General features: G+C 36.2%; 3 protein-coding genes across 5 annotated transcripts in view; 2 read left to right on the top strand and 1 right to left on the bottom strand.

Annotated features, from left to right (window-relative positions):
* The first annotated feature begins 31,291 nt into the window (after positions 1-31,291).
* Positions 31,292-110,348, top strand: LOC306847626 (uncharacterized protein). 2 transcript variants are annotated; one of them, XM_079381673.1, is made up of 70 exons: positions 31,292-31,551; positions 36,458-36,551; positions 43,716-43,784; positions 46,197-46,314; positions 51,238-51,361; positions 52,142-52,423; positions 52,931-53,011; positions 55,255-55,329; positions 66,271-66,303; positions 73,476-73,532; positions 73,925-73,960; positions 74,797-74,841; positions 74,971-75,009; positions 75,107-75,169; positions 75,842-75,886; positions 76,020-76,115; positions 77,621-77,659; positions 77,797-77,841; positions 78,125-78,160; positions 78,516-78,641; positions 79,433-79,468; positions 80,514-80,549; positions 80,670-80,780; positions 81,160-81,204; positions 81,820-81,855; positions 81,961-82,005; positions 82,600-82,650; positions 82,731-82,862; positions 83,002-83,037; positions 83,111-83,218; positions 83,451-83,573; positions 84,234-84,287; positions 84,389-84,430; positions 84,550-84,585; positions 85,287-85,340; positions 85,437-85,505; positions 86,527-86,580; positions 87,092-87,118; positions 88,573-88,629; positions 88,787-88,828; positions 89,032-89,103; positions 90,027-90,080; positions 91,735-91,776; positions 93,270-93,386; positions 93,564-93,605; positions 94,626-94,703; positions 96,842-96,886; positions 97,789-97,833; positions 99,528-99,581; positions 99,665-99,718; positions 99,834-99,887; positions 100,086-100,130; positions 100,503-100,556; positions 100,891-100,926; positions 101,124-101,186; positions 101,460-101,531; positions 101,738-101,791; positions 101,942-101,986; positions 102,199-102,243; positions 102,655-102,708; positions 103,250-103,303; positions 104,189-104,239; positions 104,328-104,417; positions 104,528-104,563; positions 105,017-105,061; positions 107,104-107,301; positions 107,577-107,640; positions 107,953-108,129; positions 108,222-108,299; positions 108,397-110,348. In XM_079381673.1, exons 2-70 carry the CDS (start codon positions 36,476-36,478, stop codon positions 108,591-108,593), a joined length of 4,794 nt encoding a protein of 1,597 aa, XP_079237799.1. In that variant the 5' UTR covers positions 31,292-31,551; positions 36,458-36,475; the 3' UTR covers positions 108,594-110,348. The 2 variants fall into 2 exon arrangements, with proteins under 2 accessions (XP_079237799.1, XP_079237800.1); XM_079381674.1 differs by lacking the exon at positions 90,027-90,080.
* Positions 110,349-111,165: 817 nt separating this feature from the next.
* LOC306846788 (uncharacterized protein) lies at positions 111,166-129,385 on the bottom strand. The gene is made up of 32 exons (XM_079380400.1): positions 129,079-129,385; positions 127,585-127,659; positions 126,637-126,672; positions 126,476-126,538; positions 125,776-125,829; positions 125,457-125,492; positions 125,206-125,229; positions 124,803-124,856; positions 124,531-124,584; positions 124,156-124,206; positions 122,821-122,877; positions 122,521-122,574; positions 121,296-121,349; positions 121,084-121,137; positions 120,257-120,310; positions 120,111-120,164; positions 119,962-120,015; positions 119,819-119,872; positions 119,500-119,553; positions 118,984-119,028; positions 118,806-118,859; positions 118,670-118,723; positions 118,531-118,584; positions 117,939-118,010; positions 117,502-117,537; positions 117,326-117,370; positions 117,202-117,234; positions 115,626-115,772; positions 114,665-114,719; positions 112,802-112,990; positions 112,628-112,705; positions 111,166-112,545 (listed from the first exon to the last, which is right to left on the bottom strand). Exons 1-32 carry the CDS (start codon positions 129,148-129,150, stop codon positions 112,340-112,342), a joined length of 2,076 nt encoding a protein of 691 aa, XP_079236526.1. The 5' UTR covers positions 129,151-129,385; the 3' UTR covers positions 111,166-112,339.
* A 1,376-nt stretch (positions 129,386-130,761) lies between these two features.
* The window catches only part of LOC306847434 (stromal membrane-associated protein 2-like), a 19,521-nt gene continuing 6,368 nt past the window's right edge, over positions 130,762-143,914 (top strand). Inside the window, exons 1-2 of one of the 2 annotated variants that reach the window (XM_079381387.1) lie at positions 130,762-131,257; positions 143,750-143,883. In XM_079381387.1, the coding sequence (XP_079237513.1) occupies positions 131,155-131,257; positions 143,750-143,883 (237 nt within the window). In that variant the 5' untranslated portion in view covers positions 130,762-131,154. The remainder of the gene's footprint in view (positions 131,258-143,749; positions 143,884-143,914) is intronic. The other variant, XM_079381386.1, reaches the window with a different exon arrangement.

The raw sequence follows: 143,914 nt of genomic DNA, 5'->3' as shown, positions 1-143,914 counted from the left end.
ATTACGAGAATAAAGTCAAAATATTTCTAGAATAAGGTCAAATTTATGAGAATAATATCAAAATTACAAGAGTAAAGTCAAAATGTTTTGAGAATAAAGTCAAAATATTTTGAAAATAAAGTCCAAATTACACAAATTAAATCATAGCAATTAAAATTTAGACTTTATTTTCAGAATATTGACTTTATTTGCAAAATATTTAGACTTTATTCTTGTCATTTACTTTATTCTCAAAATATTATGACTTTAATCTCATAATATTAGATTTTTTAATTTTAAATTTATTATTTATTTTATTTTATTTTATTTTATTTTACGTGGCACTAAAACTGCAATATTTTTTTTTAAAAAGTAGCTGCGGAACAACAATTTGGTCACAACATGACCTTCAGTGCATATTTATAAACAAAAAGAAGAAAAAAGAAGAAAAAAAACAATGTTTGTTGAGAGGGAATATAGTGAAGTGAAGTGACATACGGCCAGATATGGTGACCCATACTTGGAATTCGTGCTCTGCATTTAACCCATCCAACGTGCACACACACAGCAGTGAACACACACACACAGCAGTGAACACACACCCGGAGCAGTGGGCAGCCATTTATGCTGCGGCGCCCGGGGAGCAGTTGGGGGTTCGGTGCCTTGCTCAAGGGCACCTCAGTCGTGGTATTGAGGGTGGAGAGAGCGCTGGACATTCACTCCCCCCACCTACAATCCCTGCCGGCCCAAGACTCGACCCGACTCTCTAACCATTAGGCCACAACTTCCCCACTATCCATATATCCATATATCATGAAGTGTTCCTCTTTTCTTGCCTTTTTTTTTCTAATTCATATTTTATGCATAAATCCTGAAACATAATTTAGTGAGTTTTATACTATTTGCCAATGTGGTAAGAAAAATAATCTTAATTCAAGATAATGTTCTCAGAAAAAGGTTTTATTTTGCCTCAGGTAAATTTATCTAGATAGATGTTTTGATATGCTTATTGGAAAACCAAAAACTTTACTTTTTGCTTTGTAAACTTTTCCTTGGCCTCATATATTTTTACACTATCGTTTGAACACTGCTCATTCTATATTAGTTCATTTTTCTTTCTGTTTGTTGTGTCTTCATTATTCTGCTGCACTTTTACTCTATCATTTATCATCTGCCATCTCTTATTCCATGGGGCCAGACTTCTCCCCACACGCCAGCATTAATACTTATGAATTATTTCACTTTTAGAGATTAGAGCCTTTCATATCTACAGAGGAATGACAAAAAGGCAACTGCACTGTTTTTGTTACATTTGTTACACCCGATCCTGAGCATCGAAATCCAAACAAAGAATCGTCTTTAACGGAATGGGATAGTCTACCTGAAAATGAAATCTCATTTACTTACCCTCTTGTCTTTTGAATTGACAGCCCATCAGACATTCTGTTAAAGTTTAAAAATGAGGATGAAAATATTACAGGTTTGAGTGAATGATGGTAAAATTTTGAAGACACCTTAATGGCAATCGCTGAACCATCATGGTTCTGTTTGCATTTAATGCCTGTAATTCCCTCACTTTATTCTTCTCTTTTCACTATTTTTTTTTTTTTTAAATATACCTATAAGCATTAATTACAGTATTTTCATTGTGCTTCTCTATGAAAATGTGCCTCCTGTATTGAATAAGTAATTTAACACTGATGAAATGTGGTGATTCTATTGAGGATAGTGTGTCGATCGTGTACAGTTCTGCAGCATAGCATTATAGGCTCCTTTACCAGGGGAGCAAGGCGACATATCCAAATCTCTTAAGCTGCAGCTCTGTGACTGTGTGAGAGCAGATAATGTCAGTGATAGTGTGGGCTCTGCCAGTTGCCATGGAAAAAAGAACTGGATCCCTACAGTAACATAAAATGTAGTAATTCAGCATTTCCACAAATAAACAATTGAATACATGGAAACGTCAGAACATCTTCAGAAATATATGCATACATGCTTACAGTTGCAGAATTGAACATGAAGGTGCATTGTTATGCAAACATGTAGGCAAAACCATAGAAGCTCTTTCATAATTTGTACATTATATTTTATATCTTATTATATTTTCTATATATAGCAAGTAAATTTTCAATCTTACTTTAAATTATGTATATTAATCATATGTAATGTTTTGACCAGACAGTATCCATATGGAATCATATTTTTTACTTAATTGGCCATTTTTGTTGTTATTTTAAGAATAAAACCTCACTAAATTCGTTTGATTTATGTTTAAATCATGAAAAAGAATAAGACTTATTACCCTATAAAAGTTTGCTTGTCATAAACAAACAGCAATTACCAAATTTTAGGGAAGTTTATTCTTATAACTACAACCCGAATTCTGGAGATGTTAGGACTTTTTTACAAATAACAGATAACAAATAACAATGTTGAAACTGAGAAATTGTACACTTTCATCCACTAAATGAGCTCATTTCAAATTTGGTGCCTGCTACAGGTCTCAAAAAAGTTGGCATGGAAAAAGAAATTTTGAAAGATTCAGCTGGGAGAACATCTAGCAACTAATTAAGTTAATTGGCATCATGTCTGTAACATGGTTAGCTATAAAAGGGATGTCTTAGAGAGGCAGAGTCTCTCAGAAGTAAAGATGGGCAGATGCTCTCCAATCTGTGAAAGAGTGCATAAAAAGATTGTGGAATACTTTAAAAACAGCATTCCTCAAGGTCAAATTGCAAAAGCTTTGCAAATATCATCATCTACAGAGCATAACATCATCAAAAGATTCAGAGAAACTGGAGAGCAAATCTCCTCATCTATAGTGCATAACATCATCAAAAGATTCAGAGAAACAGGAGAAATATCTGTGCGTCAGGGACAAGGCCAAAGTATTCGGGCCCTCAGATGACACTGCATCACTCATCGGCATGATTCTTTCATTGACATTACTAAATGGGCCCAGGAATACTTCCAGAAACCACTGTCGGTAAACATAATCTGCCGTGCCATCTGCAGATGCCAACTAAAGCTCTATCATGCAAAAATGAAGCTATATGTGAACATGGTCCAGAAGCGCTGTCGTGTCCTGTGGGCCAAGGCTCATTTAAAATGGACGTTTCAAAGTGGAAAAGTGTTCTATGGTCAGACGAGTCCAAATTTGACATTCTTGTTGGAAATCACGGACATCATATCATTAAACGAAAAATATGTCAAAGATGACCACAAATGCTTCAGTAGCTGGTAACCTATATCAGGCAAGAATGGAACCAAATTCCAACACCAAAACTGATCTAGATGCCCAGACATCTTCAAACTGTTTTGAAAAGAAGAGGAGATGCTACACCATGGTTAACATGCCCCACTTTTTTGAGACCTGTAGCAGGCATCAAATTTGAAATAAGCTCATTCTGTGCATAAAATTGTAAAGTTTATCAGTTTAAACATGTATGTTATCTATGTTCTATTGTGAATAAAATATTGGCTCATGTGATTTGAAAGTCTTTTAGTTTTCATTTTATTCAAATTTAAAAAGCGTCCCAACATTTCCGGAAATCGGGTTGTACAAGAAAATAAATAATAATAATTCAAGGATATTAAAATATTTTTACTTGAAGCATATGACTTTTTTGCAGTATATTCTCATCAACATGAGTCACACTGTGAATTTCTGAGAAATGCAGATTCCAATACCATTTATTCACATGAACCATACCCTAGGCCGTATTTTTAAGCAATTCACTGATGTACTGCTTAATTCATAAAATCTCTTTCACACCAATCAAATGAACAGACTTGATTTTGCACCAAAGGCTCTGCCATTAAAGCCCCCTTATAATTATATTGCATATAATTTCCATTCAAAACATTTACACAGTCAATTGGTTTGAAGTCAGGTTCCTTTCAGGAGGTAATATACCACTCTTGTAATTGTTTTCATGCTTCTATAATGTATAGATGTAGAAGGTCTCCTGTCTCGCTATCAAAAGACATGAAAACCTCCTCCGTCTCTCTAATCCACTCTCTTTCTTCTCTTTGGAGATTTGTCATTGGAAAAAAGTGGCGCCCAATTCCAGACACATAAAAGAGTAGCCTTTAAGGGTCCTTCAGTTTGCACAGGGATGCACAGGCACTGCCCTTCATCTTGTCTTCCTTTACTTTAATTAGCCAGGAGAAAATTGGGCTTTTCTTCTCTTCTATCCTGATTGCCTCTTTTGTTCTAATATGGCTCAGATATGGGGAGCGAATTGCTTTTGCGGACAGGGGGAACTGGAGCAAAGCAGACCACAGCGGTGCAAGACTCTAATGATAATGAACATGGCCTCTCTAATGCAGCTTCACGGTTTCATCTGTAGGCCAAGTACCATCAAGTGCCATTCCCCTGACTGAGACTAGAGTGCTTCTTTTCATCCTAAAAGTCATGGAGATAGAGAAAATGCCCTTTTAATTATGAAACGAGACGCCGTTATGCTTTATCATATATGATTGTCTGGACATGCTTGATGAGATCTGCGTATTATTATGAGTTCTGTGGATATAAGTATCTACAAGCAGATGATCAACTTGTGCTACATTTTATTGGGATGCTCATTTCTTGGTTGCACTGAACCAATGGGAAATTACAATGCGCCTGATTTACACCATTTGCTTTAGCAGACCAAAATTGTACTAGTTTAATGGTGCATAAATAGCTCTTATTCTGTTTGTATTTTTTAAATGATGAATTATTTTATTTAGTTTTAATTTTCATTCCCTAACACCACCACATATTGACAAGACATGCCACAATAATCAAAATATTTCCATCAGTTCAAATTCATATTCAAACTTGTGTAAAATTTATAACAATGCAGAGAACTGTGTTTTAAATTATAAAACACTAAAGCTATTTTTGCATTAAATTGTAGAATCACCCTGCCATCTCAAGGGCATCCACTAAGATGGTCTGCTAGATTTGTCAAAATCATCTTTATGGCTCTGAATATTTTAAATATGTTCAAGTGTTTGGTTTGAGGCTATTTGAATCAACCTAATTTGCATTTGTACTATCCTTAAAATAATTCACAGAGCGGGTTAGAGCATTTTTTTCTTTTTGCTGTTACTACTTTTCTGCACGTTGGTTTATTATGATGCTCTTTACAAATTCAGATGTACAGTATACATACACAATTCAAACTGTGGTTGATTGTTTTACATGTCAACTGTAAAAAAACAATTATGTTTTTTTTTTTTTTTTTTATATATCAATCTTTCAATCAGATTGCTTTTTAGGACTGATTGTCCATAATGACATTTTACAATTGAAGTTGGATCAGATTGTGTTGACAGTGTAGTCAGTCTCAAGTGTATGTGTTGCTATAGTGCTATAATGTAAGCACAATGTCAAGAGAATTCTCATACAAAACCTGACAGAAGCTTGTCAGTGCGGAAAGAGAAATGGAAAACTGGAACATTTTCCGCTGCTCATATCTATCATCATATCTCTCCATGGAGTTTCACAAGACTCGCAAGCCAACATAAGGCATTTTACTCATCCATGATACATATATATATATATATATATATATATATACACATACACATGAATTAATAAAATGCCTTATGTTGTCTCAAATTGTCTCACACAGATGGATAGATGAGGAAATACTGATATAACTTAATTTGAATAATTAATCAACATAGTTGAATTGTTTAACTGAAATCAATTAACTGCCCTTCAGAATAATTTGAGTCAAATACACCAAAACACACACACACACACACACACACACACACACACAATTTTAAATTCTTACTCTTGCTTTTTTTTATGATTATGACCAACATAATCATGTTAAACATAATTACAGCCTGTGGATCACTTAGACTGTCTACTACATCCAAATAATGACATTAATGGTGAAAAAGATTGTAATTTATGTCTGAATGTTTCATACATATTTCCTCTATTGTCTGCAGATGTATTTTGCTGTTTTGCATGTGAGGGACAGTATAGGATAATGGCCGGTGTCTGCTCCTAATGTGTCAATCATATAAACTGGGGATGGGCATTTTTGCCATTTTTTCCTTTCGAGTATACTGGAAAGCTTAGCAAAATTACTAATTGAATAACTGAGGGGGTTGGGCTATGATCGTCATGGCAAAAGTATAATTTTTATCTGTACTATCAGACCACACAATCATCGTTTTCATGATAAATTGTTCCTGTCACGTTTGAGTTCTTAAATATTCATACAAATCCCTAATATAAACATTGACATGGACCAACTGTTATATCCAGTCTTGTAATCAACACAGACTGAGACTCAAGGATATAAATTTCATATGAGCGTGTCTTTGAATGTGTGAGTATGTTCATGTTTTTTGAGCATGGTCACTGGGCCGGGGCGAAGAATCACTCACAGTCATACAGAGAGTGAGAGTAGAAACTCTCTACAGAGAGGCTGGGAGTGACCTTTCTCTTTTCTTATTCACTACCGTTCCACTTCAGCAGTCACAAGGATGCAGCACACATACACACACTCCATACAAACAGACAGGGGTATCATGTCATTCGGGTGGTCCATTTCTGATCCTTTTCAGCTTTAAGTGAAAAGTGCTTGATCTATTTCGAGGGCTGAATCATCTACTTCAGTGATACCGGTGTGTAAGCTGCTGTGAAAGAGAGTTATTATCACAATTATGGAAGCTGAATTGCTGTCTTTAATCCCGCTGTGTGAATAACTTTTTGCTTCTCGCTAAAACAAGTGCCTGATTAAAAACTGATTAAAGCTCAGGAGATGTTAAGCAGGTACTGGGCTGTATCTTGTGTTTTAATCTCTTGGCATCAATCATAAAACTACAGTATACTGTGTAGGGCCCAAGAGCTCCAGAAAGTTCGGTGGAATTTGAATGCTGTTGGAATTTTCATTGGAATTGCTAGACCCTATTTAGGAGGCACACTATTTCTCTAACAATCAGAAAAAAAAGGAAAAAAAAAGCAAGCAAATAAATATTACAATGTTATTGATAAACGTCTACTTAGAGAGGTAATGTGTAAAAAGTCCAGGTGAACAAGATTTTCAACCTCTGAGCTAAATATATGTTATGATCATTAAGTCATGACAACATATGTTTTTAAATTACTTTAACTCACCAAAATAGTTGAAATAGTTCAGCAGTTTTCAACTTTTTAAAAGGAGTTATACAAAATTAAACTCATGGGTCAGTAATGTAATGTCAATGTAATTTATGTTGAAATGACATATACAGTTGATTGTACTTAAAAATGTAAGGCATTTAATTTAATTTTATTCAAAATATTTAACATTTTAAGGCTTAAGGCCCAGCGCAAAATTTTAAGGTGGCCAGTGTAAAGACACATTTAGAGGGCTTTCACTGGACCTGATCATTATTAATAAATAAATATAATAAATATCTATAAAAAATGGACACACACAAATTAAAGTTATGAGAAATTACAGATTGATTAATTTAATCCTCTGAAACATGCATGTTGGTAATCACTACTATGAACCACATAGTTCAACCAGACTTAATGGTTGCATAACATGTGGCACTATGACTTATTGTGCATCTTTAAGTGATAATATATATATATTTTTTTTCATAGCATTTTGAAAGCAGTAATGCTTTCTAGGAACACTGGATCTAATAATTACCTTTAGTAAAATACTGTTTGGTGTTAACAAATCTGTCTGTCTCTCTGTGTGGGTCATCAGTCAGTCCTCTTCACCAGGAATGCCAGTGTGCTTGCAGTTTTCATCACTCATGGTTAGCAGTTGACCAAATTAAATCAGCCTCTCCGTCAAATCTGTGTCTTACTCGGGTGACATCCATCTCCCGGAGCTAATGGGTGGTGATGGACAATTTCCAGGATAGTCATAGTTTTAACGTCCCTTCCTACTTCATTCGTTTTCTTCATGGCTGACTATTGATATTACTTCGCCAGTGCAACAACAGAATCGCAAGTAGCTCACTCTCATCCCTCTGATAAATTTTCTAGATTTGTTTTGCTGAGATCTATTGCATTCTTTACCTCTAGTGACACTGGCTGGATTTTCCTATTGAAGTAAGTGATGCTCTCTTGCATCGATGTGCCACAGCTACTTGCAGCCACGACCGCCGTACAACATTAAGGAGCATTGGAGCGTGTCCTTCACCAGCTGTACTCGTGGTGTGAGATTGGCTGCTACCTTAAAACAAACTTTTATTACCATCTACTTTCTTCTGAGCGGAACACAACAGGCACATTGTGTCCGTGGCTTAATCCACATTTGGAACAATCGGTCCGATTTGGAATGGCCAGAGAATAACCCTTGATAGCTGTGGTGGATGGCGTTGTGTCCCGACTGCCAACTCTTTCTCTATCTGTCACTCTTCTATTTCTCTGGAAGCTTGGATCCCACTCTGTTTTCCTCCTCCAGACGGGATATAAGCCACTCTGCAGACATCTCGGCAGAGCGAGGAATTAAATCGCACGACGAAAGACAGTCAAAAATAAACTGAAACAAAATGAGGCTTATTTATATCCCACACCCTGTGCTCATTATCCCACCAGTCCCTTTCTATCTTTCTCTTACCCAATTACCCCATTCCCTCCTCGCCCATAAGTAGCCAGTTGACGGCGAGTGACAGAAGTTTGTTGTACTCTGTATCGGTGCTGGTGTTGTGCACTGAAGGGCGGTGAAGCTCGCGGTGACGGTGTCATTCTTGGACACCTATTCACAGCAACTAATTTATCACAGTGCTGATGGTTTACATATGCCTGGGATAATTGCCCCCTACATAAACAACGCTTGCTGCCGGGTGACTTATTACTATGTCATCGCTTTAAGCTCACCAGTCACAGAGGTGAGAGGGGATTAGTGGGTGACCTGGATTTTAGGTCTTATCTTTATTTGGAATTGTATCTCTTCGTATTTGTTCAACGGGTTATTATCTCTTCATTGTGGAAATTGAGTTGTAAACTTTTAACAGTCTGCATGGGTAATGTACATCCCACATACTGTAAGACCCTCAACACTGAGTGCTTCAACAGCTGCAAAAGCCTGGTATAGAGTGTCAAGCAGTCAAACAGTGTATTCCAGTGCTGGAGGGCTCTATGACTTAATACTGTGGCTGAGAGCCAGCGATCCAATAATGTTGATGGGGAAAAGAGAGAGAGACCTGGAAACAGAGAGAAATGTGAGTATGACAGCTCATGAAGATGAGACATTATGAGGAAGAACGGGAGAAAATAAAGAAAAGGACCAAGAAAAAGTGTCTTGCTCAGGGACACATTGGTGTCTCACAGTGGATTCGAACCCGGGTCTCTCACACCAGAGGCATGTGTCTTATCCACTGCGCCATCAACACCCCATTTAAGTAGCAAATTAGAATCACTAAAATTAATGCATACATTTTTAGACAAAGGTCTTCTTAACAATTTTCGGTTTTGTTTAAGATAATTAAAGCAACAGTTTTTAAATAACGAAAGAATACGCAAAAATATGGTAGGCTAGAGTATTTGGGGCAAAAAGCACCCCTGCTGTTAGGGCTAAAAGGCACAGTAATTAACATGATAATTAATAGATGGCTGACTTTTCCATCTATTGACATGACATGGTTAGATTCAGATGGTAAATATAACATATTATGTTGGGTGTCCATATTAGAGAACGAAACCTTCATATTTAAAAACATGATATTAATCATATCATATAATAAAACACCATGCTGGTGAGTCTTTTACCTTGTGTATGGGGTAAAAGGCCCCCCTTGCCACCTCATACATTTATAAGATTTTTAAACAAAATAAACAACTTGAATGATTTATTTTCACGCAAAATCTGTTGCTCCATTAATGTTCAATACAAACGTATATATTTTTTCTGCAATCCCTACCCTACTTCTTTTTACTTTTCTAATCCAGTTTAAAAGAACCAAGTGTTAACAGACCACTTTTGTTTGTGTGCATGACTAAATTGAACACAAACAAAATCTACTGTATGTGGAGAACTTTTACCTTCATGAAACTTGACTGCGCAGATTCCTATAGAAATGACTGAACATTTGTAACAGTAAATGTGGCCACAACTTAATACCAGTAGCCTACAGGTGCCCATAAAACCTCTTGAGTGAGCCATTGAATCATTCTTTCAACCGATTACTTCAAAAATACTAATTTATTCACACACCCTCTATACCAGGGCTGTCCAAACTCAGTCCTGGAAGGCCAGTGTCCTGCAGAGTTTAGCTTCAACCCTAATTAAACACACCTGAAGCAGCTAATCAAGCTCTTACTAGGCATACTAGAAGCTTCCATGCAGGTGTGTTGAGGCAAGTTGGAGCTAAACTCTGCAGGACACCGGCCCTCCAGGACCGAGTTTGGACAGCCCTGCTCTATAGCATGTTGCTCTGAGACTTTTTTCTCCGAGGCATTTTTCCTTACCATTTTTGTTGGCATTGAATCAGGTAATAGGTCAATATTATGTCTAAAGTTCCTCAATGTTAATCTAATGATTATTGAACTGTTGTATAAAATTGTGCTGTTTGTCTGAATATATATGTTTGAATATATATATATATTTTTTCTTAAATATTTGATTGCCCTGATTAAATATTCTAAAATGCTGTGTAATGAGATTTAATAGGTGTTTAAATTTGGCATAAACAAATGTTTTTATTTTCACAGCATTTAAATATTAAAAAGGGATTGAAGATGATGTGAGATATTCCTCTTTTACAGTACATACCATTTTAAAACCTGTAGCCAATTCCTCACAGCCTAGATTTCATTAGTATAAAATTCAATATGTCTGCCTTGACTAAGATCTATGTATGTTCTTTAAGGTGTTTGATGTTCAAATGAAACCTACGCCACTGCCTTGCAGAAGCATTTACGCTGAATTACAGTTTCAAGAGAGTTATTATAAAGGAGTGCATATCAAAACATCTTTCGATGTTTTTCGCTTAGGAAAAGCTTCAATTACTAAGAGGAGCCAGAGGTCTGAAGATCAGAGCCACTGCTTGGTGTGAGTGGGTGTAAGGACGAATTTGATGGCAGAGGAAAACATATCAAGATTTATGATGGTTTCAGACACCAGGCTTCCTGTTAAATCACGTGCGTTCTCAAATTTCCCATCACAAATCTCAGCGTAGGATAATGAGATCTCTTTTTCTCTGTTTCTTTCCCTGTGCAAACCACACTTCTTGTTTTTATTAAGAATTATAAAACCAACATATTATATATATAGGTAGGTTTGATAATAGGTTTGGGTTTGATATATGTATATACTGTATATATATATAATATATACACACTCACCGGCCACTTTATCAGGTACACCTGTTCAATTGCTTGGTAACACAAATTGCTTATCAGCCAATCACATGGCAGCAACGCAATGCATTTAGGCATCTTGAAGACGACTTTCTGAAGTTCAAACCGAGCATCAGAATAGCGAAGAAAGGGGATTTAAGTGACTTTGAACGTGGAATGGTTGTTGGTGCCAGACGGGCTGGTCTTAGTATTTCAACAACTGCTGATCTACTGGGATCACACATCTCTAGGGTTTACAGAGAATGGTCCGAGGTCAGAGGAGAATGGGCAGACTGGTTAGAGATGATAGAAAGGCAACAGATCAAATAACTCAAATAACCACTCGTTACAACCAAGGTATGCAGAATACCATCTCTGAACGCACAACACGTGGAACCCTGAAGCAGATGGGCTACAGCAGCAGAAGGCCACACTTGGTGCCGCTCCTGTCAGCTAAGATTAGAAAAATGTTGCCTGGTCTGATGAGTCTCGATTTCTGCTGCAACATTCAGATGGTAGGGTCAGAATTTGGCATAAAGAACATGAAAGCATGGATCCATCCTTCCTTGTCTCAAAAGTTCAGGCTGGTGGTGTAATGGTGTGGGGGATATTTTCTTGGCACACTTTGGGTCCCTTAGTACCAATTGAGCATCGTTTAAATGCCCTAAGTATTGTTTCTGACCATGTCCATCCCTTTATGACTACAGTGTACCCATTTTCTGATGGCTACTTCCAGCAGGATAATGTCACAATGCTCAAATCATCTCAGACTGGTTTCTTGAACATGACAATGAGTTTACTTTACTCAAATGGCCTCCGCAGTCACCAGATCTCAATCCAATAGAGCACCTTTGGGATGTGGTGGAACGGGAGAGTCGCATCATGGATGTGAAGCCGACAAATCTGTAGCAACTGTGTGATGCTATCATGTCAATATGGACCAAAATATCTGAGGAATGTTTCCAACACCTTGTTGAATCTATGCCACGAAGAATTAAGGCAGTTCTGAAGGCAAAAGGGGGTCCAACCCAGTACTAGCAAGATGTACCTAATAAAGTGGCCAGTGAATGTGCGTGTGTGTGTGTATATATATATATATATATATATATATATATATATATATATATATATATATATATATATATACATACACACACACGCACACTCACTGGCCACTTTATTAGGTACATCTTATATATATATTAGGGCTGGGACTTTAACGCGTTAATTTAGATTAATTAATTACACAAAAATAACGCGTTTTTTTAACGCATTTTAATCGCACTTATTTTTGCACCGCGGAACGTTTCTCACTGGATGAGTTTCGGCGGACCGATTATACTGGAGCACCTACTAGAGTTCAGACAAAAGACGCAAAGAACGGACTTGCGTTCTCGTGGAGACCGGTCTTGCCTATGAGGCGCCGGGCTTGACAAAAGTCAAGCGAACACGGGGAGAGTGCGCGAGAGAGAGAGCTTCCTTGGAAGAACGAACTCGGAAGGACACGAGAACACAGAACGCACACTTATGAGAACTGAGATGTAACTTACTGCGTTCCTGCTTAACTGACCGCATAGTCTCAGCATAAGAAACGGCCAATGAACAATCAATATTACAAAATGTCATAACTTATTAAAACATTTCATACTATTATAGATATTACTTTCATATAATTGTATTGTGTTTTATTTTACAGCGTTATATGTTTTACTGTTAAGATTAATTTTAATACGCCAATAAAAATGCAGACTTTCTCCGGGTCTTATAACTTTATTAAAATTAACCAAAACAAAACGATAAATGTTTACTTTTTTATTTTTATTTAACAGGGACAATGCAGTATAACATTGCTACAATTTCATGCAGCCGATGCTCTACATATAGGCTTCTAGCCGGAGGCTAATTTGCAGCCCCAGTCCCTGGTTGGGCTAAAAAAAAAAAAAACACAAATGAAATAAAATAAACAACTAAAACTATGTACCACCATCAATGTTCACATATCTGCTTTTATTTGAACCACTTTTTCAGTTTTGTTTGAAAAATATTCAACTGTTTCCATTTTCAATTCAGCTGACAGGCTGTTCCATAACAACGTACCTTGAACTGAAAATGTAGATTGTGCAAATTTAGTTTTTCTCTGTGGTATTATACAGTTCTGTGTAGTTGCACCTCTTGTAGCGATCCCCTTACTACTCTGTTTTGATATTAATTTGCATATAACTTTTGGCGCAAGATTATTTAAACATTTAAAAAACATTTTAATAAAAGATGAATTTATAAAATTTTCAAAACTAAGCAAACTATATTTTTGTAAAATGCTACAGTGATGCCATCTGGTTGGTTTCTTATCCAAAACTTTTAGTGTTTGTTTATATAGGGATCTGACAGGTTTAATAGTCAGTTGAGAAACCTGACTCCAGACAGTCACACAGTAAGATAAATGTGATAAAATCATTGCATGCATGTATAACTTGGCTGCTTTCAAGGATATATATGTTCTAATCATGTAAAAACAATTCAGATTTGTTTTGATTGTTCTACATAGCTTCTTAACATGCATATCAAATTTCAACTTGAAGAGCCGTTAAGTATTTGTGAGAGCGACTTTAAAGCTTACAGGCTTCCGTACACCGGACGCCCACAGCGTTTTCTGGGATTTCTAACGGCTCGATTCTCTCAAGTCTGCACTCGATGCATCCTCAGTTTCAAGAACATATCCGGGCACTTTCATGCATCCTCTATACTTGCATTCTTGAGAATTGGAACTGAACTTCGGCGGTTAATGATGACGTAGAACGAGAACACAAGGACGCAAGATCGCTGAAGAACGCATATTGAGAAACAGCCAAAAACAAATCACAGTGAACATGGACAAAGAAGCTGATGAGACCGCTTTGGTTGGCCCTGTGGATGGGAAATTTAAAAATCCATATAAAAAAACTTACTTCTCACTGTTCTCAGGTCAAATATTTATATGCGATTAAAATGCAATTAATTTCGATTAATTAATTACAAAGCCTCTAATTAATTAGATTAATTTTTTTAATCGAGTCCCGGCCCTAATATATATATATATATATACATACATTTATTTATTTTATTTTTTTTCTCATGTCATTCAATTTTAGCACCTGGGCCTGGTAACAGACGAAATAAAGTATTTTAATTTTTTTTTTTTTCAGAAATATGTCCTCCTCCTCCTTTCTGTCTCATTCCTCTGACAGCAAGGTGAGTTAAAGAGATCTTGTTTGCTTACTTTGACTTTTTTTTTTACTCTCTCTCCCTTATGTCTCATAACCTGCTAATGTTTTTAATCAATGGAGTTCAGTAAAGGCCTCATGGGAGCAGGGCACGCTGGGTAAGGAGGTTAATGCACTGGCAGTTTGAGATACACTTGTGACATTTCCATCCAGCATCTGTTTTCATCTGGCCTGATTTAGAGGTGGCTGACTGTGTAGTGTAGCTGGCCAAAGAGAACTGCTCCAGTCGTTCATTGGGTAAACTCACATGTTCCACCATGTAAACGTTGCCTCCATGTGGTGTATGTGAGAAATGCGACCTGAGAAAACACTGATTACAGATCTCTCTTTGTTGGATGGTTTGCTATTGAACATCACAATCATGCAGTCTGAGCACATAAAGCACTATGTGCGCCACTAAAAAGATGAGAGGAAAGGAAGACAGAAAAACAATTATATGATGAAAATTATGCACCAAAGTGGACCATCTGAAAACAGAAAGACAAAGAGAATGGGGTATAGAGAAGGGAAAACGATCAAAGCAGGGGGAATGCGTAAAAGGTCAAAGATGCATGCAGGGAACGAAAGCAAGCTTGACCGAGAGAATAACTAACTAAATTAGGAGAGTTTCACTGAAAATTAACAGCATGGACAGTTCAGCTGCCACTTCAATTTCACGAGTTCACACTTATATATTTAGCACGAGTTACGTAATGCGTATTTGGCGACTATGGTAATACGTAGTTGGCGTGCTGTCCTGGGGAAGGGCTCTGAGATCGGGAATGGCCTGAACCCAGAGTATCCCCCCATAGTATGGTGAGAACTTAGTGATATTGGTGGAGAAGGGGTGGTGAGGGATGCTGATAGACCGTCAAATGAGTAGAGGTATGTCAGCTGTATTTATATCCGTGAGTTGATTGACTTGATTACGTGCCACTTGTGTTTAATTAGGCTAAGTATCTGACGTGCTCCTCCCGAACTTTGTTAATAAAACATCATTTAATCTGATATGAATTCAATGAGCAATGGTGATCTTTTCAACCGCAGTGTAATTACTGGAGGAACAACAGGCGTTTTTGAAAAGACTGCAGTCTAAATGGCCTTATTTTCTTCTTCCGCTGCTGATCTTGTCGGAGAATGTCAATTATCATCTTAAACACTGGCTGATAAGGAAGAAGTGTGGAGGAAGGGAAAAAATGGCAACAGAAAGAAAGAGACAGCCAAAAAGCATATGCTATAGGAGAAAGTAGTCAGTCAGGTGAATGCTAATGCAGCGGGTCACCTCCCGCAGTTTAGCATTATTCTACAAAAGACAAGTCTGCTAATGGTGGGGCATTTTAACACCATTTGCAATAGATAGATCATTATTCACTACAGAACTGAAAAGAGAGGCCATCCAAAGTCCAGACATACTACAGCAGCTCAGCCTTTTATGTTGGGATTTTAGTGAGACATGAACCAGAAGCTAAGGAGATTTCTGGTATTGTATCAGAATATGTAATGAAACTTGAAGAGACCTTAGAGGATTGGACTGTTGTTAACTTTGGAAGTTAAAGATGACGTGTATAATCCTTATAACAGTGGCAGAACCAAACAGAATATAATGACTCCCCCTCTTGGCCATTGGTCAGACAAACAGGTAGCCCTACCCTAAACGCTCCAGTTTGGTTGAGATATTGTCATTGTTTGTGACTGGTCAGGACTTTTCGGGAAGACGTATTGCTTACTTAAAGGGCAGACTTGAATGGTTGTAGCACTTTTTGTTTTACACTCTGTAAATAAATACATTTTACACTATTTAACTCCAACTTTAATTTAATTTTCCCACATTTATTTGCTACAAAGTGAATTTGTTTTTAAATCTACAACTTCCATAATGTCTAAATTAACATAAATCAATTAAATGTGTGTGCATGTTAGTTACTCAATTGTGTCAAATATCTTCTTTACAATTTAATGAAACTTTTGAGTTAAATGAGCATCTGCTTAATTTCTGATATCAGATCTGTATTTAGCATCCACTAAAATATTCTAATTCAAATTGTATCTTAGAAGTGAAAGGTTGATTTTACTTCAAAATAGTTTTTGACTTGTAAATCCTTTAAAGGGATAGTTCACACAAAAAATGAAAATTATGTCATTAACTACTCAACCTCATGTAGTTCCAAACTATTTTAATGATGTTGTGACTCGTTACTACCTTTCTGGGCCTTAAATGTGTCAGTTGCATTGCTGTCTATGCAGGGTTAGAAAGCTCTCAGATTTCATCACAAATATCTTTATCTTTAGTGTCCTAAAGATAAACGAAAGTCTTACAGGTTTGGAACGACATGAGAGTGAGTAATTTATGACATCATTTTTATTTTTTGGTGAACTATCCCTTTAAATTGGTGCTGATGTATGACGTAATTGAATTATTGTAGCTAATTTCTAAGTGGTTAAACTGATATGTTACAAAGAGCTCTGTTCTCTCCCAATTCATTGGATGTCCTGCTGGGATAAGATGAAACGTATTTTAGCATGGAAAAAATTCACACTTCAGCTTTAAAGCTATGCATATTCTGTCTAAATTATGCAGCGCAATGAATAAATTGGTTTTCACTTTATAGAAGTGCACTAACAAGGCAGAGGGTAACTTAGATGATAACTGACTAAGGTTAACTTAACAGCTGAATCAGCTATATCTAAGTAGAGCTTTTAAAAATGATGTATTTCTTGGAGTTGTCCTCTTTTTCGATCCTTCCTCACCCATAAGAGAAAGATAAAAAATTAGGTGATAAATATTTCTATCCTACGACAGGAAGCATCACCTTGATCTTTCCCTGAAGAACACTGAGCTGTGTAAACATCATGAAAAATTGAAAGGAGGCATCTCAGTTGCCTCACTAATCCAGAGAGGCGGATCTAGGCTGCAAACAGCTGCACTGAGATTCAAGGCAGCAGTTTCAGAAGTCCCCATACCTCTGATCCTTCATTGTGCATGCATGTTACAGTGCTACCGTAGCCAAGACACTGTATGCAGAAGATGTGACTTCAACCTGCTTTGAATCTTCATGAAACTCAGATAATTGGCTCATTTTAAAAGCAGTGTTAGCTACATGGGTGAAGTTAGAATCATAAATTAATTGCATAGCGCACACAGCGCAAAATGTACACATACCCAATGGTTCCTTGAGAATGAACAGTGAGAAAGGAGTTAGGAATAGCCAAATTTGGTCTTTATGCAACAGTTTAAGAAACAACACATTTCAAACCTATTAAAAAGCTAAAAGCTGTTAAAATGATTTTTATTAATTGGCCACTTAGCCATTGGAGCCATTAAGCAATCACAGGAACAAAATTGACTACGACTAAAGAATATATAAATTTAAAATTCCCTGCTGACAAACAGTAGCAATAAAGCCTTTGCTCTCTATGAATAAAAAAATAAAAACAATTGTCACATTGGCTATTTATGAGGGTTAACATTGTTCATCACGTCTGACGATTCCATAAAAAGTTTTAAACTAGAAAGACTGTTGTCTAATTTTATTTAAGTGCAAGTGTGTGTGTTTTTATTTGACTTCTCTTGAGGGCTCATTAAGGCGAAACACAATTCTAAAAAAGGTTTGTTTTGTTTTTTCATATTGAGTCTAGTACCTAATGACAAAGACTGTTTATAAATGTATTTTGTAGCTTTGTAATTAAAGCTTTGGATTGGTAACCCTAAGGTTCTTGGTTTAAATGTTGAATATTGTAATCCAAGAACTGGAGGGATGCATAAGACACACTAATTTCCGAAACGTGATAAACGCAAAATAAAATTCAAGTTGTTTTTGCTTAGATTTTATATAAAAATAAGTCTCTTTCACATCATGTAAATTATATAAAAAAAATAATAAAATCAAACAATGAATGTAATTTTGGAGCTCTTAAATGTGGTGAGACAAATCGCAATGTCATATAATTTCTTCCAGTCAGTCTATTTATTTATTTGTGTATTAATTTCTGTATTTTTAACCATAGAAAGACATCATCTGCATGGTAAACAGTCTGAAATCTTTTTGTTTGAGCAGCCTTAATGGTGCGTGAGTTTGAGACCCGACTAGACGCTAGTTGAGCAATATCAGTTGTTTACAGTTACAAACTTTTTTCAAACAGTCATTATTTTTCTTTTGTCACAAGTATCACAACTGGCAAAGAAACACTTTCACTTTTAACACTGAAATCCACACGACTCAGATAGTCTCCAGTGTCTATGGACAACCACATCTGCATGCAAGCTCTTGGGAATCATCTTGTCGCCCTGTGGATCTCTCATTTCTAGCAATGTCTCCCAGCGCATTTGGCTGAGGGTTAAAGCATATGTTTGTTTACACACTCATGCTTGCCATATCCTCCCTCCCCTCGTCTAAACCCACACACTTGCTTTCTCTATGCTTCTTTAGCTTGTTTGGAATATATGCTGAGATCAGAGGACATAAAGTCTTCAGAGGCCCTCTGAGCGCTTGCAATCCTATTCCTGTACCCACACCCCCTTCGATACAAGAGAGAGAGGGATAAAGAAAGAGAGAGGATGTTAAGGCACGATCACAAAAATAGAGCAATGTGTTACAGAGATAATAAGGTCCACCCCCTGAGCACATACAACGGCACAAAGTCAAATGTGATCAAGCCTCCACAGAGCAGCAGGGCTACAAATGAGAGCAGCTGCAGAAACACCAATGACTACTACATGTGTCCGGTCAAGGATGGGATACATGGGTGTTTGTGTATGAAAATGCATTTGAAGTTGCCTTATATAATATTTTCCCTGTATTTTTGGTGAGTGGATATTGTGAAGCTAAAGAAACTCCTTATTCAGGGAAGACAGTTTCTAAACCTCCTACAATGTGCAAATCTCAGCCAGTGCCCTTGACAGCAGACCACCCACTCTCCCCAATAAAGCTAGTACTCGCGTTCATCTCGAAAGCCATACAGGGGACGACTGCTTAACTATCCACTCAATAGGATCAATGGCTAGGAGACAATCAATAATACCTTGATCCTGTGTGCAGCCGGATTCTATCTAGAGATAAAGTGCATAAATCTGCTTTTGCTGGAACTGATGGTGCGCCATAAAAATGAACAGAACAACAGCCTCATAAATCAGGGGTTGGCTCACAGACGGATGGAGCGTATTTTCATGAGTATCTGAGGCGGGCAGCGTGGTGTGAAGCAGCTTGGCGGCAGACAGTGTCTTGTGTTTAAATTCTTCTTGTGATAAGAATGATCAGCTGAGTCAAACTAACAGCATCTGGAACACATATGCTCTCTCTTCCTGTTTTTGATTCTTTCTCTTAATGCGTGCTGTTCCAAGAAGGTCTGTAATAACTATTACCATTATCATTCATGTCTCAAAACTACTATAGTATTATCAATATTAATATGGAAGCCTGTTTCTTCCTCATAGTATATATATATATATATATATATTTATTTTTTTATCTATACGAATCTTCACAATTACAAATTTCTCTTAACTGCAACTTTATATCTCACAATGTGATTTAATATCTAATAATGATTATGACTGTATATCAAAGTTGCAACTTCATATCTCACAATGTGACTTAATATCTCATAATTACGACTATTTATATCAGTTGCAATTTTATGTTTCATAATTGCAACGTTGTCATAACTGTGACTTTATATCTCACATTGTGACTTCTCATAATCATGACTATATATTGCTAATGCAAATCTATAAAAAAAAATCACAATTGTGAATATACCTTGTTATTACTTACTTATCTCACAAATGCAGCATTATTTATTATAATTGCAATTTTGACTTACTGTCTCATAATTATGACTATATAGCTCACAATTGCAATGTTATATCTCATGTCATAATATATCAAATAAAAACTATTTTCACATTAGTGACTATATCTTATTATTGTCACTTTATTGATGGCAATTGCCAGTGTTATGTCTCACAATGTAACAATATCTCATAATTATGACTTCATATCTCACAATTGCAATTTTGTCATAAAGTGACTTTATATCACAATTATGACAGCAACTTTGTATCTCGTAATCACAACTATGTCTCACAATTTGACTTAATATCTAATAGTTATGACTATATATCACAGTTGCAACTTTATATCTCATAATTGCAACTTTATGTCATAACTGTGACTTTATATCTCACATTGTGACTTAATATCTCATAATTATGACTTCATATCTCACAATTCCAACTGTCACAACGTGATTTTATATCATAATTTTGACTTCATACTGCCCTCACAACAGAAACTTTATATCTCATAATCATGACTATTTCTCCCAGCTGATTGTCTCACAATGTGACTTAATATCTTATAATTATTACACAGTTATGACATATATGACGTCTCATAAATGAAAGTTTATCTTACAATTCACATTATATTGCACAATTGTGACTATATCTTGCAATTACAACTATTTATATCACAAATGTGGCTTTATTTCTAATAATTGCCACTCACAATTTCAACGTAATATCTCATAATTATGTCAGTTTTTCTTTTTAGTCATTTATTCTTTTATTTTTACTGAATGCCATATATCTCATACATTCCCTGCATAATCTTAATAAAAATAAATAAATAAAAAAAAATAATGCTAATAAAAAATAAATAAAATATTCTCAAAATACAAGGCTGCTTTTAAATGGCAAAAAAAAAAAGGCTGTTTGGCAGCAGATTAGTGTGATTATGTATATTTACCAGCAGGGGCTGTTTTTCTTTCTTCAGGGTGGGACAGCCTAGTCTTAGGAAATGCAACAATAGCGTATGCTTATGTCAGAGTGATTATATTGAGCTTTGATCAATAGCTGACAGGTGTGTGCGGTGTGTTTGCTTTGGAACTAGGGCATCATTGCATTTTATACAGGTCCCAGTGTCCCAGATCCACCTGCAATCAAACTTCCTTCAGATGTACTATTGTTTAAATGACTTGAGAAAATGACTAGCATTAATCTAGTCTGCAACATCTCATTTAATGTTAAGTACATTGTCCCTAACACTGCAGCAATCATTTAGGAGTCGGCTAATGCACACAGTAAAACAAAAGAGATTGGGTGTCAGTGGCGTGAGGGGTGATGCAAGCGCAATGGATTTTAAGAATTCAGAGAAAGACACGCTCACTTTGAATGCGTCGTGTTTTATCAAAGTCCATTCATGTACTCCCGCTCATAATTTAGCATTAAATCAATCCGTGAGTTATAGCCTTCACCTTTTCATTTGCATAATTTCCCAGCACACTGATCTTTCCACATCTGCTGCTTGGCGCAGTCCCACTGCAGACACTAATGCGGAGAGGATGTGAGCATTCATGTTGGCCCATCAGCCCTCATCGCCCAAGGCTCCTCTTTCTTTCTCTCATTGACTGTCTCCTGCTCTCGCTGTCTCTCTGTCGCTTTCCCTCCGGCTGCAAAGATTTACTTCCTTTATACACAAGTATGATTTCTAGGTTCTAATGCTTTTTGTTTTTTGTCAAACCGTCCCTATTTGAGACAGATAAAAATATTTAGTCTATAAACTTCTAATCTAATCATTGTGATTGTGTATTTGTTTTTAAAGTTCACCCAAAAAGGAAATTTTGTTATTTGTGTCATTCAAAAGTTCTTTTAGAAAAAGCTTGTTTTGTATATTTACATTTATTAATTTAGTAGACACTTATCTAAATACAATCAGCAATTCATCTTGGCAGCTATAACACGAGAAGTGCTGGCAATACAAAGTTTCAAACATTTTTCACAATAGTAGGATGCAAGAAAGAACAGGGAAGGACGTGAGAAATAGTGAAAGCATTGAAAAATTGCTATTGTGGTGGAAATTTCATACAATGAATGGTGAATGGAGCTTTCAAGCTTCAAAAAAGCACTATAAAAGTGTCATAAAATGGTCAATATGACCCATGTTCTGTATTTAAAGTCTTTTGGTGTCAATAGCTTCATGTCGGTGGGGAGTATGGGGTGCGTCATTTACTGCTATGGATTATTGAGTTGAACTTGACAGCCATCAGAATCATTAATTTTGTGAACTGGATCAATGATTCACTAAAAAGTTAAATTTTTCTTTGAATAACCATTTGAATTTCTGCTTGTTTGTCACACAAAGCTATTAAAAACACAGATGAGTCATATGGAACGCGTTTTTACACCTATGGTATGTTTGAGTGCTTTTTGAAGCTTAATAAAAGCCTCAGTTATTTCCGTTTCCCATTCGTTCTAATTGCTTGGGAAAAGTGACCATCTCATTTGTAACTTTCTGAAACTACATAAGGACATTTAATTACATTATTTTAATTTTAGGGTGAACTATTCCTTTGTCAAGCATGAGCTTGCCTCGGTCCATTCTTTGGCACATATACCATAAAAACAAGGAGCCTTGAGCGCTTCAGTGCTTTCACTTTACTTGATTTATTGGTAAACTGAGCTAAAGCGCTTCAGGTCAACCACTGTTATTCCAGAGAGACCCCGAACTCAGAGCTAAAACAGAACACAAGAAGCTCTGCCTGACAAAATGATAAAAGCAAAGAGTACATTTCTGCCGTCTGTTTAGATTTAAATATTTATCAAAAATTACATCCCTCAGGGCCCAAGGCTCACCGGTCAGGGAAAAGTCACCTTTCATCAGGTTTTCCATTCTGAGTGTTTATCAAAACCATCCTCTCACAAGGCTCACCACCGCCAGGCCCAGGCCACTGTAATGGGATAAGAGCAGAACGAACAGGGCACAGGACATAGGGGAGGGTTATTTATGCTGGACTCACAGAGGTATACTCTTATTGATTTGGCTTGACACTAACTGCATGTTTTATAGACCAGTGGACAGGGATGGATGACTCTAGTGAGAAGAAAATGCTGTCTTTTTGATTTCATATATATGTATTTTTTGCATTGTTCAGTTGTACTGTTTTTCTTTTGATCAAATTTGTGTTGTCAGCATGTCTCTGTGTGTATGCAGGTATTTGTTTATAAGCTATGTGTTTGTACTGTATATATTGCATTCAAATGACTTCAGCCCTACAAACTCGATTACATGGGCAACCAAAAGCATCAGTATGTATTTCAGGTGCATCAAAGCAATTCTTTCAAGTGCAGTTTTGCTTTTTAAGATGATTTAGTGCTCAAGCTGCCTCAAGCTAATTAAAGAGCCACATCAGTAGTCCACTTCAGCCAAGTTTTAATGTTTAGCTTGGTAGTTGGTGTTTGTTAAGAGACACCTCACATGCAGCTCATATGGAAGATATATAACACTGTCCAGCACAGAGTTTTTAATTCAGTGTGAACCAAAGCGTATGTATCATCTAATCAGATCTGACCTTAAGAAAAGTTGGGCAAGATTTTTAGAAGTGTGGGAGGCAGGTGCATTTTCTTTGTTGAGACTTAATATTTCAGTGCCAGATGTCTCCTAGCTAATAACATCAAATAAAATTGACTCATTACCAGTCCAGACTAGAGCTACTAGTGCTGGAAGCAGATACTTTTTTGTGTTATTTGTTTATTTTCTACAAAGGTTTTAACTAATAAATGGTTTCTGAAAATGCTATGCCACTGTAAAATTTAGTAAAGAAAGTAAAAAATGCAGTTAGTCATGCATGTCAGCATGCGGTAAACAGTATCAAGACCCTGATACTTTAGCAGCGACTGAACTACCTATAAGTCCTGCATCAACTGAGTCTTCCACATATCCTTAGCTTATAGAAACAAATTAATTTAAAACATAAGCACTGAACATCACAATAATAAATCTGCACCTTATCTCTGTGCAAAGATTGTGAATACAGGCTGTTCTCTGTAGTCCTTCAAAGAAATGTACTGCACCTGACATAGCATGCACTGATTTTGGTTCGATCTGCCAAAGTCGGTTTTACAAAATGCTAAAAAAAAATGCTAGTACATTTTTGGACTGATTCCATCAACCACCTGTGCACAAAATCTTCATCTGAGTGATATATTTTGGCTTAAAAACTGTGGAATTCGCTAAATGATTACAACTTTCTGGCACTATTCATTTCGTACCCACAATAATCATGTAATCTAATTATCAAATGTTTGTTTGTTCGTTTCTTTATTTATTCATTCATTCAAGAATCCATTTAGCTGAAAAATGGGAGAGGGAGCATGATGACAGCAATGGAACTACCACATTCAAGGTTCAGAAAAGTAGTAAGGACATTGTTAAAATAATCCATGTGACATCAGTGGTTCAACCTTAATTTTATAAAGCTATGAGAATACTTTTTGTGTGCTAGGAAAAGACTGAAGACTGACAGGGAAGATTATTGAATGAAGTCATTATTTTGCTTTCTTTGCACACAAAAAGTATTCTCGTGCAGTAGCTTCATAAAATTAAGGTTGAACAAGAGATGTCGCATGGACTATTTTATCGATGTCCTTAATAACTATTTGGAACTTGAATGTGGTATAGTTCCGTTGCTGTCTATGCAGGGTCAGAAAGCTCTCGGATTTCATCAAAAAATCTTCCGAAGATGAACGAAGGTCTTGCTGGTTTGGAACGACATGAGGGTGAGCAATTAATTACATAATTTTAATTTTTGGGTGAACTATCCCTTTAAGGAATGAAATGAAACAATTCAATCCTTATTATTGAGTCAGTGAGTTACTCAACCTCTTTTTTTTTCAAAAACACCAACCCTATTTACATCACATTATTTTTTTTATTTTTTTGTATTAATAGTCCAAAAAGAAAAAGGTCACTGTAAAACTTTAAATACCCAGGTGATGCTTTTAATTAACTGAAGAAACGTGTGTAATGTTGGACATTTTATGCACTCTGAATCAGAAAGGCTGTGATTACTTGTGCCAAAATCAGCCATATTGATATTCAGAACATGGCACTAGTGTCTACTTAGGCAATATAAGAATATAGGATATTGCTGGAAAAGTGGCACATTTGAGACTCAATTCCTCTATGCTGTTTTCAATTCTAGTTTCTAACTCTTTGTTTATCTCTGTACTTCTGGCACTCAGAGTGGTTATATTGTCTCTAAATTCTGTCATTATCGTCTTTGTGCTCAGGAAAAGAGATCCCACAATAATGGCATTCTGAAAGTGTGAAAGATCGGCATACCTAGTGAGCTACAGTACAAAAAGCCTTTTAAAAAGTCATTGAAAGTTTGCATTAAGTTGTTTGTGGAGCTAAATCATGTTAGTAAAATGGCTGTGGGGTTTAAGTCAAAATGAAAGTTGGAAGAGAAGTGAAAAACAGACTGTGAAGAATGAAGACTGTTTTACATATTGACTGGAAAATGCATTTAGCATAAAGAGTCCGGATTCATGTTAGGATCAGCTTTGCGGTGCATGTTTGGAAGGATGTCTGGAAAAACTTGAAATTGTGAGTGTGCAAGGAATTTCTAAAGAGGCTGTCTATCCCATCCATCTACTCCTGGTTTCTGCAGGGTCTGTTGTTTGATCGGCATGGAATAGAATAGAATAGAATAGAATAGAATAGAATAGAATAGAATAGAATAGAATATGTATTATGTACATATGTATAATGTATTGCCATGATAACTGACCCGTGGAAAGTATTTAAGTTTCCAGTATTAAATTTTCCAGTATTAACCCCAATAAGATTATCCAATACATTCTGATTCAAATAATTTAGTTCAAATTTAATCCACAGCTTAATACTTTAAAATGGCATGTATCAATGATTCAGTTGTGGACACTGTTTGAGTTTCCAGCCTTATGTAATAGAGACACATTTGTAAGCATCCCAAACTCCATTGGCTGTTGTGGTCATGACTATTCTCCTGGCTCAGCAAGTTCCATAATCATCTCCCCGTCCTTTTTTTCCATTTCTCACTGCCTAAATGGGACTGAAAATGGAAGTCTCTGAATGTGTCAGCTGTGTGTGTTTTTTTTTCTTTTTTTTCCTTTGGACATGGCAGAAGTGTCAGCCATATTGTCTAACACTGTGAAGAAACACTTTAACATGCACCACAAATCTGTCCACTTATCTTGCGGATTTCTTTATCTTTAGCACCCCACCTATATATTAATTAGGATAGAGATTAAAGAAGGGAGTCTTGTTTTGTGTCAGTCTTTGTCAAATTAGGTTGCTGTTCTGAAAGCAGACTTGATTATCCACCCCTTGGCCTGTGGTGTTAGTGGTTCCTGGTTCAGCAGATTTTAGAGGCTGGTGCAGAGCCCATTTTTCTGGGCCAGAACTTCCTTTTTTTGTGCTGGAAATGTGTGTAACAGTAGGGACTACACTGTCTTCATTATAAAAAAAAATGTTTTTGGATTTTTATACGGCTGTGAAAAACGACTTATTGACAGTCGGTGCTTATGAACGAGATTCCACTGATGAATGCTTTATTACTCATTTGCTTTCCCAGTCACACACAAAATGACCTGACACTCATATAGATTACTTTAAAAAGTATGTTGAAGTCACCAATATCTTGTTTGCAACTTCATAATCAGCTTAATTGATTGGTTAAGGCAAAATATATAATATATTTGTATATTTGTAGGTTTAAAGCATTTTTTTTTCTTTTTGAAAAATGTATATTTATTATATACTGTATTTTGCTGTATCATGATAAAATGAGATTGAAATTGATTATTGCAATCCTATTATACAGCAATGTTTTTTTGCAGTGTATCTGTAAATACGGTATACTTTCATTTTTAAATATCTCAAGGGAGGCTGCAGAAGTAAATAGTTGTCGCTTCTCTCCACGAGGCTCTCATATGTGTCTAAGGGTCTGTGTTCAAGCTCATAGATTAGATGATTCATATATGTCACTCCCTGCTGAACCTTGAAATCAAATCCAATTGTGTGGTTGGATAGGTGTGCCCAGTCCTTGAGCATTGACTTCTCTTTGTGATGCTATTTGAGAATCCACCAAGAGCATTTGGTGGAGATTTTTCTCTCTCTCGTATGTATATATTTCATGATGCCCTTGCCAATCTATGGCTCCCCCATCCCTCACACTCTTAAGAGTGCAAAACTGTATGGAAAGAAATCTAATGACCAAAAAAGAAATAAAAATAACAAAGAGATAGCCAGGCTATATTCCTTTAAATTGACTTTGCTCAAGAGTGAAGAACACAAGCTTGAGTTGGGGAAAGGAATTTGAGGCATTGAGAAGAGACAGATGGCGCAGCAGAAGAAAAAAAAAAACACTTTAATACTTCTCCATTACAGAAGAAATTGTAAGTCTAAGCTTTTAGCAGAGGTGTATGGCTGCAAGACTCAAGCTTGTCACCTTTGATGTTCAAGTCGATGACTGGTCAGCGTCAAGAAGCCCCCCATCACAATGTCCTTATAGTGTACACTTTTGAGATGTGCTCCGACTAGAGTGTGAATTTGAATTGGAATAGCAGTTTACTAAATTACTCTTCTTCCACCCTGGTTCTACAAATTTGTTAAATGAAAATTAATATTCTGTAGATTAAATGCAACCTTCTATAGGCGACATTTCAAACTGTTCTTTCTGTTTGCCTGACTGGCTGTAACGCCTATAAATCTTTCCAACTTAAAGATTTGATTTAGATAGGACGTTCATTCACACTTTGTCTTAAAGAACCTTCCTTTTCCAGGTAAACAGTATTGTAGGTATATGACTTTAGTTCATAGTAATTCTGCTTCCTTAAATTTTCTACCTCAATTCAAATTCAGGAATTCACAACCCACAATGAATGCAGACTATCTTCAGTCTGACAGTGTCAGACTTGGAAGTGGAAAAGAACAATCTTCATAGCTTTTCCTCTTCACTGAAGGTTGATTAGCCGCACTTAGACCAAATGACTCAATTCTGTCACAAAAGTTTTCAGAAACTTTGAGAAATGTTAGAAATAACATCATGCATATCAAGCTGGAATACTGGCATCAAACCTCTCATAGAATAATTTGTGCCTGACCTTTTATTTTTCTATATCCAATTACATTTCTCATTCCAATAAAACTTCATGGATTCATTTGAATGATCAACAAAATCTGACTAGATTTCTGACTAGATTTACAGACATAGGCAGAGTTTCACATTTGTGAAGAATGGGTAGGCTCATTTCAATTTAAGAGAAGAAATAAAATATTAAAAATAATACACTACCATTCAAAAGCATTAAAAACAATGCAAGCATCCAGTGTTTTAAGACAGTTATCTGATATTAGTTTAGTCATAACAATTCTACCCACAAATATGTTCTACAAATATTTGAAGACAAGTCAGGATGTTTTTGAAGCTTTCTCGTGGATATAGAGACCTCTGTCAGGGAAGCTATTCCCGTATCCTTCTCTACTGCTTTACAGAACATGGCTGGAAGCCGATGCCAAAGCCAGACAGGGAATCATAAAAACTTTGATATGTAGAACCCAGACTGAATATGAATGCTATTCCTCTCTGTCATATTATTTAATGGTCTAACTGCAGATGAAACATGTATTGGCTGTGCTCCAGCACCACTGCTGCTTGTTTGCATCCCCCTCGGTGTGTTTTTTACAACATTGTTTACATCATCTCATCTATATTTTACAAGATGACATCAAGATTGTCCATCATCGTTCCAAACAGCACAGCAAAATCACAGAGGGGAATGTTGGACTTCATATGGTGAGGATAACTCAAAAACACAATGCTGCAGCATTATTATTTAATATCTGGCACTTCTCACTCACTGGGACTGAACTATTATACATTATGGACATCTCCAGTCCAACGCTCTGTTACAGATTTTGGACTGCATACCTTCTGTTTGCTATGGTCTGGAAGACTTGAGGCACATGAGGATAGTCAAGCACCTTTTTTCCAGATGTTCCTGTCACTGCTGCAGCCACTAACATCCCGTTTTTCAAGATGCCTTGAACTTTGGGTGCACTAAGGGATTGCTAGGATACAGATGAGCGGGTTAAGTCAAAGGTTATGCCCTTCATGCAAAAAAGCTGGAGAAGATGACAAAAGCCTCATGAGAAAGTAGTTTAGCAGCCCTCTGTTGTTCAATATTTTACCTGTTCAATGAAATTTATCGGGTTGTTAAAACTGACATTGTCAAGCCATGACTAATCAAGAGTTCCTTTGTTGGGCAAGTCAGGAGTATTACTAATAATGAGATCCAGGTCTCAACATTATATCGTGATGCAGCACAACCTGTGTAAAACAATCAAGAATTTCCCAATCATTTTTAATTTGGCTATTAAAGTTGCTATCAAGATCTAGAAAAGATAATTAAGATAAAATTAAGAATGAAAGATTATTTGTGATAGCCTTAATCCTTTGGTAAAGGGATGACAAAGAGTTTAAATACACTTTACAAATATTTTTTAATGATTTTAATCTAAAAATAAAACTGGATTCTGTTCATAAATCTGCAAAATGTTTATATTTTAATAAGTGTATTTTTTAGTACTGCCCTTTAATTTATTTGTGTGTGTGTGTGTGTGTGTGTGTGTAAAGTTTGTTCTTTGTATAATGTTTATATTTGTTCTTTAGATTGTGTTGATTCCTTGAGTATCGTGACTAGTTTTCTGTGACAGCTGCACGAATATGTGGTTTAGTTTTTGTTTTCATTTATTGTGATCCTCCAGGTACTGTAAGTTGTTTTCTTTTTTTGTTTTCTCAGTATGTTTTGCATATTCAAGCTCTTCACCACTACAGTTGAGGGAACTGTCACAAAAGGCTGCAAATATTACATTTATTAAGGAAGAATATATTTATGAAAATTAATTTATTAAGTCTTGGGGGATGTATGTGCAACTTCTTCAATGCAGTACTAAAAATATAATAATAATAAAAAAGCTAAACATCTTACATATTATGCTAGGGGTATGTACATTTATGAGAAGAATATAGCTAATCTAATGGGTAAAACTTTATATAAGGATCAGAACACATTTTATATGTGCTCATTAAATTTTACCAGAACTGTGGCACTAGAATAACTTCCACCTCTTTTCTATTTTTGGCTTCTATCAGGTGAAGAAACTTTTTCCATGGGCAGGCGGATAACAGCTGAAGTAGCCTACAACACAGGTCAAGTAGGCTACAGCACATGCTGCTCACAATTTATTTTCAATTTTTCGACTAACTTTTTCAACTAACTTTCATACTGTAGCTTGCTTCAGTTTGTTAATTTATAAACTGTTTATTTAATTTTATATCCATGGAACCTTTCCATTCCCCCTAATGTTCTTTATAGCGGAAAAAGATTATTTAGATTATTCAACTTTTTGAATCTGAAGACTTCACAGTTCCCATGGATTGGTGGGAATGCAAACTGTCCAGTGGTTGGATGCAGCTTGTCTTCCCTACTGCTTCTTCAATATTGTGTGTTCAGACATCATACTCTTGACATAGCCCACTAGTTTTTTATATAGCCTACAATATGTATTCATATTTTGGACACTGCACTGTTCTTGGAGGAAGCTATTATTAGTGAATATTTGTAAGGGGAAACTGGATTAAGTGATTAAAAACATATAGTTGCAGGAAACGCGGATAATTCAATCCACATGGTTTACCAAAGTTGAAACAACAGAACTGGACCAAACGACCCACTGCTGTTTAACCATATGGTTAGCATCAAAACTGTGGCAGTGTGTAATATTTTTTTGCCTTTGGTATTCAGTCACATATGACCCCACAGCGTTGTCTGCATTGGCATGACCTCAGATAAGTTCCTCAGTTGTGGAATCATAGTTGAAAAGGAGGAATCAAACAAAGCAGGACTTGTGGGAGGCGGCAGCGGAAAGAAAAGCCTGCGGCGCGTTTCCACACTCCGTCGGAGCAGCTGATGATGTCATCAAGTGGATCCTGGAGATTCTCCCATCGAGGAACGACAGAGAAGGGAAAGTTTATTAAAACAACTGAGGCGAGGGGAGGGGAGAAATGAGTTAGAGAAGGAGAACTCCCAGGCAAAACTTTATCCACGCTAGAGAGGACCATTGGAAGCTCTTTCAGCAAACTGGATTATACTAAAAAGAGTTTTCTGTGGATTAATGTGGCCATAATTCATTGGATTAACGATAACAGAAGGTACAATTATGTGTTGTTAGTTCTGACATATCGGGAATCTTTACGGCGATCCTTGCAAACTCCCCGGAGAAATAGATTAGGTTTTCATTAATTATTATTTAGGCTACTGAAGCGGGACGTTTGTAGCCTATTCTATACAAATAATGTATTAGTCAATATACTATATGCATATAAGCAACCATGTAATGCTTTGTGGGGATGCAAATAAGAGGAATGTTTTTTCTATATTAGATATAGGCAGCCAATTTAATGTAGCTCTTTAATGTAATCTTCCTTCAAATGTGCCGTCGTTTTTCGGTGCAATGGTCTATACCCCAGCGGTAGAACGTTATAACGCGCACCCTCCGGGGATTCAGATCGCTGCGATTTTTAATTTACTGCGTTTATTTATTTATTTATTTATTTATATTTTTAATAATATGATTGTATTAACAAAAACAAACAAGAGAAGAGAAATGTTCAATTTGGTAACGAACAACTATATTTTATTATTTAAACAAAGAGTAACTGGTTAAATGTTGAAAAACGGAATGAAAAACGGAACAATAAAACAGCATAAATGAGGAAAAATGGTATTTCACTTAGTTATAAATAGTTAAAAAAAACTGTTGGATACGTTGCATTTGCGTTTAGTAGTATCAATGCAGTATTGTTTAAAGTAATAGCTTATAAAATAAAAATGATCTGAGACAGAATGTGCGCTGCTCTTTCCACGCGCACATCTGGACAGCTGCGTGTCACAGTGACGTTTGAAATATGATCACATCTCTGTGATGCTGTCAGTATGAGGAGGAGGGGACACATCTGCACTGTGCAGCTGTGCAATCTAACACTTCTCTCTGATATTTCTATTTTTTTTTTTTTTTTTTTTTTTAGATATTGCAAATTTTGCTTGTCGGTTATGCAACTTTCAAAATGTAATCTAAAGGACAGTTCAACCCCCTAGCAAGGTCCTTTTTAATTTGACACAGACCATAGTTCATTCATAATCTCTTTCTAAACCTTTTCAACATAATGTCTGCCATGCGTATACACAGGGATTTTTTTTTTTTAAATCAGCCCTTGGGAGTGGAAAAAAATGCATGCTCTATCTGATGATAAAACCATCTGCTGCTAATGCAGGGGAAGACGAGGTGAAGAGACGTTTGCAGCATAAATTTTAGACACAGAATATTCCCATTTGCCGGATTTGCCACACATTCCCATCAATAATTAGGTCTAGTTTGATAAACCAAGCTTCAATAAAACCAGTCTCTGCTTTGAGTGGGAAGAAAGAAGCTTCACAAAAAAATAAAAAATAAAAATAAATGTTCCTTTGGAGAATGATTGCAAAACAGCTGTAATTGAAGGTTAAACAGTGCCGCAGACATGATTACAAATGCCACAGACCCCATTATAAATCTCTCTGGATTGCTCTCTGCTTGTGTTTGATGTGTCTCTCTAGCTTGCAGGTTCACTTTGGAAAAAAATTGGGTATATGCACCAGGTTTAGTCTAACTTTCTGTTTAACTTTTAGACTGTTTATGATGTCATATCATTAGGCCTTCACACCAGTGACATTTTTAGCACCCTGCCTTCCTAAAATAGTGATTTTAAGAGGTGTTTATAACTCAGCGATTAACTGAATGCACTATATACGTAAAATAGGTATAAAAATACAGCTTGTCGCTTGTTTGCACTGCTCTGAAGAGAGAGAGAGAGAGAGAGAGAGAGAGAGAGAGAGAGTTTAGCGCTCCCTCTTTCCCTGAGCTCTCAGACTCTGACATGAAAACAACATACTACGCGCCTTCTTGACAGCCTCCTTCCTGTCAGCGGTCTGCAAAACAAAATGACTGTAGACATTTTAACAATAGCTTATTAAAGCGCTTGTTTATTAAAAATGCAAATTGTCGCTTTTAACCATTCTCAGATGGTCCCGAATTATTGTTTTCGCATGCATAGATTGATTGTAACTAGCCATCTTTCATTGAAACACTGAATTGTCTCCCCGGTGCGTTTGTAGCCCACATACTTGATTCCCTAACAAGTGCTTTTGTCATTTCGACTATAGACATTCACTTCATAATGCCGGGCATTGAGCCAAGACAGAACGCAAGAGAGACTCTTTCATTTATCTGCGTGGTCCAGCTGTTCTTGCTGCACTGCAAACAAAGTGAAAAGAAAACAAAACAAGCACAAGCTTTAATTTCCATTCCTTTTTCTGTGCATGGAAGCAAATTGTAATGAGAAATTGCCCAGAGGTATTAAATACAGGTAATGGAGTATCTCCGCCTCGCTCACCTGAAATAGATGTTGTCTTGTTTACAAGAACACTGTTGATTTTGCAGTGAGAAGCAAGCTGGAGCTTTGTAAATAAGTGTATCGGAATGATACAAACAGATGTGTAGACGGCCGGTGAGAGAAGGTAGAGCGTTTCTCATCTTCAGGTGATAGCGTATATACTTTTAATGTTATTTCCCATGAAACCTTCACTTTTGGTGTCTCAACTGGTACAGAGCCTACAGGTTATATGACCTCAGTCGGAGGATGTAGATTAAGTGTTGCCTGCACACACATTACCGATGGGCTGAAATTCACAAGAAAGCCATAAAAGGATGAGGAGTAGACCTTCCTCCCTCAGGCTTTCTGACTAATGCATCACTCTGACAGGTTCATGTCCAGACATACCAGTGAGGGTCACTTTGAGTGAGCAGCATGTCTGTAAACAGGGGAGTGAGGTGTTGTTGGTTCTGTGAACACATGTAAATATATTTGAGGCATGCTTGATTGTCCATTTGGTTTAATTTCTTTGTTACAAGCAATTGAAGGTGCTGAATCCCTCCATATGCACGGACATAATACACACGTTAAAGGGGATATCAGATGCCCATTTTCCTCAAGTTGAAATGATTCTTCAGGGTCTTAATGAAAAGTCTATAACATACTTTGGTTAAAATTTCTCAATGGTAGTGTAAAACCTTGTTTTACCTTGTCAAAAACAGCTCTGTTCACAGTGACCAGTTTCAGTGCATGTCCCTTTAAATGCTAATGAGCTACTGCTCACCCCACCCCTCTTTTCCGTGGGGTGACAAGCAGTTTTCTGAGGCTGTTAACTTTAGCCTTATTTAGCCAAGGAACTTGCTAACTAACACATTATTAGGCAAGTCGATTTGCAAAGATTCATAAAAAACTCTTATACTCACTTCTTCTGTAGGTGAAGCTGGATCACAAATTATTTGCGTGAACATAGATGCATTTAGGTAGATCGGGGGCGCATTCCCTTCAAAAAATAAACGTAATCCACTGCGTCTTCAGCAGCTCAGATGTTGAGAGTAAATGACAACTGCTATGTTCATTATTACATCCAACAACAAATCACCTCAATCGCTTAGAAGACATTCTTGTCTACACCTGCTCTGGCGTCGAAACAATGGCGGACTGTTTACAGCTCACTCAGGGCGCGTCTATGCTAAAACGGCCGTGTCAGTCAACAATCGTGGGAGGGGCCTTGGCCTGTGTGATGTACATCTGGCCAGAATCTGATAATGGCTTAATCTGAGAAAGTGCTAATGATTTTTGGGGATTAAAAAAAAAAAAGCACTGGGAGGATTTTTGTCATTAGTGTGGTTGTGTACACACACTACCAACACACATTTATGTTCAATCACCATGTAAAAGTGAATTTTGCATATGCAATATCATATGCAATATCACACAATATTACTGTTTTACTATATTTCTAATCAAATAAATGCATCCTTGGGCAAAAACATTTTACCAATCCCCAACCTTATGTAGAGTAATCTGCATAACATGCAGATTTTCTTGTGCATAAAATACTTGGATAACTTGGTGTATGTTGTATCCCACAATGCATTATGTTCTACTTTTAATATCAGCTGCATGTTTTAGCATGTCTCCCAATTTAAAGGGATATTTCACCCAAAAATGACAATTGTCATCATTTACTCACCCTCAAGTACTTCCAAACCTGTATGAATGTCTTTGTTCTGCTGAACAGAAAGGAAGATATTCTGAAGAATGTGGGAAACAGAGCAGTTCTGGGGCACCATTGAGACTTCCATAGTATTTTTTTTTTTCCGACTATGGAAGTAAATGGTGCCCCAAAACAGCCTGGTTACAAACTTTCTTCAAAATATCTTCCTTTGTGTTTGGTAGAACAAAGAAATTCATACAGGTTTGGAATTACTTGAAGGTGAGTAAATGATGACAGGTGGACTATTTTTGGGTGAACTATCCCTTTAAGGACCCCACAAAGTCAAACTTTCCTAATTGTATTATCTTTGTGTGGTCTTTTGGACCTCACATAGTAAAAACAAGTACACACACACACACAGATAGATAGATAGATAGATAGATAGATAGATAGATAGATAGATAGATAGATAGATAGATAGATAGATAGATAGATAGATAGATAGATAGATAGATAGATAGATAGATAGCAGGCAGTATACAGCATATATTTAGCATTCATTGTGGTGCACCATTGTGTTGCTGTGTATGTGAGAAATGACAGTGTTACTGGGAGGGACAGATGGACACAGTAATGATAATCGTCAAACGTCATGGGTTACAAAGCTTTATTGGAAATTCTTTGGATCATTAGTACAATTTATACTCTAAAAAAGCACCCATCCAACCTAATAGGCACCATTATTAATCTGGCCTTTAACCGCTGTATTGATTATGACTGCTCCCACATGCTTTCTTTCACTTTCCAGCAATTATTTAGAAACTCTTTTTATTGCAGATGTAAGGTATTAAATGTAAAATGTGTCAAAATGCATACCAATGAGCTTATAACAATATTTCTTAACACACCTGTTTTTTGATTATTTACATTCGTCTCTGTCTTGCTTAATTCCTTCTCACCTGTTCAATTATTCTTTTTTATCATGGTTAGGAGCTGAAGGAGGGAGTCATGAGGGTCATCTGCTCCTCTCTGGTGCTTCTCACCATCTGCTTGGTTCACGGGGGTCATCTGGCATTAGCTGAAGGTAAGGGCCTGGTCTCCAAATCAAAGGATGACTTTGTCAAAGGCTAGTTCAAACAGCTAAGATTCTGTATGTTTAATTCATACTATTGCCAACATAACATTATGAATATTTAAAGGAATAGTTAAAGGGGTAGTTCAGCCAAAAATGTAAATCCTGTCATAATTTACTCATCCTCATGTCATTCTAAACCCATTTTTTTCCAATTATGGAACGTAAAAGGAGACATTCTGAAGAAATGTTCTAGTCCTTATTCTTAGTCCCTATGGAGGCTGACAATTTCAAGCTTCACAAAGCATAATGTTTCAAAAGCACCATAAAAGTGTTTAATGAAGCTTGTGAACTATATTCCAAGTCCTTACAAATCAAACCATAGTTTTGTTTTAGAAACATCCAAGCATTAAAGTAGTTATCTACTGAACTTGAGAACCACTGTGAATGGATCAATGAATCTATTGAACCCAAGAACCAGTTTGATTCATATACAAAGCATTCAGATTGGTTTGTCAATCAGATAAAGAAATCATGTGTTACTGATTCTCTTAAGAACTCGCCTGTAACAAGCAGATAATTTTTTTTTTTGCTATCATGGCTTCATTAGATTTGTAATTTAAGTTGTAGGGCCACTTTTATCATACTTTGTTGTATTTTTGCATATTGAAGTTTGAAAGTCAGCATCATAATTGCAAGAGTGACTAGCACGATTCTTTAAAATATGTCTTTTTATGTTTCATGAAAGATATAAAGTCGTGTGTTTTGAATGACATGAAGATGAGTAAATGATGAGAGAAGCTATATATATTGTGTGTGTGTGTGTGTGTGTGTGTGACATCTTCAATCTGAATACCCGACTACATATGATTGGTTAGCTGAATGCACTCTTTTTTTTTTTGTTGTTAACAACTGTTTATTGAATTTTATTCTGTGGAACAGTAGTACAAAACAAAAAGCAGCTGTACAAATTTAGAACCTACCCCAACCCATCTCACCCCCTGGTAAAATAAATAAAATAAATAAATAATAATAAAAATATATTAATATTAATAGATAAACAAATAACTACAAAATAATTTTACAAAGATTTTAGAAAAGAAGACACAACATTTAAAATCTAAATGCCATGAATGAACAGTTTTCACATTAGATCCATGTATACGAGAAGTAGAGAGTTCCATCGAGATAATGTCCATCAAATACACAGTCCAGGTTCGTCTGGCCATTGTGTGAGGAGGATTCCAACAGTTGATCAGCAATTTTTTTGCTGCTGTGAGAGCAGCTAACAGTAAAGATCTTTGTTGGACGGACAAGGTGAAGTCGCTTAAAAAGGTAAGAGCGAGGGGCACTCCCAAAAAAAATGCAAAAACATGCCTAAAACTCCTTGGGAAAGGAGATTACACTTAGGAGAAGATGACAGATTCATATAAAAACGTTTCATTGGAGTCAAGTAACCCCTATGCAGCAATTTCCAATGAATCATTTGATGATTAAGGTTTTTAGAAGACAATTTAAACATACCCCATACCTGATCGGAAAATAAAACATGCACATCCTCATTAAGATCCTTATCCCAAACAGTTGTAATAGATAAAGGTTTGTATGAATGCTCAAGAAGAAAGAGATAGGTGACTGAAGCAGAGGAGGGAGATTCCTCAGAAGTAAGGATTAGTTTGCGCAAAGGGTGAAGAGAAAGGCAGTTGAGAGTTCCAAGGCACCCCATACGCCCGTAGGGCCGATCTAATGCGCAAATACATAAAAAAAGAGGTGCCTGGCAGATTACATTGGCTAGAATTGGCCAGATTGGCATTGGCTAGAATACCATTATATTTTTTTGAGATGATTTCCTGCAGGGAAGGAAAAACATCTAAAGTAAAGTAAAGTAAAGTCGTGACGTATTGTCAAGTATGGTGACCCATACTCGAAATTGGTGCTCTGCGTTTAACCCATCCAAGCACACACACAGCAGTGAGTAGTGAACAAATGCACACACACACCGTGAACACACACCCGGAGCAGTGGGCAGCCATGCTGCAGCGCCCGGGGAGCAGTTGGGGGTTCGGTGCCTTGGTCAAGGGCACCTCAGTCGTGGTATTGAGGGTGGAGAGAGCGCTGGACATTCACTCCCCCCACCTACAATTCCTGCCAGCCGGGGACTCGAACCCGCAACCTTTCGATTACGAGTCCGACTCTCTAACCATTAGGCCACGACTTCCCACAGCCACGACTTCCCACATCTATCCCCAAGTACTTAAAGTTTTGAACCAATGGAATAGATATAGAAAGGGACATGGAATCAATTTTAGAATTGAGGGGAAGTAAACATGACTTACTCCAATTAATTTTAAACCCTGAGAGAGATCCAAAATGGTCAAATAAATTCAGCACATGAGGAATAGAATGTGACGGCTTCTCCAAAAACAATACGATATCTTCAGCAAAGAAAGAAATATGATGATGAGCATTCCGTATATTTATGGGAGAAATTATTTCAGATTGTCGGACCCCTTGAGCTAAGGGTTCCAAGGATAGGGAAAATAACAGAGGAGAAAGTGGGCAACCCTGACGAGTACCTCGATGTATAAAGAATGGGTTAGAGCGAACAGCACCTGTGAGAACAGTGGCTGCTGGATTGGCATACAGAACTTTTTTCATATTTATGAAACTCGATCCTAGACCCAGATGGTGTAGAACCGCCCATAAATAGTTCCATTCTAGCTGGTCAAATGCTTTCATCACATCTAGAGATAATACTGCGCAAGGGGAGGACAAACTATTATTTGAATTAATAATATGATATAACCTGCGTAAGTTATCCGAAGCTGAGTGAGATTGAATGAATCCTGTTTGGTCATGATGTCTATTCAACTAGTCTATTCATACATTTCTCTAGATGACGATATAGTACTTTAGCATATAATTTAACACCAGTACCTATCAAAGAAAAGTGGCCGGTAACTAGAACAGGAAGTTGGATCTTTATCTTTTTTTAACAAGAGAGAAAGCTATATTAATAGATGAATCAAATGAGCCTTGATTGACTGAACAATTTATCATATCTAACATGAGGGGGCCTAAATTCGACCAAAAATTAGTATACAATTCGATTGGAATGCCATCTATGCCTGGGGATTTCCCCTTGTTCATAGATCGAATTGCTGACTCCAGCTCCGGAAGAGTGATCGGTTCAGCCAGGTATTCCGAATCCGAATCTGACAGCCTAGGTAAATCAAGGTTGGACAGAAAAATGCAAAAGAGTCAGGGTCACCATCAGCAGAAGAAGTATGGAGGTTAGAGTAAAAAGAGTGAAAGGCGATATTAATGTTTTTTGGGTCTGTCATAATGAGCCCAGATTGGGATTTCACTGCTGAAATATTAGCAAACTTTTCACTGTTGCGTAATCTTAGGACTAAAGGTGGCTTGGTCTACTCCCTTGAAAATAATAATTCGGTCACACTTTATATTAGGTGGCCTTAACTACTATGTATTTACATCAAAAAATAAGTATAATGTACTTATTGTGTTCATACTGTATTGCAAAACACTTGCTGCTATTGAGGTGGGATAGGTTAGGGTGGTATGGGTAGGTTTAAGGGTGGGTTAAGGTGTAAGGGGTGGGTCAACAGTGTAATTATAAATGTAATTACAGAAATGAATTACAGATGTAATTACATATAGGTATTTAAAAAAATATAAGTACAATGTAAAAACATGTATGTACACAGTAAGTGCATTGGATCTAATGATTAATTTAAATGTAAGTACATAGTAGTTAAGGCCACCTAATATAAAGTGGGACCAATAATTCTGCCTGGATCTTTGGATCAGGAATTCTGCCCTGGATCTCAGTAATGAATTGAGTTCGGACCTAAAAGCCATGATTTTACTGAGTGTATTGTCTGAGAAACAACGCTGATTATCTCTAGTCAGATTTTAGAGCTGTGATTCCAGTTCAACTTATTGCGATCCTGTAAGTCCACAACCTGTTGCTCGAGCGCGGCAACGTGCCTATCATGATCTGCAACAACTTTCTTTTGTTCGCTCATCTCCCCTGTAAGAAGATCCAGTTTAGAGCATAGCGACTGAACAACTGACATGTGAGAAGCGAACTCATTCCTCATCGCCGTCAACTCGGTTCTTAGAATGTCCTCAAAGTGTGTAACAGTGTTCACCATCTTGTTCTTCATATCGCTCGCGGTCGGTGGCTTGGATTTCTTCTTAATCGGAGAAGCCGATGGACACAACTCCTGCTGTTTATGACTGCATGCCATCAGGTAAAGCACCACCAATGAATAAAACTTAAAACAAAACGAAAAAAATCAGCAAAAAGAGGCCAAACGTATGGAGCTCTAATCGAGTGCAACTAGGTTCATGCGCACGTCACGTGATTCTCCAGCTGAATGCACTCTTTATTGCTGCTTTTCTTATAATTTCCTTTCAAATGTTGTACTTTTATAAGGTCTGTTAATACATAAAATAAAAAGGAGGGATAGAAAATCCTAAAAGAACAAGGAACTGTGGAAAATGGCTCAGTGTTTAATGAGTGATGCCATGCCTTGTTCTCTAGACTGCCAGGGCTGTGTCCCAACAATATGGTTATGGAAATTTGGGACCTTTCCATCTTTCCCCCTACATTTTTCATATCGCAGAACTGAGTAAAGTGGGGGTCCCACAGTATTGCAGTGAGACTTGACTTTTTTCCTTTTTTTTCAAATGACACTTTGTATTCTCATTGTAATTAGGTTAATTTTAAAGCAGTTTAAGGAGTTTTGAAGACCATTGTACTATAACTACTATTGGCTTCATACATGACTCGTGCTCTAATAATTTTGGGAGACGTGAAGCTCTGCTTGTTTAGAGGCAAAATCTCCAGTTTAAACTTTGTAAGGACTTGTCCACTATCATTCATCACTTTATACTCTTAGAACATGTTGTTGCACCTTTACTTGTTAGTCTCTTCTCAAGCTGGGTGTCTGAGGGGTTTGAGGCAGGAGTGAGAAATGTCAACACCTCTAGTCTTTTATTATATTATATAATAATCCTGTCTTATCTTATTATAATAATGCAAGTCTGACTGCATGTAGCCACTCTTCTACTGAATTGTGTGCATATTAACCCTGTTCCCATTAGTGCTTCTTATGAAAAAAAAAATATTGCATAGTTTAAAGGTATGATTATACTGCTATCCTATGTTTAAGAAACCTCTTTTTCAGACATTCCACAGTCAGTTAAGAATGAGATTTAATTAATGTCTTCAATCAAACCACATTTGGTCATTGTTAAAGTCAATATGAGATCAAAATGAATGCAATATACTTACTTTGTGCATGTTCGGAAATATTATATTCGGAAATATCATATTCAGACATTTTTATGTGACTTTTATATGACTTCTTTCTTGTGCATTTCTGTTCTGATTGCATCATTTGCCATTTCATCATTTGCGCTCAGAAGTGATGCATGATTGAACTAGCTAACAAACTAACCCCAAAAAAACCTTTTCCCACATTCAACCACCTCCAATTATCTTGTTTCACAGGGTGGATGGTAGGTCTCTAGGATGACTTTTCTCACCCCCAGCTGTGCAAATTCCCAATTGACTCTCTCCTTAATGAGTTTCTCCAGGCCAATGCTGAGACCTAAAAATATACAATAAACAATATGCAATCAGGGACAAATAGAGCAGAGGCTGCGGCAGTGATTCTGAACAAGAGTAGGATGCAGTATATCACTTTTATGAGCATTCGAGATAATGTTAATGAGGAGACGTTTTGACTGAATCAAGGTGAAGAACTTTTCTTCTACCATTTTTAAAATGGATGTTTCATTCTTCTGGCAAGTAAAGGACTTTTTAGTGTCTCTGGTGAGGCAGCCCGTACAGGTACGTATCTCTAAATTAAAAGAATGCTGAATCTTAACCTATGAAATCCTAAACCCCAGAAATCTTCTCTCCACTTCAAACTCTAGCACTGTCTGTGTTGCTTGATGACGTGTCTGTTCTCCATGCATCTGAAATGCACATCTCCTCCCCTTGCATTCAACTTTCCATCATTGCCTCGGGAGCGAGAGCCGCCTCCAGCTTTTCTATCTCCTCCCTGACATCTCCGCATCTTAATCCCGCCTTTTTGCCGTGTGACAGCAGAGGGGCTTTGTAGAGCCAAGAAGAAAAGGGATTTAGTCGAGTCTGTCTGATTTCAAAAAGTGAAAATGCAAGAACAATTCAAAATGAATTCTTTATCTGTCAGATAAGTTTTTTTTTTAGACATTTCCTCCCTATCTGTATGTGCTGAGTTAGCTGTGGAGAGATTCAGGTGTTGTAGATTTAAAAAGAGCTCTTTGTAACTTGACAGGGGAAGAATACGAGTTAGAAAACCCATCACCAGCTCTCCTCCGCCACTAGAAGCTCAACGAGACGGCTCTGAGATGCTTCTCTCTGTTATTGCTTGACTTTATCATACTCATCTGATCTCTGAAACATCTAAGTGACAGTTTCGCTCTAGAGCAGTAACTTGCTAATGCACGTTGATTGATGTACGTGTCTTTGAGCCAATCAAACCGTGCTGATTAAAAACTCTTCTCCTCTCAGGCGACTTTGACATGCTTCTTCACAAAGAAAAAGTCTTCTTTTTCAAATACCTTGTCCTAAACTGAACTTTTCAGTATTTGTGGATCATGAAAAAAGACATGGAAATATATATACCGAATCATAATGAATCAAAATTATATTTTGAGTTGATTTTAAATGCAACATGTCCCTCAAAAAGTTGTTTACATCAAGTCGTACAATAATTAATGGGCAGAAAGTTATGACGGTTATCAGTGAAAATGGATGGTTTTTCTGAACCTTTTTAAAGTTAGGTCTTTTTCATATGTCGTCCATCAGTCGAGAGTGCATCAGACCACCTGTCATTGTCTTTGCCACCAGGCAGTGAGATTGGGAGAGTGATTCTTCCAGACAAGAGCGTGTTATTTTTAGCCCCATTTATATCTTAGATGGTGTCTGTCTCATCCCCTCAGACAATCTTTGATCGCCTCAACTTGTTCCCCTCCTGTTCAGGACCAAATTTTGACAGGACTCCTCATGATCAGGTGTACAAGTTGCTTTTTGCAAAACCTTTCACCGGTGGCAGGATAAAGATCTGCTGCAACTTGACTACATCTCTGTTTCTACAGGTGTCAGCTGCCCGTCCATACAGGTAGAAGAATGGAAGTTTCCTCAAACTGCCAGACACAACATTACAGGTAAATACTGCTGCTAATGGACTTCCCTTAAAGAAACATGAAAAAAATCATCATCTGTCATTATTTACTCACCTCAGGTTGTTCAATACCAGGGGCCTGTTCCATAAAACAAGTTTACCAAATAAGCCAGGCTTATTTCAGTAATTCTGACTTATTTTCACTTGATTTGGTTTCTGAAAGCAAAATTACCATAGCTCAAGCTCAGTCACTGTGGCAACTTATGCTGGCAAACTAACCTGGTCCGGAGCAGGCTAACTGTCAGGCTAAGCTGAGCTCCTCTAACACTGACCAATAGGAACGCATCGATATTACCACTGACTCTCTCACATACAGTCAGTTTAATTTATTATCGGTCCAAAAATAAAAGTATACAGAAAATACACCTTAAATAATCAAATAAATAAAAAATAGGCTACAACCAACTGTATTTAATGTATCGTGCCCAAAATGTAGGCGAATGACATTTTAACATAGTTGCTACTTGTGCATGCAGTTGATCAGAAGTTTCTAGCCATGCAGCATTTCTCTCTGAATTTATGAAAACTGTACCTTTTATGGTTATTAGAACATTAAAATATTACAATCTAAAATGGCTCTTTAAAGCATTAAAGCATAAAAACACAATCAAAAGTTAAAATCACTGAATTAAAAATGTAAATGTATAATAGAAATCAGAGTACATTTTAACTGATAAGAGGAACACATATTTAACTCATTTGAGCTAGTGATTAACAGTTGCTGCTATCATAAAAAATACATGAAGGAATTTAAAATTCTATGTGTCACATTTAATGTCCAACAACAAATATTTTAGCAGAATATATATTTTATTCAGAATTCTTGGGCTAGTATTCTATTCTGCTCTGTCTGTGTAGCGCGCATATATTTGCATGGCTTTCTGACATTTACAGATGTAAAAAATATACCTGTGACGTATCAGTTATGCACTGAGGAAAACACAATGTGTCAAATGCGTTAAACAGCACAAATATTCGCTGTTTGCTATGGTAGATCGATTTGATCCATGATCGACATTAAGGGCTGCTTCAGAATAAGTGTGTACGTCACATTATCCTGACTCACTGAACCTGGATAGCATTAGTCAGATTGCGTGAACTTGAATTATCGTTTATGGAACCGCTTTAGTCCCGATTGATTTGTTAGGTTATTTCAAGTCAGGTTTTGGACTTTAATCCCCGCTTTTCTTAGCGTCTTTTATGGAACAGGCCCCAGATGATGTTCTTGATCTTCTGAGGAACACAAAAAGAGATATTTAGTTGAATGTCCAACCTGCTCTTTTCCATAAAAAATATGAATAGTGTAAGGTTGTCAAGCTCCAAAAAAGGCAATAGTAGTCCATATTACATATACACTACATAATAGCTTTCTTTGAGCAACAGAACACAATTTAAGTTATTGTTTACTAAAATATGGGGTTTGAGCTACAGTAAAGTAGACAAAAACTTTAATTTCTGAGTGAACTATCCATATTGTCGTGATTTTAACTATCACTATTTAGGGGCCATTCACACAGGACTTGTTCTTGGATTCTGTGATGCTTTTTTAATTTAATTTAATGATTTTTATAGGTAATACATTAAAGAGGGATTAACAATTGCATTCAAACTTTGTTAAAAATACAGTAAAACAAGAATACTGTAAAATAATATTACAATTTCAACATTTTTAGCTGATTTTAATTTTAATATATTTTAAAATGTATTTTTTTACATGATGTATTATGGCAAAAAATATGAGATGGCAGGAAAATGCTTTTTTTTTTTTTTTCGTTTCGAGGTTTTTCTCCCCACCTCATATTAGTTCCATCACAAAAGTTTTACGAGCATACACAAAGCTTCTCGAGGGAGCACACAAGCGTTCATTTTTTTTTTTGCATCATCATGTCCCCTTAGGGGCTCCATAATTTGTGATGTCAAAGCTGAATTTTCAGCAGCCATTTACTCCAGTTTTAGTGTCACATAGTCCTTAAGAAATCATTCTAATTTGGTGCTAAAGAAACATTTCTTATCATAATCAATGCTGACTTCTATTTTCTTCAGCTTTGTTTGCAAAAAACACTTCAAATTGGTCCATTATTTTGCATAGTATATTCCAAAAATGGGAAAAAAGTTCACTCTACTTAATTATGTGAATGTACTGCCATCTGTAATCATTCAAGCCTTTTAATACACTTAATAAAAGCCCAACTGCCCATAAAGGCAGTCTAAGGAACAGACTCTGTTCATGAGCTGAAATATATAAATGCTCCCAGTGTTATGGTCCCTCCTTTGGCCTTACATGAATTGAAAGCTGCCACAGCAGAGTTGTACATAGCATAGGACATGTCAACTAGCAGCTCACTGATTTATTTGCCTAAAGCGGTGGTAAATGGATTGATTGCCCGATCTGCAGGTTTCAATCTGGCGCGCAGTTTCTCCCTGTTGAAGAACAGCGAGGTCAAGAAGATCCGAAACCCGAGAGGGCCTGTCATCCTTCGCCTTGGGAAAGTACAACTCATCCAACCTACAAAGTAAATGTTTTATCTTTCCTCTTTTGTTTGTCTTAGTATCTATTTTTCTATTTTTAGAATGTAAGAGCAGGAAAGTTATTTTCCATCAATTTCTGTGACCCTTCGTGGTCAGTTATCTCTCAGATGATGGAGCCTGTTCATCCTGTATCTAAAAGCAATAAAACATGCAGTACAATAAGACAGAATTGCAGAACTTCTAGAAGTATTCTAGCAGGTCACTACAAGCCTCAAATTCCTGGCCGTTGACTGTTATTTGGTCTAACATTTATGCTAGCATCATCAGTTACGTCCATCTCGCTACAAATAAACATTTCAGCGGATTACACACTGCTTTGTGGTTTTACAGAAACGCTGTTAAATTTTTTATTAACAATAACTTTAAGTGCTTTTGGTGAGACCTCAAGCCACAGTAACAATCCGTTTTATGACAATACTTTTACTGAGCCGTGCGTAGATGAAAAATGACAATGATGTAAGCTAACGGGTTCTGTTTCCTCTCAGCACTCTGGTACTGTATGTTGGGATGAGAAAGTCAGTTTGCATTGCTTTAGACTACACATCAGCTTTCTTATTAGAATTTCCTGTTTCGCTCATGTAGACTTAACAGAAATAAGAGCTTGAGTGTTTGAGCCAAATAGGACAGAGGAGTAATACTGACGCTGTCGCTCTTGTGCTGGACTGTATAACCTTTTTATACTCTTTTTGTACTTGCTCTGTCCTCGATCTGCAACGTAACAGTATGTCATGAATTCACACACACAAATGGTGTCCCTCGAAAGCCCTATTCGGACAGGACTACTTTTCTCTGAGAAGGTTACGTGACTTTGTGTTGTACAGGCTAACTTGTGGATCTCATAAGAGCTTTTCACATATGAAATAGTTAATCATTCTAAACACCATAGGTAAAGAGAATCCTGGGTTATCTTGCTTCATATTTCACACTGCTCATACTTTACCTGGGGTTAACAATTTATCCTGGGTATTCATATGCTGATGTTTCACACTGTACATTCCTAAACCCAGGGTTAATATTCTTATTAGCATATTTGCGGTGTAAGTGTCATTGATTGGATGAACGTGGCATGCAAGATTTACTTAATGGCTCTAGCATTGCACATTTTTTTATTATATATATATTGGTGACAGTATTATCAAGTTTTACATTCTCTTTCTGTGAGATAAAGATTAATGTAAAGTATATAGTGCCAACAGTATTATCAAGTTTTACAGAATGGACTTTTATGACTATAAAGGTAGAAATGAAACTCCTTTTCCATATGACATTTTTTTTTTCTTTCTCTCAATTGCTGAAATGACTGTTTATGACCAAATCATGTGAATATGAGGCACGTGATTGCTTGTTGGCTGGGAAGCATGTAGCCGTAACATTCTAACGCACATTTCTCACTGTACACGGTTGGCACCAAAATACAGGGTTAACACAGCTAAAACGCTGCTTTCATAACATAGGGTTTCCATGCTTATACATTAAAAGTATAAAACGTACTTTTACCTGGGGTTGAAAGCGGGGTTTAAAATGATGGTAACTTGGGGTCAAGCGCTATGTGAAAGGCCATATACAAATCAAATAAGTATTGGTCCTAACTACCTCAGTAAACATTTTGGAAGTTTTTGGAGGAAGTGGGACTGTATTTTGATCCAAATTGCAGCATTTGTTATATCATATTCTAGGGAATTTCATTAGTTAATAATTGAAGAGTTTATTTGCAAAAACAGTTTTGCAATAACTGCTGTTTTTTTTTTTTTTTTATATCAAAATGTTTTTATTATGTCATGTTTTTTATTTTGTTTTATTGTATTAGTTAGCTGTATTTTTTGGTTATTTTTACTTAATAACCCAAACTGCAGTTTGATTGAGATCAATTGGAATGCACAATGAAAAAAGATTTTTTTTAAAAAACGACGTTATCTGTTTTTACAAATGAACTCTTCAATTGCAATTTAAACATCACCTAGAAAGCAAATTCTTTGCAAAAGGGTTAAAGACGGAGAGTTTGAAACCTGTAGAGGTTTTGAGTGACATCCGTTATCATGCTATAATGAACATGGAGATAATTTCTTGTCTTTATCACCCTCCCTCCTGGATAGTTACCCATTTGTTTTCAGATGTTTGGACATGTGATCTGTTGTCTCTAATAGTGCTTGAGCAGCTGTTTATCTCCCCGTCATGAAATGATGGCTATTCCCTGGCTGACGTTCCCTTTAGAGAGAGCTGCTTGGCAGTTGCAAATAAACATGAGGATCTGACACAGCTTATCTTGGTGCTGATGGTGCATTGCAAGAAATGTTACTTAAAGGTTAGGGATTTGGATCCAGATGTTAGGTTGGAGGTCTCTTGAGAACTCTGATGTGAGATTCAGAATGGCCTGATCACAACAGTGTTACAAATTGTAGACATACTTATTAAAACACAAAAGTCAGATTTCAGTTTCCCTCATCAAAATGCTTTCTTATTCTATCCTATACCTCCTTTAGCTGCAACAATAGTGGTGTTTTGGTTGAAAGTTGTACAGTTTGAACTTCTGAAACTTTAAAAGGAGAGTCAAAGATACACATACACACAGACATACTCAAATCCCCCCATCATCAGGGAGTTCCTCTCTAAGAATGGATTTTCCAGAGCCCCAGGTGCTTTCCCCATTTGAAACCTGAGCTCTTTTTCTACTGCTCTAAATCTCATCTCAGCCAAAGAGAGCAAGAGCCTGCACCCAAACTCACTCGATATGGCCGTCTTACTGCAGAAGGGGTAAAAAACAGGATTCCTCCTCCATAAATGGTCTCCTACATTCTCTTTCTATGAGATAAAGTTTAATGTAAAGTCTTGTCAGCCAGTCTATGATATTTGATAGCAGCAGATGGTGTTTAAATTGTTAGGCCACCTCTGTGTTAGTCATTCTCTTAGTTCAGACTTGGCTTGTAATAGAACTGTCTAACTCTTACTTTCCTTTATCTTGAATTTCACCTCACCTGGGAGAGAGATGGAGGGTGTAGGTTTGAGTGTTTACTCAGGTATTTGTATTTGTGTCCGAGAAGAAGTACAAACAATTTGGGGGCTGATAAGAATAACTGATAATCAGCAGCTTGTTGTGGCTGATACTGATAATGAAGCTTTGTGGTTTTTCTAAGTAATTAGCTAATTAATTAAAAACTGCTCACTTGACACCAAATAAATGCTGTTTAAAAGCTTTGAACTTTACAATTAATATGGGCGATGGCATTTTTGAACCGTGACCCCAAAACCGATGTACGGAACCGTGACTTCTGTGTACCATTACACCCTTTGTGTTATATATATATATATATAAATATATAAATATAAATAAAGTCTCAACTAGTGGAATACAACAAGCATATTAGTTTTAATCTCATACAATACCGTTCAAATAAGTTTGGAGTTGGAAAGTAGTCTCTTAAGCTCACCAATGCTGAATTTATGCATTGAATTTTCAGCAGCTCTTACATTAATCATCAGTGTGTCCCATTATCATTCAGAAATAATTCTAATATGTTCAAATAAACATGTTATTATTGTTGAAAACAAAGGAACTCATGATGCATAACATTTCTTAAAAAAAACAGCTTGTGAATGGTAGTGTATCATGCTCAAAAACACACATGAAGGGTTCTTTGTCCATTAAAAACCACTTGATGGAGAGTAGTGCAGTATTAGCTCCTATACATTGTTGCTAATATAAACACAAGGATGTCTGTATGAATAATGATTATTAGATTCTGATTGGTCCATTGATTTAAAAGTGACATTGATTTAAATACACTACATTTCAAAAGTGTTAGCTATTTTAACAGTACTGAAATATTAACAGAATATAAAAAAAATATTTTGTTACTTTTAGCAGATGATTCCAATTAAAACGTGCCCAAACATATCAAAACAAAGTCTGTAATTCTTGAGATAATCATCAAAGAGCAATATGACACGCTACCTTGGCTAAAAACACTACAGTTTTATAGTACTCACCATACTCATGAGACTGTTTAGGTCACACATATTATGAAATAAATAAATAAATTGCCGCATTTGAATATTGGCTAAACATATTGGCTGTAATTCCACTAATGGCATTGATAATAATGACTGAACTTTCCTGGTTACTTTCCAATAATATATAATGCACTTCTATTCTCAAAATATAGATCTGCTTTATGGGACTCTAATATTCGAAAAAAATAAAATAATAAAATCATTCATCTTTGATTTATGATGGCCCTTATGTTCAGCAAGATTTGTTCAGCAATATTAACAAGAAATCTTCGAAAGGAGTATGTACCTCATTCCCTGTCATAACAAGTTTCATCCTGTACAAACTCTCTGTGTCTCTCTCTCGCTCTCTCTCTCTAGTGTTTAGTCCTGATTTCATTTTTTCCTCGAGGAGGCCGGCCTCACTGTTATTACTTTGGATGCCAGGTCTCTGTTATAAATCATTGTCATCTCATTTTAGAGACAAACACGCCTGCTTATTGTTGTGCGTGTTATATATGCATGTTTATGTGCTTATGATCAGCTTCCCGTTGTTTCGTGACTTGCATGTGAATAAACTCCAGTACCGAGTCTATGTGTGTGTGTGTGTGTGTATGTGTGTGTGTTTGGGATGGTAAACACATTCCTGGAGTTTGCCTGCCCTTGACCCACCAAGAGGCAGGCAAACTGTTTATCCAGCGAGAGATAGAAGTTGAGAATGAAGATGAGGTTTGCTGAGCTGCATTTCTTTTCAAAATTAGTGTCAGGGGTTATTCCTCTATCTGTATCCACAGCACCATTAATACAGAGATACTCCCCCTTCTGCTAGCATTTAGACTGTTTCTTTACTCTTACAACCCAGCTGCTCCACGTTTATTTGTTTGTACGTGTACTGCAGTCTAACCACACGCTTGTCTCCTCAGTCAAGTGTTTCCTCATGGACTTCCAGAGGAGTTCACCCTGGTCTTCACCTTGCTGCTGAAGAAGAAATCTTTGAATAATAACATTTACCTGTTCCAGATATCAGATGAACACGGCTATCCTCAGGTGTGTGTCCACATTCCACTCAAGTCCATAGATCTGTTCCTTTAGGAACGGCTAATTATAGAGCTGCATTCTAAATCATAAAATAATTCATAAATCATAAAACTAATTGCTGATTATTTTTAAAATATTGGGCCATTCATTTGTTACAGTATATATTAATCTTTGTTAACGTTAGTTAATAAAAAAAAAATGTTCATTGTTAGTTCATGTCAGCTCAGGTACATTAAATTATGATAACATATACAACTTTAGATTTTAATAATGTATTAGTAAAAGTTTTTGAATTGCTTTTCATATAGTTCATGTTAACTAGCCATGCTGCTTATGTTTATATACGTGAGTTTTGCATTTCGTACTTAAATATACTATAGGTTTATGCAATAGAGCTCTTGTATACTTAGTTAAACATATTTCAGTTTAAAGCAAGTTCTTGATTATGCTACACCAATACTAACACTATGCGAGAATTATGTGAGAAATATGGCTTTGGCACATAAATAAAACAAGTTAAAGAAATAGTTAAATAAATAAAAACTAGAAATGTGAAAATTCAAAAAGATATGCATTAAGACAAGCATCTTAATCTTAAACGATTATTTGCAATTTTGCCGGGATAAACAGCTAAATAATTTATTATTATGAAATAATACAAAGACAGATATATATTTATGGCCAACAAGTATGGCAACATGCTAATTTTGGACACTGTACTGCAGCCTCAACAATAATAACATTTTCTAAATAAAACTCTCTTTTTCCCTATTTATCACACTCCTTTAGTTCTCACTGGACTGGAATGGTCCAGATGGAAACCTGGCCCTGCGGGCGAGAGGGGCTGACCCTGAAGGGTCCATGGTGGAGTGCGTGTTCGAAGGTGACGGTGTGGAATCCCTGAAGGACATGCACTGGCATAAGGTGGCTCTGAGTCTGCAGAGAGATACGGCCTCCCTGCACGTGGACTGCAGCTCCATTGAGAACAAGCCCCTGGAGCTCCGTGGACACTTACCCATCAATGGACACACGCTGCTGGGTATGAGGGCTACTGATGCGGCCCCTGTGGAGGTGAGGACCTCTGCTGATCCTACAAAAGATTGAGGCCGTTTTGTGAACCTTTTACAGAGGAAGAGGCTTGCCGGATAAGAATGTCAATTAGATGAACGACTACCGAAGCTTCCGGCTTCTTTGATAATTGAGCACTACACTGCTAATAGAGTAGTCGGAAGTAGATGTTTCCTATAAGCCGGCTTCCCACAGGTTTTGCCCTAGGCATCCTGTCTGCCTGGGAAATGTGGCAGGGGTGTGTCTTTGGATGTATGAGAGACAGGAAGACTACGGGCGCTTCTCTTCAGGGCTAACGCTACTGAGCTCTCTCAGCTCGAAAAAGATGAAAAGAACAGCCCTAACCGAGCTTCAACCATTACCAATTAATTAGTTTGTTAATCCAACCACTTAGCGAAATGATCATGTAAGTGGTCATATGTAAGGCAGTGGGGGTCCAGCATTTAAAAAGCTAATTTTCTTTGTTCTTGCTCTGCTTTTAATATGCTTTCTCTCTTTATCTTTCTTCAGATTGACGTCCAGCAAGTGATGGTGTATTGTGACCCCTCTATGGCTGTGCAGGAAGCCTGCTGTGAGATACCTGGAGCTCGGGTAATAAAGTCTGAACTGTTAAAAACACAGTAAAATGCTTTTATACATGGTATTATGCGAAATTTCAAACACATTTCGTCTAGTGAATTCATTTCTATTAGCATTCACCCACTATGGGCTGTTAAATGGCTTTTTATGTTTTAAAATGGGTTTAAAGTTTAAAATGAGATCTACACAACAAAAATTATACTTATTTGGATAGCGTTTGCTGGAAATAAAAAAAAAGTAGATCATGTTAACAAAAAGTAGAAAATGGAATATTTTGTATCGGTATAAAAGGAAAAATAAATCAATTCACTTCTGTTATTCGATGCCCAGTAATTGGCTAGACATCATCAGCATTTAATTAGTCTGATAAATCAATCTGTCACTAATTTATTTCATTTGTAGCACAGAGGACACTGCAAGGCTCAATATTAATGGTCGTCTGCATGTCTTGGATTACAATATTAAAAAATGTAATAAAATAAACTATTGAACTACGCTAAGTTGTTTAAAGTGAATTAAGTTTTTTAATCGGACAAAGGAATAGTTGACGTTAAAAAAAGTTTACTCACAAACTATTTTAAATTATTTTTGTTAATTGAAGTAAAATAAAATAAAAATATACATGAAAGAATTTAATGCAAATGAAAATGAGAAATGTTGCCTTGGCAACTAACTAAAATATGTTTAAGTTGAAATTCAAGTAGAAACAAATCAGTGTTTCTGATTAAATAAATGAAGTCTTGGTTAGTGTAGAAGACTTGTTTCAAAAAAAGACTTATTTCTAAAAACATTACAGACCCCTGACTTTTGAACGGTATTATATACAAGAACATAAAATCAATTGTGACAGTTAAAAAAACAGACAAAAGTGGAAAAAATAGAGAGCGAGACAGAGAGAGAAAATATTATTTAATTTTTGGGGTGAACTATATTTAAAAGTGAAGCAGTTTGCATCAAAGTAGCTGTGAAAGTTAACAATTAGTTAACAGTGAGTGAGTTAATAGTGTTATGGTTCCATGCATGTAAATTATCTGGATAGATATAGTTTTACCTTAAAGGTTTGAACCTACCACAGTCCAAATAAGTACTGTCGAATATTAAGACAGTAAGAGGTAAGTGTTTTCCCAGTATTTTCAAGTAATATTTCACCCTAGCTGATGAAACCGTCGAACATGTTTTCAGTGATCACAGCGGAGGCAAAGCTCATATTATGCTGAGTGAATGGATGCGTTCCTTCTGTCAAAAAATCATTGTTGTAGTTGTACTTGATGGATCAAGCTCCAGAAGCGACTCGGCTTCCATCGGGACAGCTGTGGTGGTGGAACAGCGCTTGAGTCATCGATGTGGGAGTGCTGCTTTATTTGAGGATTTGGAATTTGGTGCATTTCTCCTCTCTGAATTGATCAGAGCTTTGGCAAGGCTTGCTGAATCGAAAAGGCTCACAAGAATGCGTCACTTGCAGATAACTTCAGCCTGTATGAAAAGCATACAGCCACCCACAGCCTGGAATAGTAAAGAAGGTAGAGATCAGGAAATGTCACCTGCAAAACTTATTTGACAAAGGAAGCGCACATGGGAATAGGTGCAACTCTGAGTTGACATTTCGAAATTTGATGAAATTTTGCATCAGAGGATATTTCAGAGCCAGCAACTATTAGACATCTTTAGTTACGTGCCAGATGGACCATTTTTAGTATGAAAAGATGATTATTCCCTTTACATGTTAGTTGCATATTTGTGAGGCAAGGTATGAATAACATTAAAACCATCTGATTAAAACATCAATATGGTTGCCATTGTGTGTGTGTTTGAATGTAAGCCAACAAAGTTCTTTGTGTTCTGTTGTTTTGGGGCGAATGCTCAAAGCTCCCCGCAAGCAGGTTTAAAATGGAAACAAGGGCAACTATTTCCCCCTTGAATGCATTTGCTCTAACATGGCTTTTTAAAAGCAGAGGAGTTAACGACTGCATCTTGAGACGCAGAAGAAAAGATGTCTTGTGTTGTAGATGTCTTGAAAGACCACACCAGAAACTGTGTATGAGAAGGTTTTTTATTAGTTTTATTATTTAAATCAAATCCAGTGTTGTTTTTGTATTTGTATATACTTTTATATTTTTTATTCATAATAGCTTTTATATTTTCAGTATTTTTTTTAGTTTGATATTTATTTTATTTATTTATTTTTTGTTTTATTTTATTTTTATTTTGCAGCGAATTGAATTTTCTCCTTTCTAAAGTTCTTTTTGCTTCTATAGTGCCCACCGGATGCTCCCAAGATTCGACGAGCCGCAGAGAACCAGGTGGAGTTTGTGCCCAATCCCTTCACTCAGGTAAATTTATTTTGACTGTTAAAAATTCTATTCTTTTGCAGTTCATTTGTAGAAATGTTGTTGCTAAAATACAATCCATGAACCCATTCATTTGCAAAAACAACCCTTGATACTGCACTTGAAAATGAGCCACTGAAAGTGTCTCTGAAAGGGCCTCTAATGAAAAGATCTTACAGAAATTAAGAGAGGGGTTGTTATTTATTGAATGTGGGATCCTGATCTTGAGATGGTTTGAAGTGTTTGAAGACACACACGTACTTCCTCTCAGTGGGAGCTATTAAGGGGGCGTAGACAGAGGATGCATCCTTGCGTTCAAAAGCAGCAAGAATGCAATGGAATGGAACATATTGAAGAGGCCTCAAGATACAGTGTATATTTTTATTCAACAGGCTATTTTAAAACGCATAATATAAATATACAATAACCAAAGACATCCATCAAATGCATTTGTGCACATTAACCAGCAATTAAAAAATGGTGCGAACCAAATCATTCCTGTGTGCAAGCCCCCAAAAGAAGTAATCTTCCTAAAATAGGTTTGCCAGTCTCTCTAGGTGAATATACTAATGATATATTAATTTGCAGCACCCTTTTGAGTTTTTCATACTTTTCCCATTAAAACACTTGAATGGTGCATCCCAGCAGTATTACAGCATATAAATAGATGACAAGATGAGCTGAAGATGGGATGTAGGCTGATAAATATTTCTCATCCTGATATATTCGACATAAAATGGCACAGTTAGTGGCCATTAAGCATCCCACTAGCAGGCAGTTGAATGAGCTCTTTTGCCGAAACAGGAAATGAATGTAAATTCATGTGAACAATGCCCAGTGGGCCATAGAAATGCTGAAATCAAACGTTCTCTGCTTCTGCAGCTCTTTTATTTTTCATACTTGCTCTTTCGCTTCTTGTCTATGCACATTTGCTCCTGCATCTACATGTTGTCTTTCTCTTTTTCTCTCCTGTTATTAGTGGTAATTTTAATGTCTTTTGAATAGTTGGCCCTCATCGGTTAATAAGGTGTTGGTGTTATTTTGTGGGCCAATAATATAAGACCAAAATCCCGGGACCAAAAATTATTCAGACACTTTGACCTGACACGTTTTTCTTTAATTGCTAATACAACCTTTTTACACCACAGACTGTACAAAATTAAGCATTGGTTGGTAAATGGTTGACCTAAATTGGTATTATCTAATTTTGTACTTAAATTTAACAGCTTACAGCTATTCAATCTAATTCATTACATACATTTCTATCAAAGATATCTAACATTACCAAGATCAATTTGCTCTGACACAGTTAAACTTCTCATATTTTATTACCATTTTCTAAACTATAGCGAATAAACTGTGATAATTATGTGAGAAATGCTGAAGGTATCCGGATAAATATTGGTTTGACTGTATATAGGTAACACTTTATTTTAAGGTGTCCTTATTACACATTACATGTACTTGCTATAAAAGCAATAAATAATGCATAATTACATGCAGGTAACCCTAAGCCAAACTAGAGACCTGCTCGGGACGGATTTTTCAGTCCCGCGCCTGCCCGCTCCCGCAGAAATATATCTTATCTGGCCCCGCTCCCGCCAGCAACATTCATGTTTTGTCCCGCTCCCGCCCGTAAAAGCCCGCATAAAAGTAATCTATAAAGATTTTTTTCTGTACATCAAAGAAATTTACATTAAATGTTTCTGTAACATCTCCTAAACTCCACAACATCCCAGCATAAACGCTCCTGATAAAATATCCTAAATTGTTATTTAGGCTAAGCATCAGCATTCACCAACCACTGTTATTTTTAACAGAAAAGCAAGCATGGGCTGCTGCCAGCATGGTTAGGCATGGCAAAATGCGAGCAGCGCTTCCTTTATTATCACTAAAAGCTGACATCTCAGTTCATCGCATTTTTTAGACATTTTATGTTTAGATCATTTCTATTTTGCTGGAGTCCCGCAAATAATTGTATTCTCCCGCATCCCGCACACACACAAGTCTCTTCCCGCCCGCACCCGTACTCGCCCATCAAGAGTTGTCCCGCGCCGCACCCTGTTACGTTGGGTCCCGCGGGTGCAGGACCTCTAAGCCAAACCCTAATCTTAACCCTAACAATATAGTTAGTACAAGTAGTTATTTAAAGGGCACCTATTATGCCCCTTTTTACAAGATGTAATATTGGCCTTGGGTGTCCCCAGAATGTGTCTGTGAAGTTTCAGCCCAAAATACTGCAAAGATCATTTATTATTATGTAATTTATTAATATGTCATTTTTGGGGTGTGTCTAAAAAAAGAGCTGATTTGGAGTGTATGGCTTTAAATGCAAATGAGCTGCATATTTCCACCCTGTCTCCAGAAGAGGGTGTCGCATATACATCTCTCTGCATTGCATATTAACAGCAATAAACAGCTGGCATAAGCAACATAACTGAGAGCGAGAGAACCGGTGTTCTCAGCCGTACATATGGGAAGTCAAATGTATATAAAAGTGATAAATGTATTTAGGTAGATTTTGAGGCGCATTACCTTGAAAAATGAAAGTAATCCACAGCGTCCTCAGCAGTGTTGGGTAAGTTACTTTCAAAAAGTAATTAATTCCAGTTACTAATTACTTAATCAATATTGTATTTAAATTACTCTGTCTGAAAAGTAACTTAGTTATTCAATAAGTAACTTAATTATTCAAATCACTAATTAGGCTACATCTTAAAATCCCTATAAACCTTAGAAATTAAACCCTTTATTCTTTCAATTTGAGTCAAACATAGATTAGTTTAGCCTTTTAGCTTTAAAACAACTGTAATACTTAAAACTTTTTAATATAAAATGTAACCTTCTTTGGTTAACAAATAGAAATACTCTGCAAAATATCTGAATAACAAAAAAGCTTAAAAGTTAAACAATATATTTCAGTTTGGCAAGATGTTAAGGAAAAGCCCAACTAGTAAAATCCGTACAGGTTTATGTAAAAATAACACGTTAACTAATGTAGGTAAGAATAAATGACAGAAATTATCTTCTCTTTTTTTCGATTTGAATTCGTTCATTTAAAAGTAGACACTTCAGGCTTTCAGATACAGGAAAGACTGTACCTCACTTTAGTTTCATACGGATTACATAATCAGGAATATTCATTTTCGATTTGAATTCGTTCATTTAAAAGTAGAAACTTAAATTTTTCAGATACGGGAAAGACTGGTCTCGCTTTACTTTCATAGAGATTACATAATCCGAAATATTAGTTTTTGATTTGAATTTGTTCATTTAAAAGTAGACACCTCAAACTTTCAGATACAGGAAAGACTGCACCTCACTTTAGTTTCATATACGGATTACATAATCAGATAATATTGATTTTCGGTTTGAATTCGTTCATTTAAAAGTAGAAACTTCAAGCTTTTAGATACGGGAAAGACTGTATACCTCGCTTTCATACGGATTACATAATCAGGAATATTCTTTTCAATTTTAATTAGTTAATTTTAAAGTAGAAACTTCAAGCTTTCGGATACGGGAAAGATTGGTCTTGCTTTACTTTCATAGGGATTAGATAATCAGAAATATTAGTTTTTGATTTGAATTCGTTCATTTAAAAGTACACACTTCAAGCTTTTTAGATTCTATTGATTTTAGTCTTATATGTATCTGAGTATTTAAGGTTTCTCTGTGAATCAGGAAAATCTGAACGTGAGCGAGCCGGCGCACGGAGGGTTAAAGCCGCTGCATTCAATTTTATATTTAGACGGTAAATTTAGATTTCAAATTCAATATTGATTTTAGAACTGTTGAAATTATTTACTGTATTTAATGCAAGTACTTTATAAGTAACTGTAATTAAATTACCTACAAATGAACAGTAATCCCTTACTTTACTTTTTCAGTGTATAAGTAATTTAACTTAGTAACGCGTTACACCCAACACTGATCCTCAGCAGCTCAGATGTTAGGAGAAAATGAAGACTCGTATGTTAAGTCTTACATCCAAACAGAGCACCGGGATTGCTTGCGAGACATCGTTATAGCTGCTTGAGCGCGGAGAAAATAAAGGACAGCGTAACTGCTGAGGGTGGAAACTATAGCAACGCAGGGCTGTCAATTAACCCCAGTGGCCCGGCCCTCTGAAATGTGACGTCACACTGCGGTGAGAATCAAAACGGCAGGCCTAGTGAGACTGACTTGGTTTAAAGGGGATTAAAAATGAGGAGTGGGTGGATTTTTATTATTGTAGGGTGGTTGTGTTCACACACTGCCAACACACATTTATGTCCAAACACCATGTAAAAGTAGATTTTGCATAATAGGTGCCCTTTATAATTATACTGTACATGTATACATGTATAATTGCATGTATAATTACACTGTAACAAGGACACCTTATAATAATGTGTACATTTTATACTAATATATTAAAATATATATTATATATTAACCTATATATATTAAAATGTGTAATTGTTAGTGCTGTCAATAGATTAAATAAAATTAACTAATTAATCACTTTTTTTCTGAAATTAATCGCGATTAATCCCATCTAACATTAAAGTTTTTAATTATACTTTTATATAGTAATAATTTCACATTCAGTCTTCAAATTAATGTAGAAACAACATAAAGAAAGTACATTTTTAATATTTGTTTAATGTCATCTTTTTTTATGATATCTCTGATTTTTTTTCCTAATATTTAACCATTGACTATAGCTATTTAACATTGCAGTATAATTTAGAGCAATCAATTTAACATTTATTAGACTCTAAAAAATCACTTCTAATTTAAACGAACTTAAAACCATCTTCACATAACCCCATTATTATAAATGTCCTTCAGCAAGAAAATAGAGCCTAATTTAATAAAGTTATCAAACAAAAATTCTAAATGAAATAAAGATAAAGTAAAGCTACAGAAGTTAATTTATTTCTTTGATCAACAGACATCACAGCAGCTGGTTATTAGATTATTTTGGCTGCTACTTTAAAAACTGCCGCTGCTGAACTTGATGCGGATCTGACACTGCGTTGAATGTAACTCATCATAAATAATAAATATTTGCATGCACATTTTTTGAGGCAGCTTTAATGGCCTTCTTTTGTAACTTCATGACTTAACTGATGACATATCTACGACACTGCATACTCGTAATTTGATTTGGGATTGAATATGTTACAGCGCTTTAATGTGCATGCACTTGAAGAGCATGTGCTAAGAGCACAGTATAACGGCTAACAGGACAGGAAGATTAGTTTTTACGGACATATGGCCTGACAACATCTCATCTGACCGCAGTTCACTGATGTTCTACTGAAGCTCCTCGTCTCCGGTAACGTTTCCACGCTCATTTAATTCACTCCTGGCGCTGAGGTGAAGTTGGAGCACACATCTGAAAACTGTCCCATTTAATGTGCTTGTAAAGACTTTCTGCATCTGAATAAATGCAATTCTTTAGCAGTTTTGAGTGTTGTGGCCAAACTTAGCCCCGCCCCTGCGTTAATTGCATTAAATATTTTTAACACGTTAAACTTAAAAAAATAATAGCTTGCGTTAACGCACTAATTTTGACACCACTAGCCATTTTATTTCATGCACAGGGAGTGAAATCACAATACAAATTTATACAATTATTGTTTACATTATATAATGTCTTAATTTGTAAAAAATATTTAAATCTTTAAATTATTATATTATATTATATTATATTCAACATTACTTTCATGAAGATATACATATATATATATATATATATATATATATATATATATGTGTGTGTATATATTATATACAGTATATATATATATATATATATATATATATATATATATATATATTTTTTTTTTTTTTTTTTTTTTTTTTTTACTTGACAGCAGGCTGCCATTATCAATCTTAATATTATGGGAAAAGAGAAAATCAGCCATTTGGCTAAATACCTCTTGCATGTTTCATGGAAAAAGAGCAATCATACAGGTTTGGAGTAAAATGGTACGGTGCCCGAGAGGGCCCGTCTTCAGTTCACTTAGTTTTGTTGTGGCCACGACATAATAGCCGAGATATCGTTTTGTCGAGGTAACAACATCCTTATGTCGTGGCCTCGAGATGCTATGTTGAGGGAACAACATCTATTTCTCGTGGCCACGACTTCTTATGACATATTTTTCTCGTGGCCATGAGTTTAAGGTGTAAACAAACCTACATGACCATAGCAACCCGGGATTATTAGAGATGGATAAAACATTTTTATTAACATTAAACATTTAATTTAATATTTATATATTATTATTAGGTTATATTAACTTTTTAGGGATATATTTTATATTAATTTCATATAAATATAATATTTTATTATTTCCCTTTCAATTCATGTATCGTTTGCCTAATTAACGTTCTGTATAATTATGCTATTTGCTACCATATATTTTGCAAATACTGTAAATGTCTGACAATTATGCCAATACTTGATGATTGTAGGCTATATATGCCGTGCATGATGATAAATGAGCGTGTGAATGATTCATTCCTCAACGAAACACTATAGGTAGTAGGCTATAATATTAATAATTATTAATTCACAGAAAATAAAAAACGAAAATAAATATATATTAAATTTAAACCTTTAAACTGCATTTCCAATAGGCTGTAAATTCCAGTCAGCGTGATCAAAGCTTTATGTCCAGTATTTACAGGCTTACAAAACTGGTCAGAACATTATGTAAAGAGATCGAAATGAAGGGGAAAGAATATAAAAATATTATAATAGGCTAATAATAATATACAAATACTGCGGAAAAAGACGATCAGTTAATGGACACACACAGCTAAACTCTGGGATGGATACAATTTTTTTTTTTTCTTGTAGGTCTATTTTATTTTATGTACTTCATATAACATTTAACCTATTTGTGATAAACTTAATTCAAGTGCTGGTTACATCGCATGCCATTGCCTACAGTCCAGTAGCCTATGGTCAATATAATAATTTAATTATGTAATCATTTTTAAAAATAATTAATATAATAATTTCTTAATTAAAAAAAAATATATATATTAATGAATCCCTGATAATCACGGGTTGCTATGGTCATGTAGGTTTGTTTACACATTAAACTCGTGGCCACGATAAATAGATGTTGTTCCCTCAACATCTCGAGGCCACGACATAAGGATGTTGTTACCTCGACAAAACGATATCGTGGCCATGACATAATAGCATGTTCCCACGAGTTAATATGACGTTGCCACGAATTAATATCTCGTGGCCACGACAAAACTAAGTGAACCGAACAAACAAAACTCTATCAAAGTTGCACGGAGTATAATTGAAGTTTACATCAGCAACACAATTTGACTGCTGAAAAATCACATCTTTTGGCATTTCTTTGTCTCAGTCTTCCCCAAGAATAACTTTGTGTTTTCCAGATAACAATGACTTCCACTTAAACCAGATATTTGGATGCTATTTTCCCCTGAAAACACAATTCATCAGCAGTTTCTCACTGCTAACGCAAGCGGTGTATATGGCGGGAGTAACTGGTCCTCTGTGGAAAAGAGGATTTGTGATGCTGGTGTGGGCTGCTCTTGTTGTTTCTCCTGGCAGCAGTGATTCATGATCATTAGCAGGGCTAATAAAAAGCTGGTTGGTGAAGGTACTTCAGCTGGTCTCCAACTGGCCACATATCTTCTCCGCTTGCCACGTGTATTGTTTCATATACACTCACACATGCAACATAATTACATCCAGAGGGCCCTGTATTGGAGCCAAACGCACTCAAAGCAGTTTGTTACGTCTACACATAGTCATACGTACACCAGCATTCAACTCCCACTTTGTGTGGATAAACGTCTCAACACGAATCACTCTCCATTCTCTCATGAGAACAGTAGGAGATTTGAGGTGGAAAGATTTAAAATGGTTTTGTGGTGTAAATGCTCTCTTAATCTTTGCTGCCATTGTGACAGAGGAATTAGCTCCACTGGTACACATTAGATGTATCACTTTGTGTGCTTAATGCCACTTCCTGTCTCAGTATTTGCTCATTTAATCCCTCTGATAAAATGTTGGCAGAACTAACAAATTCATGTTTGACCTTGCCAGCCAAATTGAGCAATTGTCTAAATTTAGACAGCAATGCACAATTGCACTGTAAGAATTTTTTTTTTTTTAATTAGTATTTTTATCTTACTTTCAAGCAAACATATTTACAATGAGATGAATTTGCTTGAGAAACAAACTTGCATTAGATAATATATAATGAAATTAGTTTATTTTTCTTACCCCATTAACACACTGATTTACTTGTTTAATAACCCTGATTTATAATTAGAATTGAAATGGGGTAACTTTATATTATATAGATTATTTTGTAACTACATGGAAATGAAAGAATATTGTATTTATAAATGTATATATGTGTATACAGTATATGTATGTGTGTGTGGTTGTGCATACACATATATGTAGTTTTTTTTTTTGGTGTTTGGCTTAGGGTTATGTTAGAATCATTGTTATACTCTTATACCTTTTGTTCTTTAATATTTTGAATTGTTTTTAGCTTTATTTATTGTTTTCATTTAAATGTTAAGTTTTGAAATGTAGTTGTATAGTATTTATAAAGTTTTAGCTTTTAGTTTTGGATCTGTTTTAGTTGTTTTAATACTATAATTGATTGCTTCTGTTGTCCTCATTTGTAAGTCATTTTGGATAAAAGTGTCTGCTAAATGACTAAATATAACAATAATATAATATATAATATTATATGAAAGGTCTCTTTATAATGTCTTGCTGTCTAATGGTTATTTTTCTTCTCAAATAAATGCTTCTTTTTTGTATCAAATAAATTTATTTAAATACTTTATTTAATTTATTATATTAATAAAATGTATTTATTTACTGAAAAAAAAGACAAAAATTCGACTTCAATTTTCCAGTGTTATATTTCTGTTCCTTTTTGGTCATTTTAAATGGAAAAAAAAAAGTTTTATTTTTAAAAAATTGCTACTTTATTACGAAACTCAAAAACTTTTATGACAGTCAGACTGTGTGACCACAAAAAAATAAATAAATAAATAAAATCATGGACTTGATTCGAAAAAGCTAAATGGTCATAACAAATAGCCACACTTGTGTTGTTCGTGGTGAAAAATGACCGCCATTGGAAATGAAAATATGCAAAAATATGAAAATACAGAGAATTGTTTGTGTGCACAATCTACAAATCATTTACAAGGCAGGAAAAAGTGCACAACAATGCAGGGGTGACACTCTAAAATATCAAGAGTGCAAAATAGACACATTTCAAACCAACATTTCAAACATGAAATACTGCCTTAATTGAAAAGTAATATAAAAATATATTATTAATTAGTACCATGAAATTTTCTCATAATACAGAATACAAAATAACAAAAATAGAATCAAACAAAAACATATGTCATTGATTTTGCTGAAAATAAACTAAAAAAATAAATCATTCCAGGTGTTCGGTCACTTTTGAGTGACAAGTGTGACCCCCAAATGAACAATACCAGAGGGTTAAGCACATTTATATTTATTATAAATGAAAAAATAAAAAACAACTGTAGCATATGTCTTCAATATAGTCGCAGTTGTGTTACTTTTAAAGAAACTGCCATGTTTTGTCGACGTGTACATGAGATCATGCACAAATTATGTGTTTGTTAACTTGTGGAGTTCTTCCATATACAATCTTTACCAGACAGCTCCACAGCTGTGAGCTCAAGCTCAGCACAGAAACACTTCCAGCCCTTTTCTTTATTTATCTGTTGGAGGTACACATGCGCAGACAGAATAAAAAACTCACAAGCTCCCATGTTTTCCCCTGACCCAAGTTACTGTCTTGTACCATAGCAGTCTGTGTTTTACGACAGACTGTAATGAGTTCCAGGCTGTGTTGGACGCTCCTAGCATTAACCTACTTCTGGTTTAACCCCTTCCTCCGACGCAGATCCTTAAACCACCCCGCATTTAAGTCCTTTAAAAGCACAGCATTCTTCTGTAATCACATCCGTTTTCTGTCGAGCTCATCGGCAGGGAGAAATTCATGAGCTGAGAGCTGCACGGTTGCAGCTAAACAAAGTTTCCTGCATTATTCATGCGCTCATTCCACCAGGGTTTTTGGAACAGGTCATCACAATTCTCTTCCATCCTGTGCAAGCCTGTAGCTATACGGACAACATGTCCATTTCGTGTTCTCTGTGGAACCCTGTTTTTAGTGTGTGTGTGTGTGTGTGTGTGTGTGTGTATGCGTGCGTGCATCCGCTTTCAGCAATTTCTAACCTGGATCTCAGGGTATGACCTGAGATTAGGTACTGAGCACTTTTCTGTCCTACTCTTGTTTTTATGATTTCTCCTTCCTTTTTCATGCCTACCCAGTCAGATTAGCCTTCCCGATACTGTGTTTGCCCTCTTTGTTCAGACATGACTCGAGGATTTACTTACACATCTGCTCCACAAACACATCTTTTGTTATTCTGCCTGTCCCTGATGTTCTCTTTCAAATCATGTCCCTCCTCACTGCACTTCCCCCTCTCCATTCCATCTAGTTCTCCTCCCCATTTGCTCTCTTTCAAAAGAGTTTAACATTCACTGTTGATCATACTGATGAAACTCTGTAACAGTAAAATGACAATACAAACAAATCTAGATAAAGGAAACACTTGAATATGCCAACATCAAGTCAGCAGAACATTGTTAGGTAAGCATGAAAAGTTAGAGATGGCATAATATGTGCATAGGCATTGCAAGACCCTATTTAGGAGGCTTCAGCTCTTCTTTCTTCTCATTCCCCCCTGTTTTAATGTGATCTCTCTTCACGTTTGCTGAAAACATGGTTATTAGATCTGTAGCTACTTTGGATTCATTGTGTCTTGAACATTGTATCTTAACAGTTCTAACATCCTCCATTTCTTTGTTTTTATGTTCTACAGGCAATTCTTGGATCCAAGAAATTGGAAGAAAAAGTAAGTTATTTGAATTAAGTAACCAGAAAATCTAATATTTATATTTGCCATGAACAGCAACAGGCAGTTTCAATTATAAAGCTTCAAACCTGACAAAAAGAATTGTGGCCCCAGCAGATTTCACCCAATAGCTGTAGAAATTCAGTGTAATTGGAAAGTAAATTGCTGCGTGCTGTGTTGCAGTGGGAAGAACATTGACACTGACCCTGACAAACTCATGAGATAATTTACTACCGATAGCAGAGCATACTGTGTAATATTACACCACCTGGAATTAGAGGGACTAACATTTGCTTGGTAAATGTGCTTCTCTGGCACAATATGTGAATAACACCCATGTTTCGCACATAAAACTCTCACCTTTTCCCCTCTCTGCACCCACTCAACACTCAACGTATTTTTTATGACTCATAGACAAAAAGGTATTACCTTTTTAAAAAAAAAAAAAATGCAAAGCCTGAAAATGCCCGTATTTGAGTGGGATGTGAGTAAGACTTTTTTGGTTTTGATTTAATTCACAGAGCTAAATGATGGGTCAACCGCCTTGTCGCAAATTGTTGTGAACCAGTGTTATTGTTAACTAAAACTAAATTACTAAAAATCATTTTCAGTAATGTAACTAAAGCTGAAATAAAATATAAACACAAGATGAAACACACACAAAGTTAACATGAAAATCAGAAATAAATCAAGATTACATTAAATGTACTAAAATTAATTTTAGATTAAAATAAAAAAGCTATACAGGTACATCTCAAAAAATTTAAATATCATGAAAAACTTCATTCATACATTCATAACATGTAAAGTAAGACATTTCAAAAGTTTTTTTGTTTTATTTTTGATGATTCGAGGTTACAGCTCATGAAAGTCAAAATCCAGGATCTCAATAAATTATAATATTTATATTTGAGTTTCATTAAACGACCATCTCTACGGTATCAATTCTGGGTATCTCTTGTTCTGTGAAGCCACAATAATGGGGAAGACTGCTGACTTGGCAATGGTCCAGAAGACAATCATTGACACCCTCCACAAAGAGGGTAAGTCACAGAGGGTCATTACTGAAAGGTGTGGCTCTTCACAGAGTGCTGTATCAAAGCATATTAAATGCAAAGTTGACTGGAAGGAAGAAATTGGGTCAGAAAAGTTGCTCAAGCAACAGGGATGACCGCAAGCTTGAGAATACTGTCAAGCAAAGCTGATTCAAACACTTGGGAGAGCTTCACAGGGAGTGGACTGAAGCTGGAGTCAGTGCATCAAGAGTCACCACGCTCAGACGTCTTCAAGAAAAGGGCTACCAAGCCACTTCTGAAACAGAAACAACATCAGAAGCATCTTACCTGGGCTAAGGAGAAAAAGAACTGGACTGTTGCTCAGTGGTCCAAAGTCCTCTTTTCAGATCAATTTAAATTTTGCATTTCATTTGGAAATCAATGTCTGGAGGAAGACTGGAGAGGCACAGAATCCAAGCTGCTTGAAGTCCAGTGTGACGTTTCTGAAGTCAGTGATGATTTAGGGTGCTGTGATGTGCAGTCTGCTGGTGTTAGTTCATTGTGTTTTATCAAGTCCAGAGTCAATGCAGCCGTCTACCAGGAGATTTTGGAGCACTTTATGCTTCCATCTGCTGACAAGCTTTATGGAGATGCTGATTTGCTTTTCCAGCAGGACTTTAGCACCTGCCCACAGTGCCAAAACCACTTCCAAGTGGTTTGCTGACCATGATGTTACTGTGCTTGATTGGCTAGCCAACATGCCTGATCTGAACCCCATATGGTAGCTAAGGTATATTTTCAAGAGAAACAGTCGATCCAACAATCCAGACGAGCTGAAGGCTCAATAGTGCCTCAGCAGAGCCACAGGCTGATCGCTTCCATGCCATTCCTCACTGACGCTGGAGTTTGTGCTAAAGATTCAAGATTCAAGATTTTTATTTGTCACATACACAATTATACAGAGTACCTGTATAACCAGCAGTGAAATGTAAAGGAGCCCTGACAAAGTATTGAGTGCATAAATGAACATACTTTAAAGAACTTGAACTTTTCTGCTTTGCAAATCCTTTTTTTTTTTTATTGATCTTAGGAAATATTCTAATATTTTGAGCAGTGGGGATTTCTTTAAGACTGCAAGGGAAGCTCGGCTTCCCCTATAATGTAAAAAAATTAATGGTCAAACATGTACTATTGTGTTAACATTTTATTGATTAAAAATGCGTTAGAACACGTTCATCTCAGAGACGAGTTCGTTCAGAATCAGCTACATATAGCAGGTGACTCGATTTCCTTCTCATATATTCCCGTAGCATCAGTGTATTTGCCTGTTGAAGCCCAGCGTCCATTGACTTCAATGGGGCTGCTTTGAACAGTTTTTTTCAGTGCTTCAAAACTAGACGGTCATTGGATAAATGCTGCGATTATGTCCCGCTCCCGGACGCTCAGCGTCTCTGGGGGTGAATGGAGGAGTGGGCGGGGCTGGACTCCGGGCTTCTGCGTGATGATTGGAGGGTCTGTCGAAAGACTGCATCTCCTTTTGATTGACAGCGATTGTGTCCTATAAGAAGTCGCTGATGCTGAAGCTATTCGAGCCAGTGTTGCCAACTTAGCGACTTTTCAGACCACCCTAGCGACCTTTTTTTCCCCAAAAGTGACTAGCGACAAATCTAGCGACTTCTTTGACAAACCTTAGCGAGTCTCTGTGATCGCTGGTACTGCCGCAACGGCGCGAGGTCAGCTCTTTCTCTGTTCAGTGAGCGGCTGAGAGGAGCAGCGCGTTCAGTTCAAATAGATATTATGTTGTTTCTCTAATTTTACATGCAAATATAGCCGAAATCACAGCACAGGAATTGTCTTATCTTGTGTGTATTATTTGATTTAATAAGACGACGGCTCGATTATAAATTAGGATTTTTGTGCAGACTAACTTCTTAGGAGGGAGAGCTGGTTATGTATTCTTAAAGGGCTGCGTTTCAGTCACTATTTCATATTTATCCCGTTGACTGACAACATAAACAGTAAAATATATAAAGGAAAACAGTTTTATTGAGAATTTGGCTGCATTAAAATACAGTATGAGCACAGAGAGACAAACAAATGTAAAAGGCAATATGACGCGATGACGTAATGAATATACTAATTAGCGCATGATGTCATCTGGCGACATTTAGCGACTTTTCAAACTGGCTTTAGCAACTTTCCATCGAAAGAAGTTGGCAACACTGATTCGAGCTCAGTCCCATAGTGGACTTTGCAAGTGTAGTCAAAAGACAAACTGCTGCAACTATTTCTTGATAATTGCTTGGCGAAATTGCTGGCCAATTTTCATTATACATTTCACACAATTATACACCACATTCCTTGTTTCAGTTTAACCTAATTCCCACATTTCCTCCGTCGAGTTTAATGTTTTTTTTAGTTCGTTTGTTCATTCATTCATTCATACAGTAGGCCAGGCGGTGAACTAGCCAGCTAGCAAACTGCACACGATGGCAGAATTTACGTATAAATAAATGGACAATTTTTATGATGTAGGCCGAAAATTAGCTTCCCTTCTTTGAAAGACCAGCAGCCGCCACTGATTTTGAGATACTGGATTTTGACTTTCATGAGCTTTAAGCTCTAATCTTCAAAATTAAAACAAAAAAAACTTTTGAAATGTCTTACATGTAATGATGAAAGTTTAACTTTTTGAAATAAATTACAAAACAAATGCAGTTTTTCACGATATTCTAATTTTTTTAGATGTACCTGTATGTAGAAATATAGATATAACAAATAAAAATGTCAAGAACATAAGAAAATTTGTAAACCTTAAATTAAAACAAAAGGTGAGAATATAAAAAAAACTGATTCATAATATTGATAAATACTTTATATTATGAGTAACGCTGTTTTGGATTAGTGGCCTTATGCATCTGTGAAATCCGCAAGACCCCAGGTGTCCTTTTTGTCATGGGATCAATCTCACATTTGCTAAATCATTCAAAAGTTGATATTCTTCCATGTTCTTGAAACGGCATAAAAGCACAAATCAAGATTACTGTTACGGGGCGAACAAGACGTGAGACATGCGGATCCATTTGCGAGGCTTTATTAAAGGGTGAGGTCAGAAATCAAGCAAGGTTCATACAATGGCAAACAGGAACATCACAGGCAAGACAAAGAGTAATCCTAGGGCAAGCGTGGGTCGATGATCGGCAAACAATATCCAACAGGGCATGGCAGAGAGATAATCCAGGTACTCGAGCAGTAGTCCAAGATAGGTGCAAACTGAGTCCAAACGGCAAGGCTAAAGGTTAATCCAGGAAACTAGGGATGGCTGACGTGAAACTGACGTTTCGACACAGTGTCGAGATCCCGAAGTGCAGATGTTTTGAAACACTGCTCCGAAGCGTGATTCGAAACACTCATGTCACGTGACTAAGGCGATTCGAAGCATCGGGGCGTGTCACAAGTGTTTCGAGACGTGGCATACCTGCCGATTCAGCATTTTATTGACAGGGTCGGGAACAAATCACACAATTGCACATCTGTCTCAACCTAACTCCCACAAAGTATAAAAGTGGAGTTAACGCATCTTCACTTCATGGGTTTTTGTGAGAGGATTTTTTCAAAGGCTGAAGAAATTCTATGTAAAAAAAGAAGTAGGCTAAGTCCATCAACAGCAGAACAATTAATATTTTTAAATAAAAATATTTATATGTAAAAAAAAAAAAAAAAAAAGTAAGACATTGTGGCTTGATGTATTTTATTGTCTATTTTTCATTACCAAAAGAACACTTATTTATTCACAAAGAGTTCATTCAGATGTCAGACCGATGTTTCAACACTTTACAAGAACAGAACAATAAAAACACACATTTTAATTGTTCATTATAATTTTGTGAAGATGACTTCCCCCAGGATTCGAACCCAAGGAGACAGCATTCCAGTCGAGCACACTAACCACTCCCCCAAATCACTTGATAGACCAACTAACACAACATACGTTATAATTTGTCAATTCGCTTAACTGTTTCTTTGTCGACACTGTTTCAGAGCAATACTTGAAAATGCCCACTAGGTGTCACTGTAGAGACGGGTGTCGAAACGTTTCGAAGCCTTGACACATTTGCTTCAACTGCTTCAGTGTTTCACAAAGCCTCGCTCTGCCCACCACTACAGGAAACACGGGCAAGAATCAAAACACTAGAAAACACAAAAGGCAAGGCAAGGCAATGATAACTGAGTGGCTCCGTAGAGTAGCTATCGCTAGGAGAGTGATATACACTATACAATACTCGGCAGAGAGGAAGAGGAAGTCCATGGTTTAAGTACGCTGTGTAATCAGTGCAATCAGCTGTGTGTCGTCAGTGCAATGGATTATGGGAATTGTAGTTTGAGGCGAAGTGCAACAGTAGTGTGGCGCAAGAGTCAATGTGGTGAGCGAGTGACCTCTGGTGGTGAGTAAACGAAAGTTCATAGACCAGATTCGTGACAATTACATTGAGGTGCTAACAGTGGAAGTGAACAGGCACACTTTTGAAGGATTTAAGCACAAATGTATAGCTTATAATGTTAAAAAAAGCTTTTATATTAATTCTTCTGTTAAAACTAAAGTTGTTTTCATCTTTTTTACAACCATTTTAGTGTTTTAGGTATGCCAGTAGGCAAATAAGTTGTAAAATTGTATAAGACTGTAGAAAAGGTTAGTACTTTTTTCTAACACAAGATTAATGTTAACATGCATATTCTTCATGTCCTCTGACTATACTATGGAAACAGTAAGTATGTTAATGTTTATGGATCAGCCCTATTCACTATATAGTAAGTGCCTCATTGTAACCTAGATTTTTGCTTTAAAATAATATTTGCTGATAATATATGTGGCAATGTAATGCCACAAATGCTGCGGTTTGAGCTTAAATTGTATTTAAACCCAGTATATTCCTCTAGCGCTGAGCGCACAATTGGTCATAGACAAAGACTCTCTTAAAACGATATCGTCTCTAACAGTAGAATATAGGATCGCACATAAATCCATTCATTCATGCGAGCAGAGCGAGTGCATGAAAATCTCAAAGAGTTGATTTTCATCATGTAGCTTTCTTCTGTGTGCACCTCTGGAAAGAATGAATCAGCCCAGCACGTCAGCCAACCGTTTTCAGAGCTGCGGCACAGAGATGGGCCCCTACCTCTCCTCCTCTCTTTCCTCACCACATCAATGCACGTTAACCGCCTGTTGGCTGAGCAGGACTCGACGGGTGGTGGATTTTGTTTTAATTGTGCTCTTCCGCTAAAAACGAACAACTATTTATAAGTATTGGACTTTGCGTGTCCCCCCTCCCTTATAGCTTTGCAGCTGGCTTTGGTGAACATTGCCATGAGGAGACTTCTGTTCCTATTGATCTTTGTCTCCCGTGAGAGGGCATCGGCAAGCTGAAATGACACGCAGTCGTGGTCCTCGTGCGCGTGCCCCCGATTCTGCACTCCCATGCCAATCAATGTTATGTTGCACTGCCACCAGCAGGCCAGCATATGTAACAACACAAAAAGCAAAGCTGGCTTAAAGTAGAGTGGAGCGAATAATATTTCAAAAATCACACACAGACATTGTCATGGATAGGAGCAACCTGGTTTTCTCTTTTTTCAAGTGTGCAGGCTGTGTACTGCTCAATGAGGAATCGAGTGTGGGTATTCACATTCATGTGTGCAGCATGTTTTATGGCTGTGTAGGTAGGCAGCAGGATTTGCATGCATAAGTGTGCATGAGTGCTGCGTTATCACGCCCTTGGAAAGAGATGCATTTATGTCTTTGAAAAATCTGGCAAGGATTCATGATACTTGTTGGGTATGAATGATTAAAGGTTGGCCAGACTTGCTGCTGCTTTGGAGGAACTTTAATAAGAACATTTTGAGAAGCAGCTATCAATGCACATGCAAACACACATGTAGTATTATTGCACAAAATGCATTTAGAAATAGGAGTTTTTTTGTCCAGTTTTTGCACAGTTGATCAGTGCTTTTATCACGTCACATGCTCTATTTCATATTTGCATGTACAAGATTGAAATCTTGGCACAATAATCATGTTTTTTGCTTATTGGCTCAATCCAAGCTGGTCTTTTCAACATAGGGTTCATATGAAATTGTGTTATAAACATGGAGTACATTGAATTCTTCATTTTATTGCAGGTTATTCAGGAGGGCTATGCTGGTCAGTCAGGCCTCAAAGGAGAGAAGGGAGACCGGGTAAGAAATGTCAAACACTGAATCATACCAAATGAGTATGTTTGTGTGCTAAATCCTGCTCTCTGTCCAGGCTTGCTGGGAATAAATGACTGCAGCGCGGTTTATTTTGGCATCTTATACAAATGCCTCATTAGGAGCTAGCTTCTTTGCCAGTGATCCAGCTCAGCCGACTACTCAAAAGTTTCATTATTACTGGCAGAGTCTCTTAATATATTAATAGCATAAATGAAAAACCCAGCATCAAGACGATATTAAGATTCTTCTGGTTGGGGGGGACTGATACATAGCATTTAAAAGCAAAACTGTAGCTTATATACAATTTGTCAGGGATGTTGTTACACGTGTATGGGGTATTGTTCCTTAAATGTTTTATTTTATTTTTTACCACACAGGGTTTGGACTGTACTGGTGCTGGAGTTCCTGGACGAGTGAGTCAACATGGTTTTTGCCTGGAAAATTACCCTTCTGGCACAGATTGATCATTTGAAGTTATGAATTACCTGTCCTCTTTAAAATAAACATAAAGAATATATATATATTTTCATTGAAATTGAGTAGTTAATTTTTTTTATACTATCACTTTAATAATAGTAATAATAATAATAATAACTATATTAAAATACAAACAAATATTTTATTATATATAAAATATTGATATATAATATTTAATCTCACATAGAGTAATAATAATAAATATACACACAATATTTTCAGATTAGGGGCCAGATTTACTAAACAGGGTAAATTAGCATTAGAGTGCAATTCCATAAAAGCGCCGATGGTAGGGGAAATTTCTGTGGCTGATTTACTAACAGACGCAGCCAGATAATTTCCATAATGACCAGCGCAATCTACCAGGACCAGCGCAAATTACCGCCTGCTTTAAGACATGCTTTTTTGGGCATTAAATAATGGCGCAAATACTAGTAATTAACGAGCGCAAACATTAGTAAATCGTGTTCCATGATTAATACTCTCCTCCCATAAATTTTGTGTCTGAAAGGGAATCTCCTACAAATGCATATTTAATAAGGTCAGGCATTAATTCTTCTCTGCGTATCTTTAGTAAATCCTGACAGTACTATTTTAACGCCAAAAGATGGTTTGCTCTGGTGCAAACTGTTAAAGTTGAATGTCGAAGTGTTATTTTAGTATTATTTCCAGGTTTAAATCAGGTGATCAATTCCAGGTTTTCTCAGTGGTCTCACAATTTTGGCCTCCACTGAATGGGACTTGGATGTCATGCTGTATTTTTGTGTTTTAGTGCTCAGAAGGAGCTAAAGTGGAGAAAGGAGAGAAGGGAGAGTCGGTAAGTGTGTGTGCCACCCTTGTTTTAGAGAGAGAGGCTGGCGATCAACAGGCTTCACTGAAGCAGAGGGGATATCTTGATACTATTTCTGGCTATTGATTCACCCATTTCTCGTTCTTTACGTTTCAGGGTCTGGCTGCCAACTGGGGAGAAGCTATAGGAGTGAAGGTAAAGGAAGACGGTATGACTGTTAACGAATGCATTAGAGCTTGCTGCTTACTTATCTCCATTTCTGCCTGTCTGTCACTCTCATACACATTCTCAGGGTGACAAAGGACAGAAAGGAGAAGTCGGAGCCACAGGTTTGCCCGGAAGTCCAGGCAAAGATGTAAGTGACTAGCATTTGATGTGAAAGTCAAAGATGCTCATAATTATGTAAATTATGTATATACAAGTGCCCTCTTGAGTCTCCTTCAGACGCGTTGATATATTTCATTCTCGCTGCAAGAGTGTACTCAAAAAGCAATTGTATAGGATGTATAATATGTCTCTGTGCACATATTTAAATTTTAAAAGGATGCAAGAGTGTCTTTCCTTTTTATATTGTTTAAAGTGGCTCCATATATTCACAACACTCTTCTGCGAAAAGTATTATGCATTAGACTCTTACCCATATACTCAGTGCTGCCTTTTCTTCTCATTAGATATGTGTTTGGGTGTTAAATCTTCTTAATGCTGCATAGATTACATAAGCCAACAAAGAGCCACAAATCAATGCAGCCTCATTGATTGTTTTAAATGTCTAGTCAGGTCGCAATACGCTTAATCTTTTCTATTCCGTATACAAAGCATGCAAAGGGGATGGCGAATATGGCCGAGCCAACTAATGCATATTTGGAATTTTCTTTTAAACTGTTTATCAATCTAAGCCTCCAGTCATCTGTGAACTGACTTGTTTGATTCCTGTTGGAGGGTTGTTATATAACTAGTGTGATACTGCTTATGCAGCGTTTGAGATGAACTCAAGCTAATGATCTTTTTTTGGTCTTGGCTGTCACAGGGTCGAGCTAATCCTATTTGTGTGGTGGGCCCTAAAGGACAAAAGGTAAAACGGACTGATCCTCTCAGCATTATTTAACGGTTTTCTAGGATACTATAAATGACCTAGTTTTGTGGTGTCATTATCTTTAGTGCTTGTTATGCACCACAAGTGTTTCTCAGTGCTGATTAATTCACAGGGTGTTCCTGGTGTAGTTGGTCCAGAGGGGCTTGCAGGAGAACCAGGCCGCCCAGGACCTCCTGGACCACCTGGAATTGGAAAACCAGGACCACCGGTAGGCAGATTCATAATTTACTTACTTTCTTTCTAGACAATTTTTAAAATTAAGGTTTTAATACATTTTAAAGTTATTACGTTGTGGATGTATTCTCTAGTGTATTGTCTTTGAGTTTATTGGATAGAAAATAAAACAGTGTTGCAAAAATAGGAGCTGCAACTGTCAAGTTTTTGAGTTTCAGAGAAAAATTTTAACTGACTTTTCAGAATCAGAATCAAAATCAGAATTTTTGTTGTTGTTATTGTCAATCAATGCATTTGGACCAACGTTTCAGCTTTGTTCTGTCAGTTTTAAAAAGTATTTTCCTCTCATTACGAAAATAATTAGATTGTTATTGTATTGTGAAAACACTAGTGAGTAATGTCCAGCTAGGTAAAACAAGACTTCGCAATGAACCCAAGAGAGAGCTTGCATTAAGTAGCCCAGATAATACTGGTCATGGGGAAGAAAATTAGCGCCAGGTACGGGGTAGATGGGAAATGTAGTGCAAAAGGAATTTCAGTACTCTGGTGATGGAGCCCTCTGATGGCCCGAAGAGGGAGCCACGGAAGCACTCTCTGTGACAGTTATAATATATTCAGGCTATATTAACTATAGAATACTACTCTGCATACTACAGTAGCATTTCTGCAGTGTGTATGTATGCCACTATTCTTGTAGCATGTATGCGTAGACCTACCACAATTTGACATATTTGGGATATTTGGTATTCAGCAGAAAAATTATGCTTTAATTTCCAGTGATCAAATTTAATTGGAAATTACATTTTGTCACTTATTATTTGATCAGACTGACAAGAGTTAAAATATTTTACCCCAAAATTGGATTTAAAATTAAAAATACAATAACTTAATAAAAAGACGAATAAAAATAAAAATTAATAAAAAAATATATATCTGAGGTACTTTTAGGTAAACACTAGTGTTCAAAAATTTTAATTAAGTTTTACTCAGCAAAGATGCATTAAATTGACAGTAAAACATTTATAATGTTAAAAAATATTTATATTTTAAATAAATTCTATTCTTTTGAACTTTCCATTCATCAAAAGATCCTGAGAAAAAGTCACAGTTTAGTAAGTAAAAGTAATAATAAGAAATGTAATAATAAGAAATCATCATATTAGAATGATTTGTGAAGGATCGTGTAACACTGAAGACTGGAGTAATGGCTGCTGAAATTTAAGCTTTGCATCACAGCTTTTCATCAAGTTACATTTTACATAATACTAAAATATAAAACAGTTATTTTAAATTCTAACAATATTTTACAATATTACTGTTTTTTGATCAACTAATTGCAGCTTCGGTAAGCATAAGAGACATAAAAAAAATCTTAACGACCTCAACCTTTTGAACGGTTGTGTGTGTATATAATATGATTTAATAATTAACATACAACTTGAAGTGCACAGTGTATACTGGGCATTATACAGTTATAAGTATGCTGCTGTTCTATTTTATCTCTTTTTTACTTCCTAAGCAGTTGTTTTTATGTCACAGGGGCCCCCTGGTGGAACTCCAGGATCCAAAGGAGAGAAAGTATGGTTACTAATATATGTTTTCTTGCTATGACCACAAAGTGACGAGGATGTTAAATGTGTTTTTAATGAAAATGTACCATTAGCTTTGTTTTTTGTGTAATTGTGTATAAATAATAGCATTCTCTCTATTTCTAGGGAGATTTTGGGATACCTGGTGAAGACGGAAAGCCTGGAGAACCTGTAAGTGCATTTTTTTCTCATTTTGACCTATAGAGGGATGTCAGTGTGAAACGATGACGTGTGCTGAATTGCTAAGACAGAAGACGCTAATTATCCTGATTTTCTATCACTCTCCTGATTGTTCTGTCACTGTAAGGGACAAAATGTGTTTACTATCATCAGCACCATAATTAGTTTTATTACCACTGGAGCTATCAGCACATAATTTGCATTTGCAACTCAATGAGCTTCTGTGCTTCTAATCTTCATGCATACCCAATGACGTGGTTTGTTTTGCTGACAGGGTCCGAGAGGTCCTTGGGGACCTAAAGGGGAGAAGGTAAGTGTAAGCAGTCTGAATTTCAGATTCTGCATGAAAATTTATGTTGCTTGTTATGAGTCACAGAATTCACAGAAAGTCTCAGAGCATATTCTTGACTCTTATTGCTTTATTTTTAAAGGGACAGTTTCATTATTTACTTAATCTCATGTTGTTCCAAACCCATATGACTTACTTTCTTGCATCGGACACAAACATCCAATGTCTTTTTTTCAAAATAATATGAAAGTAATTTTAGCATTATTTATGTACTAAAGGGTTGGGTCCAAGTCCACCTTTTTTGAGTCCCAGTGGAGTCGTAGTTTTTAACCAATTTTAGGAGAACAATCCATTTAATGCTTTTTTCTGTCTTCAGGGAGATCCGTGTGTACCATGTCCAGCAGTCTCTTTCAACTCCACTGGTAACACTGTGGCATTTCAGAGCAAGCAGGGACCTAAAGGAGAACCAGGGGCTCCAGGCAAAGGAGAACAGGGTCCACCTGTGAGTTCACTCTTGAAACCAACTCCACAAACTGATTGTGTTTATCACAAAAAGCTAAAAACTGTCCAGATGTGTGATTAAATGTCTCTGTGCAGCATCCTGAAACTGCTTTTATCTTCCAATACTCAAATCTGTGCCTGGTAGACACTTTAGGCAAAATATCCAGCTGACAATGCTTTTCACCTCAGTTGGCCCGCCATATTTGTGTTTGCCAAGCTCGATGAAATAAGCCAACATTCAGTGAGGTCTTTTTCGCCTGCTGTTGTTGTGATGAATGAAAAATGCTGTCGCCATTCCACTACCCTCTCACAGGGAGAACAGATCTTCTATCGTGCTTCATTATAGCTTCAGGAACATTCAGGTCTCTCCTATCATCCATGAAATCCATCAGCCACCCCCCCCCCCCCCCCCCCCCCCCACCCCTTAAAGTTTAGACCACTTTCTGTGTCAGATTTCATTTTACTCAATGACCACGGTAAAGGCATTTCCATTTTTAAGCTTATTCAAATTTCTCCTCTCTCTTTTTCAGAGTAAGAGGGAAAATTTCAGACAAAAACATCCTCAGCATACCATAAAGCGCTTGTTCGCATTCCTCTGTAATGATTTCCAATGCCATCACAATCTATTCTTCATACCTAGTTGTACGACAGAGTGTGAGAGCGTGGGATGCAGAAAGTGACAGGGTGCAAATGCGGGACATTTACTGTGGAGAAGTTGCGGTCAGCTAGGATGATATTAGTGTCATGATTAGGGAGACTGATGCTGATAATTGTATGCCTCTATTTACATAGGGCCTTGCTGGACTGGATGGCAAAGCAGGACACAAAGTAAGTTTTTGCTGTTTACTTACTCTTTCTTAGAAACACACACATATATGTAAAAATATTAGTATCTACAGTACAATATTGTAGCACAAGGTAGGATATTATAAAAATACAATGAATGAAATGCTAATAAACTGGGAATTTACCAGTCAATATATCTGTTGGATGAAAAAAATAAACTACTGCTAAACATTGTGAAGGCGACTTTTCCATAAATTTCACTCACATTTTCCTCAGATTTTACAATGTGTGTGTAGTTCTTTTTATCATCTTATTTTGCTCCCCTGAGGTCCACTTACAATGTTAATCAGGATTTATTGCACTAAAAGTAGTCATAATTTAGCTTACGTTACCATCTCCCACCCTTTATCTGACCCTTAGAATTAATTGGGCTGTTTTTGCTACTGTACATTTTCAGACTTAATTGTAAATACCCTCTTTGCATGAGAAATTAGAAACAACACTACAGACTATTAGTATGTATCCAACTTCCTCTTCATTATTTTATTACTGGCCAGGCCAGGGCACTGAATATTTGTTATTGACGTGTACATGTGGGCATAATGTGTTCATGCATTCATCTTTGTTACATCACAAACTACTGTAATAACCTATTTTTGCCACTTAGTTGTCAGTTTGTTTTGTTTTTGGAAAGAGAAGAGAGTTTTGAGTTTACAATATGTTGGCATTCATTTTTTTTTTTTTTTAATCAAGCAATACTTCTGTTTTTTGTTTTTTTAATTTGCTCTATTTTTTGTCTGTATCTGGGGAACCATTAACCAATCCAAAATATGCAATATGACCACATACACACAGAGACAATGAAATAGGCTTTCAATTTTATTTTAATCGCTGCTTCCTGTTGCAGAGCTTTTTCTTAAAAGTCAGCAGCTGTTTTGTGACAACTACAGCACATTGCGGTGTATTCCAGACTAAACTACCGCCTTCATTTTTTTTTTCAAATCCAAGAGTGCTGAGTCATTGAAAATGTCATCCAGAGTTTGAGCCATTTTTACAAACTCTCTTGTGCATTGTGATTCTTTCACAGGGAGAGCCAGGAGTAGACGGGGCCAAAGGCGAAAAGGTGAGTCTGCCAAGTGTTGGCAAGAAAGATAAAGAATCTGTACACTGTGAATTGCTTGACACTGGGAGAAGTTTTGAAGTGAAATTAAGTTGCGAAGTCTTGCCATCTTTGTTCTCTTAGGGTGAACCGTGTTCTGGCTGCCCTACCATTGGAGATATTCCAGCAGGCATTTTGAATCGAGCTCAAAAGGGAGAGAAGGGAAGTCCAGGTGCTGGGCAGAAAGGAGAGCAGGTGAATGTGATGGAGTGATTGCTCATTGATATCCAGCACACAGCATTTAAAAACTTCTGCATCGCTTCCTCCCACAAGTCCTGAAGTGCAGTAAAATACAATGCAAGCTGTTTTTGATATCCACTTTAGTGGTTGTGTATGAGTGTGCAGGGATGCATATATTGGCTCATGCATAACCACAGACATCCCTGATCTGTATAACTCCATGCATTCGGCTCAGATATAAGCCTCAGGCACAAATGCTTTTAAAAAATGATTCTAATGACAGATTGGGGAATTAAGTAGCCAAGGCTTTCATTTCATGTCTGTTAAACAAGAGAATATGCACTGATATTCTCTGCTTTCTTTTTCTTTGTTTTTGCTTGATTTTCATGTACAGGGAGAACCAGGTTCAAGTGGCTTTGCTGGACTAAAAGGGGAAAAGGTAAACCTAATGGAAATGTATTCACTGGGGTGATGGATTTCTACATTTTCGAATGGTTTTAAAGTATAACAGGTACATATGCATGTGCAGTGACTCTGAAAAGTATTTGGACACTTAAATATATGTATGTCATTATTTTAGCTAATTGAAACAAAGCATTTCACAAAAATAATTTGGTTGTCAGATTTAGTGTAACACCTCTGTACTTAATGTGATGAACTACACCTGTAGTTGCTCTCTAGGGCACCTGTGTGGAGAGAAATTACTTCATACATCCATTAAAAATGACCTTGGGACCAGATGGTTAAAAGTAATTGCTAAAAGTTAGTTCTGAGAAAAGTTAGAGTGCATTTTTTTTTCAATGCCATTTTTTCCCCAGTGCATTGATATTATAAAGTGTTACCCATATGCTTAAGTGTGGCTTATGTGTTCAAATACTTTCTGTTACCACTGTGCATGTCTATAGTGTGTGTGTGTGTGTGTGTGTGTGGTAATTATCAAATTGAAATAATCTTTATCACATTATAAAATGGTATTGTCATTTTGGGAAACTATAAGGTGTAGACAGTATTTTGTTATACATGTACATTCATGTGTCCAATTTTCTGGTTATAGGGTAATGCAGGCAGCAAAGGAAATGAGGGGAAAACTGTAAGTAACCATTTTTATTATTATTTATTATATATTCTTTGCTTTTAACACGATTTATGACTGACCTCGAGATTAGATTAATGTGCAGATGCTGATATTTTTTAGGGCAAACCTGGTCCAAAAGGATCAAGTGGAAATAAAGGAGAGAAGGTGATTAAGCTCAACTCAGACTTTGTTATTCTGCACTGATTGTAAAATGTTTTGATTGCAACCTCACAGCACCAGGAGACACAAATACCACAGTTGGAGAGACACATATAATAATAATAGTAATAAAAGTTATTTCAAATTATAATAATATTTCACAATTTTAATGTTTTACTGTTTTTGTCACCACCTTGATTAGCATAAGTGCATAAGATACATCGAAACATTACAAAATCTTACAGGCCCCAAATTTTAAAACTTTTTACATGAATTTTCATGAGTTCATACGTCAAGTGTGACAAACTGTTAAAAAAAAAATACATTCTGAAATTCAAGTTTATTTTTCAGTTCAACTTATCGCTCAAAGTATTATAAAAAAAAATATAGATAGATAGATAGATAGATAGATAGATAGATAGATAGATAGATAGATAGATAGATAGATAGATAGATAGATAGATAGATAGATAGATAGATAGATAGATAGATAGATAGATAGATAGATAGATAGATAGATAGATAGATAGATAGATAGATAGATAGATAGATAGTTTTGTGTAAGAGTACATTTTCACTAGTGGTGTCATATTTTTACAGGGTGATCTTGGCCAACCCGGTATAGGGACAAATGGTCCAAAAGGTGAAAAGGTAAGTGAATGTTTTCACACAGTGCTTTTCTCTCCTTCATTAAAAGAGTATGGATGTGCTTAATGTGCCTTGTATTTAAGGGAGACTCATGTGGCATGTGCCAAGGCACAACCTCTGAGGTGGGAAGTGGCCCATCTACGACAAAGGTCACAGGGGAACGTGGCCCTCCAGGACCTCCAGGCCCACCAGGAGAAGAAGTAGAGGGCAAACAGGTAAGCCTGACTATTTTATGATCACTTTATATAAGAGGAGGCAAGAGTGGTGTGTTGCTTCTAGTGCATCAGTGTATAATTTTTAATTTGAGAAGCCCAAAACACACTGACCTTGTTTTCAAAATGGATGTCTCAACAGGGGCCACCAGGTCTTCAAGGTTTCAAGGGAGAGAAAGTAAGTTATTATTATTTTTTAACTCTGCAATAGGGATTTTTCTAGGCATTAAATATGATTTTTATGTTTGTAGGGTGATCAGGGTTTACAAGGAGACCCAGGTGTGGATGGGGCACCTGGACTCCAAGGACCTCAAGGAGAACCAGGCAGGAATGGCCTTAATGGACTAAAAGGAGAAAAGGTCACTGTCACGTTTCTCTCCTACATTGATCATGCAGTCACATATTAAATTCATTGCAGTAAATTATGCGCCACCACGGGATATTTTAATAATCATTCATCATATTGATATAATAGATTACAGCTTTGATATGAAAAATACCAGATAAGCATGGTTGACCATCTAGATTCCTGCTCACTTGCATTTGAAAACTTTCTGTCTTTTCTTTTTGCATCTGTGTCTACATCGCCAGGGAGATGCATGTGACAGCTGTCCATCACTCCCTGAAGGAAATGGCAATGTTATTGGCTTACCAGGACCCAAGGGAGAGAGAGGAGAGCCAGGTTTGCCAGGCGAAGGCCGAGGAGGCAAACAGGCACGAGTTTTTCTGTAAAAATGCATGCTTTCTCAATAAATTAGTGTTTTATATGACTATTGCACAAACCAAGTCCTAACTCCAAATATTAAACTTAGGAGCACACAATTTGTGTTACATATATGACTGATACTTCAAATCATGCAGCTTGTTGAGGAGAGGTTCACTTTTCTAAGCAATTGAACTTTGGCTTAGCAGATGATAAAATGAAAATAAAATAGGGCTGTTAACTTCTATGATTAATATTGATAGTACTTGGTTTAGATGCCATTAAGCAAATAAATGTGATTAATAGGGTTAAAAGGATACATTGATACGGATCAATGCATTGATCAAATGACTAACAATTTGAAATATCAATTAAATATTCATATTATATTTTGGTTGCATTTGTGAGTTAATAAAATGTAACTGGTTGCGTAAAATGGGCACATAATAATATAATTAACAATATAATACTAATATATCAATCACATGACCCTAAATCTAATCAAATAATAATTGTATTGTGGCAAGTTTTGAGGTATCAGCAAGTATCAAGTATTTTAAGAGAATCAGTGTCAGATTGTATTGTGATAAACCCCTTGTGATTAATTTGTTATTTATTTATTGTTCAGCCATTGTATATCTTTACTCTTTCTTTATTTTCTTATTCTATAGGGTCGGCCAGGCCCACCTGGTATCCAGGGACCTCCAGGGCTCAAAGGCAGTCAGGTAAAGTTACACACCTGACTAATGTGCTTGCATCAGTCACAACTGTGTGCGAGAGTGATAAGATTGACTGTGGAGTGATGCTTATGTTTATTTATTATTAGGGTGATGCTGGGCCTTCGAGTATTGGCCTTCCAGGACTGCAGGTGATTGAACAGCTATTGTAATTTTGTACTATTTTTAGAGAAATGTGCAGGTCTCAGTTGCATTTAAATAATTCCTTAAATGTTCCAGCTCTTAGTAATGTTTTGATGTTCTCACTCAGGGTGAGCAGGGACCTAGAGGTTTTCCCGGAGCTGCTGTAAGTGCACAAAAAGTATTGTGTTCTTGGGTGTTCACACATGGATTTGGCCCTCTGAGTGTGCAAATTTGCAAATGTTGAATTGTCTGTATTTGTACTAGTCTACTGTTATCTGATACATACACTACTGTTCACAAGTTGAGGTCAGTAAAAAATTTTCAATGTTTTTGAAGTCTCTTATGTTTACCAAGGCTGCTTTTAATGTATTTGATAAAAAAATACAGTAAAAACAGTTATGTTGTGTAATAATATTAGAATTTAAAATAACTGTTTTATATTTTAATATATTTTAAAAAGTAATTTTCAGCATCATTACTCCAGTCTTCGGTGTCACATGATCCTTCAGAAATCATTCTAATATGCTGATTTGCTGCTTAAGAAGTATTTCTTATTATGATCAATGTTGCCTAATATTTTTGTGGAAACTATAATACATTTTTCAGGATTCATTGGTGAATAGAAAGTTAAAAAGAACAGCATTTATCTGTTATAGAAATCTTATGACATTATAAATGTCTTTATTGGCTCTTTTGATCAATTTATAGCATTCTTGCTGAATTAAAGTTTTTTTTTTTTTTTTAAAGAGAGAAAAAATCTTACCAACCCTTTTGAACAGTATGTGTATGAAAATCAAAATAATAAATAAAACAGCCCCAACAATAAAGAAACTAAGTGTGAAAATAGTCATGTGTATCCTACAGGGTCCAGAAGGACGTCAAGGACCTGCAGGGCCAATTGGACCAGCAGGACAAAGGGTAGATCACCAACGCAATAACAGAGTACTCTTTAGGCCAAAAGACACAATGGATCTGACCTAACTGCTGTTCCAATGTATTGCTTGATATCAATAGGGTCCAAAGGGAGAAATGGGACCACAAGGGCCACAGGGGCCAATGGGAATGGGACCAATTGGACCCCCAGTAAGAACCTGAGATAAAACATGGACAAAAATGTTGTCCCCAGCCATAGGGACAGCCATTTTTTATGTTCTTGCTCTCTTCATTACATTTAATATCTGAATGCCATTATGCCAAAATAATGCACGATAAGCGCATTTTTCATATTACAGGTTTTTTTCAACAGCTTACACACGTATTCAAAACTTTGCCTCTTTTTTTTCAAAACTTTACACACAAATCCAAGAATTGCACACACAAAATGCAAGATGCCTCACCTCTCTTTCAAAATGAAGCACTGCATTCAAATATCACAAACACATCTCAAAAGCAACATTTGCAAACACCTTTGCCATAATATTATTTCCTATTATTTTTTGTGTGTCACATAGAGAATTGTGTGTTGTGTTTTGCAAATAGTGTTTTATGAAATTGAAAACTGAGTCAAAGGCTGAGAATTAGTGTATGGTTTTGCAGATTTGGTGTGTGGTTCTGGTGTTTGAGTGTCAGGTTTCAGAAATTGTGTGACAAGTAAAGTTTTGGTAACTCTTTATTTCGATAGTCCACTTTAGACATTCTACTAATAGTAAGTAACTTTGCAACTACGATTGATGTCATTAGAGTATTAGTAGACTGTCTGTTTAATATCTTCTCACACTTTATTTTGATGGGTCCACAACATACTGACAAGAAACTTTGCAAGTGTACGTCAACTTACTCGACTAACCCTAAACCTACCCTAACAGTCTACTCTGAGAGTTAGTAGACATGAAGCTGCAATTTAATGAGAATTAGTTGACATGTAGTTGACATGTAGTTAAAAAGTTACTTATAGTTAGTAGCATGTCTAAAGTGGACTATCGAAATAAAGTGTAACCAAAGTTTTTGTGTGTAAGCAGTTGAAAAAACTGTAAGTATGCTGTTATTCATAGTCATGTTCACAATATACTATTTCACTTCATAGAAAATAGGGAGTGTAATGAGACACAGTGTTTTTGTGTTTTTCGGTCTTGCACTTGTAAACGATTTATATATTCTGTCACAGGGTAGGGATGGCACACAAGGATCGGCTGGGATACCAGGGCAAGATGGGAGTCATGTAAGTTTGTTTATTTATTTATTCATGTAATCTCCAGCAATCATTTCAATTCCTCTAGCTTGTTTCCATATTGTGACACACGCTCTATCATTAACAAATTCACCCAAGCATATTGTCCATTGTTCATTGCTATACCATCTAGAAATGGCATCAAACGAATTTCCATAAACTGCAGAGACAAAGGCAGCAAAAGTTTGTTGTCTTGCCAGTGCTCGTCTCATTAAAAAAAGCAAAGTTAGCATTCTCGCATCAGATGTTAATTACCTGAGGCTTTGTCGCAGAGAGCTTGAGGAGCGAAGCCAGAGACAGACTCGGGTCATATCCGACTCTGCCTGGATCCCTAACAGCAACACATTGTCTGCTTGCATCACGTCACCTGTCGCTGCTCCTCCCCGATCCACACTCATCTCACTAGCCCTGGAGAGTTACACACAATAACACTGTCTAACTGAGCATTTGTATGTGTGTGTGTGTGTGTGTGTGTGTGTGTGTGTTTCTCCTTGTCTTTCAGGGAGCCACTGGGCCTAAGGGTGACAAGGTAAGTGTCTGGATCAGTGAGCTGGGGAGGTGATTTCTAGGTTCCCCGAAGCAGTGAGAATGTGTGTGTGGAGGGAACGATGGATAGGAGGAGTAATGTTTAGAGCGACCGTCTGTACGCACAGTGATGTGTCCACCCTGGAGACTCAAACAGACGCATAAGTCTGACAGAAGAGTTTGACAGTGCTGAAAAAGTTAAAAATGCCCTCGAGCTAAAACAGGGCTATTAATTGGTGAATATAACAGCTGTCATCTGTAATCTGACAACATCACCGAGTATCAAAGAGAAAGGAAATGTGCGTGAGGGAGATGAGAAAGAGAGACCTCGATAGAAAAGCCCTGGAAATACTTCATTCTTTAATGTCTTCTGTTGTCTCCCAGACTAATTTGTCTAAACACAGAGGAAAGTGGCAGCTGATATCAAATGATGCATATTCTTCCTAAGTGTGATGAAGTGCTCTGTCATTCCTGTTTAGTGCCAGGATAGAATTTTACAGCAGAACCTTTTGTAATTTCGACATCATGTCATGTTGCAACACAATTTAACGTGTGCGTGCACACGTGTTGGGACCATAACCCAACAACATAATTTAATATAGTTAACTAAAAATCAAACTGAAACTAAAATTTAAATAAAATATATAAAATATGAATTTATCTAGTTGCCAAGGCAAAAAATCTTATTTTAATTTAGTTTAATATCATGTACTAGAATAACTATATAGACATATGGGGGAATTTTTTATTTTTTTTAATACTAAATTTAAAAAACAAATAAATAAATAAATCATAAAATATCTAACTAAAATGAAAATGGGAAAAAAAACTGATTGAAAATATTAGTAAAAACTATAATAGTACAGGTATCTTAATGATACTGCTTGGTGTTGTAATAAGGGAATTATCACTAAAATTATTCCAAATACTAATTGGTTTGACCTGTTTTTAACTATATTTATACTTCTCAACTGTCAAATGTCATTACATTAAAACATTATTATTATTATTATTATTATATTTTAAATTGTCACAAGTTCATTTTATTATTTGTTATTGTTATTATTAATGATAAATCGGTATGCATTCATTTATTAATAATAATATATATTTTTTGTTGTTGTAGTCTAAATGGTTTAGTTATTGTCAAAAAGCAAAAATGAAACAAAAATAAAAATGGATATTGTTACTAGAAACAAATGTATTCTGAATTATATTCATAAATGTTATATATCTTAGTTTTACTGAGTTGTGATGCTCTCTTTTAGTGTAGGTTGAATATATTTCATTTAAATAAATCATTTGTTCCAATAAGCAAACTACTAGCAACATAAAAACCATTCAGAATACTTTAGCAACCACATAGCATCACCCTGGAAACAGGCTAAACTAGTTGTGGCAGTTTACTCAGAAAATGTCCAACTCACTGTGACCAAATTGTTTTTTTCTGCATCGTAGGGTGAACCAGGAGAGTGCAACTGTTTGAATTATATGTTCCCTGGAACTGGCGGACCTGTGAGCTATTGCTTTATTTCATTGTTGTTAATCAGGAGGACATTAGCACACTCTCACATATAAACACTCAAAGAATTTGGGCTATTAAACATAACCTTTTAAATCATGAGGCCTGTTGTCATTCACAGAACTGAATTTGATTACTCTTTTCTTGCAGGGGGTCCCAGGTGGTGAGAGCAGGTGGCAGCCTGGTCCTCAGGTCTGACATCCTTTTTCACTCTCCCTTCTGCTGCTTAAATCGCTGCATTTTGAGAAGTTCGTAAAGAAAAAAAAAAAAAAAAACTAGCAATTACAATAGGGTTTCAGTGCTACATAAAAAGAAATCTGAGAGTGATTGTGACTCTTTTAATGAGTAATGAATGACCATCTTCTTACTTTACTCATGTGCTTAATGTGCCTTAGGGGCCTCCTGGACCACCGGGCCCTCCAGGTCTCCCAGGACTCCAAGGTTTTACAGGATTCCCCGGCCCACAGGTGAGTATGAAACAGATGGCATCAGGGCGTACCTTTGCTTTTTCTCTCTGTTCCTCCATCCTGCTCTCTTTGTGGGGCTTCTGTATCGGGAAGGCCTGCATGGGTAACTCTGGGCTTGAACTAAAGCATATTTAAATGCACCGATAATGTTTACATTTAAAACGTATGTTAATTTAGCAAATAATGTTTAATGCCTAAAGCTGCCATCAATTAAATGTAATGTAATGTAAATGTAATGTCATGTAATTGTAATGTAGTTTGTAAAAAAGCGCTATATTAAAAAATTGCTGTTAAATTTGCACGCTTTAAATGGGCTTCTGGTATTTGTGGATAGTGCCGTGTGATGTGCTTTGTTAATGGCTGTGCTTTTAAAAGTTAATGTAAAGTAAATGTAAATATTAATGTAGATTCTAAATCTAAAGCATTAATGTATAGTTAAAATGCTGCGCAAAAATATCAATTAAATGTAATCTCAATTAAATAAGTAGTTGGCGATCATGCTGCTTTTTTCTTTTTAAAAACCATGCAGAAGCTCACTGTGAGGTTGCTGTATTTAATTCAAGTCAATTTGATATCTTTATAAGTTATATTTTAGATATACAATGGTAATTATGATGGTATTTAAGCCCATCATCATTTAATTCACCCAGATAAACTGGCAATTTTGCTTCTGCATAATCTCACCGTGAGCACTGAGTGGTCTTTAACCTGGTGTTGTGTTGATTTCCCAAGCCTCAGAAGAGCTGAGATTAAAAAATAGACAGAGAAAGGCAAGAAAAAAATGTAAATGTCTACTTCGAGCTGGAACACAAACCAGGAGAGGGTCCAGGGCTTTGGCTACTTTCCCTCTGCCCCGCTGGAGAAGGAGGTGTCCAGATTGTGGCCACAGGCTAAACCAATTCAACCTCAGTTCCTTCTTACAGGGTATCCCTGGCAACGATGGCATACCAGGGAAACCGGGACAACCCGGCCAAGCAGTGAGTAACCAGACAGGGGGAGGAGCTTTATTACAATATATAAACACAGAGCAAGGATCCTGGTTGGTCGACTTCTGCGTTAGAAGGGGAGTGGTTCGGGCCTCCTTTAAAATGGTGCAGGGAGACGAAGGTGATTCACGAGGACATCAGCAACTTTTTTATAATACTAAAAAGAACCAATAAGCATGCAAGGATTTTAACTCGGCACTCCGTGAGGCATCTCTGTTGTCCTTTATGGCCTCCAAAGGTCCCATTACCCTTTCAGAGTTAACTCACTGTCTCCAAGGCTGTGTAATGGTAAACACTGCCATTGTGTTGAGTTACGGTTAGGGCAGCCATTACTGTGAGTGATGTTCCGTACAGAAAGAGCCATTAGATTTTTGGTTGAAAGCAGGATTTCGGCATTAATGGCCTCGTCTCTTCACACGAATATTGTCTCAGCTGGCTAAAGGCCCATCCTGAAATCAGAGCTCCGGGCTTCCAGCCTGCAGCAGAAATTTGGCCGGACTTCAGTCCCAGGCTTCTTTGCTCCGCTTCTATCGGCAGACTCCGACCACCGAGTTCTTCCAGAGCACAATCAGATCTAAACCATGTTATTCTTTTAACTCTCGTTCGCCAACTTTCGAGAAAAAAACCCAGCAAACAACTTAATCCCAAAGCTAGTTTATTAATACACAAATTAATTCTGTACTATAGCGCCAAAAACACTAAATAGTTCAATTAAATAAGAGTAACGAATAACATTAGAAATTCAAAGGGTTCTTTTAAAAAACTAAAAGTGCAAACGGTGACCAATTTCCATATTAAAACCGTAATTACAGTAGATTAATTGGATGGCATAAGGTGGAATGAAGCCACTTTACTGAGATGTGGAGAGCCCAAACCAGCCAGTAGTGAGAGGAGATGACGTACTTGAAGCACATCTGTATCTACCTTTAAGAGCATCTGAGAGCCGCTCTCATATTCGGTCAAGTTCTCTGGTTTAACTGTAGTTAGAGTAATATTTCAGTCCTCTATACAAAAAGGGCCAAGCGCATATAAAATATATTGGTTCGAGTTGAAGTGGAATTTGAGTTGAATTTTTAAAAATGCTTTAAAATACTTTGTTACATACTCCACGTATAAGGTTCCTTGTCACATTGTGGGTGTTGAACAATGAAGTTTTGTTTTTTGTCCTTCTGAAAGTCTTTTGTGCTCTGAAACTAATGCTTTTTAAGGTAGGATGTGAAAGTAACTTCTTATCCATGCTGTAAATGGCCAGCTTGCACAATATTTTTAACCAAAATTAATTATATTTTCATTTACATGTTTATGGATGCAATTAGTCAGTAAACTGTTTTGAAATGACAGCATAATAAATAATTGTAGCATAATGTGAAATAATTTATCATGTTAAATTCATGGGGGTTTTTTTTCCTGAATAATTTCATGCAAAATTGTTCCATTATTAAAATTAGATTTTTGTTATTAATGACATAATGAGATCATAACTTTCAAAGCAATGCTTTTTAAAATACGTTTTAGTGTACTGCATTGCATTGGTCTCACTTTCTTCTGAAATTCTGATGATAATCACACATTAATTAAGCTGTTGTGAAGTGAAAAGGTGTTTTTGATGCAGTTACCATGACTGAATGTCTCCTCCATCTTGCAGCCTCCCGTTTTACTGCCTCAGGATTCAGCTTCCACAGACAAGGTAAGCAATGTATCTGTTTTAACTACACATGTTCAACTTATCTCTCTCTCTCTTTCTTTGACATTATTAGTATGCAAATGCAAGGCAACACTGGTATTATCTGGTAATATAATGTGTACAGAAACTTACACATTAGCATTGTTGGTGTGGTGTGGTGTGAATAAATATTCATTTTTCTATTCTGCCGCCAATATTATGCACATACGACAGCAAGACATCTATGCAATGCATGCGTTTTCATTTGGAAGATGGAATTTTAGTGCAGGGGTCTTCAACCTTTTTGAGGCCAAGAACCCCATGGTGGATAGAGAGATGAAGCAGGAAACCCCTGTTGCATATCGCATATTGCAATCGAGTACCTGGCATATTTCATATGTATTCAACCATATTAATGTTTATGATTCATGGTGAAGCTATAAAAAATGTATTTATTTATTCAAACTGCCATTCAAATGTTTGGGATTGATAAGAATTACATTTAAAAACATCTGCTTACCCCAAGGGCATCCAAGATGTAGGTGACTTTGTTTCTCATCCAATTTTCATTTTTGGGTGAACTATCCCGTTAAATATCATTTTAAAACATAATTTATTCCAAATCTGAGTTCTCGGCAGCCATAACTCCAGTCTTAAATCTCACATGATGCTTCAGAAATCATTCTAATATATTAATTTGGTGAAGCATTTATTATTATCAGTGATACCAGTTGTGCTGCTTGATATTTTTGTGGAAACCATAATGTATCCTTGGTAAATAAAAATATATGTTTTTAAATTCTTACTGATCCCAAATGTTTGAACAAACGTGTATTTATGTAAAGGAACAAAATTAAGCTTCTTAACTCTATTTATCTCAATGTTAATTTAATATTGCATCCTTTGCAGCATAAATACATTTGTGCCAAAAATTAGTTTGAGCTAACCAATTATTTTAGAGCATTATTAGTTTTAGAGCATTATACGTTTTAAAACATTTGCTCATGTTTGATGTTGAAAAATACATTTAAAAGACATTTGGCAGATGCACTTAAGATGTTTAAAACTTTGTTTAGATGTTTATCAGATGTATGTATAAATATTAGACACTTAAAGCGTAATTTCTTATCTTTTCATAATCTTTCTTCACCAATGTTTTAATGATAAATGTGTGCTGTTTGAGCAGAAGAATATATCTGATCAGAGTTGGTTTGAAAATCACTTATTTTGCCAACCCTAGTGTTTTGGCTTTGAAACCTTTTACATTCTTTGAGCTGAGGTTATTTACAGGAAGCATTCCTGCTCTATCAAGCTGGAATGTGAGAGCATAGTTTTTACTGTTAACAAAATATCCTGTTTAAATTTCACACAACTTCCTCAGTCTGTCTGTGTCTGCTTACTCTTCAATGCAGCAATACTATTCACTTGTAACTGCATGCAGATGCTGTGTTTTTATTGTTCATTTGCTTTTGCAGTGAGTACACATGTGTTTGTGTCATGTGTATGCTTCACTGTAGGAGGGTTGTGGAGATTGCTCCACAGGCTTACCAGGTGTGCCTGGCGTGGTTGGTGCTAAGGGCGAGAAGGGAGATCAGGGCAAGCCTGGGGTTGTACCCTCAGAAGGATGCGAACGGGTGAGAGGGATGATGGATGATTGGTATTAGACAGGGTGTGGGTTTGTGTTGATAACATTGATTTGTTCACTTGTTTTATGCTTTCTGTTTGGCATACTGTTTGATTTCTACAGTAGTTTTGCACATGCTAGAACATGTAGTACTAAACCTACTAAATCTCTATGATCAACTTTACAGTGTCAAGAGAAGCTGCAGAAGGAAGAAACACCACGTGTGCCTGTAAGTTTGTGGACCGATTGGTTAATGCTCCTTTTACACTCACATTAAACAGTGACAGGGAAGCTTCCCAAGCTACAATCTACTCATAATGTTAAATAGTTAAACTACAGTAATAGCTACCATATTTACATTCAAGCTATTTAAGTGAGTAAATATATCACTAGATTTTTTTTTATTTATTTTTTCGGCATTTTGCTGTATTGATCTGATAAAAATAATGAATATCTTAATTAGGATGACAGGATTAAAAACAAATACGTTTAATTTAAAAAATAATAATAATATTAGTTCTATAAAGTTAATGTTTAAAAGTAAAATATTTAGTTAATTGTTGCTAAATACTTTACTTAAAATGATTCAGGCTGTTATAAAAATGTTTATTTGTATGTGTGTGTGTGTGTATATATATATATATATATATGATTTAAAATACATTTATTTCATACTAAGTTTACTTCAAACCATTAACATGTTTATTGACATATCACTTAAGACTTACTAATATAAAAATATAATTCAACTTTATTTGGAGTATTTCTTTATTGCACAATGAACATTTCTGGACATTATGCCTAAAATGTGTTTTAATATCACTATTAATAAGTCTTTAGATGCAAGATATTTAAAGTGTACCTGAAGTATACTAGCAATAGTTCCAGTTTAGAACAATCAAATATACTTCAGTATATATTTAGTTGGACTTCAGCACTACTTCTGCACAATTTAAGTGCATTAAGCACAAAATTAGTTGTTTCAATTCAACAGGCTTTATGTATACCAGTTTAGTATACTAAAAGTGCAATTGCAGCCAGGGTATTTTTATTGAGCACATAAATATGTAAATGTATTCATATTACGCTTAGTACAAAATAAATGCATTTCAAATACATTTTAGTATATATTTTCCACTAGGGGAGCTACTGTCATGGTATTGAAAATGATATTATTTGTGCATCTTTTCAAATTGTGTAAGCATGATAATCCTGATTGCAACCCTTCATGTCTGCTCAATGTTTTTAGACAAGTAACAGTGGTCAGTTCGTTGGTGCACCAGGGATGCCTGGATTACCAGGGACCCCAGGGGTCAAAGGAGAGCCGGTGAGAGATCTTGTTGAGTTTCATTACTACCAGTGCCTATCAGAGAGGATGCAAGAGCTCTGCTGCATACTAACTGTTGCATCACTAACAACACAATACTTAAAGAGGTCATATGACATTGCTAAAAAGAACATTATTTTGTGTATTTGGTGTAATGCAATGTGTTTATGCGGTTTAAGGTTAAAAAAACACATTATTTTCCACATACTGTACATTATAGTTGCTCCTCTATGCTCCGCCTTTCTGAAACATGCCGATTTTTACAAAGCTCATCGTTCTGAGAAGCGAGGTGTGCTCTGATTGGCCAGCTATCCAGTGCATTGTGATTGGGCGAATACCTCAAGCGTGAGACGGAAATGTTATGGCCCTTACCGTATTGTGATGCATGTCCCGGCTCGACGACACAAAAACAATAAAACCCATTATAAACGAGGCATTTGTTGCATCCAGTGGGGACATAATTACTGATTATAATGACTTATACTGTCTTTTTACGTGTCGTGTTGCATCATACCGCATAAACATTACCATGTCTGCATTTGTGATCGGAGAAACTACAAACAACAAGCACTACTCTACACAGCTCCAAACTCGCATTTGAATCGTCAGTGGCAAATACTTTAAATAAGAAAACATACTTACAGGCTGTGAGTCAGCAGCGCCAGACTGTCCTTGCAAAGTTGTAATTGCCCCACTTTATAGAAACAGCCTTTGTGCAAGCCAGCATTGTAGGCTAATCTTCCAGCTTCAGGAAATAGTCCTCTGTAGAATGCGCTGCACACACTCTAATATTTGGGTTGAACTGTTCTGGAACAGTGTTGTAAATACAGCTTAACCACTGATTTCTAGTTTTGTCCTCTTTTGGAAGCCCAAACAAAGTACTTTCGCTTTCACAACGAAACACAGCATCTCCAGGACATGGCGCCGGCGGCAGCAACAATACTACAGCGAGAATAATAGTTCTGCCTTCTCTCTTTTCTATAAATTTGAACAGTGTTTTGCAAATCTCCCCACATCGTGACGTAGACATGTGGGGGCGTGTTTGAATCAGCCGTTTTAGGAGGGCATGGTCGAGTCTTAACTTTTATGAAGAATATCTCTTTTGTTTTTAGACTTTAGTCTTTGCAAAATCAGGGATCTTATCTATGCACAAACAGCTTGTAACACTCCAAAGAGATAGGAAAACTTGAAATCGCGTCATATGACCCCTTTAAATATTATAAGCCAATATACAGTATATATAGCACACTCAAATTCTATTATTCTACCCTCAATTCTATCCCAGATTTGTGTTATCAGAGGCTTAGGAATAATCTGAAAAGGTGGTGGACACATTTATAAAACCTTATCATCTTGGCTCATGAATATTAATTATGTGATGTAATGTTTGTCCAGTTGGTGTAACTGATTTGCTGGAAGACAAATAGGTGGGCGCTCGGCATTATAGGATTACTTCACACTGCCTTCACGTTCATTCAGTCCACTGCTGATGCAACCGGTTGGCAGAGACTTCTGCCTGGTCTTAGTCATTGTCGTCAGCCACTATTTATTTCAAAACAGAATCAAAACAAACATTTTGATTCAACATAGAACTTGCTCCACATATAAATGCATTGTTTTCTATGTCTGAAGTGGTATTTAGGTATATTTACACAGACTGTTTAGAGGTGGTGTGAATGCATTTACACTGCAATTAGAATTACATAAATAATGCTATGAGATTGATGGGTTTTAAATGGGTTTAGAAATGAATATTGAACTAGCTGATTTGTTCAGAAATGAAGCAAGTTATTGTCCTTATGAATGGGTCACTGAATCATTGGTTCACTCAATTCGTTCAGAACCATGGATTTATTCAGTAATGAAACAGCTGGGTTTTCCACCCAGAAATCACAACTGTTCTTTTGCGGCTTTGTTTGAATCTATTTAGGTTGGCAAAATTGAGCAAAAACAAACAATATTATAACACAATATTAACTGTTAATTGAACTGCTATAAATAAATTTTAACAATTTTTTTATATTATATGTATATTTATATAGATATATAGATATCGATATATAGATATAGATTATTATATAGCCCCAGTTATAATGCTATATGCAATATAACATTATCCTTGTCTCTGTTCATTGTAGGGTCCTAGAGGTGAGCGAGGACCTTCTGGTCTTTCTGGAACCCCGGTAAATTTCTATGTTGCTTTGCATGTTATGCTCCAGATTGTCTCCATTTCTATCAGGATTGCCTTTTTAGCCTTCTTTTCTTAGAAACTGAGACAGAGTGACCCCAGATGGCTTACAGTCTATATCATATAGAGACAATCCAATGCTGAGCACTTCTTTCAGAAGTACAGCAAACAGTAAACTGTTCTGCATGACTTCATTTAGTCACTAGCATTTAATCCCACAATGCATTGTTTGTTTGCATAATCAAATTTCTTTTAGGTTCAGTGTTTTCAGTTAGAATGGACCAATAAGGGAGAACAGTGTTTTTATTACTCTTTGCTGTGAGGTTAGAGAGGCCCCTACTGTTTTGGCTCAGAATTACATAATGCTTTCCAAAATAGTCCCAAACCTGCGTCTAATCTAATTTCAACATGTAAATGAGAGTTAAGACTTTGTGCCCATTTAAACTTGTGTGCACTGGCTGGGGAGGGTTCTTTTTTAGTTTTTGGAAAGAAATGAATGCTTTTTGTTTTCACTTTTTGATTTCACGAATATCAACTACAAAGGATTCCAGGTCAATAACCTCCTCAACCCTCACTAGCGTATTTGCATCAATCACTACTCGGAAAACAAAAAGCAACAAACTCACTGAAACCCATTGAACGTTGATCGTGATCCACTTGTGTAGTGGACCACAAAATAGTTTTTCGGTGTTCAATTCTGTTGAATAGTACAGTTTTGTCACACTTTATTAGTAGCAAGTATTCAGAACCAAGTAAAACAGGCTGCATGACTATGAGAAAGGAAGAAGAATTTTGGAATGCATGTGTGACAGGTTTGCTTTTGTTTGTTTCTTGTTTTTGTCCGATATAAAGGAATATATTTCTAACTGTTGCTCTCTTATTATCATTCTTTTATAGGGCAATATTGGTTTCCCTGGTCCTCAAGGTCCTCCTGGACTTTCTGTAAGTCAAAGCATGCCAACTCACGATCAGCTCAGACAAACACTGATGTTTAATTACCTCAGAAAACCAGCACATCCTCTCTCGTGCGCCACATGGAAAGCCATGACAGATAAATAAAACTGTACTGTTGTGGTGCTTGTTCAATTATCTCTCCATAGCCATTGTGTATGTGCTGCTGACAGGTTATTTTGCAGCGTCTTGAACAGCATGTTTTAGCAGAGGTTTGGGCTTACTGATGAATTGAGTTTGAGCCAGAATGGATTTTATTTGAATGTTGTCCAGCTTTATGCTTTGTGAGCTTTATCTGACTTTCTTTAATTAGCTTCAATCTAATCTGTTTGAAACAACAAACTCAGCAGTGTAGATTGTGTGCATTTTGTTTTCTTTTCCTATTAGCATGGAAAAACAGAAAATAAAGATTTACAGTAGGCCAATGTTTTCCAAATTGAAATTTCCTGTGGAATTGATCTGCTAATAGAATATTATTTAGCTGAACCGCTGAGGAGACTGTACAGTCAGCAAGATTCAGGAAAATAACAGAACGACATTGGCAAAAGAGACAGCAAGTGGAGGGATACTTTTTTCTTTTTTTTCTTATTATTTAAAGATGAAGACAAATACCCCCTCTTCTATTTCCGTTTAATGTGCAGAGACAACTGTAAGTGAGCTATTGTTAAGTTCCTGAAGAGTCTAAACACTGGCTCTGTGACAAACTTTGTTTGTTGGAGTGGTCCGACATGTCAAAGTCTGGCTCAACCAGTGATGTGAGTTTAGAATAGAACTGCTTTCATAAATCATTCTTAAATTAAATTAAAGTTAAACCAGTGAGATCAAATACACCTGCTGGACATGGAAATGCATTTAATTATATAACGCGCAAGAAGCAGATCTGAGACTTTTAAACCTGCTGCCGGCAACTCTTAAATTCATTATTATTATTTATGCAGTTTTATTTTTCTTAAGGGAAAGTCTTTATGATGTAGAAATCCATTTGTCCTTGACCTTGCTGAAAAATCCTCACCAAAAAAAAAAAAAAAAGTTTTCTTCCCACAGGGTGCAAATTTACTTTTTAGTTTTTCTCAGTCGATTTTATCGAAGGTCAATGCATTTAGAAAAAGTAAAAGATTTTTAGTATGAGAACGGTCTGTCTGGGAATATTATTTCGTTACTGTTTCGATCTCTATGTTAACTGCTTAAAGAGCATTGACCTTCATTTAGGAAAATGTATCGAATCGAGTAAAATTTGTAAACCGTTAAGTGATGTATCTATGCAGGATGCATTTACTAAAGGATTATCCAATATGAGATTCAGCTCAGGTCCATGCCTTTTTCATTATGCATGCAGTAGCTAATAGGCATGTTTTGTCCCGTGACTATTAAGGTAAAAACAATAAAAACAATAATTCTGCATCATTTGTCTGTTCCTGGAATACAGATGGCAGGAAAGAAGGATTCATTAATTCATTCCCTTACTTTCAGCCTTCGCTTAGAAAATAAATGTCAGGCTTTGGCAGGTGTATTAACTGTTTTGTTTTGCTGTTAAGGTCACAATGATGTGAAATGGAAGGCTGTAAAAACAAGTATCCTCCAGCAAGAAATTGAATATAGTATTTATTTTGCATGTGGCAGATAGTTATAAAATGCTTTATTTGCATTTTTGCTGGCTGTGTCACTAATGCCTTTTTTAATCATAGGGTCAACAAGGTCAAAGAGGGACAGATGGACTTCCAGGACAGAAAGGTGAACAGGTGAGTAACTCAAGAATATATACTAAAAAGGAGCCCGTGACAGTTTGCTATATTATTGAGATACTTTTATTATTTTAACAAAGGGTCCATCAGGAAATCCTGGCTATCCTGGAACCATGGGGCCTCCTGGACTTCCTGTAAGTGGTAGTAACATTTTGCTCAATTGACCAGACGCAGAAAAAAATAATTAAATGAATGTTTTGTGCTAAATGTTTGATTGGTGGGTTAAAATCATTATGTTTTGTTTTCCAGGGCCTTAAAGGAGAGCGTGGCAGTCCAGGAACCGCAGGGCAGAAAGGAGATTCGGTAACAATGCACTCTTTAAACAATGTTAAACTTCCAGTATCCAGATCATCCATTTTTAATGGGATCTGACTATTTTATGTTAGTAATTTTGTCATTTATTTGATCAAAATACAGTAAAAACGGTTATTTTGTGAAAGAATACAACACAAAGTATATTAAAATAGAAAACCGTTTATTTTTTACACTGTTTTTATAAAGGGTCCACCAGGATCTGCAGGTTATCAAGGACCAGTTGGCCCTGCGGTGAGTAAACATCCAGTTTTAATGCCTTTATTTTTTTCTGCTACACTTATATAGACTCTTACCTGTAGTCATGACCCTCAACTGCACTTCACTACTTTTATCATTAGGTTTTTCAAAACAAACCCTTAATTTTTATCTTGGATGGCTGATAACCATGCACGGTATATATGTTAGAAGCCAGATTCCCTTTTATATTTTCTTTGTGAGTAATAACTCTCAGATCAAACAAACAAGTTTCAAACGTTTTGTAGATTCATTGTGAAAACTTTTTTGTTCTCTCCTTTGATTGTATTTCTAACAAAGATTCTACATTGTTCTAAAAAACTGTGAGAGTTTGTGTTGTTAAAAAACATATGTTTGCTTGACTGGCAGGGTGCTAAAGGGGAAGCTGGAACAGCGGGACCCGTGGGACCAAAGGGAAATCAGGTTTGAAAGCATGTTACTGATATATTAACAGCAATTGTTCTCTTATGTTTCTATGTTTCTATATATGTCATATCTCTTGATATCCCATTCTCATGATACCTTATTCTTTGATATTACACTATGTAGAGCAAGATGTTCTTTGCATTTTCAAATTTACAAGCCCAAGATCTAAGAAGTGTGCTAAACATATACCTGTTTTTTTTCCCCCTGGAAAATAAATATTTATAACATTGTGTATTTACTCAATAAATTCCCATTGCTACATCTTCACTTTGTTGTTGTAATTACAATTTGCAGTGCGCATAATAACAGTTCTTGCATCTTTTGTTTACAGGGCTTCCAAGGATCCCAAGGATTCCCAGGACAACCGGTGGGACTTCAGTCATTATCAGTCATCTTTCAGTCATAATTTCCCCTACTGTTTCAAGCTAAAATGTATCACATTATAGAAGTGAAATGGATTCCAAAATGCAATTTATTTGGACTTTAATTCTGAAATAAGCCTCATTTCTCTGAATATGCTAATGGAATAAGCCAGATGTCTTACTGTTGCCTTCATGTCTCCAGGGTCCTCCAGGTTTCCCAGGAAAAGCAGGTCCTCCGGGCCCTCCGGGACAACAAGCTGAGAAGGCAAGTGACAGTATTATAATGCCTGAACATGCATTGATAAATTAAATTATAAATAAAGTGACATTCCTCGCTCGTGCTGGAAACAAATCCTTACATGAGCAATGACATTTGATAAATGACTCATCATTTGCATTCATATGCATTATCACTTATGGTCACTTTCACAAACAAGCACTATGACATACCATGCTTAGTAGTCATAAAATGGCTTGATTTGTGGATTTTAGATGCTTCTCTATCATGCACTTACCCTTACTTTACCTACTCCCATAGGGTGGTGCTGGAGTTCAGGGCCCACAGGGACCCACAGGTCCCCCAGGATCTCCCGGGTCCCCAGGCATGCCTGTGAGTCTCAGAATCCTCTAGATCGTCAAACTTAATTAGGGTTGCATCTAAACTCTTCAGGGCTGTGTCCCTCCAGGAACTGAGTTTGACACCCCTGCTCTAGATAGGCTGAATGTCTGCTATAAAAGGTGTCTATCTAGTGTCTGTACACAATTAAAACTTTCACAAAGTAATCATATTGTTTTACATGTTGTCTTTGTTTAAAGGGACCACCTGGAATGGAAGGGCTTGATGGCAAAGATGGAAAAACAGGTTTAAGGGTCAGAAAAGATAAAAATACTATTACCACACATATTATATTATTTTATATTATTATAATATATATATATATATATAATTTGTATCTCCATTTCTATCTTATTTTCAGTTTTTACTATTTCTAACTGTGTTTTATTCTCACAATTTAACAGGGTGAACCAGGAGTGCCTGGCCCTGCTGGACCCAGGGGAATGCCGGTATTAACCGTGCCATATTTTCTTTCTTCTATTTCACTTTCCAAGTTCTTTGTAGATTTTATCAGTGACACATGAATACCAAAATCAACAGTTGGAACAAAGACTGAAACAAAGAACAAAGTCAACTTTAATTAGGCATCTCCAAGGAGGAGCTTGACTTGACTTTTCTCTGATTGGAAAAGGCTCACTTGTATAACTGTTTCTCATTCCAGGGTTTCAAGGGCATCAAAGGACACACAGGTCTCCCAGGAATGAAAGTACGAGGCTGAGTTTCATAGCCTTGTTATTATTTCTATTTGAAATGTGTAGAGCATAGATGAATAAAAAATGAGTAATATTCATTGATCATGTCTTTAAAGCTGATGCCTGTATGTTCAAATACTTTCTCTTAATGAGCAAAGACAACTACAAAAGTAACATTGCATTTTCACATTGCTCTGTGTGTCTAAATTGCTCTACATGCTAAATTTTATCTCAGTCTGTGGTGTAAGTTTGGAACAAGACAATTTGCTATCTCAAACAATGAGGAAAGTTTTTGGAAACAATCATTATCTTTTGAAATCCATTTGGCACTTCCAATGATGCAGAAATTACACATAACAGTCTGTATTTTTACATATCTCTTTATCTTTTAATCTACATCACCCACTCTTCATTGGTATCTATAGGGAGACAGAGGACCTCAGGGACCTGCTGGAGCAGCGGGAAGGTCTGGTCTAGAGGTAAGCTGTCTTCTGTTAGATATATTACCACTGAACCTTTAAATGTGCTATAGATTTCCTTACAAATGCTCTATAGATTTCAGATAATGAAAGAATGCTTTGAAAATAGGCTTCTGGACCCTTAGACCAGTAACATACTTCGTTTAAGTAAGCAAGCACAGATGCAAATGCTTGGCTAACGTATTGCAAGAGCGTGATCCCAATGTACATACCTAATGTGTGTTGTCTATTTACTGTGGCAGTAACAAACCTCAATACTCAATGGTGAGATAGAGTTGGCTCTTTTTTTCTGCCAAGCCATTTCACTGTTCTATACACTTAGTGGAGATAAAGAGACATACTTATGTTTATAATATCTAATATGTCCAGAAATATTCTCTATAAATAGATGCTCTTCTAGTAGGAAGACAGTTAACACTTAGTCTATAATATAATATTACATGGTTTCCCTTGCGACAATGGAAACTCATACTTGCATTGTGTTTTACATTGCGATCTGACACACGTCTTGATAAGTAAAAAACATTTACGTACATTTCAGGGCGATCCTGGTCCTCCTGGACCACAAGGACCACCTGGAGCTCCAGGACATGTGGTAAGTATTTAAAAAAAATCTTGGGTAACACTTTATTTTAGGGACTCTCAACTAGTTGCTTATTAGCATGCATATTACTAGAATATTAGCCATTTATTAGTACTAATTAAGCACATATTAAGGCCTTATTCTTCATGACCTTATTCTACATCCCTAATCCTACCCAATACCTAAACTTAACAACTACCTTACTAACTATTAATAAGCAGCAAATTAGGAATGTATTGAGGGAAAAGTTGTAGTTAATAGTGAATAAGTGTTCCCTATTCTAAAGTGTTACCAAATCGTATAATCTCCACTTTTCTTTAAGTTGTACATATGCAGTACCATTCAACAGTTTGATCAATTTTCATTTTGGTTATGTTTTTGAAAGAAGTCTCTTATGCATACCAAGTCTGCATTAATTTGATCAAGAGAACAGTAATATTGTGAAATATTATTACAATTTAAAATAGCTGTTTTTTATTTGAATATATTTTAAAAAGTAGTGTATTTCTGTGATGGCAAAGCTGAATTTTCAGCAGTCATTATTCCTGTCTTCAGTGTCACATGACCCTTCAGAAATCATTCTAATATGCTGATTTGGTGCTCAAGAAACAATTATTGCTATTATTAATGTCGGAAAAAAACTGTTGTTATTTCAGGATTTTTTAATGAATAGAAAGAGTAGAAAAACAAATAAAATGATTTATTTGAAATAGAAATATTCTGTAGCATTGTAAATGTCTTTACTTCACTTTTGATCAATTTAATGCATCCTTGCTGAATAAAACTATTAATTTCTTTAAAACGAGAAATTTTACTGACCTCAAATTTTTGAATGGTAGTGTACAGATAACCCCATTGAGAATATGATAAATTAACACTTCCACTGGAAATTTTTAGGGTGCTGCCGGATCTTCAGGGACACCGGGACCAATTGGGCCACCTGGAGTGGTGAGCAAAAGTCTTCTAAAATGCATAATATTTCAGAGATGTTTTTAATTGTTTGAATGCTTTACTGTATCTTCTTGTTCTTTACCAGGGCATTAAGGGAGACAAAGGTGAGGCAGGAGAGAGAGGACAGTCTGGATTACCTGGCCCACCAGGGCTCCCAGGACATCCAGGGTTGATGGTCAGTACCTAAAGTTGGTTTACCATAATATTTATATAAATAAATATTTATAGTGTCTAATTACAGTATACTTTTAAACCTTTTTCTGTCTCTGTTTTTATTTTCTGTAGGGTGAACCAGGAAGTGATGGAGCAGCAGGTAAAGATGTAAGTATCTCCTTTGATAGGCTCCTGTATACAACTTTTATGCACAATATGCAACTTCAAAATCTGTCTGATTAATTCCAAAGAACCTGTCTCCACTTTGGTCTGAAAAAAAAGTGTTTATTTGATCATTGGACATTTTTACACTGCTAAATTACTTTTATTTTTCGACATGCACAGATGAAAATTTATAATCAGTTACAGTGAACTGTTTTTAAATTAGGTGTTTACACGGCACAGACTTCTGAATAACAAAGATAACTTCCAGCTGTCATATTTGGAATTTTGGCGTAATTTGATTATTAAAATCCAGTTAAAGCAATTATATTGAAACATTCATAATCAAAATAAGACTGGTTGATATAGCAATGTTTTTGTACATAGACCCAATGATTATTACTGCAAAACTTCTACTATTTGTCCCAGTTTCACTCCTGTAATTATTTGTAACCGCAGGGATCCCCAGGCCTGCCAGGAGAATCTGGTACACAGGGACAGAAGGTAAGATGCATTGTTTTCACATCTCTGTTATAATGTCTTTGCACCATTGAACGCTGACATCTTTTCACATGCATTTGGATGCGTCTTATTCAGGCATAAGAGAGAGTTTTCCCCTCCCATCGATGCTTGCTCAACACATACCGTTAGTTTTTGTGCTTACATTTGTTCAATGAAGTTGTCAGGTGGCTCCATCTGCAATCACAAGAGCATGTTGTCTAACCTCACTTTGCCTTCACTCTTTAGTTTTTTCCTCCCTCATCTGCCACAGTAGCCTGTTTGAACACCACTCTCAGCTTACATAGTGACACCATTATGCTCCATAATAAAGCCATTGAGGAGCCTCTATCTGTCACTGTGACAGGACAGCATTGTCAGGCTTTTGAAGTTTAGGCGTGAATGAGATGAGAGCAGTGCTTTTCCCTCGACCCATTAGCAGAAGCCCTTAAATCTGTAAACAAGTGACTTGCTCTATATAGACTGCTACATGTACAACATTAGTGCTGGGAATGCTACTAGAAACTGTAAAGTATTAAAGCTATCCTACCTAACAATCCGTTAGTAAAAAGTAGCTAGCTACATTGAAGATAATTAGGGGGCAGTGTCTTTTTATAAATATGCAACTATTAGCATTAATTAGCATTTGAATGAATAAAATTAGACAACACTGTAATGTTATAAGTAAACTGAAAACATAACAATAAACTGCATTAACTAAATATATCCACAAAAAAGTAAATATGAAATGCAGAGTTAAAGAAACCAATATTTGTTTGTTTTAGGCCATTTTGTAAAATAGCCATGAATTTTAGTGGAAAAAAACGTGCTCAGCTGCAGTGTAGAACTGTGAAATGAAGCTTTTTTTTAAGTATCTTGCTTAATTTAAATTCAAACATAAAATATTGATATTAGATGGAACAAATGAATGTAATAAATGTTGCCTTTACAACAAAAAATGTTTATAGGTATGTACTAAAGTTATGAAAAGTTAAATGTTATAGAAATATTTCATTTAAAAAAGAAACAATTAAGTTATTAAAAAAACAAAACTACTAAAACTTAAATAAAACCTAAATTGAAAAATGAAGATATAAATATAAAAATAAAAAACCAAATTCAAAATATTAGTAAATACAATAATAGCATAGTAACAATGCTAAAATAGTGCTCAGCTATACTTCAATACAGTGTGATTTGGTAAATTATTAAAACATTAAATTAAATAAAAACGTTGAATATCCAGAGGTGTTTCTGCAGAATTGATGTGTTATTCTTTACTGGCCACTTCATAAATCCATACAAAATTCCCATTAAACTGGGGCTAACAACAGTAAAATAAATTTATTATTGCACCGTATTTATACTGTAAGTTGAAATTAGTTTACATGGGTAATATGGACCTTTTTAAGGAAACAACGGCATTTTTTCATTAAATGTGAATAAAAATGAAGCTGCAAGGGAACATAACCTTACAATTGCAAGATACATTGTAAGATATATTGTTCATTGTAATTGTAAGATACAGAACCTTGGCATACAATACAATACATTGTATGAACAGAATCATGGCATATACAATACATTGTATTGTCATATCCATATTTTCTCCACAAAATGTGGATTTTTTCCCCCCAATGTTTTCATAGCAAAGACAGGCTACAATACAAGCCATTAAAGCTATCCCTCACCCGTCTGCAGTCTACCCTGACTAAGCGGCATTGATTAATCAATAGCTAATTTAAAAAAATAGTTATAAAAACATACATAACTAGCAGAGGGCTTTTCAGGAAGTATAAAGTCACAATTGAATGCAAGCCAGAATTAAATTATAAGCAACAACTTTAGCATTCATACATGTCACCCTTATCATTAAGTAGATGGGATGGACCTTGAAGATTTTATTTTGTGGACTGTATAGTGCTGAGCATGAGTTTCTATATAAAGCCTATTATGTGGTGCTATTACAGGGATCACTGAGTAGCCATGGTCATTGTCCTAGAATCACCTGTGTAGTAAATCACAGCTGCTCCTTTGATCCTATCCAGGGCGAAGCAGGAGTTGCAGGGCAAAGGGGACCCCAGGGAGAGCGCGGACGTCCCGGCCCACCAGGAGGAGGCTTTGGTTTTGGCTCCAAAGGACCAGAAGGGATCATAGGACCAGTCGGACCCCGTGGTGAGAGGGGAAGCAATGGTTCACCTGGACCAGCTGGTGCCCCCGGACCACAAGGAATCCCAGGGAATGATGTGAGGCTTTTTCACTGGTGGTACACAGCCTGTCTGAAAGAGTTTATTAACTGACAGAAACAGTTAATGCCGCCTTTAGCATCATATTGAACAGTATCTACTTTAAAAATCAATGTTTGTTTTTTTATTTTCCTTATCCACCATATTTTTAACATTAGAGTGGACATTTATAAATAAATTAGTTATTTTTAGTGGATGATGGATAAGAAATCTTGTTTTGCAGAATAGTAGATATATATGAGTATTTAAACTTCACATTGTATCTATTTTTTCAGGCTGTTGTAAACTATGATGACTTAAGGTCCTTCATCAGGCAGCAGGTCATAAAGATCTTTGACGGTGAGAGAGACATATCTGGACGCATTAAAACTTTATTTCTAAATGTTTATTTCACAGAGAAAGAGTTTTAAGATGATTTAATTAATTCCCCAACCCCCTACAAAACTTCACATCAATCTTTAAGGCCCTTTAGTATCTTTTAAAGCAATAATCTGAGTTAAATACAAGTTAAAATACACGTTAAAATCAGTTTGTAAAAGAAAATAAAAATGTTGACAATTTTGCACTTATAATTGAAGTCTATGGGGCAAGTATACAATTTTAATAATCATTAGTTATTTAGGTAGGTTTTAAGTTAATTTGTTCCTGCAGAGCGTATGGGATACTACATGTCCCGAATGCAGATGCCTGTGGAGATGGTTGCATCCCCTGGTCGACCAGGACCCCCAGGGAAAGATGGAAATCCAGGCATGCCAGGTCCCCCAGGGATACCGGGCCGCCCCGGGCAGATTGGCCGCGAAGGAAGACAAGGGCCCATGGGTCCACACGGTAAGAGGAACTAATGTGCCAATGTTTCCTACAGCAGTCTGATGTTCCATTTGCCCAGTCTTCCACATGGATGCTTTCATATGTGTCCCCAGGTGCCCCTGGTGTAAAGGGAGAGAAAGGAGATAAGGGTGTAGGAGAGATGGGAGACAGTGGCCCTCCGGGTGCTCCAGGTCTGACTCCAAGTTTTCAAACCCAGTTTTAAAATGGAAGTCATTTTGCCAACTTTGTGGTATTTATTCTATTGTAATTTCCTTCCGTTCCTCTCAGGTGTTCCTGGTCCTCCTGGTTACGGTAAGATGGGACCACCAGGTCCTTCTGGTCAGCAGGGCATCCCCGGTATTCCTGGACCTCCGGGACCATCTGGAACGAAGGGAAAGGATGGTCGTTGTCACCCGTCAGACTGTATGAGTATGCCTGTGGAGTACAATCCCAAGGGCCCACCTCCCAAAGGTCCCATGTACTAGAAAGTGGTTTAAGAGAAGTAAAAGTTGGAGGATGGTACCCATCGATTGACATTCTCACAGTTACCTACCTGTACCTGCTAAGGCTTCTGAGAAGATCCATGGAGAACCAAAGGATTAATGTAATTTCCTTTTCACATGATGCAATGCCAAAACACTGGTTCACCACCAATGGGGACATTTATAAGTTATCGTCTGCTGATGAACCAGTGAAGAAAGGTTAAGCATTAACTTACACCACTACAATTTGGTGCAACATCCCAAACTTGAGTGCCTTAACCCATAAATACTTGCCCATAATGCCACTTACATCCTTTCTGAGTTTGTATTTTACAATTATAGACTTCTAGATCCCTGGACATATAAGGTGTTGACAGTCATTATTGGTGCCCAGATTTATTCAGCATTCAACATTTTTCATTTCTTTACCAGCCCCCATAAAAGATATTGTTTTCCATCTGACACTTCAGACCAGTCTTCAAGGTCCTTTATTAAATATTAAAGCAATATTCTGAGTTAAATACAAGTTAAAACCATCCATGGCATGCTTTTGATTCATACAGGAATTATTTTGACTCATACCTCATTTTTTAATGGTACATTTTTTTTCAAAATGAGGTATGAACCAAAATGATTTTCTGCCGATAATGCCACAGATGCTGTTGCTAGGGCTTGTATTTAATCTGGAATGTTTCTTTAATAATATCTTTGTGAGGGGGTTGTTTTGGCAGCTGCTAATTTTGCTATTTAACTGCTTTAGCAAAGACAATGTGGCATAAATATCCATCTGTTTCCAGTTAATAATTCCTTCCACTGTGTGAGCCGTTTAATATGAAATAGTTTGAGGTTATCATTAGGCATAAATAAAGTCACCTTATTAATTATTTTAATTATTCGAAATGAACATCCCCAAGGGCTTGTGTTGTACATATTCATATTTATATGTAATGGCTTTTTGTACCTATTTTGACAAAAAAAATGACATCAGCATGGCAGCCCTTTTTATGGTCGTCTCAGATATTTTGGAATAATTTTATAAGCTCTAAACAAATGGATGTTTTGTAAAGGTAGGTTTTATATGCAATTTTGGGTTAGAAAGCAATTGTGTGATGTATCACGGGATGGAAAGAGATTTTATTTTTATAAGAATATTTCAGTGACACCTAACTCTCGATGAGCTCTGTGATGACATCTCCTCCTCCACCTCTCGGGACTCTTAAACTTGAATTTCCTTTCATATACTGTACAAATTGCAGCTGAACCATCATGTGCTTCTAGAACACTTTAATCTCAAATATGCTTTGCTAGTCATCCTAAACATCCGAACCCAACCTTTACAGTTCAGTCATCTCTAAAGCAAACAGCATCTCACCGATTCTGTGCTGCGTCAGCCAGTCTGATGCTTTTACACTCTGCAATTTATCATCTCGCTGTCGCGCCCTCGGTCGGTGTGTGTATGTGTGTGTGTGTGTGAGTAAAGAAAGAGAGAAAGACTGTATCTACAGTATATTGGGAGGATAGCTGAAAAGTTTTTTTAGCAGAGCCATTCACAGTTCTCAAATTAGGCAGTTTTCATGCTGAACTTTACGAGCATGTCAATTTCAGATCGGCCTTTCAACCTCTTTTTATCCAAGCTTTAAAAAAATCTCCCCCATCATCATGCATCTCATCATAGCGCTATTTGTAAGTAAAGTCATTTGTGTGCAAATTTTTTACTTTGAAGAAACTTAAGAGAAGCAATAAAAGTTTTGAAAGCATAGTTCTCTATGGACTCATTCACTTGTCAGTCCCTAAACAACATATCTATATATCTATCTTCATTTTGTAACAATAGCAGCAGTTTTGTATTCACAAAGGATGACTGAAATGTCTTGAAATTGAGCCCAAGGGTACAGAGTTTCCAGTTAAATTTTCAACACTTTGTAAATAACAGCATATATGATGGTGAGGGCGGTGGTTTGGAAATAGAAATAAGATTGCTTATACTGAAAAGGGGCGACAATGTTGTTACATAGTGATCAGAATATGAATCAGCAGTGTAATGTGAGAAACATGAGTTGTGTCACAAATGGTGTACTATGCATTATGTCTTCTACCATCTGGTGCAGGAGTTTCAAACTTGGATCTAGGCAACCAAATAATATTTTAAACTTAGCTTTTAAATTTTAGGATGGGGTCCCTCACACAAAGATGATCCTATCCTGAGATTGAAAACCCTCTGGTCTAGTGTGTTAATTTTATACTTAGCCTACTTTAAGTTTATTTTGGCATCCAGCAACACAGTCTGATAGACCTTCCCATTCCTCATCTCAGTTCATCAGTTAAATAATAACTATACATTATTCAAGCATTTGAACTTATAATAATATATATATATATACTGTATATATATATATATATATATATATATATATATTACTGTGACTGAGAATTCCAATCAGAACTGAGAATTCCCCAGACCTGTGAAATAAAAAACAATGTATCGATTGTATCCCTAAACAAAGGTTGGAGACAGTTAAAAGGTTGTTGTTTTTTTGCTTAGAAAAAAAAAAGTACCGCCAATCAAGGCATTATTATTAGATAGTATTCATGTATATTTAATTCTTGCTATTTTATCACGGACAGGACATCGGAATGAATACATTTTATTAAAACGAAAAAGAAGTTTGAGGTCCAGAGGAGAGAAAATAAGTTCTTCAAAAGTTAAAATGTTCCTCTCAGATGTTCACGATACAGAAGAACATTGAGTTTTACAAAACGGTCCTCTTTATTGATTGGGGTAAATCTGAACAATCAGGCAAGAAAACTTGAGTGTTTACAGACGAACCAAAAAAGAACAATAAATAGTCTGTTAATGAAGATAATCAGTTAATTTCTAAGTACATAACACACAGTATGTTCAAAGTGGCATACAGGTTTGTATTTCACCAGAAAGTCTGAGCACTGTTTGGAATTTGATCCTGAATGCTGATTAAATTCATTAACTCTGGATCTGTTTTATATTCTAAGCCCACCCTGTCCATACAAAATTAATACACATTTACAAAGATTTACAGCATGGAATCGAGGATAAAGTTAATGGGAGCACGTTGCCATCTCACCTAGAAGAGCAGATCAAAGGCATTGCTTCAAGGTGGAGACAGGCACAATACAAACAGGGACATAATGTACACATGAGGTATCAGCTCGAGCAAGGGAAGATGTTCACTGAAGCACAAGGTAAATGAATCTATTAATAAAGTAGCTTTGAATACTTTTTATTGGTTTAATTATAGGGGAATTTCCTGGCATGTAAAAATCTCATCATCATCCTTTATCTTTTAGGAGGGTGGATCAGATGCATAAAACAAATGATAGTTTTATGAAAAAACAAAACAAAAACAGCACCTTTGTTTTGAATGTCATTCTCACAGTTCTTCTAGTCCAGGACGCATGATGATGATGTCATCAGTGAGGTCACTCACTGGCAATGTTCTCACATTTCTTTGTACTGTGAGGTTGGACAGAGCAGCAGCGGCTGACATTGCCAACTTAACACTTCTTTTCCGTAGATGTCAAATCATTTATAAACAATCCTAATACATACAAAAGTTCACAATATCAAGCAGCAGCTGTTCCCTCCTCCCTCACAATGTGTCCATTGAAGAGAAGGTCTGTGTGCCCCTCTTTCCATGCTTCTCCCCCTTTCTTTTTTTTCTGACTCTTTCTTTCTCTCCCAGATGTTCTTATGCCCCAGTAGAGGGCTTGATTTAAGTGGATGGGCCCTTTACTGTTCCCGCCTCTTGTAATCTGGGAGAAGTGTAGACGGATGCTGCCAAACATGCAGCTGCTTCACAAAATCCAGGAAGACCGGGAGGACCAGCTTTTCCAGGACGGCCTGGCCCACCCGCTGCACCCTGGGGTCCTCGCTCGCCTGGCCTACCGTCACGTGCAACACCATCAAGACCTGGAGGACCTGTGAGAAAACAGGATGGGCCACTGAGTAAACCAATTTGCTTTAGGACAACTAGGATTATACAGGTGGACTTTGAATTTACCTGGCAATCCAGGTGGTCCCGGTTGGCCAGGATGTGGTCGTCCAAGATCTCCTCTCTCTCCCTTTGCACCCCTTTTCCCTGCAAAATAGAAACATGGGGATGATGTTTACAGTAATGAGGCTGACTTACAGTATTTTCTCAAGAGCAAGATCTATATTTAGAATGTTTTTTAACCTTTAAGGCCAGTGTTTCCTATCTGGCCTGGGCCCCCGATCATGCCAGGAATGCCACGGCCGCCTGGCAGTCCATGAGGACCCTGAGGTCCTGGAGATCCAGGTGATCCTGGAGGACCTGGAGGTCCCATCACACCTGCTCCACCCAGCACAGCTCTTTTAGCGCTCACTGCTACTGCTGCTAACTTCTCTGTCAGAAGAATGCAAGTTCAATATAAAATGATTAAGTTCAGATACAGTAAATGGTCATTCATGCAGAACATGCTTTGTGTCTAAAAACACAGGGTGGTGGAATAAAAAAAAAAAAAAAAAGCCTAGAGCTGCAGTTAAGATAAGGATGAAATTCTTTTAAAATGAATGCTGTGTTTTAGAACATGTAAAGATTCTGCAAAGTTGTTTTTTTAAACTGTGTTAGAATACCTTGTGCAATACTGAAAAAGATGTGAGTGCAGCAGTCTAACATGTCCATTTATCACAAACTTAAATAGAAAAACTATGGAAAAGCAGCTCAGTGAAATCTAAAAACTTGAGACGCAGGGCAGTGGAATTTAAAAACCGCAAGGTCTAGAGACTGCAGAGGACTGGGGGAAAAGGACTTGAGATACTTTTCTTAAAAGTTTTACTTATTTTAACTTGAGTGGCATGTCTTTATAATGAGATGACATAAGAGCAAAGGTCAAGCATTCATCTGGCATGTGTTTACATAGAAAAACAACAGAAAAGCAGTACAATGGAATGGAAAAACGTTTTATGTGTGAAGCTCCACATGCGCAAGAAGCTGCAAAGGAGCGAGGCTAAAAGCACAGCGGTCAAACATATCCATCTATTGCAAGTTTAAATATCAAAACAATGTGAGTTCTTTTAACTTGAGCTCTATGTTTTTAGAATGCTGTGTTGAGGGCCATTCACACATAAAATGTAAGATGAGGGCAGTGAAATGGGGGAAAGGGAAGGTCCTCGAAACATGTTTTTTAAAAGTTGAAAATGCTGCAAAAGACACGAGCCCAACAGTCAAATATGTCTGTCTAGCCTGTTTACATAGTAAAACAATGGGAAAGTAGAAGAGTGGAATGGAAAACCATATTCTGTGTGAACAGCCCCTTATGAGCAATACTGCAAAAGAGGCTTAACATGATCGCAGAGGTCAAACACATTCATTTAGCTCATGTTTACATAGAACAGCAGTGAAAGAGCAGCACAGTGGAATACAAAAATGTGTGATGGAGGTGGTAACCCAGAAAAAAATGCCTGCAAATAATGTTGAACCTTAGCTTAGCACACAGTCACATCTCACTGGGTGTCCTGCAACATTGGATAAATATCATTAAGATAACAATCCAGAGGTGGATATTCATCTGTTGACCAGTTCTCAAGGTGTCACAGTGACCAAATCTCCACATCTAATCTATTTTTCAATGGGGAATGAGAGACGTATGCTTCCCCACGGTTCAGGTGAGTGTGTGGGTATGTATAAGTGAAGTTCTTTTTGCAATCTCATGCTGAAAGGCTGAGGGATTACATTGTGAAATGGTGGGAGCCAACAGAGGTTATCATGGGCTGGTTCAGTTCATCGCTCTCTTGCTAAATAGAAGGCCAGAGAGCAGAGACCGACAATCCCAGAGAAAACAGAACTCTGTGCAAGTCAATTTTGAACAGCAGATAAATAGCTGCAGACTACACAGTCCGCAGTGTTTGGCAGAAAAGCTGTCCCTGAGGAGTGATGATGCACGTTATTACATTTCAGTGGATGAAAAGTATTGTGTAGATTTAGCTCAATAGATTACAGCTGCCCTCTTCCTGACACACTGATTGCAGCCAATTTAGATCGCAGCCATTTACAGAAAGAACAATGATTGTTACGCACCTTGAAGCATCTTCAGGACCACGTCAATGATGTGTTGATCTGTAGCATCACGACCCTGAAAACAAAATCATAAGAATGAGGAAAACACACTTCGTCAATTTGCACCCAAAATATTTACATTTTGTCATCATTTATTCTCATTCCAAACCTGTTTGACTTTCTTTCTTGTGTAGAACACAAAATGCGTTATTTAGAAAAGTGTCCAAGCTCCTCTTTTCCATGTGTGACCACAGACCACAAAACCAGTCATAAGGGTCACTTTTTTATTGATATTTAAACGTCATCTGTAAGCTGAATAAATAATATTTCCATTGATGTATGGTTTGTTAGGATATGACAATATTTGGCCGAGATGCACCTATTTGAAAATTTGGAATCTGAGGGTGCAAAAAAAAAAGAAATTTACAAGTCAATTTAATTTTCATGTAACATGATCTTTACTTAATATCCTAATGATTTTTGGCATAAAAGAAAAAAACTATAATTTTGACATACAATGTAATGTTGGCTATTGCTACAAATATACCTGAGTAACTTATGACTGGTTGTGTGGTCCCAAGGTCACATATAATGAAAGTGAATAGTGACCAAACCTGGTCATTATTTTAAAAAAGAGCAGGTCGGGAAGCTAAACATCTCCATTTGGATTTGGGACAACATGATGTAGAGTAAATTATTTCATTTTCTGGTGAACTATGCCTTTAAAAGTGTGAAAGAGAAGGTGTCTGAATCAATCTTCCTCACCACTAAGAGTTCTTATTATTTTCTGCAAGTGTTTCTCTATTGTGCTGAGCACTTCATGCTACTGCAACCTGTCTGGCTGGTGCAACACTTTGGCTTTGTTGTATTTTATGCAAAAATGTTGTTCTCTGATAAACGGAATTGTTTGTTGGGGGATGTAGGTTGGGAATTCCGTGATGGAAATGGTTATTGGGGATTGTTGATGCTATTCAACACTCACAGTTGGTCCTTGTATTCCTGGCATCCCTGGAACTCCTCTTTCTCCATGCAGGCCACGTGAACCAGGTAAGCCTGCAGGACCCTGGTCTCCTGGTTTACCGGGATCTCCGGTAGGGCCGTTGTGCCCTTGATCGCCGGTCACACCTTGCTGTTGATAGAGGAGGCAGTAATTAAGGAAATAAAGAAACTGGTATGTTCACTATTGGTTGTTTTATAGGAAGATAATGAAGATGAAACAAGAATTATTTTAAAGGTGAAATATGTAATTTCTTTACCACTAGTGGTACAAAATGGAATAGCAAAAATAATGGAAATATAAGCGATACTTGACATTTTTTATCAGTTTTGCAAAAAATATATACTGTATATATACTACATAACATAAAAAGGTCACCATTTATTTTAAGGTCAGATTCTCGCTATTAACAAACCATTATCTACTTTTGCCTTAATAATTCATTTTATAATTCAAAGGTTGTTGTTTACGTAAATTTAGGTAATGGATAGGATTAGTGATGTAGAATATAGTCATGCAGAATATGTGCTTTATTAGTACTAATAAACAGCCAATATATTAATAATAGGCATGCTATAAGCAACTTTTAAACAGCGAGAATTGGTCCCTATACTAAAGTGTTACCATGAACAATTATTAATAATTAACTAAATTACTTTTGCACATTTTATAATCTACATGTTGTATTTATTGTATGTCTTATGGTAATTTAAATCATTAGTCTGGTAGCACAAAGCTTGTTGCATGTCAAATTTTTGGCCAGAGGAATAATAAGTTTGAGCAAACTCATACTGATGATTGTTTCCAAACAGGTTCCCTGAGCATGCCCCATAAACCAGTGTTATATTAGCATTATTTGTATGCCATTTCTATACTTAATAAAGTTCAATTTAATGTTAATTTAATAAAAATTTGTAATGACTATATTTATTAATATTTTAAATAAGCTTTTTTCAGCTTTTTTTTTCTTTTTAGCTTACAGTACATATTAGTAATTGTATGTGCTCTTGTCATTTTTATTAGTTTAATATTTCTAGAATTTAGATTTCATATATATTTGTTTTGGTTTTAGTTTTAATTTTAGTAATTTGACTTATTTTATTTCAGTTAGACAACTTATTTTATTTTATTTCAGTTTGTTTTTAGTTTAGTTAGTTTCATATTTTCATTTTAGTTTTTTAGTTTAAGTTTAAGTTTTCATGTAATATTTATATTTTATGTGATTTCAGCTTTATTTCAGTTAACAAGCATGATTTTTAATCATTTACATGTAACTTTAGTTAACAATAACAACAGTGCTGTAAACATGCCATGTTCATCGTCATTTGTAGAAAAAAAGTAGTCCTGCCCTTATCCCACACCATTGTTTGGGGCAAGAGTTAACATGTCAGAGGGCTTGTTTAAATGTGCTCATAAAACTGGGACGGCATAAAGTATTTTAAAATAAAAATATGACACCTTTGTCATGTCCTTCACCATTGTAAAACAAACTACAAAAGCTGGATCTAACTAAATTATATATTTCACCTAGCATCATCTGTGTTCTTCACACTGTGCTTACCTGTCCCTTAGGTCCAGGTTCCCCAAATTGTCCCTGTTAGATGGAGAGACGCAATTTTAAGATGAACAGAAGTCCTCTGGAACCAATCTATTAAAGAAATGTATCCGACTACAGCCTTATTTACCTTCTCTCCTTTCTCCCCAGCCAATCCCTCTACACCAGGATCACCCTGTGAAAGAAGTAGGTGAGATCCATCAATGTCACCTTCAGTCGTTATCTTTTATGATGTGTGGACTGTGATGTATGGTTTCTATTTCACTCCATAAATACGTGTATGTATTTATCTGAGGGTATACTCACAACGTCTCCCTTTGATCCCACTTTGCCTTGGAATCCCTGTAAGGAGATGCAATTGTACATCAGATATCTCTCAGTGTCAGCCCTAATGGGTGAGGCGAAGGGAATTTATTGTTGGGGATATCTTATTTTACCATAAACTCTCTGAGCACATTAAATCAACTGGCTTTTACTGCCAATATTCAATTTATTAAACGGCAAGGATATTGTAGATTAAAGGACAACAAACATGAAAGTGTCCATAAGAGGATATTTCATTCTGAATTGAGAGGTATTATTTGGAAACATGGACATGAATTATCAAAGTGCATAGATGTCCTCTAGTGAAAAGAGTCAAATCACGAGTGAAGACTGCCTCCATGTGGCCAAACCTCATCACTCTATCGGTTTTATTAACAGGAAGACTGTGTTTTAATCACTGTGTTTATATGGTTACAAACCTTGTCACCCTTAGTTCCAGTTAGACCTTGAGCACCTGGGACACCCATGGGTCCCCTCTCTCCCTTACTGCCCTGCAGGTATAACAGAGAAGACAAGGGTAACACTTTACAATAAGGTGTCATTTGTTAGCATTAGTTAATGTATTAACTAACATGAACAATGAACAATGCATTTATTACGCTATTTATTAATTTTTGTTAATGTTAGTTAATGCAAATACAGTTGTTCATTGTTTATTCATGTTAGTTCACAGTGCATTAACTAATGTTAACAAACACAACTTGTGATTTTAATAATGCATTAGTAAATGCTGAAATTAACATCAACTAAGATTAATAAATGCTGTAGAAGTATTGTTCAGTCTTAGTTCTTGTTCACTAATGTTGTTAACTAATGTTAACTAATGAACATTATTGTAAAGTGTTACCAAGGCAAGTAAAGGTTTGAAATGAAATTTGTTTGTAGTTTTTGTTTAAATTTATTTGAACAATTACCCAATATTTCCTGGGGTATTTACCCAATATCTGACTTCTGGTTATTGCAGAAAAATAATCATATATAATTGTCTGAAAAATTAATAAAGAAACTTACAGGCAAGCCAACAATACCAGGAGGCCCAACTGGTCCTCTTTCGCCCCTGTCACCCTATTGGACAAGAAGTGAAAATTTAAGAAAAGAGCATTTCCTTCAATGCTAATGAAATGATTTGTCAATTAGGATGGCCACTGACCTTTGGTCCTGGGACTCCCTCCATGCCAGCTTCACCTGGAGGACCAGGCTCTCCCTGAAAGTATAGGAAACATAATGAGAAGCCAGAAAAAGTTTTGGGATTATGTGTAAAACTGACCTTGAATGATGTAACATACTTGAGGTCCTGGTGAACCTTGCATTCCCATCAAGCCTCGGGGTCCTGTCTCACCCTAAACTCAAAAGTACAAATAAATTGTTGAAAGGGCAGAATGAAGCACAAATGGAACAGACATCCAAAAAGTATGGTTCCACAAAAACCATTTAGACATTCATAAAATAACTGCATGATCTCACCTTAACTCCAATTTCACCCTTGGCTCCAGGCATACCAGGCAAACCCTAAAAAATACGAAGAATTGCTTGAAGAATGAATGTAGTGACCCCTGCAGACCTCCTTCGTGTCTGTCCTCTGTGCTTATATCAGAACAAGGCTGCAATAACTCATCCTGCTACCGAGGGTGCCTGTATTATGGCTTGCGCAGGTACGTTGTGATGTTTTGTATCATAGCATGCTCCATTACCCCAAGTCACCAGGAGAGTCATGTTTGATGATGATGAATAGTTAATAGGGGGAGCAATTTCAAGGTGGTTTAGGCTCCAAAATAGTCAGGGCAAGAATGTCACACTGGGACTTTAGGCAGAAAATACAGTAAAACTTTTACTTTTTTATCTTTAATCACCCTCGATTAACAAAGGGAAGACAATGGACAGATGCGAGGAAGATGGGAAAGGGTTCCTTGCACATCTAATGCTGTTAATTACTGTGTATGATATGGAAAGGATAATGAAATTCTATGAAGTTCTACTTACAGCATCTCCCTGAAGACCAGAGGCTCCAGGTCTTCCATTTTGTCCTGTAGCTCCCTAAAAAAAAGTACAGTGCAGTATTCATAAATTATTTATATATATATTTTTATTTATTTTTTCTTTAGTAATTGGGTGTGTAATAAGCAGGATCATGAACAGTTAACCAGTCATTGACATTGATAAAATGAAGCCCTTCGGGATGAAAGAAGACTGGTTCACTCTGTCTAAATGTGCATTATACTTTACATATGTCACGTGTCTTCTTGAATAATGATGGCTGCTGTGGGAATTGATTTAAGAGCTGAAAAAGAGCCATCCATACCTTTATTCCTGGGATGCCAGGAGTACCATCTTTTCCATCAATTCCTGGAAGACCCTGACAAAGAACATTAATCACAAGATTAAGAGCATAAATTTAGGAGACGTATTTTAAATTGCATTTAAATTAGCTAGCTTTTTACTTACGTTCTCTCCCTTCTTTCCGACCACTCCCTGAGGCCCTCGTACTCCACGCTCTCCCTACAAGAACAACAGTAAAAGTTTGATAAATTAACATGTAGAAGGACCAATTAATGGCAGGATGAATAGATGTGAATAATATTACTAATACTTACTATGTCGCCTTTGTCACCAGGCTCTCCAGGTGGTCCTTGGGGTCCCTCTTCACCCTGCAATGCACCGTAAGATTATAATTTTTACTTTTTTCTTTTTTTGTCTGTTATGAAAAGGAAATGTATTCAAACAAGTCTTGCAGACTTACAGGGCGTCCAGGGATGCCTATTGGTCCTGAAATTCCTTTATAACCACGTGGTCCCTGTCACAGAGGTTATGAATCACTTTTAAGTTTTTACAGATTGTAAAACAAAGTTATAATAATTCAGTCAGTGGAGATTTGCTGTCCTATAAATGCAATTGAAGTTGTGTATTGTTTGTTTTCGTTCCACATGCAAATCAACCCGTACGCACAAATCTGTGGGGAAGCTCAAATAAGCTATATGCACTTATATTTAACCGCCTGGCAATATGATAGTCTCATCTCACACACAAAGACTGTGTAATAAAATTAGCCACAGATTTAATGGACCAAAACCGCCCAGCCTCAGTTATAGATATCCTAAATGTGTATTATTTATAGTCATGTCTTCAAACCTGAGACAGATCGACTATTCCCCTGTGATACCTAATTATTATTATGTACTAACATTTTGAATTAGCTTTTATTTTTATATTTTCAGTCTTCGTTTTAATTTGAAGTTTTAATAATTTTGTGCTTTTTAATATTTCTGTTCAGCTTTTTTATTAATTTACTAATTCAGCTTAAACTTACTTTATTTCAGTTATATTTCTAATTAGGTTTTTTTTTTACTGTAAGTTTTCCATTTAACATTTATATTTTATTTTATTTTATTACAGCTTATTAAAAACAAATAACAAAAAAAACATAGTTTTAGTTTCAGTTAACAGTAATAAAACTGAAGCTGTCACCTGCTCTTTATCCCTTTATATATCTCCTCAGACCAGTCAAAATCACATTTAATGTATCCATAAAGAGATAACGAGTAACATTTTAAGGGAACTATGACTCACCGTCTCGCCTTTGGGCCCCACCATTCCTGGATACCCTCTCAGACCCTGTGGACCCTAAAGTTATTGTGGTAGAGAGAAGCAGATATTTTATTCCACAGTTGCTCTCCTATAGGACCTTCATAAAATGTACTGCTACAGTTACTTGCCATGATGTAACAGCAACAGAGGCTTAAATTATAAAATATCTAAAGTCACAGAAATAAATACATTACTGGAGGGCCTGGTATTCCTTGTTCACCGGAGATGCCGACCTCACCCTTTACACCCTAAGGATGAGAATACAAGGATGAAACAGATACTTCCATTCTGAAGAAAAAAATGTCTACTTTTATTATTGGGATGTTATGCGGTTTGTCATTTTGCCATTTTTTTGCTAATGTTATTTTTAATATATATGACAATTTTGGTTATGCACTTAAGATATGCGAGTTCTGAATTTGATAGTCAATCTTAAAGTCAGCACTTCCCAAAGACTTACAATTTGAGCTTGGACAGTCGTGCTTTGCATTATGGGTAAATCTGCTCTGTCCCTGTAGTCCATTCTAATGTCCTTGTGGGGCTCATTAAGTCTGATTAATTCACAGCGCAGTAGCTTCTCGGTACCTGCCGGCCCCCCTTTTCCTTTCATCTGGGTCAATATGTTCTGTCTGTGACTCAGACTCAGATTAGAGGCAGTTATATGCCTTGAGGGGCTTCATTAACACATAATCCTGCTCTGCTGATGGACGCTGTGTTAGGGGAGAGATGCTGGGGCACCTCAAAGCATGACCTGGATGCTTAATAATAAACATTGTTTACTTAACCTTACCAACCAATCAGTATGTTTGTTGTTCTCTGCATGTCACACACTATGATATGAGATTAATGAAGTGAATAAAGTTGTAAGGGGATGCATTTCATGTCATTTTATCATTCAGACAGGTGCTCACAGTGCACACACCATTGGTTACTTGAACAGAACAATCGCAATTATTAGTATGAAGCCAAGCCAACAAAATAACAAAAAGTTCAAATAAAAAAAATATATATTTACATATTATTATTATTATTATTATTATTGTTGTTGTTGTTGTTGTTATTAATACTACTACTACTACTACTTCTAATAATACTAATATTTACAATAAGGTTCCATTAGTTAACATCAGTTAATGTATTGACTAAAAATAACCAACAATGAGCATTACATTTGTTACAGTATTTCTTAATCTTTGTTAATGTTATTTAATAAAACTATAAATTTTCATTGTTTGTTCATGCTAGCTCAAGTTCATAAGCAATATGACATTGCATTAGGATTAATGCATTAGAAGTGTATTGTTAGTTCATGTTAGTGTAGTTAAGCAATATTATAAAATGGAATATTATTGTAAAGTGTTATTGTTATTATTATTATTATTATTATTATTACAAGCATCATCATAAAGAAAAACATACCACTTTTCCAATGCTTCCTGGATCTCCCAATACCCCAGCGCGACCTTTATGTCCCTGTGTGGAAAATAATTTAATGATCAGTCATTCAATTCTGCCATTTTGAAAAATGTTTTACAAATGCTGATTGGTCAATTCATCATTTCATGTACACAACTATGATGCAAAACATTGTGCAGACTTGCTTGAGTAACATTTTAATCTTTGAAATTTGCCTTTGAAATGCCCTTTAACCATAGGCTTGAGTTGTATTAATTCACAACAAAGAAATTTGAGAAAAATATAAAATGTTAACTTACTGACCTTCACTCCCTGTAGGCCCTGAGGACCTTTTGGCCCAGGTGGACAGTTGATTGGACACTAGAACACACATCAGCAACATCAGATTAAAAAAGTGCAACATTCCAGATCACGTAGGCTAAACAATCACTGTCAGATCTGTTTAGCTGAGTGAAAAATTCCTTGGATTTTATTTTTTATTTTTTTTCAGACCACCAGCCCTCTAATTTCAGTAAATGGATGATAAGGATTGATCCAGACAGAACAGGGCTCCAGCTGGGCGCTACAGGCCGGAGGAGAAGCAGTCAACCAGTCTGCCACGTGATCCCCCAGTGCTGAGCAGACTCCTGGCAGGCTGGCTGCAGATCACAGGCCTGGGACCCGCTCTGCTTCTTGACCCAGAGAGTTGCTAATGGGCAGAAGCCTTTGATGGCACCCATTTAATGAAGCTCATTAGGAAAATCTATGAACACTGAGATCAATAAGATCAGTAAGGTCTAACAGGACAAACTCTGAGAGAAACCAAATACAGAGAAGGTCTGGTTCTGAGAGGACAAATATTTGTTTTTTACTAAATAAATAAGAAGAAGGATTTAAGGAATAAATATGAGCAGTTTGAACGATAAGTAATGAACAGCATAGGACTGATTAAAAAATAAATCAACTTTACAACCACATTCTCAACAAAAGTTTATATATATATATATATATATATATATATATATATATATATATATATATATATAATATTTTCAAACTTAATCCAAGCTTATTATACTGTGTATTGTGTTTTATACTTTATATATAAAAATGTTTAAGAATTTTTCTCTCCTTTTTTCCAGGGAAAAAAATATATAAATATTAAATATTAAAATATATAGAAATATTATCATCCCAAGTAAATGCATTGTATTAGTTTAAGGATTTTTATTGTCATCTTAACATATCTTATCATAAGTAAATGTATCTTATTTTAAGGATGTTTATATGTTTTTACTGGAAAAAAGTAAAAAGATTTGAGGAATTTCAAGGATTTTTTAAATATCTTTTTACTGGGGAAAAAACAAGTGAAAAAGACTAAATTAAAATGCATTAAGACGTTATTTTCAATAGTTTTATTTGGTAGTCCTACAGTTTGCAAATTTGTATGATGCTGCTGTTTGATAATTATTAAGCATGAAATCAAATGTTATAATTCTTTTTCAAGCTGGCTGATGTGGTTTAAGGCTTTAATGTTTTTTTTTCTTTTCTTTTCTTTTCTTTTCTTTTCTTTTCTTTTCTTTTCTTTTCGGGACCAGAAATATACTTTGGAATGCAGCTGTGGCACATCATGGTTTGGGAGAGAAACTATCACTTTACCTGGAAGTCAGCGCTGCCTTCCTCTACACCCAAAAACTTTCCTGGTGGACCCTGAAAATTACGGGGGAAAAAATGAGATAAGGTACACTGAGAAAGATGATATAAATGCAGGTGGCTGGGAATATGTTTGGAGAGTTTATTATGAAGTAATACGGTTCTGAAGCAGATCCCAAATGGTTGCCTTCAAATTAAATTAAATAAAGTGGAAAATGAAATAAAACGTACACCCAGAACTGCAGTAGTTCTGAGATGAGATGTCATTTTACACTGTTCTGACGCTGATTTATTATCAGCCCTAAAGCTTTATACAGATGATTGGATTTTGCGGTTTGACTACATTTCAAAGCTAAGTAAATGAAACATTCTGTGACTTACTGGCTTTCCTGGAGGTCCGGGTAGTCCTGGAGCTCCAGGACTTCCCATGTCCCCCTATGGGATGAGAGATTTGAGTGCAAGTAGGCATCAGTTCAGTGATCCTTTTAATTACATTGGTTTGCTGAGTGATTTTTCTTTTTTTTTTTTACAATTAAAACTATTTAAATTACAGTCTTAGCTAGTAACAAAGGTTAAGTATGAGCAGCATTTTTAACCATGAAAGATTTGTATACTGTCATGTTATTATGAAGATGAATTCGAGTGAGACCTACCTTTGGCCCAGTAGACCCAATTTGTCCAGGAAGCCCGATGGGGCCTGCTGCTCCCTGTAATGAGATAATGAAGAGTGAAATTAGATACTTGTTTATTAATCTCATACTCTAATAAGGGTATGCTGTCATATCTAAGAACAGACAAAACCTCAGTGGGCTAATATCCCATAAAGGATTCAAAAGGTTTTGTAAGGCTTGCTCTGCAGAAGCCCTTAGTACATGCAAACAGATAAAGTGCACCAATCATTCTCACTGAAACGGCATGGGAGAGAGAGAAAAATCTAATTGGTTTTATATAACCAACCATCAGTGCGTGGGCCCTAAATAAAACAAGTAAAATAGGAAGGAAAGGCAATGGAAGCAAATTAAGAAAGTAAAATAGATTATAAACTGGGTTACTTACAGGAAGTCCAGACAATCCAGGTCCCTGAAGGTAAACAGAAAAAATGATTAGCAACAGATCTTGAATGTAGTCCATTAATACTGGAATACAGTGCATTGCATCTGTAGAAATACTCAAACACCAAAAATTGGGAATTTGACTATTTTTGTACTACAACATCACCTGTTGAACAGCAGGAGTAACTGCAAGTGGTGGTCTTACACCATTATTTTTTGTTCAACAAATTCATTTTCATTTTCTTTTATACTTACAGGTCGCCCTGGTGGTCCACCAGGCCCTGGCTGACCCTGTGTAGATCAATAAAACATAATGCAAAATTAGATGCGTTCCATTCTTTATACACTTTTAGAATAACAATGACTGAAAAGATTATGTTATTCATAATATTCTCAATAAGCAGATATGATATTCATGTTATTCATAATATTGTTTTCAGTCGTTGTCCTCTATTATCATCTGTCAAACATTAACTGATATGTTATGCATGTTTGTTGGTCAAATAATGATCCACATGAATATACATTGTGTGCACTCTGCATCCATAAAGAAAATAAAATATTATTTCCTGACCTTTGGTCCAGGATTACCACGAGGGCCCCTCTCACCCTTTGCCCCAATCAAACCCTGGAGACAGAGAAAAACAAGCCTTCTGAATAATACTCAGGCAGTAATTATTTATATGGAATCATTCACTGGGACATGTTAACACCTCTAAGGTGATGGGAAGGGTTAAGCAGGTCATTTATAAGCAGAACATTTACAGTAATATGCGAAGATCCATGTGCATATTATCATGCAGTAACAAAACATTTAAAAAAATAAATAGATAGTTCCCCAGATTCACAATCAAATGGGGGGGGGGGGGGGGGGGGGGGGGTGGCATTCCAGATCAGATTAACTAGAAAATCCAATTAGGAATGTTTGCTTCCTAGCATGTGACTGAGAAAGTCTAGGACTACCATATCCTTTCTCAGTCTCATGCCAGCACTTCAGAGAGGAGGTGTGAATAACCTTCACCAGAACATGATTTCAAATGCCATTGTTCATTATAAAACAAATGCAATTATTCAAAATGAGATTTAGCTCCAGTTTTGCTTTGTTTTTAATTATATGAGAACTTGAGATAGGATGCTGAAATGTACATTATTATTCACCTCCAAAATGACAAACATTGAAAATAAATAATTTGTTCGCCCTAACTAAATTATGACTGATCTATAACCTTATGAAAGTCCATAATAGCAAGTCCTTAATTGTAGGTGTCACTTACATCAATGCCATCCTCCCCTGGAGATCCATCAGTACCAGGCTCACCTGGATCTCCCTTTTGACCCTGTAAAGTGGTTCACATGACAAACACTCTCAGTTATTTGAGTATGACTTTTGAATGGTAGTGTAAATATATAATTATCAGCTGGCGTTACTACTTACTGCTGGTCCAGGAGGTCCAGGAGGACCCTTTTCACCCTGTAAATCAGAGAAAAAACATGAGCAAAGAGAACTGGGAGAGAGCAGACAGTGCCAATATAAAGTATGGAGACAAATCACTAACAGCAAAATTTAAAATAAAATAAAATAAAATAAAATTAAATTAAATTAAATTAAATTAAATTAAATTAAATTAAATTAAATTAAATTAAATTAAATTAAATTAAATTAAATTAGTCCAGTGGCTTCTATTGATTGGCTGACAAAATACACTAATAAAAATGCATTAAAGTACAGTACATTATATCATGAACTTGCTAAATATAACTTAACCTCAAATTCTCGTGGCCTCTGCTAAATGTAGCATGTTAGCATAGGTCTATATGCTATTAAAATGTCGAAGAAATATGTAAAAATAAAATATATATATATATTTTAAAAAAGATACGTATAACTCCACCAGCAAACAAGCTTCTTCTCCACCCTGACCTCTTATAAGGTCAGATTTACAATATTTTGAGTTTGTGTCAGAATTCTATATACAATAACCACTATAAGAATGTGTTGATGAATATATGTATGCATTTATCACTATTAATGACTATAAAATCTGAATATCCTGAAATAATAGAGCTTATAAAGGAACGTGGGGGATCCTGTTTCTGTTTTTGATATGCAATGGATCAGTCAGGCCTGTTTTTCCTGCTGAGTGTCTTTATACTGAATCCAGCCTAGGCCACAACTGTATCAAATAACCAACAGCACTCTCTCAGTATGGGGAAGAGGCAACCTCTAACAGAACCTTATTGTCTGATTATTTTTATTTCTTGCGCCCTCTGTTGGCAAGATTTTGGTAGTGCAGATGAATACAGGGCTCATGAAACAAGGTGCACAATGCCCGTCTTTGTACCAGCTCGACCTGTGGTGCAGCCAGGCGGCTCCAATACTCACATCAATGCCGTCGGCACCGGGAGTTCCAGCGGAGCCAGAGGGACCAGGGGGGCCCTGCGGTCCGGGTGGACCGGTCTAAAATAAAACACATTAAAACACTTTCAGTTTAATCCTTACTAAAGGCTGTTTACTGATATGCGCTGACAGATGCTTCTAAACAGCATTCTATATTTAACTTCCACATAACTAGCCAAATGTATGCAATTTATTCTAAAATGTTATGTTAAGAATTCATTCATGTTGTCATATTATTAATTCATATTCATATGGTATTTGGCTGAATTTCTGGTAATTTACAAAAATAGGTGAATTCCTTTAGCATCTAACTGTGGATAATAAACAAACAAATACAGCCTATATTGTTGATAATGCTTGTTGTGACCTCAGACTAGTATTATTTTACTATTATCTATAATATTATAATAGTAGGCTATTTATTAATATTTTGATATATTAGCTTTTTAATTTGTTTTTTTAGTTTAGTTTAATTTGTTTTAAAAAAGTTTTTTTAGTTAGTCTTAGGTTTTCGTTTTAGTTAGTCTTAGTTGCTTAGGCCACATTTCATTTATTTTTGTTTAAGTTTTTAAGTGAAGGTTTTATTTAATTTCAGCTTTATTTCAATTACTCAAAAAGACTTTTATTAGTTTTAGTTAACGATAACAACACTGCTTCAGACATGTTTACGTGCTCAAATTTGATAGGCAGAACAAGGTTTATGATGAAAAATAAATTAAAAGCAGAGGCTGTGGTAATAATCAGGGTATCCAGGGTGGGAAAAGAGAGGCTGGGAATGTTTACACAGATCCTCCCCCATTCAGCATTAAAGATGCATCTGTTTTTCAATGCATTACTTGATAAGGTGGTCGACTCAAAATGAATGCACATTCATTTAATCCATTGCATTTTATGCATATGAACCGCATGCGGTGGTCCTTCTAAATCTGACAAGTATGTGTTATTCTGCTGAGAACAGTTTCAGGTTCTCTCTGTTTGAATAGCAGCTTCTGGCAGCAGTGTATTTTCAATGGCCTCTTTGTAGTCTCTCCTTTTCTACCTTCTCCTCTCTCTGTTTATCTGCCTCATGTTCACTTTCAGCTTCATAATTTATTCAGCATATTTCCATTTATTCATTTCGTTTACTGATCTGAATTGTTTAAGTTTTCAAAATCAAAAAGATAACCCTGACTGAAGATAGTCTCTTGCTAAATAGTAGGCCTCTTGTTTCTGCATGTTGTAGACATCAATATTGTCAACTTGGGTAAACTTTCAGAAGATCAAAAAACTCAAAAGTCTTGCAACTTTGAGGATCAAAAGTCTCCAATATACAGGTAATCTACCAAACTAATGAACTAATTACATGAATTTCATCAAAATTAACTGACAATCCAGTCCAATCCAGAGTGAATCACATCTCAATCCATAAAATGTTTTCCAATGCATGGTCTCAAGATCATCCAGCACCAAGAAAAAGTAGATAACCACAGCCAAACTCACCACTTGCGATAAGGCCAAGCAGAGCACCTGCAACAGGACCAAGCTTCTGAAGATGATCAAGAATCTATCCATGGTGAAGAATCGCTATTCAAAAACCAATCGTCCTAGCGGTTCCTCCAAACCTTGCCACCCTCTCTCCTGGCTTATCAGCCCAGGATGCTGGATCCAGGGAAAAGAAAGGTGTGTGTATGTGAGTGTGCGCTCAGCCCAGGACAGGGAAGAAAAACACAGTGGCAGGGACCGGAGGGGAGGAATGAGAGAGGTGTAACCCAGCCCTACAGCCAGCCCCTGAGAACTCAGGGAGCTCAGAGAACCCAACAAACTGAGGACCGGACAGACCTGAGAAGCCATCACACACGCTGGAGGCGGAGACTTCTGATGATTGTCCACAACTGGACACAGCTGCATTTGCGTGTTTCTCACACCCCCATTACTGAATACCTCAATTGATTGTTGAATATGTACGCTGGACATCCAGTCGTTGACTTAGTGTACGGTCTGTGGAGCTTCTGGACACTGGAATGTTTGTTTTTGAGGCTATATAAACAGATACTCAGATCTGCATTAGGAAGTTTAGACATGCAGCCACAAAATGTACAACACAAGCAACTTTTCCTATAGACATTTTCACATCTGCTGAACTCAAGGTGATTTTGAATGGATGTGTGAGGTCAGTTCCCCACTGGCATACTAGCAGTGGTTCACAAAGTCTAATGACAAGAAAATGTCCAAAATCAATGTCAGTTTGTCAGTTGTAAACATTCTAGGCAAGATCTTGTCACACTTTTTTTTTTTCTTTTTTTTTTTTACTAGTGAATATTTCTCAGGGTGGATTTATTTAAAAGGAAATGTAAAATAAATATACAGTATGTTTATATTACAGGTCAAACACATGACATTTTGTGACTTTTTTGTGCTATTTTAGTATTACTAATATACTATTACTAATTACTAACATAGTATTTATTAATATTTTTAATTAGTGTATGTTTATTGTTAATTTTAACTGTGTTTTTAGTCATTTATTTTAATTGCTAGTTTAAATATTACATATTATTTATTGTATGTTTTTGTCATTTTTTTATTTTATTTGTTTTAAACATTTATATGTAATGTTCATGAATTTTTATTTAAATTTTAGTTTTTAGTAACTTCAAATTAGACTTATTTAATTTAGTCACCATAGCTGCATTTCTAATATTATCTAATTTTATATTTCTATTGTATTTTATTTCAGTTTTATTTCAGTTAACAGAAATGTTTTTGCTAGTTTTTAGCTGTAGTTTTTGTTAACGATAACAACAATAATATAGAATGGATCTGCCCTTATAATAATCTATAATAGGCTTTTAAACTAAATTTAAACACTAAAAAAAATTATTGAACACAATCTTTGTAATTAATACATTTTAACACATGAAACAGAATAATAATAATAATAAAAAAAAAACACTGATAACACATTTTCAACCTTTTTATTAAAATCTATATAAGACAAAGTTAAAAAAAAAAAGTTAAATGTTTGAAAGCAATACAAAACCACTGAGAGGGGAAACAAATATTTGAGTAATTTCACTTTTGATTCAAAATGAAATGGTCCTGAGTGACAACACGAACATGAATGAATGTTTCACGGATGTCCGCAGGGTGGCGCAATTTCCCATTTTCTACAAATTACACAAAGAGGTTGTAATTCACATCATTGAACAGCGAACATCACGACTATTAGATGCTGGATTTAGTTTAGGCACTGAATGTTTTAAACAGCACATGTCTGCCGTCCAGAAGCAGGCACAACAGAGGCAGTGCTGTGACTAAGCGAGAGTAATAACGTTACTCAAGTGTGCTCGATATGTGTCTCTGATATCGCGGGTGGAAAGTTGGGTGTCAAGGACCAGCGAATGCACAGCGAGGAAAACCGTGTTGTTGTTTTTATGAGCAGTGGTTCAATGCCTTTTCCTCTTCCTGGTAAGATTAGCGGAAGCCAGCAGCACAGTAGTGTTTTTTTTCTCTTCATCTGCAGCAGCAGCCGGTTGTGACTTTATTACGGTGCAGGGATATCACTGATTTCTGAAGATGACGGGTAAATCAGTCAAAGACATTGACCGCTATCAGGCTGTTCTCACATCTCTTCTCGCGTTAGAGGAAAACAAGTTTTGCGCTGATTGTCACGCCAAAGGTAAGATTCATATTTCACAGTATCTTTGCATTGAACAAATAAAAAAGAGCATTTTTAGAAATTGAATTTATGTATGAGAGGTTTGGGTTAGGCCCTGTGTGTTTTACATCAGTTTGGTTGGTGAACGAATCGGATCTTTTTGATGAATCGGTTGAACCGGTCTGGGTTGCACGTTTTCCAAAAGGCTTGTGAACCAGTTTTTTTATAGAGACAGTCAGTGCCAGTGGTTTCTACGATCTGCTTAGGTTTAATGAAACACAACCCCGAATCACATGGAAACAATTCGCTCACGGTACTAAGACACATCCAACAGTAGGCTAATGAGAGAGATATGCTTCAAACTTGACAGTAAACATTAGTATGGCTTGATTGTTTTTTATCAACAAGCATGAATCGAGTTGGTTTAAAATAGCTTTTTACAAAACTTTTCTTGCATCTTAGATATTGTAATATTGTTTAACGTAAATCCCAATTATATTTACATTCTAAAAACACTTTGTTTTTTGGTTGGCTGCACTGAATTGGGAGGCATATGAAATAATAAACACCTTTAAACTTTTAATTAAAAATCATAATCAGGAATATATGTCCTCATTCAAATGTTTCAAAGCATAAAAAGGCCCATGTGATGACACGCTGAAGTCCAAACATTAAAATAATTACCTGAATCGTTTTCATACTAGTTCTTTGAAAATAACTGTTTGAAAGAACTGATTCACGTTAACGAATCGCACACACTTGTGCAGGTGTGTTGCAGGTGCATAAACAACATGTCACTAGACAAAAATACAGTTATTATCCTTTATTAAATCTTGTGTCGTCTAAAACATCTTTTTTTTCACATGCTTAAAAAACAACAAAGCAGATCTATCATTTATCCTCCTACTTTGTCAGCTACAAGGTATAAGCAATAGAAAACACTAGTGGAAGTTGGACTTGTGGACAGCTGTTTTTGCAACTAATTCTTGCATCAGCACAACTTTTTTTCTTCTTCTGTTTTTGTCAGTTCTTAATGCTTATAGACATGATTTATTTATTTATTTGCTTGTTTATTTGTTTATTTTTCTAAATAACCACTGTATTGATTTGGCCATGGGATAAAGAGTTGAAACAACATTATGTTTCCAGTTTGAGCTTGCACTGAAGATACTGCTGTGGTTAAATTTCACATTAACTTGTGTTGCACAACATTGCACAAATCACAGTGCACACATACACAGTTCCGCTGGCCAAACTATGCTGCTTCTGTGATTCTGCTTGCCAAACACTTTATGTTGGCAGACTTCCCTGCTTGACCTCCAGCCCTTAAGGGACACAGTTCTGCCCTTCTCCTTATTCTGAGAGGCCGGCTGCTATTGGTCAGATGTAATCTGTTCCCAGCCCTCCCTGTCTTGTACTGCCCTGTGCAGAGCTTGAGGACACCCAAAACTTCTCATGTCCTCTCTCTCAACGGTATTCCAGTTGCACTCTGTCCTATTTGAATGCTCCACTACTTGCTTTGAACGTGCCACTTGGTTGTGTAACACGTTTGTTCCCTTTTTCATACTCTCTACAACACAAATATGTATAAACGTTGCTACCCCGGTGGGGCTTGTGCAATACAGCCACACCATTTCCTTGCTTTGAAAAAAAGGAAATGATCCTACAAGCAGTGAAATTCAGTTACAACTTCATGTCAGAGTTTTGGAAAAAGTAGCTTGCAGTGGTCAAGCAAGGCTAACAGGTTAGACTATTCATGCGACGAGTCGTTTTCACATGTATAAATGTGGAATTTGCTCACACAGAAAAAACAAATAAACTGTATTTTGTGTTTAAACTGTGGCGGAAATTGTGTTTAATGGTTAACTGGCATTTGACTTTGACATTTTGTGCTTTTTGAACTCATTACTGCTTCTCTGTATAGCACTTTGCTGTTGTGATAATATGCATTCACACATGTGAATAGGGCAGGTGGTTCAAAGATCTAATTAGCAACATGTGCTGAAGAGTTTTAGGTGTGGAAATAAGGCTGTGTTTCTCTTTACAGGCTACACAGTTTCCATAGCATACAAGAGTTGTGCATAATAGATAAGGTTGTTCTTATTGTTGAAGAGTGTCATGTGATAGACAGAGTATTGTGTTGGTACTGCCCTGCCATGTGTTTTGACTGCAGGGCACAAAATTAACCTTTATGCCACACCTGCCAGTAATGGATAAATCGAGAAACATTACTGATCATGGATATTTCTCACTGTTATTAAAATAGCTTGAACATTTATTAAAAAAGCATTTTTTGGCCATGGAAAACGATTGTGAGCATATTCAGAAATAGGCCCAGATATTGTGTTGTTGTGGTAGGATGCTACAGTAACTGAGATCTAGTACAGTATAGATTTCCTTTGGCTTCCTTTTAAGTTTGTTACGTTAGCAACTTTGTGTGGCGGTAACTAGGTACCTGTTTCTTCCTGTTTTGGCTGAAGCACACTTTCAGTAGTCTGTAATTTAAAGTTGAGCTGCAATCATGGAGGTAATACAAGTAGCTATAATACTCTCTGGAGTTCAACTGATGCCGTCTTTTTAACGATCGATTCATTGTGCTGCTGGAACAGCAGGAACTGTGCGTATCTCCCATTAAAGGGCTATTTCTTATACTCACGTCTGTCATCGTTTACACTTCTCTGTTTCTCATTGTGTGTGGTCCTTTCAGTTCCTTTAATTTCATTGTTTAGTGGCAGTTTGATTGTATGCGGGGGACAGTCTGTGTTTGAACAGCTGAATGAAATGGAAATTAGAGAACGGAAGTGGTTTTACATGCGACCTTTTCTCCCAGAACACCTTGGTATGAGGCTCATTTGCATTCTCTTGTTCTGCGGTTGTCATGGAGATCTCGCCGTGGAGGCTGGAGTGGATTGAGGATGTGATGCTGGAGGACACGATGGCTGTCCCTTATAGACCCTATCAGTTTCTCACTGAGAAGCCAGTGTACTTCTTTTCCCACCCAGGCTCATTGGAAAAACGTGCCTATTGCAGTATTTCTACCAATACTGCAATATCGTTGCTGCTTGTGCATTTTGCGACACTTTCAAAATAAAATGTTCAGTGTCACTAGATGTGAAATGTCACTAGAATGTTATTTTGCATTTGAAAATAACACAAAATATGTAGCACCTATATTAAACCCTACCCTACTAACGTAATCAAGTGCAGGGCTTGCAGAATTTCAAAATCCCTGGTAGCCCTTCGGGCAGGGCAGTCATACATTTTGGTAGCCCGACTGGAAAACACAATAGCCCCGGGACGTTGGTCTAGCGATTTTGCTAGCCCTGAAGTGTTAACAAAAGCAAATTTGAAATTCATATTCACCATGTCATTTCAGCTTGCTTCTGTAAGTTTTTGGCTTCTTTTATCGTGGCTTGTGTTTTGAGTGTTCAGAACCACAAGTGCAGTGCTGTACTGGGTGAGCTAACGAGCAATTTTACTTCAGAAAAGCCAATCAAATGGAGTTGGTTATGTAATGCAAATGTCAAAATGTATTAGTTTAGAAATCATGCACTGTTAAAAGTGTTTTATTGGGCAAGAAAACACACAAAATAATTGGTCCCGTAATTACAATTTGTGTGCTAGAGTTTTACTGGCACTAGTGGTCATTTTAGCTGGAAACTGCAGTGAATTGTATGTATAGGTACGTTTTCTGAGTTTTGCAAAAACTTCTGTTCTCTACTGTGACGCACTCCTCAGTAACTCATAGCTCTAAATTCATGAACTAAAGAAACTAGATGTAGTCTGTGAATAAGAAAATGGCTGTAATGGTGTCTAATAAACAAGAGCACACCAGTTGAATGTATTTACAAAGACCCACCTTTTGGTTTCTGATCATTTTTAATAGGCTGTATCTGATGTTGACTCTGTGTGAGCAGCATCACATGTTGGAAGCATCACTATCCCTTTGTAACATTGTTTGTGTTACACAGTAGTTATTTCTAGTAGCTGATGCACCACTAAAGAACGACTGAAAGGCTTTTATTCACATGGTTGCCACATGATGCTCTTCACTTTACTGTAAGGATTTAGTACTCTCTACAGATCAGGAACATTGGTAAAGTGTTTAATTTGAATATATTTTAAGATGTTAAGACCTTAAAGTAAACATTCAATTAAGTTTTAGATACCCAAAAATGAAAATGCTGTCATAATTTACTGTACTCAGAAGAACTGTTTGGTTCTTCAAAAATTTTCAAAATGCATTTTTTTGTGTTTAACATAAGACAGAAATGTATACAGGTTTGGAACGACATGAGGTTGAGTAAATGACAAAAAATTCATTTTTGGGTGAACTATTCCTTTAAATTGATTTATAAATTTTTTTTTTACATTCAAGTAGTTTTAATTTAATACATTATCATCTTGCATAGAAAGAAACAAAGTGAAAATAATAGGCTTAATAAAAAGAAAAAATATATATGGAATAAATAATAATTAAAAAAATATCTGTTTTAATGATAATTTTTACATAGTGTGTGTTGTTTTTTTGGTTTTATTTTAAATTGCCACCCGAATCTGAAATGTCAGCGTTTGTCCTTCCACACCAAGACTGATAAATACAGGGTTGTGCGGTAAATTAAGAAATTTAGAAATTTGTCCTAAAATCATTTTGAAAACCTTTTTTTTAAGACTTTATTTTGTTATTTTTACCAGTATTACCAATATTACAAAATTAGGATGAATAAAGTAGAATGAACATATAAATTATAGGCTAAGTATAAATATGGGGTGGGAGTTGAAGCTGCATCAGGCTGTTATTTCGGACTGTCCCGATTCGTCGATTTTAGTCGACTAGTCGATTTGCTCACGTCGACTAACCGGCAAAATACCGGAAGTGGCGCATTTCACAGACGAGAATCCATAAAACACATTATTAGACTGTTTTCCAAGGCTGCATGATATATTAAACCCATTTAAAAATCATAATTAAGCAGAATTGTGAATTCACAAACGCTGTGATTTAATTGTATGCCATACAGTTCTAACACAGTATATGCGCTTTATTTCCATGCGTGTAGGTTAAGCACGAGCGTCTCACCGCGGCTTCGTTCACAGTAGCTCCACAGAAACTGTTATCATTTACATGTGGAGCGTCTCAAACTCCATCTCTGCATGATGTTCTGCGTTTGGGTTTATTATAACGTTCATCTGGGAATGTAACGCGCGCCATTTCATCAGATCTGTAAGGTAAATCATTTATAAATCTACTCAAACACAGGAGAATACATCGCGATTTCAAAATAAAAGCTCAAACCCTCACTCTGAGTTTATAGGTTTTGATGTCCACATATTCATGTAATTACAGCGGCTATGGTATTTCTGTCCTAAAGAAATGGCCAAATATTAAAGATTAAGTAGACATTTGAATTAAATGGTGCTTGGTCAATATTAAACAAGGATTAGATCACACAGTAATGTGTAAAAACAATCATCAGGTCGTCGGCGCCCCCTGCAGACCTTTGTTGTAATTCGTAATCTACATTAGATCTATTGTTTATAATACATTATGTATTTTAACAGTTTTGTTCAATAAAACCATATGATTTCTTGCTTTTGATACTTTATTTGAACTAATTATTATTGCATCATTGCTATTATATATGTATTTTAAGTCATTTTAAAAGCTATTGTTCACTTATTTTATTACCACAAAAAAAAAAAAAAAAATATATATATATATATTCTAATTATAGGGCCCTATGAAATCAGTTTTATTTCCAAATTCAGTTTTTTTTTTTCTATACTCTGTTTTATGGTTAAATTAAATTTTATTAATCAAAAAGCCTGTCTAATTAATTGAGTTTTACATTTTTATCTTTACCAAATTCTGCATGTTTTCCATTATTTTCTGGATTACATTTTAATGGTTCCATTAAATTTTAATAATCAAAAGCATCTCCAATTAATTGATTTTATATTTAAAAAAAAAGTATTTTTTATTTATTTTTATTTTATTTATTTATTTCAGAAATACTGCACATTTACATTTTTCACCTAAATAAATTCTGGTAAATACTCCTTTAAAAAGTGTTTTTTTTTTTATATATAATTTTATTATTAGACTAGAACACGTGACCATGTTTTCATTCTTACACTATAATACAGGACTTTGATTTCAGTAATTTGGACTATGAGATGGACACTTGCTTCTTGCACTGTATGTTGCACTTTACTTTTGCTTTAAAAAAAGGATTTCATAGAAATGTGGATTTCATTTGGTTTAATAAAATATTCTTAAGTAAAATTGTTGATTTTTTTTTTTGTGTGTGTGTGTGGGAAATTAATCGTGTAGATTAATCAATAAATTAGTCGATAGATTAATCGATGGAAAAATAGTCATTAGTGGCAGCCCTATTTCAGACCACCAATAATTTTTGCAGTTCACATTCACAATGAATTTGACAAGATAACACATTACCTTTGGCAGCCCTCATTTAAATAGAATATCTGGAAATTTGAACTTTAGTGCCTGAAGTCTGCACATTCCCAGGGTCTGACCTGAGTGGGTACTGCTTTGGCACACTTACAAAATGGCTCTGTGAATTAATACTTGGTTTAAAGATTGGTATTACTATTGTTGTATCTTCAGACATCCTCCATTAATAAGAGACATAATAACAGAGCTTCAACCGGCCCTGTTCTCCAGGTTTGGAGATTAGCACGAGAGTCAGACTGCAGTCCTAATACTGCCGCTCACAGACAGAGAGTTCGTGTCTACATAATTAAGAACAAGGCCTGTCTTTATGAATTTTCATCCTGAATAGAAGTCCATCTGCTCTGAGAGTGCCAGAATCAGTTAATGTCCTATGGTTATTTTGCGATAGGAGAAGCCCTGCAGTTCCCAGAAAAACTGGCAGCCTGACAGGCCAAGAATCCCTCAACCCATTCAGAGAAACTGGGTCTTTAGTTCACATCCCGGTCTGTGATTCCCCCATAATGCTTTACTTAGTACAGAATCCATTTAGAGCTTCTCAGATTCTTGTTTTGAGACGTGTGACGTGTTGATGCATCTTGAACAGATTTGTCTAGTTTCTATGTAGTAAAGAGAGTGTGTCCACTATCTGTTTGTTTGTGTGTGTGTGTGTGTGTGTGTGTGTTTGTGAGGTTCCATGTTTGTTTGGTACACATCCTCTCACAGCAGGACCAACCAAAGTCCATGTTTCTCTTCTGAGTGGTCCTGTTGGTCTTCTTTCTTGTTGTTTGATTCAGGAGCGCTCTCATTTGTCTTTTCTTGGATCCCTGTCTGTCAGAGGAACACATTGTAGATCACAGCATGTTAATGTAACTTTAACAGTAGCACTACGAATGCTTCGCGGCCCTGTAAATCTCCACACGGACACTGTAAAAAAGACTCCTGTCAAGCTGGAGGGGAAGGCGTTCACTTTTTCTTGTAGATCAACAGTTGCCTGGAGTGTGTCAAGGAAATGCAGGGCTCCATATTAAAAACTGTCTCTGCCAGTAGCTCAGATTTTTATCTGCCTACCTACATACGATTTTAGCAACATTTTACACTATACAGTACCATTCAAAATTTTGGGGACAAAAAAGAAGGAAAAAAATCAAGTGAAAGACATTTACATTGTTACAAAAAAAATTATATTTCAAATAAATCCTGTTCTCTTGAACTTTGTATTTGTCAAAGAATATTTTGTGTTATTGTAATATATTTTTTAATCTGCTCAGCTTTTCAACATTGATAATAATAATAATAATAATAAACATTTCTTGAGCAGCAAATCAGCCCATTAGAATGATTTTAGAAGGATTGTGTGACACTGAAGACAGGAGCCTGGTGGAGTAATGTCTGATGTAAATTCATCACAGGAATAAATTACATGTAAATATAATAAAATAGAAAACAGTTATTTTTAATTTTGCACTAATCTTACTTTATTTTGATAAAATAAACATAGCCTTGGTGAGCATAAGAGACTTTAAAAGATTACAATTATCTTGGCGAACCCAAACTTTTAAACATTAGTGTGTAAATATGATTATTTGTAATACATTTATAAAATTAATAAGAATGTAAATGTACATAAATGCAGAATATTTTTCATTTGTATCCCATACATTATATTATTTTTCATAAATATGTTATGTAAAAATTTAAAGTACATCATGTATTGTTTTCATATTTTAATGTATTTATAAATCAAGTACAAAATAATGCTTTTTATATTTATTTATATACTTATACTGTATTTATCAGCAAAATATATTAGTAATAAAAATATTGTATTTTTAGGAAATATATGGGGATAAAATCTTATCTGTGTTAGCCAGCTACTGGACAACGATGTTTAATAAAACACAAAATCCAATGTTCTGGTGGTGGTCAGTTAAGATATTGAGCTGTGATGCTTATTCCTCTCTACTATTGTGCCTAAAACACCTAAAAGCACATGTATGTGTACACAACTCTTTTTGCACTCATCCTGGACCATCAGGGCATCCTTAATGTTTACCCCTAAAGTAATTTCCCTTTCTTATTTTGGTACACAGTTGCTGCTAGGTTGATCTGAGTAAGACACAAGCTCTCCTCTAGTGTAAGTCAATGGGATGTTTTGCTCTTGTTTCATCAAAAATCATAGAACGATAACAACACATATCTCATATATAATCTGCCTATTCAAGGTATCATATCCATAACAATTAACACTGCTGAATGATTTTCCCACCGGTTTAAATCCTAAACTGTAAGTACAAGCATGGTGATGTCTGGTTTAGCAAGTACCACTAATAAACAGGTGGCTTGGCATGTGTCCTTCCTCGGCCTCTTACTGGTGCTTCTCTCTAACAGGCTAATAAGTGTGATCTGCATGTGTGAATCTCTCTGTTCTGTTCTGTTATGCATCTCTTTTGTGCTTCACCCTGAAACCTGCCTGACTCCACATGACTGTTTATTACAGCCGCACATGTTCTTCAGTCCTTCCTCCATTCCACATGAAAACACTCTCTCTCTCGCTGTGCTTGAGCTGACCTGTAATACCGCTCAAGCTGATTACCCCTTAGCCATGCAGGGTTCAGCGGGAGAGAGAGAGAGAGAGAAAGAAGGGATATTTGTAGGTGGAGGATGAATAGGTAATCCAAAGAGGCCCACAGCACACAAGAGCTCACGAAAATTGTGTTTTATACAGCTGCAGTGAACCAGCATACGTCCCGTTGGGAATATCCCTTTCCTCTTGCACACGGCCATCTCACATTAGAGCCTGTGCCAAATCTCAGATGTGAGTGTGACCGTGAGCATACTGCAGACGTAAACCCAAACTGGTGCTCCATTAAGTTCCAAATCAACACATTTATAGCAGAATAAATATCAGAGCTCAGGTTTCATGATTGAATTTTGGCTTTCCCAGCTTTTTTGGTACAAAGAAATTAAAACAAACAAGGTTAGATGGTCTCGCCTATAGCCTCCATTGATTTTCAGAATACAGACTGGTCCACTTCCGCCCACTTAGACAGGAAGAGACCGTCTGACTGACATTTAAAGCACCCAAACGCAGTTTATTTGTTTCATGTGCTGTTTAGGGGTGAGTGAATCTGAAATAGCATCAGATAAAAGCACAATAATAGAATAGTGCAATATATAAATGAATGAATGTATGTATGTTAGCTATATGGCTCAACGAGAAGTCCAGTTGTGCTTTATTTGTACTTATTTTACATATATAACTTAGAAAATTAATTATGCAGTTAAGGTTTTTTTAAGGTTCACGACCAGTTTAGTCCAATTCCTGAACAAATGACTGATGAATCATGAGTTGATTCTTTTCATTGAATCACTAACTATATTCACACGATATTATGATGACAATGTGTAGACAATATATTACAAATATTAGATTTCAGGTGATAATTTTAAGGTTTATTTTAATTTTATTTCACTTTATTTTAAAGGGGTCCTATTATGCTTTTTCACTTTTTGAATTTTAGTCAGTGCGTCTCAATCAGCTCCCGAGTTCGTAAATCAGTAGATCGTGTACACCAGAGCTAACAAAAATACAAATATCCTAACTGCTTTTACTATGTACAGATTCTATTTTTAAGCTGTTCTTAACATCCCATCTAAAACGTGATTTAGCCAAAAAAAACAACAACAATAACTTTACCACTTTAATGTCTTGCAATATCCGTGCGAGCAAAGGAGCTGCACAATCCTCTTGTTCAATATTCTTGAGGGCTGAACTGATATGGCAATATTGATGAACTTGCTGTTTTGGCAAGGGGCGGGGCAGTACTGAAACACCGTCTGAGCTGTTCGCCAATCACAATGCACTGGGACAGCTAACCAATCGTTTTTCAGAAGGCGGGTCTTCATCAAACCCGGAACTAATCGAGCCATTTGTGCCAGGCTGGGGAGAGAAGTATTGTAATAATGTAAATTATGTGAAAAATAATGCAATTTTTGAACCACCAAGCATGAGAGCATGTTCTAGTACACCCCCAAAACAAAATCAAGACTTTGTAAAAGAGCATAATAGGACCCCTTTAAGGTGTCCTTGTTACACTTTACATGTACTTAATATTATAATAACACTTAATTATGCATAATTATATGCAAGTAACCCTAAACCAAAACTTAACCATATAGTAAGTACAAGTAGTTAATTAATATTACTCTGTACTTAAATGTATAATTAATTACACTGTAACAAGGATACCTTAAAATAAAGTGTAACCAGTTTTTATAATATATTATTGCATTTTTTAATATAATTTAAAATAACCGTTTTCTGTTTTAATATATTTTTTTTTATATGAAATGTATTCCTGTGAAGGCAAAATCAAATTTTCAGAAGCTACTACATCTTCAGTGTCACATAATCTTTCAGAAATCATTAATATGATGATTTGGTGCAAAGAAAAAATATTATTATTGAAAACCGATGTGCTGTTTAAAATTTTTGTGGAAACTATGGTACATTTAAAAAAAAAAAATTATATATATAAATAGGAAGTTCAAAAGAAAAGAATTTGAAAAATAAATATTAAAATAAATATAAAAGTCTTTACTCACGTTTGATTAATTGAATTCATTCTTACTGAATAAAAGTATTTTTTTCTAATAAAACTACTAAAATAATCATTCCATAGGACTGGCGAACAAACGGAATCGTTAAAATTATTCTGTTTCCTTTCCTACAAGACTGATTATTTTTCAGAGATTTAATGCAAAGCAAACTTTGTTAAATCCAGTTACTTCTTCCGCACAATCTGAATGGAGCTTGTTATTTTTATAAGTGCTTTTGAGTTTTGTATGCAATACTCATGAGACTGTCAGACGGACGGCCCATGGGCGTGCCATATTGACAAGCTTACTCAAGGTTAGAGGCAAACTGTCTATTTTCTGTCAAATTAGATCCACTCAGATGAATATAAGCACAGCAGGTGCACTGTGTAAACAGCAGGTATGACCGTCCCAGGATGCTGTGTGCTTGTTCCAGAGAACTCTAAGCAATTAAGCAGAAATGTTGCCACAACAATCCTCTGTGACATCACATCAGGAGACCAGCCAGAACAATAACGTGATGTGGGGCTGCCACCTATTGGCCAAAACTGATATTGTGTCAGCAGGAAAGCTCAATACTTGTGCTCAATAGGCATTGTGTTTGAAGCTAGCTCATGTCTCAGGAGAGTACGGTTACATAATGTGTTTGAAGTAGAAAATGGTGATAACAGCACATATATATGCACCTTGAGGCATGCTTCTGATTCAGACTTTGTTGAAGGTAGTGTGGGCTTTATCAAGACTGTGTGCCTGTATGTCTTCATACACGTGTGATTTAAGAGCAGTGAGAAGGACTACAGATGCTGCAGGGGCTGGTGGGTGTGCGTTATCAGCGTTGTGCCAGCATGTCCACATGACTGCCCAAACTGGATTAGTCATTGCAGTGCGTGAAGCTTCTTATTTTCTCTTCTAATGCCAAGCAGGAGAATGTAAATATCATTCCTCATCAGGCTCCCTCTATCTTTCGCTCCCTTCTGTCTGTTTTTCCTGTCCATTCTCTCCTTCACTGACTCATTAAATTGCTTTAGCCAGGGTTGAGCTGAATTCTGATTTTGAGAACTGGCTCGGTTTCAATTCACAGAATGGCATTCGAATCGAATTGGCCACACCCCACAGGAAGTTGAATTGAAATGACAGGAAGAGGAATTTGTTGAATTTGAAAACATAATGATATGTGACACATCTGCAATTGTGTAAGTTCCTAAAAATGAATGTTAGTGTCAAATTGTGTGACTATCACAATTCAAAATAACTTTTTGAATAAATTAGAGCATTCCGGGAAATCGGTTGCTCTTCCACAATGATTGATAAAATGTACGTTTTTAAAGATGTAATGAAATGCTTTTGAATTGAATTCCTGTATAAAGTGACATTTCAGTATTAATTAGGCTTGTTCTATCATTTCATATTCCTGGAAATTAAAAAAAGGAGATTAAACTGTAGTTTTCTTTGCCCATCAGGTCCCAGATGGGCATCCTGGAATCTTGGAATCTTCATTTGTATCCGCTGTGCGGGAATCCATCGGAATCTTGGCGTGCACATATCAAGAGTTAAATCTGTAAACCTGGACCAGTGGACTCATGAGCAAATACAGGTAAGCTTTATGGATCAAGGTTTCCAGTAGA

Source organism: Barbus barbus, assembly GCF_936440315.1.
Source record: "Barbus barbus genome assembly, chromosome: 27".
Classification (NCBI taxonomy): domain Eukaryota; kingdom Metazoa; phylum Chordata; class Actinopteri; order Cypriniformes; family Cyprinidae; genus Barbus; species Barbus barbus.
This window is presented reverse-complemented; position numbering and strand designations above follow the sequence as displayed.

Coding starts and splice junctions, on each gene's coding strand:
- LOC306847626 (XM_079381673.1), top strand. CDS start 36,476: ATGAGGGTCATCTGCTCCTCTCTGGTGCTTCTCACCATCTGCTTGGTT. Junction 83,219..83,450: donor ATGGACTAAAAGGAGAAAAG/GTCACTGTCACG, acceptor CTACATCGCCAG/GGAGATGCATGTGACAGCTG. Junction 93,387..93,563: donor CCTCAGAAGGATGCGAACGG/GTGAGAGGGATG, acceptor TCAACTTTACAG/TGTCAAGAGAAGCTGCAGAA.
- LOC306846788 (XM_079380400.1), bottom strand. CDS start 129,150: ATGGATAGATTCTTGATCATCTTCAGAAGCTTGGTCCTGTTGCAGGTG. Junction 126,539..126,636: donor CTGGACCTCCTGGACCAGCA/GTAAGTAGTAAC, acceptor ACCACTTTACAG/GGTCAAAAGGGAGATCCAGG. Junction 125,493..125,775: donor GTGGTAATCCTGGACCAAAG/GTCAGGAAATAA, acceptor TGATCTACACAG/GGTCAGCCAGGGCCTGGTGG.